Raw genomic sequence first — 106,066 nt, forward strand, 5'->3', positions numbered from 1 at the left:
AATGGCAGTTTAAGAAAAAATAGATGTATATGGAAAGGGGAATGCTATTCCTGTTATATGTAGCTGATACAATGTAAGTTTGTAAAGCCATGAATACTTTTTCAGGAAAAATAGATTCAAAAAATTTTTGTAGTATAATTCCGGGATGATAAAAGTGACTGTGACTTCACATTTCTAGTAAATTAGAGACATTATTTCTATGATTTCAAAGAGTCAATATTTTGAGTATTGATTTTTTTAAACTGATTTTATTTGGTCATTTATATTAAAGTGGAGAAAACCTTAATACACTGTTTGCATGTTTGACAGTACTTCATTAAAATATAATGAGTTATTGTTTTAGTGAGCTAGTTGTAAAGAACCAGAATGATCGCATTTTATAGCAGACTAAGGCATATCTCAAAAGAAAGACACTAACGATCTAAAATCTCTGCATACCCTCAGGCTATATTACAAACGATTCATGTGGATGCAAAAAATATTCCTCTCCTTTGCTTGAATAAATATGATAGGAGTAGAAGGGGATGCCCTTTGAACAGTTACGTATTGAACTTCAACAAACAGCTCCCAGTCGGCACTGACCAAGGATAACTGGTATGACCTTTTCTGTTTTAACATTCTTTATAGACAGGCGTGTGTGTTTGTGTAATGAATGCTGTTGCATTATGACTTATGAGAATAATTTCAAGATGCAATAATTTGGGTGATTAAGGTGCAATTTATTTCAAACAGTTTAAAAAACACCTTTTCAAATTATGATTGTGGCGAAGCTCACGTATGATAAAATTGACCATTTGAAAGTGAAGAGTTCAGGGACATTTGATGCGTTCATAATGAACAACCACCGCCTCTATCCAGGTGTTAAACATTGTCATTGACCCAAGGGGAAAGTCTGGACCCCTGAAGCAGTGACTCCCCTCCCCTCCCTCAACTCTGGCACCTACTGTTCTGTGTCTATCTGTTCTCCATCTTGTGGCTTTAACTAGTCTGGGTGATTAATGAATGGACTCATACAATTATGTGACTTTCTGTGTCTGACTTCTTTCACTAGGCTATTTCGAGGTTCGCCCATGTGGGAGTGATAGCAGTACTTGACTCCTTTTTATAGCTGGTTGTTATTGCATTGTTTGTATATATACAATTTGTTTATCCAATGAATGAACATTTGGTTGCTTCAACTTTTGGCTCCTGTGAATAGTGCTGCAGTGAACAAGCATGCACGTGTATTTGTTTCAGTGCCTGTTTTCATTTCCCTTGTGTATAAACCTAGGAGTAGAACTGTTGGGTTATGTAGTAACTCCTTGTTCGACGTCTGTGGAACCGCTGAAATGTTTTCCACAGCAACAGTTTTACACAACCAACTGCACTGTACAAGGGTTCTACTTTCTCCACAGCCTCACCACACTTGTTATTTTCCTTTTTTATAAAAAGTTATAGCCATTCTAGTGTGTGTGAAGTGATCCATATCTCACTGTGGTTTTACTTTACATTTCCCTAAACACTAAACATTTTGAGCTTAATTTTATGTTATGAAAGAGATGTATATAGTCTTTGGAAAAATGTCTATTCAAGTCCTTTGCCCGTAACTCTACAAGTCATTGCCCTCCATAACTCTACAATTATGTTGTTTATCTCTTGTTGTTGAGTTGTAGAAGTCCTTTAGATATTCTAATACTAGACTCTTGTCAGATATATGATTTGCAAATATTTTCTCCGACTCTGTAAGTTACCTTTTATTTTCTTGATAATGCCCTTTGATGCACAAAATTTTTAATTTTGAGGAAATCCAACCTACCTAATTCTTCTTTTGTTACTCATCCTTTTGGTGGCATATCCAAGAATTCATTCCCAAATCCAAGGTCATGAAGATTTCTCCCTATGTTTTCTTCTAAGAGCTCTTATATTTAGATTGTTGATCCATTTTGAATAGATTTGGTGTATGGTATGAGATAAGTTGACAACTTCTTTCATCTGCATGTGGATTTACAGTTGCCCCAGAACCATTTGTTGAATTCTTTCTCCACCGAATGGGGTTGGTAACTTGTCAAACCTCAGCTGACAGATATGTGGGTTTATTTTTGAATTCTCAGTCCTATTCCGTTAGTCTGTCTGTCTATTTTCATGCCAGTACCACCCTGTTTTGATAACTATAGCTTGTGAAATGTGTGGGTCTTCCAACTCTCTTTGTGTTCAGTACTGTTTTGGCTATTCAAGGTCCTTTGTAATTCCATATGAATTTGAGGATTGTCTTTTCCACTTCTGCAAACAAGGCTGTAGGAATTTGGATAAGGATTGCAATGATCTGTAGATCACTTTGAGTACTATTGGCATCTTAACAATATTAAGTCTTTCAATCCATAAACACAGGGTATCTTTCCATTTTTAGGTCGTCCTTAATTTCTTTCTGCAATGTTGTAGCTTTCAGTGTACAAGTTGTTGACCTCCTTTGTTAAATTTATTCCTAGGTATTTTATTCTTATGCATGCTATTGCAGTTGGAACTTTTTCCTTAATATTATTTTCAGAAAGTACCTCGCTTTCACGTAGAAACACAGATGGTTTTTGAGTATTGATCTTGTACTCTATGACTTTGCCAAATTTGTTTATTAGCTCTGATAGTTATTTTGTGGATTCTTCAGCATTTTCTACATATGGGATCATGCCATCTGTGAAAAAAGGAGTTTTACTTGTTCCTTTCCGATTTGAACGCCTTCTTTTTCTTCCTCTTACCTAAGGGCTCTGCCTAGTACTTCCAGTAAAATGTTGATTAGCAATGGTGAAAGCAAACATCCTTGTTTTGTTCCTGATCTTCAGTCTTCTCTCATTGAATCTGACCTTAGCTGTGAGCTTTTCATAAATGTTCTTTATCATGATGAGAGAGTTCCCTTATATTCTTAGTTTGCTGAGTATTTTTATGAAAGGACTTTTTTTCAAATGCTTATTCTGCACTAACTGAGGTGATCTGGTGGCTTTTTTCTTTTATTCTATTAATGTGGTGTGTTACATTGATTAGTTTTCTCATGTTGAATCATCCATGCATTCCTGGGGTAAATCTCACTGAGTCATAGTGTGTAATCTTTTAAATATACTTTTGGACTCAGTTTGTTGGTACTTTGCTGAGGATTTTTGCATCTATGTTCATAAGAGAAGTTGGTCTTTTCCTGTGATGTCTTAGTCTGGTTTTGGTATTAGGGTAAAATGGGCCTCATAGAATGAGTTAGGAAGCATTCCTTCCTCTTCTGTTTTTTTGCAACAGTTTGAAAAAAATTGGTGTTAATTCTTCTTTAAGTGTTTGGTAGAATTCACTACCAGCTGATCTGGACTTTTGTTAGGAGGGTTTTGATAACTGACTCAGTTTATTTAATTACTATAGGCTTTATTAGATTTTCTATTTTTTTGAATCAGTATTGGTAATATGTATATTTCTAGAAATTCATCCACTTAACGTAGATTATCTAATTTTTTGTTGTAATGTTATTTGTTGATAATAACCTCATATAATCCTTTTTATTTCTGTGGCATCTTTCCCTATGTTTATTTCTGATTTTATTTGCATCTTCTTTCTTCTTTGTCAGTCTAGCTAAAGATTTGGTCAATTTTGTTGATCTTTTCTGAGATCCAACTTTTGTTTCACTGATTCTATTTTTCTATTATTTATTTCATTTTCCACCACACTAATCTTTATTATTTCCTTCCTTCTGCTAGCTTAGGTTTTAGATCACACTTGTTTCTCTAGTTCCTTAAGTGTAAAATTAGGTTGCTGATGTGAGATCTTACATCTTTTTTAATTTGGACATTAACTGGTATAAATTTCCTTCTGAGCAGCTTCATGTATCCCATAAGTTTTGGTATGCTTTGCTTTTGCTGTCATTTGTCTTTGTTTTCTGATTTACCTGTGATTTCTTCTTTGACTCATTGTCTGTGTGCTGTTTAATTTCCATAGAGTTGTCAATTTTCCTGTTTTCCTTCTGTTAATGATTTCTAGCTTCATTCCACTGTGCTGTGAAATGTGTCTGAAAAGACTTTGTGTGACTTCTGTAATTTTAAATGTGTTGAAACTTGTTTTGTAGCCTAACTTATGGTCTCTTCTGGAGAACGTTTGATACGCTTATGAAGGGTGTAATCTTCTGCTGTTGTTGGGTGTGGGCTTTGAAATACGTCTGTTTTTTTTTCCCTGTAATTCATTTCTAATCTCATAGTGCTGTGGTCAAAAAAGATACTTGATATGATTTCAGTTTTCTTAAATTTACTGAGGCTTGATTTGTGACCCAAGATGTGATCTATCCTGGAGAATGTTCCGTGCGCACTTGAAAAGAAAGTGTAATCTGCTGTTTTTGTATGGAACGTCCTATAAATATGAAGTAAATCAATCTGGTCTATTGTGTCATTGAAAGCTTCTGTTTCCTTATTTATTTTCATTTAGGATCATCTGTCCATTGGTGTAAGTGAGGTGTTAAAGTCCCCCACTATTATTGTGTTACTGTCGATTTCCTCTTTTATAGCTGTTAGCAGTTGCCTTATGTATTGCGGTGCTCCTATGTTGGGTGCCTATATATTTATAATTGTTATATCTTCTTCTTGGATTGATCCCTTGATCATTATGTAGTGTCCTTCCTTGTCTCTTGTAACATTCTTTCTTTTAAAGTCTATTTTATCTGTTATGAGTATTGCTACTCCAGCTTTCTTTTGATTTCCATTTGCATGGAATATCTTTTTCCATCCCCTCACTTTCAGTCTGTATGTGTCCCTAGGTCTGAAGTGGGTCTCTTGTAGACAGCATATAGATGGGTCTTGTTTTTGTATCCATTCAGCGAGCCTGTGTCTTTTGATTGGAGCATTTAATCCATTCACGTTTAAGGTAATTATCGATATGTATGTTCCTATGACCATTTTCTTCACTGTTTTAGGTTTCTTTTCGTAGGTCCTTTTCTTCTCTTGTGTTTCCCACTTATTGAAGTTCCTTTAGCATTTGTGGTAGAGCTGATTTGGTGGTGCTGAATTCTCTTAGCTTTTGCTTGTCTGTAAAGCTTTTGATTTCTCCATCGAATCTGAATGAGATCCTTGCCAGGTAGAGTAATCTTGGTTGTAGGTTCTTCCCTTTCATCACTTTAAGTATATCATTCCACTCCCTTCTGGTTTGTAGAGTTTCTGCTGAGAAATCAGCTGTTAACCTTATGGGAGTTCCCTTGTATGTTATTTGTCATTTTTCCCTAGCTGCTTTCAATAATTTTTCTTTGTCTTTAATTTCTGCCAATTTGATTACTGTGTGTCTTGGCATGTTTCTCCTTGGGTTTATCCTGTATGGGACTCACTGCACTTCCTGGACTTGGGTGGCTATTTCCTTTCCCATGTTAGGGAAGTTTTCGACTATAATCTCTTCAAATATTTTCTTGGGTCCTTTCTCTCTCTCTTCTCCTTCTGGGACCCCTATAATGCGAATGTTGTTGCGTTTAATGTTGTCCCAGAGGTCTCTTAGGCTGTCTTCATTTCTTTTCATTCTTTTTTCTGTATTCTGTTCCACAGCAGTGAATTCCACCATCCTGTCTTCCAGGTCACTTATCCGTTCTTCTGCCTCAGTTATTCTGCTATTGATTCCTTCTAGCGTCGTTTTCATGTCAGTTATTGTATTGTTCATCTCTGTTTGTTCTTTAATTCTTCTAGGTCTTTGTTAAACATTTCTTGCATCTTCTCAATCTTTGCCTCCATTCTTTTTCTGAAGTGCTGGATTATCTTCACTATCATTATTCTGAATTCTTTTTCTGGAAGGTTTCCTATCTCCACTTCATTTAGTTGTTTTTCTGTGGTTTTGTCTTGTTCCTTCATTTGGTACATAGCCCTCTGCCTTTTCATCTTGTGTGACTTTCTGTGAATGTGGTTTTCGTTCCACAGGCTGCAGGATTGTAGCTCTTCTTGCTTCTGCTGTCTGCCCTCTGGTGGATGAGGCTATCTAAGAGGCTTGAGCAAGTTTCCTGATATCTTAGATTAATTTTTAAGCATATTTTCTGCCAAACTGTAGATGGCTACTGATGACCCAGTTTCAGTATCGAATAGCTGCCATTTAGACTCTAGTTATTTTTGGAAAATCTCTCTCTTCAGAATGCAGTGATTCAGTGAGCACTGAGTTTTCCATGTGCCAAGCATACCTCCTATATACCAGCCACTCCTCTAAGGACTAGTCTAGAGACACAGAGATGAAAAGAGCCTTTGCTGTCAGGGAGCTGGCGTTCAGTGAGGGAGACAATACATGAGGTGAAATTTTCTCAGACAAGTGAATGATGAGCAGGCATCTTCTATGTGACTGCTGGAGCCACTGGACTTGTCTAGTAGGATTCCCTGCTAGTGTTGGAGGGTCTCCTGCAGAGGCAGGGCGTGGCTGTGGCTCACTGTGGGGACAAGGACAGTGACAGCAGAGGTTCTGGGAAGTACTCCTTGGCGTGAGCCCTCCCAGAGTCCCCTTTAACTACTATTTTAGAGCTGTCACTCTCTCTTAAATTCTGTCGGTGTTTTGCCTCATATATTTGGGGGAATCTGTTATTTGGGGTCTATATGTTTATTGTATCTTCTAGATAAGTGTTATATCTTCTACATGAATCAACCCTTTTATCCACATATAATGTCTTTTTTGTCTCTTGTAGCAGTTTATACTTAAAGTCTATTTTTTTCTGATATTAGTACAGGCACCTCAGCTCTCTTCTATTTACTATTTGCATGGAGTATCTTTCTCTGTTCTTTCACTTTTCAACATCTTTGTATGTTTGTATCCAAAATTAGTCTCTTATAGACAGTAAATTGTTGGATTATGTTTTTTCTTTTGCGGTACGCGGGCCTCTCACTGTTGTGGCCTCTCCCGTTGCGTAGCACAGGCTCCGGACACGCAGGCTCAGCGGCCATGGCTCACGGGCCCAGCCGCTCTGCGTCATGTGGGATCTTCCCAGACCGGGGCACGAACCCGGGTCCCCCACATCGGCAGGTGGACTCTTCAACCACTGTGCCACCAGGGAAGCCCTGATTATGTATTTTTTAATTCATTCTGCCAATCTTTTGATTGGAGAATTTACTCCACTTACATTTAACGTAATTACTGATAAGGAAGGACTTACTTTTGCCATTTTGATTTTTTTTTTTAATAAGTCTTATGCTCTTTTTTGTTTCTCAGGGATAGTTTTTGGCAGTTTTATCTGTCAATGGGTATACTTTCTAGTTTCTCTTTACGCTTCATACATTTTTTTTGAGCACTATACATTTTGAATACAATAATGTGGTAATTCTGGAATTGTCCCCCTTCTCAGGGTTTATGTTTCGAGGGGTCCGCTGTGGCGTTGTTTGGTTTAGTGACTTTTCTAAACTATTTTTATAAAAATCTGTGTGTATTTTTCACCATGTATGGCCTCTGAAGTCCTTGTTTCTTTACTTTTTTAATTAAAAAAATACTTATTTATTTTGGCTGTGCTGGGTCTTAGTTGCGGCATGCAGACTTCTTAGTTGTGGCATGCGGACTTCTTAGTTGTGGCATGCGTGCGGGATCTAGTGCCCCGACCAGGGATCGAACCCTGGCCCCCTTCATTGGGAGCGAGGAGTCTTACCCACTGGACCACCAGGGAAGTCCCTGAAGTCCTTGTTTCCTTAGATTGTATTCAGCTAGTGTTTGGACAGAGATTTCTTTGAACACAAGGGGGAGTGGGAGAGACAGAGAGAGGAAGAAGAGAAAGAAGAAGGAGGAAGAGCAGGAGCAGGAGAAACGGGAAGAAAATGAGAAGAAGTAGAAGGAGAAGGAGAAGAAGGAGAAGGAGAAGGAGAAGAAGAAAAGGAAAGAAAAATCTTCCTTCCGTTCTTTGCAGGTTGGCTCTGTGCTGGGATCTCCTTCAACACTGAAGCCGTTTATGACTCACCCTTCCCCCACGTCCTGCTTGCCCTTATCCTGGAGACCAGCAGTAATGAAGGCTAGGTCTTTTCTAAGCACGTGTCCTGCCCTAGGCTTCTGCATGGCTGTCTGAATTCCCTGACGTATGTGGGTTCGCCTAGATTTTCCTCAGAGGTTTTCGTTACTCAGTTGTTTTGTCTTGTCACCTACAAATTGGCCCTCGCCATCTACCTCTGCAAGGATCAAATTATGTGCTGCTGCGGCTGCTGACCTTCAGCACCCCCTGAAAGGAGTTCAGGATGGAGAGCAGGAATGAGGCAGGCACTCTGGGCTCTGGGGAAAACAGGCAGAACAGGTCTTCAGATAGGTATTTTGAGAAGATTTTATGAGCCCAATTCTTGCATGTCCTCGTATCTAGCAAAGCCCTAAAATCCTTCATGGTGAACTCTGCTCCTCGTGACCAGCAGTAACCTTCGTGAGACTAGCGGAAACCTTCTGCAAAAAATATGTGCTTGACTGCATGTACTCCCCCTTCGCCAAAATCACATCTATACTGACTTCGCCGCCGCCTCTTCAGAGCTGTTTCTCAGAGCTCTCTGAAACGCTGTCTCCCGGGCTCTAGTCCTCATTTTGCCCCAGATAAAACTTAACTCCCAACTCGCACGCTGTGCATTTTTTTCAGTCGACAGTCTCGACTGTCGTCTTTCACCATCAGCAGCTGCCTCGCTATCTCCCTCCCTGACTGAGCTCTGAGCTCGGCCAAACAAAGACAAGCCCCTCACCTCAGTCCTTCCTGCAGCTCCCAGACAGGTTAGAACAGACAGATGAACAAGGCTGGCTCTGTTCCCTGGGGAATCGGGGACTGGGAAACAAGGCTGATGCTAAGCTGGAAGGAGGGTGGGGAAAGGGTGAATAAAAGTGTCTCAGCGCTTTCCTACTTTTCTAACCTGTTCTTGACTCTGAGTTAAACCTTGGCTTATTTTCCACCCTTCTGGCAGCTTTTCCTTGAGTTTTTGATGTTTCTGTGCAGGGATGGGCCCTCCTTCTGCCTACTCTGCCGTCTTTGGTGACATCACTCACATTTGGCACTGTTTTAACATGTAAAATAACAACTTTGGTCATAATAATGGGCTACTGTATAAGAGCACTAAAAGTCATGCTTTTTTAGCCAAACGATTAGCCTCTTTACTAGTTTGGTCACTTTAGGGCTACACGGAACAGAGTAAGGCTCTGGATGCAAAGCCCAGGGGTATGTCCTGAGGTATCTCTACGTCTGGCTTTATTTTGTCTCTGGAAGGGCCAGCAATTCAGTGGTAATTTATCTTTTCCTTGGCGGTAGATTGAGAACCCATCAAAACAAAATGTATTCCTGTAATGTTACTCTCTTTTTTTCTGTAGGTTAAACATGGGCAGTGCGTTTAAGTTAATCACAGGTTTTGTGCCTGTCACTCAGACCATCAGGTAGAGTAAACGCCCCTGCATGTGAAGTTCCTGTAAGCAGCTGAACATCTTTAAGTACGAAAAACCATGATAATAATTGAAACACTTCATCTCGTACAGGATCTCACTAAGTGAATTATGCGATGACAAAGATGACAACGTTGTGTTGGCATTTAAACAACTAAGTGAAGCATCCGACAGAAAACTTGGGGGAAAAGAACGAACCTGACCGTGTCCAATTTTCCTGAGTCCTGTGGGCCTAGGAGACAGAGATTGCCAGAATGCCACCCTTTGTGTTTCAGGACATGGGTCACTGCCCCTTCCTGCATGACTAACAGGAGGCTTGCAAACAACCCCTTGTTCGCTGTGACCATCCTCAACACACCCTCCAAATTCTCATGCTTTGTCTCATAAGGGATTAGCTGAACTGCTTTCTCCTGCTGACCAACTGGACACAATACCTGCTAACTTGACGAAATATTAGTCAGGCTTCTCCCATCTGCCCCACAAGTCCCTGAACTTTAATCCACCCTTAGGCTCCTCCTGAAAGCTGCCCGGAGGGGTCCCCAGATCACCTGTCCCTGCCCCAACCCCAGGTCACTGTAAGGTCAACTGTGCAATCACACCACACACCCCCCCATTCCCCCTCACCTGATCATTTCCAGCCTTGTGTACTAACCCCTATAAATTGAAGATCTTTTTCTGCTGCCCTTTGAGACCCCCGCACACCCCACGGTCAGAGTGTTTTCCCTTTGCAGTAGGCTTTTCCGCTTACTGCAATGGTCTTTTCCAGTAAATCTCTTCTTACCTAAGTCCAGATTTGTTTTTGATTCGATTTTCTCGCTGCGCTGAAGACGTACAAGACATTACTTAACTAAAGTATAGATTTCACAATTTATTGAACGGCGTATGTAAAGATATCTTAGGGTGGAAAGTTTTTCGTTAGATATCTAAGTTCTCACCAGGAATTCTAACATTTTTCTTCTAAGAGTTTTAGCTTGTGTAATAGCTATGCTAAATGTCTCAAGCAATTACTACTTTGGCTTGAAATGCTAATGATTCTTTTTAAAGGCAGAAATAAAACCCACGTTAAAATTATACAACATCATACACTGTAGCAGTGAGCTGAACTCTTGAAAGTCGTTTCAGATGTCTAATTATTACATGTTTCTAAATGTCCTGCGTTCTTCCCCCAGGCAGACCCCAGGTTCTGAGCACATTTTCCATGTCCCTGAGACCAGTGGGGACACATCTACAGAGACTAGGCTGTGAGCCATTGAGAGCTCTCCACGTGGAATAAAGCACATCGGCCAGGGTCACCAGTACGTCTAGATTTATTGCCTGCGTGTCCACATTAGCCTTGCTCGCCTTCCTTAACCACTGCTTTCTGTGACCTCATTTGTGTGTCCCCCCTGCGTATCCTGGGAGCTTATCCCTTGGGCTCACCCATCTCTGTCCCTGCTTTTGCTCTTGGCTAGACTGTGACGTCAAACTGGATTCTCCTCCAAATCTGACTCAGTGAGTACTTTTTTTGCTGCTCCTAATTTAGCACATCTTCAGACACAGAAGGGAACAGCCTTGACTAATGGCACAAATCGTAGAGTTACTTCCCAGGTAGGCTTTGATGCTGATGTTAAGGAGTGAAGACAGACAAGCAGCAAGGACTCTGCTGACGTTGCCTGGGCAAGTGGCTGGCTAGGCACTAACACCAAGAACAGCAATAGCTAGAGGTGTTGCCTTTACCTGAGTGGCTGTCAAATACACAGCACTCACGCACACGCGTGTGCACACACATGCCTATTTTTCCATCTAAGTCTCTTACACAGCTAAGCTTGACAAGTATATATCTGGCGGTATTCTGCTGTTTTTTACCTTTATTTTCATTTAAAGGAGACTGAGATGTTCACTTTGGCTTTACTGCGTTTGTCCAGAGTCTCAGTGGGGAAGGGGATGGCCATGCACCCCGTTTCCCTCATCTCTCACAGCATGCTGGGACAGCTATAAGCAGACCCACTCCTTGCAGGGAATTGACGGCTCACATTAAGTAACATATGTCAATGCAATGATGTCTTTTATTATTCCGTTACACGCAATCTAACGAATTCCTGATTTAGATATGTGCAAATCCAATCTCATACACTTTTGTCAATAGGTTTTTCTTGAATAACTATTGATAATCATTATTCTTGGAATAATTTTAAAGAGAGAAAAGAAAATATGATTCTATAGTTTTGTAATAATGCTACTAACAATGCATATTAATCACAGAATCTGTATTTTGACGTGTCTCTGAAGATGAGTGCATCCTCCAAATCCTTCTTTTTATTTAGTAATCGTCAGCATCACCGGCACAGATGGCAAGCAGAGCCTTCTCGTAATGCCCTGAAGCGAAATGCTGAAAGGAAGAAAATGTAATGTATTTGAAATACAATGTCATAGTATTTCTAAAAAGAAGCATAATTCCTCTGAACTGTAGAATGAAAGACCATGGGCCGTTAGCATCACAAGAATTATTTATTTTTTTCATCTAAGTATTTAATATGCCCTCAGAACTATTCCCTGGAAGTTACTGAAAAATAATACCATGGTTATAGTCAATAGAACGAAGTTTATATAAAGTTGATGGAACCCTAATGTGTTTTTATAAGAAGAATAACTTCCAGTAGAATCAAATCTTCTCCTCAACTTGAAAGAGGTGTCCTCATTTATTGTTGTAAATCAGTGTGGAGTCTGGAGGGCAGATTGGGCAGTATGCCTCAGAGGGCTTAAAAATGTTTATACTCATTAATGCAGAAATTCTACTTCAAGAAATCTGTCCTAAGGAAATAATGATCAATTATTGATGAGCCCAAGATTTATGCTCCAAAATATACACCATAATATTATGTATAATAGTGAAAAAGTAAAAAGCAATAAATAAAAATGTGGGGCAGTTTATGTACTTTAGAACTTTTACAGTGGGATCCATGATTTAATAAAAATATTACTTTAAGTAGTAAAACAGTTTTTAAAAGAAAACATGTACAAGAAATTTTGTTATTGGTTATCTGTGGTGGAGAATTAGGGCCATTTTAATCCTTTTATCATGCTTCCGTAGTTTCTAAGTTTTCAAAAAAAAGATAGTAGTAAATAAAAGGAATTATAAAACTTATCTTTGTTAAAAGTCAACTCTCACATCCATGTTCTCTTACACAAAGTTGTGTAATTATAATTCACTGCCTTAAATGCACATAGTAAAGTTGCATTAATCATATGTGAATATTAGTAGATTTTGAGGTGGCTGTCGTTAATTGCTGTATAGGTATTAGAACTAGTTTATTCATTTAGAAAATGAGTTATGACACGCATTTCTCAATGAGAAATGTTTAGCACCACTAAAAGTTTAAGGTTTTGAAGGTGGCTGTAAGGAGAGTTTTATCAAAGACGAAGGAGGAAGATGTCTCTTAAATGCTCCCTTAACCCTTCCTCTTGGAAACCACTTCAGCTCCCTGAGGGCCTACAAGGTCTTCTGGGTTGTGTGATCTCTTCCTCCTTGGGTTGTGAAGTTTCTTCCGTATCTTTCAATAAACTAAAAAGCTATTTTATGCAATTGAAAATTTCAATGGAAACAACGTGGACACGGTAACAGGACTTAGCTATGTGCAAAATATACATTAAGATACATTCTAGGGCCCTGTGCTTGGGTTAATGCTCTGAGGGTGCCGTCTTGAAGTTCTTTATACTTTTTTGAACGAGGGGTCAAACGTTTTCATTTTCCATAGGGTGCCCCAAGTTACGTAGATGGTTCTACATACTCTGATAATTCTTTGCTAGGTTTGATCAAAATCCAGGCTCAAGCTTAGGTGTATCAGAATGGAGAAACCACCGGCCTGTTGACTTCTGAGTCATTGCTTCTTGGCATGAGCTTCAAGGGCTCATGGGATGGCAGTGTGCAGAATTTTGCACCCGTGTGATGGGATCTGACTGGCTGCCCCCTCCTATGACAACACAGGAGAGCTGATCTCAGAAAGCTCTTCACCATTAATGGGCTCTTCTGGCGAAACGTCTTCTTGCTGGTGCTGATCATGGTTGGCCAGTTAGCTTGTAGAGCCTCATCACGTGATCGTGGGATGAAGAGTTTGCATGACCAACCAATGACTTTTGCTTAAAACACATCAAAGAGGAATAAGTTTTGTCACCGAGGTGAAGGGATTTTTCTCACCTGTTGGTGCACTAAGGCTGCCTAACCTACTCATGTAGATGATCCCGGCCAGAATAGTTAACTTTTTAGATTCCACCGTGAGGTTACTTAAATTACAGCTCTTGTTTCAGTTTCGAAAAGGATCAAATATGGCTGCAAATAAGTCACGAGGAGGAGACTTACTTTGATGTCATGGAAGAGGGACTTCCCGTATCTCTCTTTGTATCGTTTCCTTATGGTCATCAGGTCTATTTCACTTCTGGCAATGAGAATCCTGATCACGGTTTTATTATGGAAACCAAAGTCCTAAAAGACACAGCCAAGGGGAGAAAAACAATAAGGAAACAGCACCTTAAAGTCAGTCTCTCTAAAATCGACTTATCCTCTTTTCTGTGGCCGCAGGCTCCTGGTCCTATATCCCTCAAGCCCTGGCATCCCCACCCACGGGCATCGACTCAGACTCCGCCTCCCCTCTGTGACCCGCCCCCCCCAGCCCCCCCCCCGCACTGTACACACACAGTCAAGTGGTCCATCTACTCTGCTTCTTAAAGGCCCTCTAATCTCTATTTCCAGGGTCACAGCCTTGATACTGGCCCTCATCACTTCACCTGATTCTGCAATAATCCTCCCTTTTATTTAAAAAAACATTTTTTTATTGGAGTGTAGTTGATTTACAATGTTGTGTTAGCTTCTGCTGTACAGCGAAGTGATTCAGTTATACGTGTACATATATATATATATATATATATATATATATCTCCACTCTTTTTTAGATTCTTTTCCCATATAGCCCATTACAGAGCGTTGAGTAGAGTCCCCTGAGCTATATAGTAGGGCCTTATTAGTTATCCATTTTATACATAGTAGTGTGTATATGTCAGTCCCAATCTCCTAATTTATCCCTCTCCCCTTTCCCCCTGGCGACCATAAGTTTGTTTTCTACATCTGAGACTCTATAATTCTCCCTTTTAAACCTGGTCAACCTCCCCTCCGTCGCCTGAACACTGCATCTGAAGATGCAAATCTGATCATGTGCTCCTTCTAGGTAAAAATTCTTCCTGGGTTGGGAGGTGGGTCCCAACTCTGTTAGATGAACGTCAGCGTTTCTAAGACGGCAATTATATTTTTATTTTATCGTCTGCTTATTGTGGAAAACTGTAAAAGTAAGAATTCCAGGTACTCAAAATATTTGCTGATTTAACCTCCAATACTGAACAATACACAGCCATCCCTTTCTGTGTACTAGGTCCGGAACGAATTCCGCTTCACAAAGCAATTTCAACTTGTCTGTTCAAATGGAGTAGTGGTGACATCCAGTGGCCAGGAAGCAGCAGCTAATTTTTGATGTCTGAATGTTTGGGGTATAGACCTACTAACAAACTTTTCCATAATTTGAAGTGATAAAAATGAATGATCCAACCAACTTCCCATATTTAAGTTGTGTATCATTCGCTTAGAATACACAGGGGAAAAACAGAGATTTTCTTTGATGAGAGCTGGTGAAAACAGCTTTTGAACAATACTTGACATTGGCAGATGGCCCTTGTATATGAACACTCTGATTACTGGAATATACACTCCTCTGCTGTACCTGCAAACTGTTCGTGAGTACACATACCTTCCTTTTTGCATTGACACACACAGCAAGGGTAGAGTTTTTATTTATTATTAGGATAATTGGCCCTCACTTTGGGCATAATTGGAATCGGAGTAATGTGATTATTTTCCCAAGGTCATTCACAAGTGAAGCTTTACTCTTTTTGTTGGAGAAGGAAATGGTTGATGTCATCCAACATCCTTGCCCAATACAGTTTTAAATATATAGTTAATCAAATCCACCTTTATTCTTGGAAATAGAATCAAAAAGAAGCAGAGGACTGTGAGCTCTGATCTTGATCCTGTGTTCTGAGGACACATGGGTTCTTGTACCTAATAAAAAATACTTGCACATCAATAAAAATAAATAAAATATTCTTGATGATTCACATATTATCCAAGCTTGCTGGCTACCTCTAAGAAGCTGGTCTATGACAATTACTTTGAGGATAAAATACTCCCGTGAAATTATTGTACCACTGAATTGTTTTTAATGATTTTCTTTGAGTTTTCAGGGCTATGACATGTATAGTGATTTGTATGAGACCTTTTCATTTTCTCAATATTTTCGTGCACATTGTGGATGAGATACGCATTGTCCCATGCACATAAGTGTTTGTTTCTTTGAAAATGAATGCACCAAAGATGTGCAGTTGACTATCACCCGAAACTAAAAAACATTCTCACTTAATTACAAAAATAGCTTTAGAGTTTATTGTTGTCTAGATGTCTCATTTTAAGTGTTTTTTAAAGTAATACTTTATGTTTAAAAATAACCACTCACCTTTTGTGTTTTTAACGCTCAGGAATGCAGCCATGTCTTTCTGAGAGTTTGTAATGCTTTGACATTTTCTGATTGATGCCGTATGTTGTGTAATTGCCTGAGTATGAGGGGGTGGTCTTCATATGCGGTAAAAGTATTTGGACCTACCAGTTTCTCCAGATGCTAAGAAACGCTAAAGCACATCTCCCTGGGGGGAGAGGCCCCAAGGAATACTTCTTGGGTACCTCTGTTTGATACAGAAAGCAGAGCATTCTCTTTATTTGATGGGTCTCATTTTGGTGTATAATATATTTCTTCACTGGAGCATATTTCCTCTGAAATTAATATATTTGCATACAAATTCAGATATGGGAATCAATATTTAAATAATTGAAGTAAAACTAGTCCTTTGAGAAAGTAGACATGATTTCTGGAGAAATTTTAAAAATTCGTGGCTCATACTTACATGGATTGCACTGTATAATCTGTAAGCAAAATAGCCGGGTTTGTCTCGAACACAGAGAACTAGGAAAAATCAGAGAGAAAAGAAGAAAGTTTGGGAGTGACAGTACATGTTTTCTTCACAATTTGGGAAACAATGAGAATGCTTTTTTTTTTTTCCAGTTACAGTCCTGGAAGACTGATACTTTGTGAGTTCTCTGTGGGATCCCTCATTGTACATGGTATTAAAATGTCAACATTCAGAATAGCGGCAAAACCATAACCTTCTTTACAAGGGAAAGGAAGTTAGTATGTGCAAGATGAATTTAAAGGTGTGAGATCCCCATTACCTGAGAATTCAAGGTTTCCTAGTGTGAAAGTTGCCAGCTGTTAGGAAGGGCATGGGTTCATGAAAGTTACTAGCTTGCCAGTTTAGTGCATCGTATCAGTAGCCGATGCATGTTTCCTCTACAGAGCTAACATTCTGTCTAAATAATTAAATCCAGGGGCAAGTGACTCAATCAAGAGCTTGCTCATGCATCTTTAATTCAGTCAGAGCTCATCAGCCCTCATCGTGCCAGACACATTATTACTCACCAATTGCAACTAGCAGCTCTTGAAAGGATCCGTTGTAACATTCATTAATGGCATCTACTATGTCTTGTCCAGAAATAGTTTGGAATTCCTGGAAAACTTCAACAAATCGATATAATTCAAAGGAGATTTTATGAATATTATAAATTTAAAATGCAAACGTGGATTTGATTGCTTACACACAGTGCAGGTAAATAAAGTATGGGGTGGGTGTTGGGTTGCAGTAGGCCATCTTTTAAAATTTTTTAATCGACTTTTGTGTGTTATATATCGTAGAAAAAAACCAAAAATAGTTTTAAAAATAAGGGAGACAGGAAGGTACAGCAGTTTGGGGAAAGTTGAACAAAGTAGGACCAGTAAGGCAGCTTCACATAAATCACGACTTCAGTAATAATGGCCTTGGTTCATTACGGACTGTGTTCACCATATTCTTTTTTTTTTTTTTTGCGGTACGCGGGCCTCTCACTGCTGTGGCCTCTCCCGTTGTGGAGCACAGGCTCTGGACGCGCAGGCTCAGCGGCCATGGCTCACGGGCCCAGCCGCTCCGCGGCATGTGGGATCCTTCCGGACCGGGGCATGAACCCGTGTCCCCAGCATCGGCAGGCGGACTCTCAACCACTGCGCCACCAGGGAAGCCCTCACCATATTCTTTTTAAGACAACATATGATGCACGTAACAGAAGATAGGTAAGTTCTCCATCAGAAATAGAGGTGGTTTTAAAAAGTTTAGTATTGAAAGGTTATGTGATTCAATTATTGGCAAAATAAAATTCTAGGGGAACTTCATCCTTAGCAATGTTATTAGATGAGGCACGTCTGTATAAACAACCCGAAAGAGGTACCTTTGAGATAACTGGCTTTCCTCTCTTCATATGTAACACCCCCCTTTCCCAATTACCTACTTGCTTTTTATTCTCTAATCAGGGGATAGCTGTAAAGAACAGAGGGCAGTTACCCAGCCATAGCTGCTGGTAGCTCTTGTTACACAGGATCATTTGCAAAAGCGTTTTGTGCTCCCCTGTCCTCTTCTGGCAGCTCTCCCACAGCACCTGAAACATCACAGGCCGCCAGGTAGCACCGCGGCCCCAGGCTGGCATGCCCAAGGTCCCGCGGTTGCCCCAGGGCTGGCCCGTTACCATGGCGTCCTGGGCAGCCGTGGCAGGGTCCGTGTACCCTTCTTCCCTGGTTCCCTGTGAAGTAAGCACAGGTTTCCCTCTGTAAGTGCTCTGAATTGACAACTTAGTAGGGTTACCGGGACACAAATCTTTGAGCCACCAAATACACTGGAGACTCCTAAGAAAGTTCTGTCATTAGTCGGAGTTAGTCTACATTTCTTGGGTACTTTATGCAATGCAGGTCTTTTTAAAAATGTGGGCACTTTTCATTTTTTCTTTGTAGCCGAGGTAATCTTTCAAAGGAGTTGACAAGTTTTTCGCTTTTCCAATTCCCTGAGCGGTATCTCTGCCGCCCACCCCTTCAAACAGCACCCACCGCCTGGCCGGCTGGTAGAGACGGGATTTTAACATCGTCAGAAGGAAAAGGCAGAGAGAAAGCGTGAGTTAATGCTCGGTCTCTGACTTGTAACATCTCATATTGGCAACAGTAAAATAACCATGAAATCCAGAATGTGTGCAGTGAGAGTATTTTGTAAATTTGTTTCACTCCAGCCTCTTTATCATATGAAGAAAGAACAGACACGGCCAAGCTGCCCTAAGAGAAGTCCTTTCAACAGGAGGGAAGGAGAGCTCACTAATGCAGGACCCTCTGGTCCCTGAGGGTTATGAGGACCAGAGGGCAGAAAGAGGTAGAGACGTGTGATGAGACAGTTTATTTAACCTTTCCTTTCCTTTGGGTCCAGATCTGGAGGAAATGCTTTTTTTTTCTTTTTTGACTTTGCTGGAAGAACACAGAGGTCACTGTCTTCTGCTCCTGTTGTCTTTTCGGACTCTGGAAATGAACTCGGTGACAGAGCAAGATAGGGCAGCCGAGGCCCTGAGGACACCTTCCTGCATTCGTCTCAGTCCCGGAGCAGCACGAATGGGCCCCAAATCTCTCATCTGCTCCTGATGGAGGAGCTTGGCAGCGGAGCCTGACAGGTGGAGTGGTTTATGGCCGCAGCAGGGCAGACCCTTCCAGCAGGCCAGGGCTGTGAGACAGACCGCGCTGGCTGGAGCCCTGTGGGGAACACACCCGGGCACTAGTGGGAGTCTTAGGCTCCAGAGGGAGCAAGGGTGAGGCCAAACCATCATGAAGGTTACTTGGTTCTGATCAAACTGAGACAGAAAAAGCGATATAAGTTAACCAGCTTAACTGGTCAAGTCTCGTCTTCTCAGTGGGATTTGCCCTGACCAAGCTGTGCAACATCATAACCTACCCGCCATCCCCTCCCCTGCCCTGCCGTATCCTTCATCGCCTAACATGCTGTGAAAGGCACCAATTTATTAGATTTCTCCTTAGCTGTCTGCATCCCCCCTCTAGAATGCAAGCTTCTTAAGACTGGGGTCTTCGTCTCTGGATAATTCCCAATTGTCCTTGGCACGTTGTAGGCTTTTGAGAAATATTCACTGAGTCAATACTAAACGAAGGAAGGGAAGTTAAAGAAATACCTTTTAGATGGCAGAATTTAAACACCAGTTAGTAGAAACGGGAAGATTTTCTGGATCATTGAAGTGTTTTTTGTGATTTCCAATCAAACGATGTAGCTAACTAAACACCTACGCATGCAAAGTTTGTGAGAAATATTTAAGAAATTTCTGCAGTTCTGAAATTTTTGTGAGATCTGATTTTTGGACATTTAACTTGAAATGGTGCCCATCTGTCTACTTCTTTGTGCAGTTAATTGCCAAAAGCACTTTAAGCAGACTGGTAGATTAAAAAAATGTGTATCAGTTTAATGTGTGATTTAGCTTTTCCCAGCAAGTGGATTTTGTCGTATAAAAAGCCTAAGACAGTAGACTGGCAGGTGATGTAATTGCCAGAGAAATGGCATACATGAGAATTGGGGTTAAGGGCAAAATCAAAATGTGAAAGGAAGCAATGAAAGGAATTGAAATCTAGCTGGAAGTATTTGGAGCAAAGTGGCTACAGATGGTCCCCAGAGGCCTCAGGGCATGAGTCTGAGGAAGCATCGCCAGAGACTCCTGGCAGCCAAGATGAGGACAGTTTCCATTCTTTCTGTCTGTGGAAACATTTATCATCTGCAGCGTGATTTGCACATATGGATTAATTGATCTCTAAGTGACTAACTCTTCATTATTTGACAGATAATTAGATCTCCTGTAAATCTGGTTTAATAAAAGCACAGGAAGTGCTGTGAGTCAGTTCAGCGATTGGCATTAGTTTTCAAGAACGTGTTCTGGTTGAGTGGTGTTCTTATTAGAAATAGCCCTGTTGGAAAATTCTTTATAGATTAAAAGCTTTTTTTTTTCCCAGAAAATATGACAGTAATTTAAACACTTCACGTTTCAATTCCCTCAATCTATTAATTCACAAAAAAGAGGTATATCTGAATGTTCATGATGTCAAAAAGATGAAAGCCATGGGCGGTGTTTCCCTTGATTCTGGAAGTGAAGCTGCAGAGGGAGGGAGGAGGAAGTGATTTTAATTGCTGAAGAATTTTAGAATATGGGTACTGGGAGGGAATGGAGCAGAATGGGTTCACTTCCTTTAATTTACAGGGTAAATATCTGGAATCTCAAGAAAGCAAAATGATAAACCCAAGGACACACAGCTGACTTAGAGCCAAGAGCAAAAGATACATAGATATATACCTGGTTGTTTTACACAGAGTATCTATCTATCTGTCTATTATCTTTCCGTCATCGATCTACCTGTCTACCTATCTATATCTCTATCTATCTGTCTATCTATCTATGTATCTATCATCTCTTTATGTGTATATGTATGTATGTATCTATCATCTACCATCTATCAAACATCTATCTAGAGAGAGAGATAGGGGCAGAGAGAATAAGGATCCCAACTAGAGGGTAGAAGGAACTTGGTCATGTGACAGTGCCAGTTATTTGGCTGGAACTCATCACCTCTTTTTGTAAGATGTCTAGACAGAGTCTCTGAAATGGTGTACACCACAGACAGTGGTCAGAAGTGATGGACTTCTTCAGTTCTCTAGTTAACGTTACATCATTTTCACTCTTGGAAGTTTACTGATCCAAAGCCTAAACCAGGAGGTCCAAAATGAAGAGCCATTAATGTAGAAGTCAGAAGTCAGTGGTCAGACTTCAAAATATTTAAACATCTATGAGAAATTATACATTTTACTAAGCATTACATGGGACTCCTGATCTTGAAATATAAGTTTTTTACTTCCATTTTCAATTATGAGTTAATTGAAATATGTATTATCTTATACTCATAAATTGTGTTTTACATTTTAAGGGGAATATACTATGAAACCTTACAAATACATAATATTTAAGTAAACCTCATTAATTCCCCTTGGCTTCTTATAAAATCTAGGTCTTGCTTCACCATCAATTTTTATATTCTATGTTGAAAGGACGATTTTACTGCTCTGAAGAGCTATTTCAAGGTTAAACACACACACACACACACACACACACACACACTTAAGTTCCAACTCTAGAAATTGAACTTAAGAAGTAATACTTTATCCTGTAAAGTCATAATCCAAATTAGGTGAAACCCAGTGATAAAATAAATTGTGTATTATTTAAAAATATGTGTGTCTATACAAATAATATTATATATACAAATACACCTCCTCACATTTATACTCTATCAAAAATAAAGCATTATTGTTTAATTTCAGGAAAAAGGACCTGCAATTGTGCATAAGATAGATAGCTCTATTACATCAAGTGAAAATATCGTTCGCTGATTTTTTTTCCCTTGTGATTTATTTTCTCTCAAGTTTAGTTTTCAGAACTGTGTGTTTTTCCCTGAAATATAAGAGCTTTGCTTTATAAAAACACACTGCGATCCTGATTCTTGGCTGTCAGTTACTTTTAGGGGGTTTGTAGCATAACCTTTGACGAGGTGCAGAGATTCTGAGAGGTTATTTGAATACTTGATCATTGGAATTTTACCAGATGGAAATAGAACTGGAGTACAAATAGATGGGGTTGGAGGTGGGAGCAATCACATTTAACAGTGGAGGTGGAGGTATGGTGTCTTGGGGCTGTTTTCATGTTAGTCTCTCACTCAGCAGACGTGAAACGTCAGGCCAGCCACGGAGCCCACCTGAGTTCCCATGGACGAGGTGCAGCCACTCGGCTCCCCTGGGGAGCTGACTCTGAGATGGAGACCAGCACGTACCTTGTTATATTTTTTTGCCTTTTTAAAAAAACAATTATTGAAGTATAGTTGATTTACAATGTTGGGTTAGTTTCAGGTGTATAGCAAAGTGATTCAGTTATACACATACACATATTGAAAAGATACCTGCACCCCTATGTTCATAGCAGCACTGTTTACAATAGCCAGGACATGGAAGCAACCTAAATGTCCACCAGCAGATGAATGGATAAAGATGTGGTCCATATATACAATGGAATACTCCTCAGCCATAAAAAAGAATGAAATAATGCCATTTGCAGCAACATGGATGGACCTAGAGATGATCCTACTGAGTGAAGGAAGTCAGACAGAGAAAGACAAATACCATATAGCGCTTATATGTAGAATCTAAAACATGATACAAATGATCTTATTTTCAAAACAGATTCTTGTTATTATGGGATGTGCTGGGGATCAACCATGGATGGGAGAGAAAAGAAGCCAAATTTGGAAGGAGAGGCTGGACTGTGATACAGGCCTAGTGGAATGCAACATAGTCCTAATGAAATATGTTTTTTGTCTTCCTAGAAAGCTTATATATTTCTTTAATAAATTGACATAAATTTCTTTTCGGATACTAAGAAAATAAAAACGTGTTTGCTATTAAGATGCAACTCATGGATTTATAATAGGGCTTTTGGTTTTATTAGGGGCAGTACTAATGCCAACACGAATTTCTGACTGGAAACTGTTGTTTTAATTTACATTACGGAGCATCAGTCCTAGAAAACCAAAAGATGAAGACCCTGCTAAATTGAGAGAATGTTTTAATTAATCTTACAACGTTGAAAAGTTAGAAAATATTCAACTGACGTTGCCAAGTGAGATTATTTTTAATATTAATAATGATTATTAAAACCTTTTTTCCTATAATGACTCAACTTCTGTCACAAATTTAAATAAGCTTATTTCTACAACACCTTACACAGAAGTCTCAAGTTGGACGATATCTATTCTCTATTGATGTTCTCATCCCAGAGATTAGAATCTTCAGAATAGGACTTGAGGAATTGATACAGGCAGTTTTATGAACTATGCGGCCATGCCATGCACATGCAAATTAAACCACAGCAAACCAAATTAAACAAGAAAGCAAATTCTTGATTTTGTTTTTACAAATAGAATTTTTACTTTAATTGAAAGGTCAATAGATTTGCTCAGTACTATGCCATTTTTTTCAGTTGAACAATTTTGAAGAAATCCAACCAGCCCTAGTCACCAATCTCTCCTCCGTCTGGGGCAGCTAATACTTGCTTCCTCTGGAATCTTTCCTTTTGGATTTCTTTATTCCTAATTCAGAACTGACAATAACTTGGGCTCAAAAAAAAAGAGACAAAAAAATTTTAAATCCTTGTTGCCTGGCAATGAATGGAATTGTTAGTTTGTGTTCTAATCTGGCTGATATATTTATTCATTCTTAAATTATAGAGACTATTGTGAAGTACAGTATAAAGTTTTTAATCACAATAAACACACATTAAAGAAACCACACCTCCTGTGTTTTATTGGATGTGTTAATCTACCCCGAAGGAGGAAGATAGCAAAATTGCCCAATCAGAAAAGAAGGAAAATGAAGTAGTCACTTAAATTTGCACACTGCCATTGATATTTTAAAGGAAAAAAAATCATTATCAATAGTCATTTTCTCATTTTAACTATTTTCTGTATATAGAGTAGTTCTAGACAGGGTAGAAAGAATTCTTAATTTTTATCTTTCTTGTGTAAAGTAATACAATACCTTAACTTGAGAAATAAAGTTGTTCACTTTTGTAAAAAAAACTTTGTAGAATTAAAAAAAAAGAACTCTCTCTAGGTAAAAGTTGGAACCTGCAATTTCAGAAAGAAAAATTAGCATATGGCTGTGGGTCTGTTTTCTGGAGTGGTTGGGAGATTTTCTGTATTTTTTTCCTGAACTGATGTTCCCTTGTTTTCTTTCATTCTATAAGTTCTATAACCTGCCCTGGAACGTCGAGTTCCATCCACTGCTCTCCCTGCTAGAAGATGGCTAGTCAACAATCTGAGTGATAACACAGAGGAACCGAAATAGCTTTTCTTGCCTAAATCCAAGCCCCTTGTTTCCTGCTGAATCCTCTCCCGTTTCCTGCATCACTTCATCAGGTACTGAGGGTGTGTCTGATTGGTTTGGTCAACACAAGCTGAAGGAGAAGATGGAATTACAGAAATAAAGAGATGGTAAGAAGGGAAAACTAGTTTTTATTTTCAGTAATCCAGATTCTCCTCATTTAAAGTCATGCGTGAGGCTCCTGGATCCCTATGTGTATTGTACTCTCATCTGGTGATTCTAACTATTCCCCTATTGGTGCGGTCCTGGGTCCCTGGGGCCTTAGGTGATGTTCTCATTCAACTAATTGTAACCGTAGTATTTTAAATCTGTTAACACCCTTGTAATATATAATTATTTATGCATTTATTGATAATTATAATCATTTTACTTATAGCAGATTGTTTTGAGAACAGAGATGGTGTCTTATTCATATTTGTTTGTTTCTATATCCAACCCAAGTTTCTATCATAGTGCCTTGAATTTAGCTGGCATTCAGTAGTTGTTATTGTACAGAATTCACTGTTAAACTGGGGTAAACTGGAGTTTTCTGTCCGATTTTTTGAAAACGAAACATACCTATTTTTTTAAATAGTGCAAAATAGTGTGAATTTTGGAGTTTCATACCTGGACCAAGTTCACCAGCGTATCTCTGAAGTGTCCCGAGGTCTCTGAGTAAATGTCCTCCTGCAGGTCGCGGCTGTATTCTGGGTACGAGAACGCCCATGTTGGAGGGTTGGTTTATGATAGAACCACGTATCGCTGTGCTTGCCTAGGTCAGCGCTACTTCCCCCGTATGAGTGGAAAGTGAGGAGACATCTAATGTGCTGACATTTCTTTGTCTTTTACCACATTCTACTCACATGAAGCCAATAAACAGTCCACCCAAGTAATTTGACAGCAATGGTAACATAGGCCCAGGTCGGTTTTCTTGAAAAAACAAAAAAGTACTATGTCTATTCCAAAACTGAAAAACAACATTGAGAATCATTTCGCATTCTGCAATCTTTTTTTTTTTTTTTTTTTGCGGTACGCGGGCCTCTCATTGCGTGGGCCCCTCCCGTTGCGGAGCACAGGCTCCGGATGCGCAGGCTCAGTGGCCATGGCTCACGGGCCCAGCCGCTCCGCGGCATGTGGGATCTTCCCGGACCGGGGCACGAACCCGTGTCCCCTGCGTCGGCAGGCAGACTCTCAACCACTGAGCCACCAGGGAAGCCCGCATTCTGCAATCTTTAAAATTCAGAATTCTGCCTTCTCTTTCCTTAGCGCACTGCCCAGCCCAGCTCTCCCCAAGTCTTTGTCCTGTCTTAATATTTTCAGGGAGGGGTCTTACTTCACTCCCCTTGGGAAAGTCTTGTTTTTGTTTGAATGCGATAGAGCTGATTGTAACATTTTCTTGACAGTTCAATGTCACATAATACACGATGCAATGGAACTTAAGGCATTAAGCCTTTTTAAAAATGAAAAGAGTTAACCTTTCCACTTTTAACATGCGTAAAAACCTGATTCTGAGGTGGATCGCAGTGATTATGAGGTTTATGTAAATTGAAGTAGTTGCCCATATTTGTAGAATTTGCTGAGCGATCATCGCGCTTTGCTTTGTTCTGTCTTTATACCTGGTCCCTCCTAGGTAAGGGATACGATGCTCCCTGAGCCACTGTGCCAAGTACTTGCTGTCCTAATGTAAACACCCACCTCATAGAAACTAGTAATTATTTTCCTGGAAAGTCCGCTTAACTTGATTGTCTAGGGAATTGTTTCATTTTTAGTACCCTAATCATCGATTCTACCTAATGAATTAATGAGTCTTGAATGAGTGGTATTTCACACATGAGTGTCTTAGAAAATTCTTTAAAATACATAAACTGGAATATTTTACATGTTATTTGAAAAATATAAAGTTTATATGAGTGTAAAACATATGTACAAATGTGTATTTCCTTACGCAAATAGTAGGCTTCTCGCATCTGGAAAATTTCTCCGTTTGTTCTTGAAGCTAATATATCAATGAGGCAATTCTCATCAGTGCCTGCTCCCTAGAAGGACAGAGTGAGAGAAATATAAAGGCATCTGTGCTGGAAATAACAGTGCACTCTGTGCAGTAAAGGGATACAGCCTCCCTGGTGTTCTGAGAGGTGGCAGAGGGCAAGGAAATATGTTTGGGTTAAAGACAGGCCCAGTTCAGTCTGCCTCTGCTACTTACTAGCTCTTTGGTCCCAAGAAGATAATATTATCTGAAACTCTGTTCCTTCATAGAGTAAAACAGCATGGGCATTTCTAAATAATGTGGGAAAAGATGTTTAAACAATGCTCATGACACTGATTTTTTTCCTTCTAGAATATCAATTCTTGGGCAAGCTCGAATTTGATCCTGGGTCTCTAATTTTGCACAGATGTTTTAGAGACGTCTCCCTGCCTCTCCCAGGATGTGGACTTCTGCACCGTTTGCCTAAACATTTGGACTGGCTACTTTCTGTAGTCTCTTTCAGCCATAGGCATAAACTCTTCTCTGATGGTGATTTTAAAGACAACACATCTTTTTCAGAAAGCTTCAGAAATCCTTTCCATCCTATGAGACATCGATACAATGTAACAGTGTCATCTAAACAGTAACATAGGACTTACTTCACATCATTTTGCAAGAGGTAGGGATTGACATTATGCAACACTCAATACTCTGTAATAGGCTATATGGGAAACGAATCTAAAAAAACAAATAAAAGTGGAGTGGATGTATGCACACGTATAACTGAGTCACTTTGCTGTACACCTGAAACTAACACAACAGTTTAAATCAACTATACTCCAATAAAATTTTTTTTAAATAGTAAAAACAAAAATCAATACTTTTGAGATTCATATCTACTCACTGAATTTTAATTGAGTAAATTCCACATATGGAATTGTAAAAAAGAATTAGTTGAAATTCATATTTTACATAAGGCTTATTCTGATCTACAAATATGATGGCCAAGATCCAGATTCCTTAATATTTTTTCCGTTTCCCTTTTCCAGTCACACATTGTTCCCAGACCAGGGTAATCAGGTCATTGGCAGGCATTGTATTGGAATGATTGCAGCAGCTCTGCAGGTGTTTCATATCAGCATTTGGAAAGATGTGAAAAGCCTTTTGGCCTCCATCCCTAGCCAACAACCCTCTAACAAATCTGTAGTTAATTTCTTTCCTGTAAGAAAGAATTGCTCTAATCCTTCAGAAGTAACATTTTGCTACATTTGAGCAATAGTGTTTGTAAAGGATTATTTTAGGGTCACAAAAATAAAGATGTCATCTCTAGTTTGTCTCTGACTCAGCATTACTGCTGACTCATTACTTTATGAGCCCAATTTATACCACAGTGTAAAGAGATTCACATGAATTATCATATTTCCTCTTAATGTATGAAGATAACTTGGGAGAGACAAATCCAAACAGCCCCGGAAGCTTTCCTTTTGGCAGATTGCACAGAGCGGGGTTGGTGGGTCTGAGTTTGCACAACAGGAGAATCGACTGATCCCGCCGCTGGGCTCTGGAGGTCCCCCCTTTCCTGACCCCCCCCCCCCCCCAGCATTTCTTTTGTTTCTTCTTTGTGCAGAAGTTCCCTCCCCTCCCTGATCACACATAGCAGCATCATAGGGCAGGGCCCGCACTATGGAAATATTTTCTCATCCGACCTCTACCTTCATGGCGTGCCAGAGCTCGTGGGCATCGTAGGAGGGCGGTGGGTACATGAGGCCCACCATGACTTCCTTGAAGTGATTGGAAAGCTTCTCCTTCAGGTCACTAACCAGGTCCTGTGGAGGGAAAAACAAATACCTTCATTATATCGCTTACCAATTTTATGAGAGAAATGGGATAATTGCAGAAAGTCTTCTAGCACGATTTCCTTTTCCACGTCACTTCACATAATAACTAGTCTGGTTTTAGTTCACACGTGTGTACGTGGATTACACGAGATCGTGGACTTGAGGGTTTGAAAATGACTGATGTGATGGCATCTCTGCATGAAACATCATCTGTATGGATATTCTAGTCACGTAAACACAGCGGGATACTCCTTCCCTAATCCCAACCCGACCCCTCTTCTCATCTCATTATGAAAATAAATAAAATTTGAAACCTGAAAGCATGTTACTTGGGAGTGCTTAGTTTTCTTGTGTGGAATTAACGAAAGAAAGTCCTTAAAGAATATATGCATTTTATTTTATCATTATAGCAATGTCTTTTAGCAAAGAGTCTCTGGTTATACTATTGCCAAAAAGCTTGTATAAATGAATTAAGTAGTCTTAGAACTTTCTTCAAATAGTCACATGAATATACTTACTGAAAATATTGAAAATTAAATGCTTAAAAGGAAAAATAAGTGTGCTGGATTTTTGGCCTTGAAATACAGGTACAAGAGCATGAAATTGATCGTTTTAATGTGACTTTCCTTTTACTCATGTAGAACGGATTGTTTAAAAACATATGTTCAATTTATTTTTTGTAGGGTTACAAAGATATCTGAAAAATACTTAAAATTTACCATTTCTTGCTAAAATGTATAGTGTATATTCAGTTTTATGTTGAAATACACAATATTTTAGTTCTGACTTGGTTCAATAATATAATTCAATAAGGCATAATAAATAAGCTTTGTTACAATAAAAACGAAATAGTCATAATTTTCATTTTATTTAGTATAATCTGGAAGCACGTTTCCTATACTGTGGGTTTTCTTTTTTAACAAATAAAAGCATCATCCACAAGGTGGTAATTGGTAACAGAGAGAATCTATTGAATTTGCGCCCAGGTCAGTGCAATTTGTTTAATGAGCAGTTAATAGGTGTCTGGAGTTGTGGCAGGTGCTTGGAGTAGATAGATACAAGACTTATAAGATCGCTTCCTCATGGAGCGGGTAGTCTAGTTAATTCCCTCGTTCACCATCGACTGTTTCTAATCCCTTTCCCAAATAGTCCTGACGGTGCTATTAGGAGACAGGTGATAGCAATGGATAAAGCTGACGTGAACATCTGAGCTCGTGAAGGCTTTGTTCTCATGCTTCCATGAGCTCAATACATCTTTTTTGAAGGAAAGATGGCAGTGTATTCAATGAGTGTTTATTTCTACTCTTTCCCAGACATGGTGGTAGGAGCTGGAGAAAAATAAGACAGGGTCTCTGTTTTCAAGAGGACCAACATCCCATAAACCCAGACGTAGCGTAAGTAAAAATGTGAGCTAATGCTTTTGAAGACTCTATCTTCATTTTTCACTTTATAAGATCCTAAAGCAGTAGTTCAAGAGAGTTCTAAGAATTCAGATAAGATATCAGAATGGCCTTACAGGATCAGAGGACACAAGACACAGTTACACAAGGAAGGACAAGTGGCATGGAGACAGGAGTTCAGGTGCCATTTGTGATGGTTGATTTTATGTCAGCTTGGATGGGCCATGGCACCCGGATATTTGGTCAAACGTTCTTCTAGATGTTTCTGTGAAGGTATTTAAAAAAAATTTTTTTTTTAATTGAAGTATAGCTGATTTACAATGTTGTGTTTGTTACTGCGGTACAGCAAAGTGACTCAGTTATACATGTATATGCATTCTTTTTTCCTATTTTTTTCCATTATGGTTTATCCCAGGATATTGAATATAGTTCCCTGTGCTCTGCAGTAGGACCTTGTTTATCCATCATATATATAATAGTTTGCATCTGCTAAACCCAAACTGCCAGCCCATGCCTCCCCCACCCCCCTCCCACTTGGCAACCACAAGTCTGTTCTCTATGTCTGTGAGTCTGTTTCTGTTTAACAGATAATGTCATTTGTGTTGTATTTTAGATTCCACATATAAATGATATCATATGGTGTTTGTCTTTCTCTTTCTGACTTACTTCACTTAGTATGACAATCTCTATCATATCACGCTGCTGCAAATGGCATGATTTCATTCTTTTTTTATGGCTGAGCAGTATTCCATTGTATATATGGACCACATCCTGTGAAGGTATTTTTTTAGATGATTAACATTTACATCAGTGGACTTTGAGTAAAGCAGATTACTCTCCACCATGTGGGTGGGTCTCATTCAGTCAGTTGAAGACTTTATAAGAAAAGATTGATTTTCCTTCAAGAATTCTACCAGCAGACGGCCTTTGGAACTGAGCGGCTACCCTCTCTGAGGCTCTAGCCTACCATAGTCTCTGCTGGCCTGCTGTGTGTATTGGGGCTTGCAGGCCTGTGTAATCACGTGAGCTAATTCCTCAAAATCTCTCTCTCTCTACACATCTGTTGGCATCGTTCCCAACAGTGAGGCCCTTGCATAGTTGGAACAGCATGTGGTTGAGATGTTTCCTTCAATATGGCTCATAATGTGCCTCTCACAGGTGTTTATTCTCCCACTACAACAAAATTAACTTCAAACTAACAATAAAAATATAGCTGGAGAATCCCAAATGTTTGGAAATTTTAAAATGCACTTTTGTATGATCCAAATCTCAAAGAATATATCACAAGGGAGTTAGAAAATACTTTTAATTTAATGAAGGTGAAAATGCAACATGTCAAAATTTGTGAGATGTGGTGAAGATAGTAATTGAAGATACACTTTTAGCTTTAAATATTTATGTTAGAAGAGAAACATACAGTCAGTGACCTAATCTTCCACCTCAAAAAATCTAGAAAAAGGAAGAGTAAATTAAGTCCAGGATAAGAAGGAAGGAAATAAGAATAAGATCAGAAATCAATGAAACTGAAAATTAATAAATACTAGAAACTGAATGAAATCAAAATGTAATTTTCTGAAAAGGTGAGTAATGTTAATAAAATTCGAATTAGACTGACAAGAAAAAAAATACAAAAATATTGGCAAAGTAAGAGTGACATATACAAATACTACAGACATTAAAGGAAAAAAGAATATTATGAACATATTTATAACACTATATATGTAAGAGAAATATAGCTGATTTACAATGTTGTGTTAGTTTCAAGTGTAGAGCAAAGTGATTCAGTTATACATATGTATATATTTTAATTTTTTCCAAATTCTTTTCCCTTATAGGTTATTATAAAATATTGAGTAGCGTTCCCTCTGCTATACAGTAGGTCCTTGTTGTTTATCTATTCTATATATAGTAGTGTGTGTCTGTTAATCCCATACTACTAATTTATCCCTCCCTCTCCAACCTTGGCAATCACAAGTCTATTCTCTGTGCTGTCAGTCTGTTTTGTAAATATGTTCATTTGTGTCATATTTTAGATTCCACATATAAGTGATATCATATGATATTTGTCTTTCTGTTTTACTTCACTTAGTGTAATTATTTCTAGGTCCATCCATGTCGCTGCAAATGGCATTATTTCATTCGTTTTCATGGCTGAGTAATATTCCATTGTATATATGTACCACATGTTCTTTATCCATTCATCTGTCGATGGACATTTAGGTTACTTCCATGTTTTGGCTATTGTTAATAGTGCTGCAGTGAACATTGGGGTGCATGTATCCTTTTGAATTATGCCATCATCAAAAAGTCTACAAATAATAACTGCTGGAGAGGCTGCTCACCACCTATAGGTTATGTTTATTGCCTTGCTGGTGCATCCCTAGAAGCTGCCTGTGGCTGCATCACAGAAACAGCCAAGCAGAAGCTAAGGCTTGACTTGCTGGAGAGGGTGTGGAGAAAAGGGAACCCTCCTGCACTGTCGGTGGGAATGTAAACTGGTGCAGCCACTATGGAGAACAGTATGGAGGTTCCTTAAAAAACAAAAATAGAGTTACCGTATGACCCAGCAAACCAATTCCTCAGCATAGATCTGCAGAAATCCATAATTCAAAGATACACCACTGTATTTTAAAATTTAGTTGAAATGGTTCGATTCCTTGACAGACACAAATTACCAGAATAAACTCAAGGAGAGTTTGAAACTCAGTCGAAATTTCCTTATATTTATTTTGAAAAACTGGATTCACAATTAACCCACACTCTTAATCTCTAGACCCAGGCGAAATCACTTGATACAATCTATGAAACATTTAAGGTGGAAGTAAAATCCACTCTACACAAAATCTTGTAGAAAGCAGCAGATGAAAGAATACTTCTCAATTTATTTTATGTGACTAGTGCTGTCCTAATACCAAAAAAAAAAAACCCCAAAACCAACAAAAAAAACAAACAAAAAATTAAATCCAGCGCAGTGCCTTAAAGGTTTAAATGCAAACAGACCAATGGAATAGACTTTTATGTAGAGAGTAAAGGGTCCTGGCAGCTGATGGAAAGATAGAAATGTTAGAATTATCATCACTTTTGCGAGACTTCCTCTGACCCTCGGGGAAGCTGATTATTTCTTTGCCACCGCTGCTGCACCCTCGCACTTATTACAGTAGATTTAATGACCATATTATATGCATTTATGTCCCCCCAACGTCTATCAGACACGGACTTTCTCACAAATGTCCCCAAATCCATCATCTCGCTCTGGCACAGTGCTGAGTACTCAAATGTGCAGAGTACGTGGTATATAATGTATAAATGAACATGTGAACAAGTGCGAGAATAAAGGAATAAATGTGGGAGGAGAAAGCCCTGAATTTACTGATTAAATGTAAAAGATAAAGGCAATGGCCTGGGCACTGCAAAATCTTCCATTTGATCTTCAGTCACTTTTTGGGTCCGTATCCCTCCCAAACATTCATAACAGCATCTTCCCTTACTTCACCTGTGATCGCCTTGGGCGCTGACCCTGAACACCTGTGCGGTTTCCACTGCTGCTAGGGATCAGCGCGGCCGCTAGATGGCGCGGGGGAGCTTTGCTTTGGAGCGCAGGCGTGCGTGCGTCTGTGCGTGCGCGTATGCGTGTGCGTGCGTGCGTGTGTACATGGCTCTAGCAAACTGATTTCATAAGGTAGCTCGAGGAAGTCAGAGAATTTGGGTGGAACAGGCAGTGCCAGGCGTCTTCCCAACCCGTCGCGCCCAGGCCTGGGGGTGGCGTGTGGTTCCGGTCCTGGCCGAACATCAGCTGTGAGGTGACAGGTAGGTGCCCTTACTTCTGTGTCTGCTTCCCGTATGTACAGTGAGAATTCTAACAGCACCCACCTCATAGCATTGGCCTTAACAGAATATATTTAACTCAGGTGGAATTCTTAAAGTATTTTCTGGGAGGTATGAGGCACTCAAAATATCTTCCCCCCGCCAAATATTAGGTAATTTGCTGCAGATTAAAAATGGCTGATACTAGCTGTTTCCTCTCTCCCCTCTTTCTGTCTCTCTGCACCCCAGAAGTTTGCGTGTTACACTGCATTTCTCACATGTTACCAATATCCATTGTCAGTAAATTCTATGGTCTCTAACTTACATCCAGAAACTGACGATTTTGTCCCACTTTTACCGCCATGACCCTGGCTTCGGCACCGTCGTGGCTCCTTACGACAATGCAGCAGCCTCCGAGTGAGTCCCCTTCTGCCCTTACACCTGTCCTCCCCACACACACCTGACAGGTGCTCCTGGAAAAATGCCGATCAGTTAGTCACTCCTCTGCAGAAACACCCTTTGCCACTCCCAACTCCAGGATGAGTTACAGCTACTTTTGTGCAGCTGAGCTCGGGATAAACAAACATGCAGGTGTTTTATGCGATGGTCACCAAGGCGCACGATGTCCCCTTGGCCAATCTGTGCCCTCACCTCCTGCCCCTCCTCTCCCTGCTCCCGACCCCCCTCCACCCCCTGGGCTTCCGGTGGCTCCGGGCACAGCAGACCTGCCCCCTCAGGGCCATTGCTTTCTCCTCCCTGTAGCTTGAATGTTCCTTCTCTAGCCCAGCACGTGGCTCGCCCCTTGGACTTCTTCACAGAGCCTGCCATCGTCAGGCTATTTACAATTACAGTAGGTCCTCTACATACAAACGTTCACGGTGTGAACTTTTAGAGATGTGAATGTGCCCAGAGAAAGGACAAAGAGAGAGAAGAAGAAGTAACTGAAGAACCGAAGAGGTTCACGACGCAGGAAACGGCAAGGGGATTTTCTCTATCTGAGGAGGCACTGTTAGTTTCTGAGGCACAGGACCTGAACATAGAATGGTACACGAAGGTTGCAGCAGCCGTCCAGAATGCAGACCAGTGCTACCGTGTCATCTATGACGAGAAAAAAAGAGCTACTGCCCAGACATCACTGGATCGTTCTTTCAAGAGAGTAGATAGAAGTGAATCCAGCAAGGACCCCAGAACCTGTGCCATCAGCGTCAGGCGTGAGTGAAATTGCAGCTTGCCCTCCATCCCCAATTGCTGACGATCCTTCAGCTCTGCCATCGCCCACCGCCTCTCCCTCCTCCAGTCAGTAACTCTTCTTGCCTGTTCCCTCAATACCAGCCCCTGGATGCCAGCTGTTGTACTGGACTACTGTACTTTACAAGGGACTGTACTGTAAGATTAAAAAGCTTTTCTCTATTTTTTGTGTTTCTTTGTTTTTTATGTATTCTTTGTGTGAAGAGTATTATAAACCTATGACAGTACATACTATACAGCCGACTGTGTCAGTGGGGTTCCTAGGCTAACTTTGCTGGACTTAACGAACAAATCGGACTTGCAAACGCACTCTGGGAACGGAACTCGTTCGCACGTGGGGGACTTACTGGCCACTTGGTCCGCCAGCACTCCCTGTCCTTCTCACCAGGCTTCAACTTTTCTCCAGAGCACTAGTCCCTTCTAACAGGACACGTTTCACTAATTTTTCTCTGTCTCACCAGGTAAAGACCCTGGCAGGGCTTTTGGTCTGTTTTATTCATGGCAGTTTCTCCAGCCATAGCACGGTGCCAGCTACACAGCATTGGTATAAAATAATGAACGAATGGGTCCACGCGTATTTCCTCAGTTGTTTGTTTGGAGGCATTGGCTGCTCAAGGAAAAACAAGCAACGTTCCCCATCTGCACGCACTTTGATTTCATGGAGGGGCTGGAACTCAGGAATTACAGTGCCCTTGCACTGCACATGGGCAAAGAGTGCTACAGTGGTTTTTCAGGACATCACAAGAACATATCACTTTCATTTGCGAAGATACATATTGAATAATATGTTTAAGTAGCTAAACTTTGCAAGTTCAAAGAGGAGCCTTCAAACACATTCTCTAGTTAGAGTCTTAAATTCTCTCTGGGAGGGCTAGAAATAGCTTTGCCAATGCAACCTTTGGAGTGTGCCTTTCCCCAGGCCGACTGCCTCTGCTTTCTTGTTTGCCCTACAGGGACGCTATGGACCTCACAGCTTGGACCTGCATTAGGCTAATGAGTACATGCTGTTCAAGCTGGGCTGCTCTGAGCTCCTGGGGGCTGCAGGTGGGCCACCCACAGCAATTCCGACAGCTCCATTTAAACAAAGTAACATGGCGGTTCCTTTTCCTTTCTTCTTTTTACCTTTATCTAATTGTGTGCACTCAGGGGCAAGACATAGAAGGATGACTAGCACTCTGTCTGAATATGCTCAGGGGAATAGTTTTATATGCTTTTAACTTGTATGCCTTTTCTGTTATCATAAAAAAAATACTTGCTGTTGAAACACTCTGTGATGTAGGCCTGTACAAAGTGTAACTTAGAAGTTGTCTTCATTCTACCCCCACTGGTATTCATTGTGTAAATACTTGGGCAATTTTATATTATAAAAACACTTGTGCAAGCTGCTTTGTCACTGTGCAGTGATAAGTAAATTTTTAAAAAATGTATTTATTTATATTGAAGTAAGTTGACTTATTATATTGTGTTAGTTTCAAGTATACAGCAAAGTGATTCAGTTATAGGTTACTACAGGATGTTGAATATAGTTCCCTGTGCTATACAGTAAACCCTTGTTGTTTATTTTATATATTCAGTGTGTATCTGTTAATCCCAAACTCCTAATTTATCCCTTTCCCCCACTCCCTTTCCCCTTTGGTAACCATAAGTTTGTTTTCTATTCTGTGAGTCTTTCTGTTTTTTATATAGATTCATTTGTACTATTTTTTAGATTCCACATGTAAGTGATATCATATGACATTTGTCTTTCTCTGTCTGACTTAACTTCACTTAGTATGGTCACCTCTAGGTCCATCCATGTTGCTGCAAATGACATTATTTCATTCTTTTTTATGGCTGAGTAATATTCCATTGTATATATGTACCACATCTTCTTTATCCATTCCCCGGTTATTGGAAATTTAAGTTATTTCCATGTCCTGGCTATTGTAAACAGTGCTGCAGTGAACATTGGGGTGCATGTATCTTTTCAAATTAAAGTTTTCATGTTTTCCAGATATATGCCCAGGAATGGGATTGCAGGATTATATGGTAACTCTATTTTTAGTTTTTTGAGGAACCTCCATACTGTTTTCCATAGTGGCTGCAACAATTTACATTCCCTTTTCTCCACACTCTCTCCAGCATTTGTTATTTGTAAATTTTTATTGATGGCTATTCTGACTGGTGTGTGGTGATACCTCATTGTGGTTTTTATTTGCATTTCTCTAATAATTAGTGATGTTGAACATCTTTTCATATACATATCGGCCATTTGTATGTCTTCTTTTGAGAAATGTTTATTTAGGTATTCTGCCTATTTTTTGATTGGGTTGGTTTTTTTTTTGTTTTGTTTTGATATTGAGCTCTATGAGCCGTTTGTATATTTTGGAAATTAAACCCTTGTCTGTTGCATCCTTTGCAAATATTTTCTCCCAGTCCATAGGTTGTCTTTTTGTTTTGTTTGTGATTTCCTTTGCTGCACAAAAGCTTTTAAGGTTGATTAGGTCCCATTTGTTTATTTTTGCTTTTATTTCTTTGCCTTGGGAGATTGATCTAAGAAAATATTGCTAGGATTTATGTCAGAGAATATTTTGCCTATGTTCTCTTCTAGGAGTGTTATGGTACCATGTCTTATATATAAGCTTTACGCCATTTGGAGTTTATTTTTATGTATGGTGTGAGGGAGTGTTCTAACTTCATTGATTTACATGTGGCTGTCCAGCTTTCCCAACACTACTTGTTAAAGAGACTGTCTTTTCTCCACTGTGTATTCTTGCCTCCTTTGTTGAAGATTAATTGACTGTATGTGTGTGGATTTATTTTGGGGCTCTCTCTTCTGTTCCATTGATTCATATATCTGTTTATGTGCCAGTATCACACTGTCTTGATTACTGTAGCTTTGTAGTATTGTCCAAAGTCTGGGAGGCTTATGCCTCCAGTTTTTTTCTTTTTTCTCAGGATTGCTTTGGCAATTCTGGGTCTTCCGTGGTTCCATATAAATTTTAAGATTATTTGTTCTAATTCTGTGAAAAATGTCATGGGTAATTTGATAGGGATCACATTAAATGATAGGGGAGTATGGCCATTTTTTTTTTTTTTTGCGGTAGTCGGGGCTCTCACTGCTGCAGCCTCTCCCGTTGCGGAGCACAGGCTCCGGACGTGCAGGCTCAGCGGCCATGGCTCACAGGCCCAGCTGCTCCGCGGCATGTGGGATCCTCCCAGACCGGGGCACGAACCCGCGTCCCCTGCATTGGCAGGCAGACCCCCAACCACTGCGCCACCAGGGAAGCCCAAGTATGGCCATTTTAACAATATAAATTCTTCCAAGAGCATGGGTTATCTTTCCATTTCTTTGAATCATCTTCAGTTTTCTTTATCAACATTTTATAGTTCTCAACATATAGGTCTTTCACCTCCTTGGTTAGGTTTATGCCTAGGTATCTTCTTTATTTTGAAGCAATTTTAAATGGGATTGATTTTTTAATTTTCTCTTTCTGATATTTCATTGTTAGTGTAAAGAAATGCAGCAGATTTCTGTACATTAATTTTGTATCCTGCTACTTTGCTCAATAGTTTTTGTGCAGGGTCTTTACAGTTTTCTATATATAGTATCATGTCATGTGCATATAATGACAGTTTTACCTCTTCCCTTTGAATTTGGATACTTTTTATTTCTTTTTCTTGTCTGATTGCTGTGGCTAGGACTTCCAATATTATGTTGAATAGAAGTGGTGAGAGTGGGCATCTTTGTCTTGCTTCAGAATTTAGTGGGAAGGTTTTCAGCTTTTCACCACTGATTATTATGTTGGTTGTGGGTTTGTCATAAATGGCTTTTATCATCTTGAGACATGTTCCCTCTATACCCATTTTGGTGAGAGTTTTTAATCACAAATGGATGTTTAATTTTATCAAATGCTTTTTTCTGTGTCTATTGAGACTTTGTCCTTTCTTTTCTTAATGTAGTGCATCACATTGATAGATTTGTATGTGTTGAACCATTGTTGTGACCTTGGAATAAGTCCTACTTGTAATATGCTGTTGGATCCAGTTTGCTAATATTTTTGAGGAATTTTTCATCTATATTCATCAAAGATATTGGCCTGTAATTCTATTTTTTTGTAGTGACTTTGTCTGGTTTTGGTATCAGGGTGATGGTGGCTTCATAGAATGACTTTGGGAGTGTTCCCTCCTCTTCAGTCTTTTGGAAGAGTTTGAGAAGGATAGGTATAAGTTCTTTGTATGTTTGGTAGAATTCCCCAGAGGAGCCATCCAGTCCTGGACTTTTGTTTGCAGGGAGTTTTGTTTTTGTTTTGTTTTTTTTAATTGCAGATTCTATTTCACTTCTAGTATCAGTCTGTTCAAATTATCTGTTTTTTATTGGCTCAATTTTGGCAGGTTATATGTTTTTAGAAACTTGCCTATTTCTTCTAGATTGTCCAATGTGCTGGTATATAACTGTTCAAAGTATTTTCTTACAATTTTTTTTGGTATTTCTGTGGTATCAGTTGATATTTTTCCTCTTTCATTTCTTTCTTTTTTTTTTTTTTTTTTGCGTTACGCGGGCCTCTCACTGCTGTGGCCTCTCCCGTTGCGGAGCACAGGCTTCGGACGCACAGGCTCGGTGACCATGGCTCATGGGCCTAGCCGCTCCGCGGCATGTGGGATCTTCCCAGACCAGGGCACGAACCCATGTCCCCTGCGTCGGCAGGCGGACTCTCAACCACTGTGCCACCAGGGAAGCCCTCTCCTCTTTCATTTCTTATTTTGTTTATTTGGGTTCTCTCTCTTTTCTTCTTGGTGGGCCTGACTAGAGGTTTGTTGATTTTTTCTTTATCCTTTCAAAAAACCAGTTCTTGGTTTTACTGATTTTTTTCTATTGATTATCTCTATTTATTTCCTCTCTGATCTTTAATATTTCATTCCTTTTGCTAACTTTGGGTTTTGTTTTTTCTTCTTTTTCTAGTTCTTTTAGGTGGTAGGTTAAGTTGTTAATTTAAGATTTTTCTTGTTTCTTGAGGAAGGCCTGTATCACTGTGAACTTCTCTCTTATAACTGCCTTTGCTGCATCCCATAGGTTTTGTAAGGCTGTGTTTTCATTGCCATTTGTCTCGAGGTATTTTCTGATTTCCTCTTTGATTTCATCATTGACCCATTTGTTTTTCAGTAGCGTGTTGTTTAGTCTCCATGTGATAATTTCCCCATTCTTTCTGTGGTTGATTTCTAGTTTTATGCCGTTGTGGTCAGAAAAGAGGCTTGAAATAATTTCTCTCCTCTTAAATTTCTTGAGGCTTGTTTTGTTCCTAGTATGTGATGTATACTAGAGAATGTGTATTCTGGCATTTTTTTGGATGTAGTGTCCTGTAGGTGTCAATTAAGTTAAACTGTTCCATTGTGTCATTTAGGGTCTCTGTTGCTTTACTGATTTTCTGTCTGGAAGATCTGTCCATTGATGTCGGTGGGGTGTTAAAGTCTCCTACTATATTGTATTTTTGTCAGTTTCTCCCTTCATATCTGTTAGCATTTGTTTTATGTATTTAGGTGCTCCTATATTGGGTGCATATATGTTAATGAGTGGAATATCCTTTTGTATTGATCCTCTTATCGTTATATAGTGTCCTTCATTGTCTTTCTTTATGGCCTTTGTTTTAAAGTGTATTTTGTCAGACATGAGTATAGCTACCGCTGCTTTCTTGTCATTTCCATTTGCATGAAATATCTTTTCCGACCCCTCACTTGTAATCTGTGTGACTTGTGCCCTAAAGTGAGTCCTTGTAGGCAGCATATTGTAGGTTCTTGTTTTTATCCAATCTGCTACTCTGTGTCTTTTTAACAGAGTGTTTGGCCTATAGACATTTAAAGTAATTTTTGATAAGTATGTATTTATTGCCATTTCAAACCTTGTTTTCCCGTTGATTTTGTGTTTCTCTTTTGTTCCTTTCTTCTTTTTGTTTTTTCTTTTGCGATTTGATGATTTTCTTTTGTATTATGCTTGAGCTCCTTTCTTTTTGGTTTTTGTGAATCTCTTGTATGTGTTTTATTTGTAATTACCCTGATTTTCAAGTATGTTAACCCTTAACCATATCTAATTGCTTTAGACCGATAGTCATATAAGCTCAAACACATTCTAAAAGGTCTACATTTTCTTACTCGCCTTCCCACATTTTGTAATTTTGACATCCTATTTTTATCTTCATGTTTATTCTTTTGCTGTTAATGGTAGTTACAATCACTTTTACAAAAATTTTTGATTGTTTTTAATCTATGTATTGGCCAATTTAAGTGATTTTCAGTCCTTTTATATATTTGCCTTTCCTGTTACGTTTTTCCTTTTCTTATAGATTGTTTCTTTTCTCTTTTGAGAAAACCTTGCAATATTTCTTTTAGGATAGATTTAACATTGCTATATTCTTTTAGCTTTTTCTTGTCTGAGAAATTCTTTTTCTTTCTGTTCTAAATGATAATCATGCTGGCTAGAGTATCCAAGTTTGCAGATTTTTGCCTTTCAGGACTTTGAATATATATTGCCACTCCCTCTGGCCTGCAAAGTTTCTGCAGAGAAATCAGCTGATAGCCTATGGGGGTTCCCTTTGTGTTTCTTTTGCTGCCTTTAGAATCCTCTCTTTGTCTTTCACTTTTGCCATTTCAATTATGATATTCCTTGGTGTGAGTCTTTTTGCATTCATCTTGTTTGGGACCCTCTGTGCTTCATGTTCCTGGATAGCTGTTTCCTTCTTTAGGTTTGGGAAGTTTTTAGCCATAATTTCTTCAAATACATTTTCAATCCCCTTTCTTCTTTTTTCTCCTTCTGGGATCCCTATTTAGCATAGGTTGGTACACTTTATATTATCCCATAGGTCTCGTATGTTGCTTTTTTTATTTGTCTTTTTGTCTGCTGTTCTGATTGGGTGATTTCCATTATTCTGTCTTCCAGATCACTTATTTGTTCTTCTGCATTATTTAGTCCGCTATTCATTGCTTTTAGCTCAGTTTTTGTCTCAGCAATTGAGCTGTCTAATTTTGACTGGCTCCTTTGTATAGTTTCTAGTTGCTTGTTACAGTGATCTGCGTTTCTATCGAAATTTTTCTTAATTCCTTTAGCATTTGTATTACCTCCTTTTTGAACTTGGGAGCTGTTAGACAGGAGTCAAATATATAATAATACGTATTTATGGAACATGCCTAGAATTGTACCTTACTCAGTAGCTAAGAAAATAATTCCCTCTAATCTTGATTATTCACATTAATAAAAATATAGGAATATCAATGATTAACATACAAGAAATCTATAAACTCTCCCGCAGAAAGGGAAAGCCAGCAGAAGACACACCTTGTCCAGGTGGAAGAAATCATTCTGAACGTGAGCACTGGGGGAGGTCAAGGGGCCCTCACCAAGGTCAGGCAGGGTGACCCGGGGCAGCCAGAGCAGGGAATGAGGGAGAAGGGAAATGTAGGCAGTTTGTGAATGTTCTTTTTAACTATTGGATTCTAAAGTGATGTTTTTCTTTTTCTCCTTTGTTTTTAGAGGCAGAGTGGAATTCTATAAATGCAGTGCCTGTTCTGTGTCAGACCCAGGCAGGACTCTGGTGGGAAGGATGGCGGCCAGTAACCCGGTCCCTGATTTCCAGGAGGTGATGGTCGAGGGGTCAGGAGGTAAGTAAACCTGAACCCCTGGCGGGGAGGAGGACAGCATGACCCCCTGACCTGGGCGCCTGCAGGAGAGGATGGGGCAGCAGCTGGAGAGGATGTGGGGCAACGGTGTCAGGTGTCAGGGATGCGTGTCTAGGGTGGCCTGGCTGTGCAGGTCTGGGCCCTGGAATACACGGAGGACCAGGCGGGCCAGGCAGCCTGCTGTCAGTTTGCAGACCGCAGGGCCTGCCTTTGATGTGGTGGATGAAGCAGGAGGTGGTGAGCCGGCTTGAGGTGCGGAGCAGAGAGGGGCTGGGGGACTCGGTGAGCCTGTGGGCAGGTGGGTTGAATTCGGTGCCCAGATGGGTATTTGTGAGGGGAATTGAGATTAATGCTCAGGGATTAAAGCAAGAAAGTGGAGTTTTAGATTTGGACTCTTTCTGACTTCAATTTGGGGGGTACGCAGGGGAAGGGCTGGGGGGCAGCAGCTCTGGGGGCGAGGGGCATTTCCACATCCATCTGGGTAACACATGGTGAGGGCCCAAATCAGGACAGTGTGAGCCAGGGACACGGGACAGGAAAAGTGACTCTGAGACCCGGTAACTGATGTCTGACGGGGCATTTCAGAGCAGAGAGGCCCCTATCAGCTCGCCTAAGGGTTCCTAAGTTCCCCGGTGCCCAGGGACCTCAGCACAGGGGATCTGACCACTCTGAGACCTTGGCGTGTGGTAAGTGCTCTACCCTGGAGGATCCGTGGTTCGATGAGTTGTAAGCACCTCATTTCTGAATTATTTGAATCTGTTTTAGGGTAATTTTGTAGAGAGTGATAAAGTAATGCTGTTACCGAAGTTAACCTGATCTATGAAAAGCACAGATGTATGCAAAGTTTTGGGTTAAAAATTTACTGCAAAATGACCTCTCTTATGGCAGTATGCATATCAAAACAATATTGGATTACTAATGCCGCAACTTGTATAGCTTTTACATGCTCTTTCAAAAGAGAACTAGCACTGGTGTCATTGGAACATAAGAAAAGTAAGTTTTACCTGGAGAAAAAGCAAAACTGGTTTCCAGCTACGGCTTAATTCAGCCACTTTCATGAGCAGTGAGGGCTTTTTGGACTCGTCATTCATTCTAAAGCAGAGGTATACCTTTGTTTTGCGTACTGTAGGTGTTGAGACTGAGGTTTGGAGATGGAGTACGTTTTTAAGGACTAACGTTACAGAGAAAGATTTATGATGGCGTTTCATGGATAAGGCTCAGTTGACAAAGAAATTGCTGTTGCAGGTCCTTTTGGCCTGAAGAGTTTCTGTTCTGAATCTGTGGTTTAAATGCATAACAAAAGAAAGCTTTAATGCCGCTTGCTTTGAAATTGGGGGCGGTGACTTTAAAGCCCTGTGGGTAGTTTGATTGCCCGAAATTATTTTTAAGCGCAAGGGCAGCTGTGGGAAGGAAAGCTAGTGGGGAATTTGCTTGGGTTGAGAGGTGGGTGAGGACCTCTGGAGAAATGCAGGAAAAGATCTTATTTGGGGGCCTTGGATTATCAGCCCCTTGTGCACCTTCCCTAGAGCTTGACGCAGGGGTGTTTTCAGCCTAACTGGACCAAGTGGTGGTGTCGGGCTACCAGAACTTTTACTTCATGAAGCTGAACAATTTCTGAGAAAGGGCTGGTGGGATCACAGGCACATTTGATGTGTCTCTTTCCGACATCCTGTGCAACACATTTGGGGCAGAAGAACTGTTTCTGATGTTTGGTGAAGTCGGGAGCCTTTGTAATCAGAGGCTGAAAAGGCTAACGGTACCAGTTCTGAGGCTTCTCAGGAATTTCCTTGGAAAGGGGTGGGGAGGGAGTGACTCACCCGGCCGAAGGTGCTCAGGTAGGCCTCCACGATCACCAGCCTCTGCGCGTTGCAGCGCTGGGTCAGGATGTCGATCAGCAGGTCCTTGTCGCAGCCTGGAAAAGGGGCGTATTTGGAGAGTCGTGAGACTGCTACCCTGCAGGTAGGAAGAACTCAGTGTCCAGGGATCAAAGGCAGCATGCAAGCTTGTCCCCGTGTTGCTTCCAGCAGGCAGGGAACGATTCCAACTCAGATGGAAGTCACAGGGCAGCCCCTGACATGGCGAGGGACCTCCTGTCTCTCCTCTTGATGCTACAACTACAGATTTTCCTTCAAAAGGATTCAATAAAAATACAGAGGAGTGAAGAATGTGGTCTTTCTTCTACCACCCTCCTACCCCACCAACAAAAGGCTTTCCTGGACGCCAAGCTGATTCCTGTTTGAATTGGCCATGTGTCTTTCTTACTGTACGGTTTGATATGACTTACAACAAATGTACATTAAGACAAAAGTAACTGCTGTGGTGCTGATGTCAGCAGGTGAGAGGATCCCGGTCATTGTCTCCTTTGGAGAAAGAATCCCACAAAGAGACATTGTAAAGCAGGCACAGAGTTCATTGGAAGCACAGTATGAGAAAAAAGAAGCGATTTATTTAGAGCAGAAGCAAAGCACAGATACACACCCAGAGAAGAGTGCAGGAGTCCTGAATGAGGAGAGTGGATTTAAATCACTTATTCGGGACAGTTCTTCCAGGTCTCTGTTCTCCTCTGGCCAATTATCTCCCTTCTTCTCCCACATCTGACCTGTCTCAGGGCCCTCCTGGTATGTGTGCACATCTTTTTGCCAAGATGGATTCCAGCGCTGAGGCTGACGGGAGGTCTGACAACACATATTATGGGGTAGTGCCCCCTCCCTTTTTGACCCCCTGAGGAGCCTCTCTGTGCATGTGCGCTTGGAGAGGTTTCCCTGACCTCAGGAGATGTGATAGTCATGGTCATCTCACCTCTTCAGCAGAGCTCAGCTCCTGCCATTAACTTTGTCCTTGGAGTGTCAGGGGAAAACAGAGCTCCAGTTGAGTCCACTTGACAAACCCCAGCTGCTCAGCCCAGGGAAGCATCTGCCTCATACCTCAGTCCAGACCCCAACAGAAGGAAGAGTCCTGGGGAAGGGGCTGTGAGGGGGGGACCATGCCCCTGCCCAGGGGTGGGCGGCCCCTCCCCATAACAGAGGCTCTGCTCCTGGGCTCTGAGGCCCCGCTTCCTCCTGCACCAACCCATGAACCTGAAAAAACGCCTGAATGCACAGCTGCTTCAGGGAAATTTAGCTGCAATGTTAGTGGTGGTAGAGTAACCAAGAAGGTGTTAGCATCCCCTCAGCTTGACCAAAATCCAGACAAACTTCTCCTGATTAGAAGCCTTTGACCTCTTTCCTTCCTCCTTTCTTTCTTTCTCTTCCTTCCTTCCTTCCTTCCTTCCTTCCTTCCTTCCTTCCTTCCTTCCTTTCTTTCCTTCCTTCCTTCCTTTCTTTTCTTTCTTTCTTCTTTCCTTCCTTCCTTCCTTTTTTCTGAGAGCATTTACTTCAGAAAACTTGCAGTTGTAAATTCTTTCTTTTCCCCCAAGACATAAATCTTGTCCCAACCACCTGCCAGTTTTAATGCCCAGAAATGCCTTTCTCAAGGACTTGGGATGCATCCCTTTGAAATACAATCGCCAGGAAAGATAGAGCCACTGTCTCCCAACCTCTGTGGCAGGCAGGACCCTGAGTACCAATGAGCAGCCTCAGAAGTCCTCACTGTGTTGACCAAGGCCCCCGCCCCTGTGACCTCTAGAACATCCCGGGGCTCAGACCTTGCCTGCCTTTTATTTCAGAGGAGCTGAGTTCAGTCTCTCTCCTCTTTCATAAAGGCTTCCCTGCCTGTTGAATTCTGTGTGGTATACTTTCCCTTTGACAAATGATGGAGATGAGGAGAAGAATGAGTTGAAGTGCTAGGATGTTAAGCAGATCATCTTTTTGGAAGTTAAAGCCATCCTGGATATGTTCGGATCATGGGAGAGTGATGAGCTGCACGTGAAAACGTCCAGTGAATGAGGGCACAGGACTGGATATACACGGATGACCGTGCCTGGAAGAACCCAAAGGGGGAGCGAGGTATTTATGCAGGGGAGAGAAATGGTCCGGCAGCTGCAGAATGGAGGGAGGGAGGCAGAGGATCAGCTCCAGAGCCTGGGATTTCGGGTTTGGGAGCAAAGGCAGCCTGTAGAGAAAGGCACAGAGCATCAGGTGCACGGGGCCCCAGGTTCAGCGCTGGAGCCAAGGGACATTAGGTGGTTCTGAAGGGATCTGCTGACTGCGTGATGGGCGGTCCAGAGGAACGTACTTTTAATAATAAATAGAAGGTTTTTCAATTGGATTCAATGTTGATTTTGCCATCGTCAAATTTTTGTAGCCTTCTGGTTTTCGTTGTTCTGTTGGGATTATCCACAACCTACCTCTCTGAATTACTCTCCATTTTTCAAAGTTCATAGCAACTCTGGCTCATTTATCCTTCTAGAGATATTTCAGAGTAATATCATATGGATCTCAAAAATATTATTAAAATTTCAATTAAAATAACTGTAAACTTAGGAATCAATTTAGAGAAATTATATTTCTGTCACTAACACGATGAATCTGTTGAATTAGTTACGTGTTTTTCTTTTCTAAAAGACTTAGTAAAGATTTGTAGAGTTTTTACAAATAACAAGAAACTTGATTTCGTTGAAATTATTCATATTTGCATTTCTATTGATACTTCAAGCTATATTATTTTTGCTTTGTTTCTGAACACATAATTGCTCAATGAAGTAAATGATGTCAAATTTTATGTTGACTTTGTATCCAGAAAAATTATTGAACTCTCACAGTTTTTAATAATGCTTTTGCTTGATTACCTTGGATTTTGAGATATATTAGTAATATCCTGTGCAATTTCAGAGAATTTTGATTTGTTTTTTAGAATCCTCGTATCTATTTCTCTTTCTTGTCCTATTATATTAGGGGCAGGAATTTCTAGATAATTCCTATCCGACGGTTTAACAGAAAAATCTGACATGATGAACCGTAGCAGTCTTATAGGTTTTTATGATGTACAGTTGATTCTTGTTATTAGTGAAAGCTTTCTACAAAGTCACCGTGAGCATGAATTAGTAAATGCTGAACGACTGCTTCTAGGGGAAATGTAGGAAAACTCAGCCGCTAGGAATAGAGGGAAACTCCCTCCACTTCTGTAAAGAAGGTCTACACACACCCTACAGCTCACATCATATTGGTGGTCAGTGAGGGCTGGGGCAGGTGAGGACGCCTAGTCTAAGTAGCACCCAGTGTTTCACAAAGATTCATTTTGTCCTGTATGCAGCTTTACCATGAGTTAGGCATATAGGTTAAAAATAGTGCCCCTCGCCCAGGATCTCATAGGCATGATCTGGAAATTATATATGTTAACTGAGACAAAAGAAACACAGTTGTTGTAAGAGTGCGTGGGTAGGGAAGTAGCTTGTCGCAGTTAGGACTTGGCAAGTGGACTGCACTGTTAGACATTGTTACCTGAGAGGTACTGCTTTTCCTTGGTGAATTGTTATACAACTTAAGACAATTTTTGTTAAAACTACTCATTTCCATTTGCGTCAGAGAATATTTTTGCTTTCTGATTTTTCTATGTAAGACACAGTCAAAAACCAACAAGTGAGACTACATTAAACTCAAAAGCTTCTGCAGAGCAAGAGAAACAATCAACAAAGTGAAAAGGCAACCTATAGAATGGGAGAAAATATTTGCAAATCATATACCTGATAAGGAGTTGATAGCTGCAATGTATCAGGAGCGCATACAACTCAATAGTAAAAAAAATAATAATAATAATCTGATTGAAAAACATGGGCAAAGGACCTGAATAGACATTTTTCCCAAGAAGGTGTACAGATGGCCAAGAAGTACACAAAAAGCTGCTCAACATCACTAATCATCAGGGAAATGCAAATCAAAACCACAGTGAGATATCACCTCTCACCTGTCAGAACGGCCATCATCTGAAAGACAAGAGATAAAAAGTGTTGGCAAGGATGTGGAGAAAGGGGAACCCTCCTGCACTGTTGGTGGGCATGTAAATTGGTGCAACCACTATGGAAAACGTTAGGGAGGTTCCTCAAAAAATTAAAAATAGAGCTACCATGTGATCCAGTAGTTCCACTCCTGGGTATTTATCCACAGGAAATGAAATTGCTATCTTGCAGAGTCATCTCCACCCCCATGCTCATTACAGCATTATTCACAATCGCTGAGACATGGAAACCACTTAGGTGTCCCATCGACAAAGGCATGAACAAAGAAAATATGATACACACAATGGAATACTACTCAGCCACAGAAAGAAGGAAATCCTGCCATTTGTGACAACATGGATGAATCTTGAAGGCGTTACGCGAAGTGAAATAAGACAGAGAAATGCAGATACTGTATGATCTCACATACATGGAATCCACAATAGCTGACTTCATAGAAACAACCAGGGGCTGGGGGATGGAGGAAAGGGGGAGGTGACAGTCAAAGTGTACAGACTTCCAGTTATAAGAGGAGTAAGTTCTGGGGATCTAACATCCGTCATGGTGACTGCAGTTAACAATACTGTATTGCATACTTGAAAGTGGCTAAGAGAGTAGAGGGTAAATGTTCTCACCATAACAATAATGACAAAAATGGTAATTCTGTGAGAACAAGGATGTGTAAACTAACCTTACTGTGTTGACCATTTAGCAAAATATACGTCTTTGAAATCATCACATGGTACACTTTAAACTTACACAATGTTATAGGTCATTTGTGTCTCAGCAAAGCTGGAAAAACCCCACAGTAGCCAAGGAAAACATTTGCAATTGTCGTTTTCGATTGCCCTTTGCCAGGGGCATCAGGATGGATAGACTTTCACAGCATCTTGAGCTGTGTTCTTGCTTTGTCATACTAGAGCAGAGGTGTGCCGTCAAACCCCAAACCTCCTGAAATTCTTCGGCTAAAACACTGACGAGCAAAAACCTACCTACAAGGGTCAAAATGAATCCAAATTCTGACCCTAAAATTGCGATGACAGGAAAATTGAAACTGGCACAAAGAAGAATTTTCAGTGAATAGATGGCTCTGATTTATAGTTTTAAAGCAAAATTATTCTCCTGAAGAAAAAGTTAATCCATAACTGTTCGTTGCCCTGTCTCCAGATTTTTCTAGCGATGATTAATATTCTTAAAGGCATAAGCATTGCGGACTCTTAATGTTGACTTTAGAGCACATTCGAAGTCCTTTATTGTTTTCCTCCAGGGTCCTGCTAGTGCACACACACACACACACACACACACACACACACACACAGTATAGCTTGTGTAAAGATGACCTTGTCTTCAAAGCTGAGAGCTTGCTTTCTCACGAAAGGCTTTTTATGTTTCATGCAAACGTTTCCTTTCTGTTGTCAGTGTTCGTCTTCGTGCTCACCAGAAGTCTCCTTAGGACAGGTTGGATGTTTAACAGCTCCATGTCATATCTTAAAGATTAAATCTTTTTTAAAAGAACTCAACAATTTCCCACTTCTCTCTACATTTCTTTCCTAAACTCTAGTTCATTCACTGGACATGCACTTACAAGCACCTGACCCAGCCTCCCGCCCTGGGAGCTCAGAGGCCAGTCAGCAGGTGATGGGGGTGGGGGGAGGGGACAGGCCTGGTGGAGGTGGGGTCAGAGGCAGGACCTTGCAGAAGCAGGTGCTGGGCTTGGGACGACTGATGAGTTTGGAGGGCAAAGAAGGGTTCAAAGAGGAAGGCTCAATTGAAGGGGTTCCTGAAGGAAGAGAATTTGAATTCCAAGTAGATGGGAGAAGAATATAGCCTTCCAGGCAGGGGGATTACTGGGCCAATTTGCAGGGATGTGGAAAAGCAGATCCCCCGGGGGAACAGCAGGAAGTCTGACTTGGCTGGATGTGGGAGTCTCAAAGGAAACAGGCTAGAAAACAAACAAGGGCGAAAAAAGGATGTTTATCCCAGATTAAGTTTTTTGGTTTGGAATTTCATTTAGTTGTTAGGCATTTAAGCATCTAAGGCAAAAACATGTCAAGGTCAGATCTGCAATTGCGAGAGGCAATTCTCTTGATCTTTTCTATTATTTTCTTGTTCTACTTTTTTGCCCAGCTTTTTGTTTGAATCAGTGTTTGCTTTCTGTTAGACATCAGCTGTGTACACCCATATTACAGTCTTAAGGTAAAGCACAGGAAAAAAATGATCAAGAAAGGTGCTAGAAATCACCAGGCTTACCAAATCCCTGGAGTGCTTCCCCCAGCATTTGGGCGTCCATCATGGGGTTGAAATTGGGAGCTGGGAAGATGGTTCCCTGCACCTGGTGGGGAGAGTCAGAGAGAAAGGGATTGCAGTAATGCACATGTTTCAACATTTTTTTAGATAAATAAAAACAAAAGTACATTCTGTATGTTTGAATTACTCTAAGACATACACACCTGTCTATTAAACAAATGTGTTAATTATATGTCAATTGCAGAGACTTAATTGTGTTCTTTCTAGTCTATTGGCTTCTCCTGCACTGGCATCTATTGTTCATCTAGGAAACGGAGAAACTAGAACTAATAGTAGAAGAGTGTAAGAATCAAATAAATACATGTCTTCTTAGTAAACAGTAAGCATTTTCTTAGGAATTGGAGACTATTTTATAGAAACTGAAAAGAGATGAATTGTGGGGATTCATCCCATTTAAATGAGTTATAAGTGGCAGTTAACCACCACACCACAGCTTTTTTTTTTTTTTTTTTTTTTTTAACAATTCAGGGGCCCTGAAATCATATTAGAGGAAATTGAAACATTTGAATTTGGATTAGGGATTCATGATGAAGACCGGGCAGAGATTTTTGGCAAAGCCTCTGCAGCTACAGAGGAAGACGTGAACTCCTGATAATTCTCTGTTTCAGTTCTCCCTCGTGCTAATAATAAAATGGCAGAAGACATAGGTGAGGCTTTGAGTCGCTTATTTGAGACAGAGCCAGCAGGACTGGGCTCTGTAGGATGACACTCAGACCACCAAAGTGTATTAAGAAGGGGAGCTCTCCCCTGTTTGTCGTGAGTTTGCCCAGAAACATTGGGAAAAATGTCTTCCTATAGAAAACAGGTCTCCAGGCCTTCAGCGGGCAGGTTCACCGAGCTCTTTTGCAGAAGGTGAAGTTTTCCAGGCCCCATCATCTAACAGCAGAAAATTAATTAATTGATGAGCAAAAGACTGGACCGAACTTCTAGTCCAAGAAATATGCATATACCGATGCCAAAATATTTATGAAAAGATTTTTGGGGGATTAAGAAAACTGTTCACTTGAGTTAAAACTAAGAATTCAATTCCATTTGTGTTCCGCTTGACTGATGTTAATAAACAGGAAGCTGCCTGTTTGAAGTAGACTGGAAAGCATAGAGTAGTTGTAATATGGACATATTTTCGTACGTAGAAGTACAACCAAGTTAGTGAGACATTCTTCTTAAATCCTAGACGGACAGACATATGTAATTAAAATATGAACACAGTTTGCATCTTATGATGCCCGTGCCTGAGTTTACAAACCAATGTCCAATTTGCTTCTAATAGTTCAAGCTTCTTGGCAATGATCCAGAAACTAAGTTCTCTTGAGTCAACCCGTGATTCTAGAAGCTATTTATTAGGAGATATCATGAATTTTATCTCTCTTATTCACTAGCCAGTCCCACTGGCTGAGATTCTATTAGGAAAACAGACTATGATTCTTCTTATATTTTCTAAATTAAGTTCAGAGATCAGATTCTAAAATAAATTTCCTGATTGAGTTCTCCTCACCTCAGTCATTTTGTTTTGAATCTTATAACCCTAGAGAAATTTAAGATTTAAACTTTTGAAAGAAGAGCCATGCCTTTAAATGTAAAATTTCTTTTCTGCTATTTGTCACTGCCTTTTACTAAATCCTTTTTGTCTGTGTAGCTTTTTCTGTTTTTTTTTTTTTCATGGGAAATATTAAAGGTTTTCTGAGGCATGGGAAAGAGGTAACTTTAGTTCCCTGTTTCAGGAGTTAGAAGGCTTGTTTGGACAAGTCTGGAGGGGCAGTACTATTCAATGCCTGGTGACCTTAGTCTTGCTGTGTGCTCTCAACCAAAGGACTGTTGTAAAGTATAAAAGAGAAAATGTATTTGAAAACAATGGGACATATTGTTAAATAAGTGTAAGTTACCTAGGCAATTTCAGCACTGAGTGTGGAAATGTCCATCACAAAACAGAACATTTCATTCCTGGCTGGGCTAGGATCCCCCAGTTTTCTACTGGAGTATGTGCTACAAAATGAAACTGTTTATCTTTTGCACAAAATAAACAAATGAAAGAAAAAAGAAAAAAAAAAGCTCTGAAAGTTATACATAAAGTTAGAACTGTCTATAGTGATTTATCAGACAATTTGTATGTGAAATAAGAGTCCACAGTTTTTTTCTTCACAGTTTTTTTAATCCTTATATAGACTACTAGTACAATGTATTTTTACAGTGTAGTGCAAAAATTATTATTCATTTATTTATTTATTTATTACAGTTCCAATATCCTTTGTCACTTAAAATTATCTCCTTATCAATTGGCCTTAAACGAATACACTAAAAATGTTTTTTTTAAGAAAACATTGTAGATTTTTAGTAATTCAGGAAATAGTTTTATAGTACTTGTCATTCATGCCCATTTATATAGCGTATTAAATCATTGTATTCATTCTATGTCAATTATACTTCAGTTAAGCTCAAGTGAGCAGCACTATTCCATGTAAGACACGTACTTAGTGTTCCTTTTACTTATTTTCTCATTGGGATGCTGACTTTGTCTTTTAATGGTCATCTTTTTCCGGTTTCATTGGGGTATAATTGACATGGAACATTGTGCAAGTTTAAGGTGCACAATGTGACCTGATCCACGTGTACACTGTGAAGTGATCCCCACGGTAAGGTGGGTTAACACACCCCTCACCTTGCACGTCCCTTTTTTCTGATGAGGACATTTGAGACCTACGCTCCTAGCAGCTTTCCTGTATACAAGACAGTGTTGAAAACTGGATGTGATGAATTGGGAAATTGGGATTGACATATATACACTAATACATATAAAATGGATACCTAATAAGAACGTGCTATATCAAAACATAAATAAAATTAAATTAAAAAAAAAAAAGAAAGAAAACTGGAGTCACCGTGCTGTACATGACATCCCAGGACTTGTTCACCTCAAAACCGGGAGTTTGTACCTCTGACCAACATCGTCCCTGACAATCACCATCCGTCGGGGACCATTTTGACTGAACTGACCAGTTAAGCTATGGAAACAGTTCAGTTACCAGTTTTAACTTTGTCCCCTGAATTAAACAAGTATTTGAAAAAATTAATTGATTGATTAATTGCTTTGGGCCTTAAAACTTTTTTCAAGTGATTACAGTATACCTGTAGGTATGTGTTCCTCTATTTTCTTTGGACTGTTTTCCAATATTTGTGCTCGGCCGCATTCTGTGCATCCTCACACCCAACACCAGGCTCCCTGATGACGTCAGTCTACACTGAGAGCTTCTTAAACTTCCCTACCACTCACTGACCTTTTATTTTTCATTAGTGTCTTGCATTTTTCTATTTGATACAGTTCTTTTTTTTCGCAGTACGCGGGCCTCTCACTATTGTGGACTCTCCCGCGGTGGAGCGCTGGTTCCAGACGCGCAGGCCCAGCGGCCATGGCTCACGGGCCCAGCCGCTCCGCGGCATGTGGGATCCTCCCAGACCGGGACACGAACCCGTGTCCCCCGCATCGGCAGGCGGACCCCCAACCACTGTGCCACCGGGGAAGCCCCTCTTTTTTTTTTTTAATTATTGAAGTACCATTGATTTACAATGTTTTGTTGATTTCTGCTGTACAGCAGTGACTCAGTTATACATATATATACATTCTTTTTTATATTCTTTTCCATTATGGTTCATCTCAGGATATTGAATAGAGTTCCCTGTGCTCTACAGTAGGACCTTGTTGTTTATCCATCCTGTATGTACTAGTTTGCGTCTGCTAATCCCAAACCCCGAGTCCATCCCTCCCCCACCTCGCCTCCCCCTTGGCAACCACAAGTCTGTTCTCTGTGTCTGTGAGTCGGGTTTTATTTCGTAGATAAGTTCATTTGTTGATACAGTTCTTAAAGTTGGGGCTTTGCCTATGTCAAGTACAGTATTGTTTTATAATTTGCTGCCGTACAAGTAGTTGTTCTGTGGCTTCATTCCTTATCCTTCTAGTTATATTTTATGTCCCTTGTCTGCAGAGGGTACCTCAAGACTATGCGTGATTTTCTATGCAGTGAGACATCTTTTTAAAATGTTCTCATTCACTGGTGATGTCACTTAAGTTAAATGATTGCTTTAAAAAAATTCATTAATGAGATTTTTGGCCAAATGACCTGGCTTTATATATAATTAATATGATAAACTTTCTTTTTGTTTGTTTTTTTTACAAATACAGAATGTACATGAATTAATCAGATTCTTGAAGTCATTATCCTGATCATATTTATTGTTTGTATCAGGAAAACTGAAGAGAGACAAACAGATCAGACAAATGAGAATTGTCCTGGAGAAGAGGGTGTGGGGTGGGAGACGGGCCTAGTTAATGGGGCACGTCTGGCTTGACAGTGACTCGGGCGGGAAGCAAAGATAGAGGTGAGCTGTCACGTGATTACCAAGGGACATCGAGTGTTTTTTTAAGCAAGAGAGTGAAATAATCTGATTGGAGTTCCACTCTACAGCCACTTAAAGAAAGAAACCAAAAGAAGTGATAGAGGTTGTAGGCATGGCTAATTCAGAACCTCTAGCAGGTATAATGCACAGCTGAACTGAAGCAGACTGTGTGTTCTTGATGAGTGCAGTTTTGCTTGTTGACCGAGAGTAACTTAACTTACTAATTTTTGAGGTGTATTTTAAGTTAACCCAGTCACGTTAGTTTAACCTTCTGAAAGAGTAAGAGACTGTCGTGTCAGGTGTTTCTCAGCGTGTATACCTTTTAAAGCAAAGTCCTTTTTAATGTACGTGCTCCTAATTTGTTCACATCTTAGAGCAGAATGGAAATTTTGAAAAAGTGGACACTTTCCAATGTGACATGAAAATAATGTATATATGGTAAAAATTTTTTTTTTACCTTGAAAATGGTCAGATTTAGAAATAGTATCACTTGTCGCAGGCAAAGTAAGTCCCAGTGTCTGTCATTTCCATTTGAACTCTCACCACAAGGTGATCAAAATATAATCTTTGCTTCTAGTCATTTGCGAATTTAGGTTTTGACAGAGGAATAAAAAACACTCCCTTTTTACATGACAGAATAAACTGTGTCATGAACTCACTGTGCAGGAGATCATGAGTGATTTGAGGATTTAAAATTCGTTCCAGAATCTACCCCCTGAGCAAATAATGAACGGAGTTCTTTAACTGACAGAAGAATTTCACAATTATTGTCTGGAACTGAATACAGACTGGAAAAGTCACATATAGACGGCTCATGAAGTTGATAAACACATGTTCATCATCTCATATCAATAAGTGCATGGATAATGCGTATTTCACTCATTCATAGTGACCCAGGGGCCTGGGGTCCATAAACCCATGTTGCTTCTTATTCAACACCCGCATTGTAGTCCTTTCTCTCATCTGGCTTTTAAGTCACCCTCATCCCGACCACCTGAGAACCTAAAGAGTTTGGACTTTGAAATATCAGCTGGACTGACTGGGCACCTGCCAGCATGTGGGTTTCAGCGAATAATTCAGCTTTGTTTCGGTGTAACGGAGATTCTTAGATTTCTAGTGAACTGAGGGTTTTTGGAGCCCTCTGAGGAAATCCTACAGAAGTCCTGGGCCTCTGTTACCATAGGGCACATACTCACCTTTGGGGCACTGGCCCCTGGATCTCCAAACGCCCTGAACCCCACTCTCCTTTGACTTCTGTCTGACAAGAGCTTCCTGAACGGTTTCAGTGGCTTCAGCATGACCAGCCCTAGGGGTTGAGTAACCAGTGTGTTAACCCACCCTCTCTCATCTTCCACGAGTGTGTCCTTCAGTCCAGTCCCGTCCGTCCTCTCCCCACAATACCTTCCACGGGGCTCCCTTGTCTTAACCTCTGCTACTGCCCCCTTTACCCCCTCCCCCGGGTCGCACCCAACGAGCTGTTCCCTCAGCCAGAATGGTCCTTCCCAAGATCAGACACGTCCTGTGTCCTTCTCTGCCGAAGTCCTTCCTGCCCGGAGCAGTGCTTCTCTGTCTTCTGCTCTGGCCCACGGGGTGGTTGATTTTCACATGAAAGAAACATCCCCGGGAGCACCTAGGTTTACAACACATCCCAGTGCGCTAGCCTTGAGGACACTGCAGTGTCGTCCACTCAACAGAGTATATAGTCATAGGTCGGGGTGAGAATATCATATATTGGGCAAAACGTGAGTGTATAGAATAGAAAAAGACGTTCGAGCTTTGGCTCGTTGGTCTTGATGGGAGTATTTTCAGTGTTTGCGGCAACTCGTTCCCATGACTGAGAACAGATGACTGTGGGACTCAATCGGATGTTTTAACAGTGTGAACAGTGCTCCTCAGGACTGGTCCCTGACCGTCTGCATGGGTTCGTGTCTTACTTTCTCGCCCTGAACCTCTTGGCTCCTATACACGACACACAACCCACACCCCAGCCCTGAGTGACTCTGGTCTTGTCCCTTCTGTTTGGATTCTTCTCCACCCGTGCCCATCTCCACATACACTCACATCCTCTGACTCCACCGTGAACATCTGTTCAGGATTTAACTGATGGCTCCAGGGCCCTCTGTGCAGGGAGTCCTTCCTGACCCCCCCCCCCCCCCGGCCACCTGCCGCCCCAGGAATTGTCTCCCCTCTTCCTGGTGCCAGAGCTTCAGGGCATCCTGCTCAAGTGCCAGGAGCACAGCAGAAAATATCCATTCCTAGCTCTACCAGGTTTCCAAGAGTAGTAAGTCTCATTAACTGGGCGTCCTTTGTTTTGTGGAAAACGGGCCTGAATGTGAGTGGTTGTGCAAATTGAGAGACTGGACTGTTCTCGTGAATAAAGGAAGACTATTTGGATTTCCAGGAAACAGTGTGGGAAGAGGTATGGTATGACAAGTGACACGAATGGATAGTGGTGCAGAATTACTCTCATTCCAGCCGAACTCTGGACTCAACTCAAATTCCACCTGTTATGTGGGGTCTTTCCAGGTTTCATCGAGTATTACCTATGGTTTACTTTGCACCTCTGTTGACCACAGCCTTGCATTTTTTGCATTTGCCTTTTCCTCTACATTTTGAATTTCTGAAGGGCAGGGACACTTTTTCTCTTGCTTTCCAAAGCATTTAGGGCAGCACCTTAGGTAGAAAGTGGGCTCTAAGAATGTTTATAAAATACTAAATAGAAAAATACACAGACTCAGAGACATCTGCTTTCATCCAGCAGCTTAAAAATTCATTATTCATACATGCAGGCTGTACTCTGGGCATTTCCTGGGTAATCACCTCAGCGGTCTTGTGAAGCTGGTGATACTAAGCTTATTTCACAGATGAGGAGATTCTGAGGCTAAGTTGTCTGAGCCATGCGGGTCGTGTGTCGTGAAGCTGACACTCAAATCCAGATCTAACTCCCTGGCTGGAGCCTTTTCCCTGAGAGCTGAAACTGATGTAAAATAACATGTACGATTGAGGCCCTTTATTCATCTTTGCAACTGAAAAATACCTCTATTTGCAAAGGATCTTGTGGGTAAAACCAAAACTCTAAAAGCATAAGTTCTTCTTCTTATACCAATTCTAAGAGAAAAAGAAAGGGGCGTGTGTGTGTGTGTGTGTGTGTGTGTGTGTGTGTGTGTGTGTGTGTGTGAAGGAGGGATTGAGGAAATTAGAGAGAGAGAGCCAAAAATAGATTCCCATTAGCTGGGTCACCAAAGTGCATTTAAGAACAGAATGTCTAATATTTAACTTCAGTAGAACCCCAGTATAGATCCCCCTGTTATCATGAACCCCCGTTGTTTTCTGTCTCTTTTGGTGACCGCTATGGACAAGAACGGCGCCAGGCAGAGTAGACACCCTGGCCCGGCACCTGGCAGGGCAGTTGGCACGTCCAGCTCCAGCCCCAGATCCAGGACACCCAGACCATGTCCTCGAGCGGGCAGGAGGCCGGTTGTCCAGCTCGTATGTCCCTGGCCAGTCCCTCTGAGTGTCTGAGCTGCTGCCTGCACGTCCCCACCCCTCCCTCGTGGTGGGGCTTTTGGGCACACAGAGCGGCGGCCCCCGGGGTTCTGCCAGCCTGCTGCCGGCCACGGGGAGTGGGGCTGGCATGGGACGTGGCAGGGGGCCAGGCACAGTGTTGGTGGGGATGGCTTTCTCTTGATGGTATTTTGCGGGAGGGAAGGAATTAGGGTTGTCCCATGATGGGTCACCAGCCACTGAGAAGGGACAGCATACATGAACAAAAAGAAATGGAAACATCGTTTACAGTGAGTGAGAGAACGATTGATCTTTATTCCCTGTGTTCCCCTGGCCTCAGATAAGAATCTTTAGGGAGGAAGAGTAACCGGGAGAAGAATTTTTGTGAACTTAATTTGAGTTGTAAAGGACAGGATGACTGCAGCTTACATCTGGGTTACACTTGCAAAGGAAATATGTATCTATCATGTAATCAAAATAAAGCTTAATGATCTGATGTCTGCCACAGCTACTGATATTAAGATAGGCTGGGTTGGGCTTCCCTGATGGCGCAGTGGTTGAGTCTGCCTGCCAATGCAGGGGACACGGGTTCGAGCCCTGGTCTGGGAAGATCCCACATGCTGTGGAGCAGCTAGGCCTGTGAGCCACAACTACTGAGCCTGTGTGTCTGGAGCTTGTGCTCCACAACAAGAGAGGCCGCGATAGTGAGGGGCCCGCGCACGGCGATGAAGAGTGGCCCCGGCTCGCCACAACTGGAGAAAGCCCACGCACAGAAACGAAGACCCAACACAGCCATAAATAAATAAATGAATAAATAAATTAATTAATTTTTAAAAAAAAGATAGGCTGGGTTATATTTTCAGATTGATGCAGAAGTGTTTATGACTACGAACCAATTACTAAATTAGTTGCTGTAAAATCTTTACAGCTTAGTAGATGGATGTCAAGGCGTTTAAGAAAAGCATGGAGGAACCTGGATTCACCCACACAGCCTCTTATGATTACCATCCAAGAGCGTCTTCACTCATGTGACTGTATGTTTTGAGGAAACAGTTGTGTAGGAAGGTACTGTAAACTTTATCTTAGTAATATGTAGTAGAAGACTACAAAACTTAACCTCATTAGAGTAAAATCGATGGCATCAAATGACTGCTTACTCTTGAAGGCTCAAGATATTCGATTCCTAAACCCTGGAATCTGCGAATGTTACCTCACCTGCCAAAGGGGACTTTGCAGGTGTGATTAAGTGAAGGATTTTGAGAGGGAGAGATTATCCTGGATTAACCTGGGAGGCTGTAAATATAATCCCACCTGCCCTTATGAGAGGCGGGCAGAGGAAGATTTGACTACAGGACAAGAAGGTGACAGGAAGCCGAAAGCAAGATGCCACAGTACTGGCTGTGAAGATGAAGGAAGGACACATGGTCCAGGGACGTGGGCGACTGCTGGCAGCTCGAAAAGCTGAAGAGGCCATCCTTCCCAGAGCCTCCAGGGGGAGCCAGCCCTGCTGACAGCCCCACTTTTGCCTGGTGATTCCTGACCTCCAGAACTGTAAGAGAGTACATTTGTTTTAAGCCACTACCTTGTGGTAATTTGTTATAGCAGCAACAGAAAATTAACAGTCACCGTGGAATCCTTGTTTCCACGTGTCCTCCCATCCTAAACGCTTACATCACAAACTTGGTCATTCCCAGTCAGGCCCACACCCCCTCATCAAAGGATACACTTAAACCAAACCCCCCAATTCTCATAAATATCCTGCTGTTCCCCCTCCACTCTGAGATGCTATTAAGATCATCAAGGTGGACCTTCCCCTTAGATGTGCTTCACCCTCGGAGGGTTTTTGGTGCTGTTTTGGGCAAGTTAGCATTTGATAAGATATAATGAGGAAATTTGAAGTAACATTCTGTCTGGATAAATAAAAGGCAATGGGTTATTACTGTTCTATAAGTAAATCAAGAAAGTCACTGAAGTTACCAGAAAGAATATGTTTCATAGTGTAAAAGATCATAGAAGAGTTTCATGTGACTGATGCCACCTAAGGAGGATTGTAAGGAGATTATTGCTACTTGATAATTGTGTCCGGGGTCTTTCAGAATAAACGGGAAAAAGACTTGGCGATGAGATTATAAATTATGGAAGAAACAATAAAATATGGAGACATAATTTAGGACATACTTAATGTGTATACAGCTGGGAGAGAGCAGAACAATGGAAGAAAAACAATAACAAAAGAAAAAGTAGAAAAACTTCAGGCAGTGAAAGAATCACATGCTTGTGATGTGATGAAAAGGGACCATCCGTATTGGGGAATATTAATGAAAAAATCAACACTTAAGAGACAACGTATTCAAGTTTGCTTACAAGGGAAATAATCAAACTGGGATCCGAATCCTCTTCCACAAAATTCAATGTTAGAAGGCATTTGATCAGTCTTTCCAGAATTCAGAGGAAACAATTTAGGATTCAGAAGTTTTAAACCCAGCAAACTGTAATTTAAAAGAAAGGGCAAAAGCAAAAGATACCACCTAGATACCCTTTTCAGATCATGGTAAGAATGATTCAGCCCAGTGAAGCTGAATCAGCGCAAGGAAGTCAAGTAAAGAACAGAAGTAGTTCAATACTATTAGTACCTCAATCCACTAGTCAGCACCCACTGAGTTTCCAGTATGTCCCCCAAATCGTGTTAATTTACACTACTGGACTCCAAGGAATTGAACAATCAAAAATACACACAAGCCAGGTTGGTACTATTGCTGCGAGGTTTAGAGAGGTCAATTTCTGTTCGTAGATCACAGACTTAGTGAGCGATGGTGCCCAGATTCAGACCCAGCCTGGTCTGATTCCAGTCCCCGTGTTCTTTTTTTTAATTTAATTTTTTAGTTTATATTGGAGTATAGTTGATATACAATGTTGTGTTACTTTCAGGTGTACAGCAAAGTGATTCAGTTATACATATACATGTATCCATTCTTTTTTAGATTCTTTCCCCATATAGATTATTACAGAATATTGAGTATAGTTCCCTGTGCTATACAGTACATGCTTGTTGATTATCTTTTTTTTTTTGCGGTATGCAGGCCTCTCACTGTTGTGGCCTCTCCCGTTGCGGAGCACAGGCTCTGGACGCGCAGGCTCAGTGGCCGTGGCTCACGGACCCAGCCGCTCCGCGGCATGTGGGATCTTCCTGGACCGGGGCACAAACCCATGTCCCCTGCATCGGCAGGCGGACCCTCAACCACTGCGCCACCAGGGAAGCCCTGATTATTTATTTTATATATAGTAGTGTGTATCTGTTAATCCCAAACTCCTAATTTATCCCTCCCCCCAATGTTTCCCTTTTGGTAGCCATAAGTTTGTTTTTGAAGATGTGGTACATATATACAGTGGAATATTACTCAGCCCAAAAAAGAATGAAATAATGCCATTTGCAGCAACATGGACAGTCCTAGAGATTATCATACGAAGTGAAGTAAGCCAGAGAGAGAGACAAATATCACATGACATCACTTACATGCTGAATCTAAAAAAAAAAAAAAGTTACAAATGAACTTATTTATAAAACAGAAACAGACTCACAGGCTTCAAAAACCACCCCCTGTGTTCCTAACTGCTAGACTCCCTTCTTGAACATTGAAGGAATTCAAGTGGGAATTTTTTATCATTAAATAATAAACCTACACTCAATATAATCGAGTTAGCCAATAAGAACATCTCTGACAAAAAGTTAAAACATCATTTATGATCTCATTGTCAACAAATTATTGTTAAATATTTAATGTCTATAACAAAAGGAAATATCTCCCACATCCTCTTCTTGTGCTTTTCCTATCTTTACATATAACTGTATTTTTCCAAATGGAATCATGTGTTACATATTTGGTAGTCTGTCTTTTCCCGGTGTACCACTCTATAGGAGATATCTTAAAGTCTCTTCTGCTCTTTTCTTATCTTTGAAGATAAAAGATCGTGCAGCAGATCTAAAAATACTGCTCAACCTTACGTATGAATAGTCTAATTAATACTGTGTCCTAACACTCTGTTCATTTTCATCCATAATATATTATTTATAGAGACCTGAAATCACATTTGAATCTAGTAAACATATCCACATGCCCAATAAGACAATGTGTAAGGGTGTTTTGCAAACCTGGTTTTCTGAGGGGAGGGAGGCTCAATACTTCTTGCTTGCCGTATAGCTACTTTGCAGTTTAAACAGCGCCTTTGCGTTCTTTGTTTAATTTGAAGTTATCAACAAGGCTGTATCAGGCAAGGCAAGTGTTCTTATTTCTACATTACATATAAAAACTGATGACTCAGTATTTATATAACACCATTGGCTTAATGATTGGCAGACCAGAATAATAGTGTTCTGACTTTAGACCCAGTGCTTTCCCTGTATATCCTACCTCTCATTCTTCTTCTTTTTTACTCTGTTGATGATTATTCTTATATTTCAAAAATCTAATGCTACTTTCATATTTGTTTATGTCCCTTATAAAAAGATTAAAATATCTTAATGCCCATAACATAGTCTAGAGGAATAGAGCATATCGTAACTTGAACTTTTTAAAGGTTAACTAGGAAGCACATTCAATATAGGATCTATAGCTCAAACTCAAGGAACACATGTAGTCCTGAATTTCACTTTTAAGATAGAGATTATGTTGACATTTAATGTGTGAAGAATTGCATCTCATGGGTTTATTAGAACAATTTCTACAAAATGAGGTTGCAGCTCTTAGATGAATGGTGATTTCAGCCACTCTCCTCTAATTTGAAATTTTTAGAGGTTAGTAACCAGCACTCTCAAAGCCCAATAATCTGTTTCACAGATAGAAACAGCCTCCTGGTGATAAGAATTCTTTAGCTTTCCTTAACAGAAATCAGTGATAATGTTATCTAGTGAACTGCATGTTCTTGAGATGTTAATGAGAAAAAGAATGGCTTCTTTGGCCTACCATTTACTTCCTTTTAAAACGCTGAAAGGCTACTGTGAAAAAAATCATGATGTTCTTTTCCCAACAGATTTTACCTTTATAATAATGCTTGGTTCTAGCTGGTATGACATTTTTTCTTTTCTCTGAGTTAATATAAACTAAAGGAAGAGAATATGTTTTTCTTTTTTTTAATCTCCAAACAAGCTTTATTTACATTTACTTTTAATAAGAGCTATAAAACAAGTATCAACAAGCAGAAATTTAACTACATCCATGCATTTGATCTGATGAACATACTGTTCACAGTAAAGCTTTACCTGTAAATATATGTTGAAAATACAAATTAAGCATCCGTGTTAAGCAGTGTGGCCTGTTTCCTAGATATCGTAAATTTTGTTCTGGAATTATCTGTATAGTCTCAGGAAGGGCCTATGTTTTTATTTTTATTTTTTTTAAACATCTTTATTGGAGTATAATTGCTTTACAATGGTGTGTTAGTTTCTGCCTTATAACCAAGTGAATCAGCTATACATATACATATATCCCCATATCTCTTCCCTCCTGCATCTCCCTCTCACCCTCCCTATCCCACACCTCTTGGTGGTCACAAGGCACCGAGCTGATCTCACTGTGCTAGGCATGGCCTTATAAATACTACCAAATGTAAAATAGCTAGCTAGTGGGAAGCAGCCGCATAGCACAGAGAATATGTTTTTTAAAAAAAAACAACTCTCAGCTAAATAAAATTTTGGCTGGATAATCCGTAAATTAAGTTGTTTAGCTATAAAATGAAGACATTTTATATTTCTCTATTGAGGGAAATTTAACCCAAACAAAAGTTTTAGAATTTTGCAATTAATTTTGATAGATATATGACTAATATATTTTACAGAGTTAGACTAATGGCCAGTTTGTTTAGGGCAATTTTTGCTTTGAACTGTTTTAAATAAGTATCCTGCAAAGCATTTCTATTTCATTCAGTGAGTGAAGATGTATAAATCTAAAACTAAGCAGAACCAAACACCCAAACCCAAAAACACACACAAAAAACAAAAACAAAGAATTATACTGAAGAAAAAATATGGCATCACAATAAACATGGACAAGATATAGAATCATAATAAAGGTGGAAATATGGAATCACATTTGTTACTAGAAGATTTCTTTATAGACATTAGTTGTGCCTCAGGCCATCATTTGCTCTGGGGATGAAGGAGGCAGAGGACCACCTTGTACCTTGACTGGTTTTACATCAGTTGGTTCACAGCTTTCTACTTCCTTAATGAAATACATTGATGGCGTCATAGTAAGGAATCCAAGATCAGGGAGACATTAATTAACTTTACTAATAGATAAAACGCTTTTAAACTGTTTAAAGTATTTAAAGGTAGTTTTTAATTTCTCAAGAGTACCTGGGTTCTTGGATTTACATTTTGTTACGCTTTTACTTGTAAAAGTTGGTGAAGGTTATGATAAATAGCAATTAAGAAGTGACCTCATTGTGAAGACTAGATCTCAGAAGTCATCTAATGTTTAGGAAGGGAAAAATTCAGAAAATATTGATGGCCATCTGATTATATGGTAAAGGTGTCCCCCTTTTTTTAATCTTCAAAGTAATCTGTCAGCTATTTGTCAAACCCCACAATGATACCAGGATACATTCAGGAAATGATCATCACCTGCTCAAGGGGGGAATCCAGTCCTTTTATTTTTTAAAGTAATACTCAATTGGTTACTTTTACACTTTGAAGCATTGGTAATGCACCTGTAATTTTCCTAGTATGCACTTAAGTACAGTGCCATAGTCTGCTCTACATTGCATTTGACATGCTTTTATGTTACTTTTCTTCAGTTAAGAAATGTAATAGCTACAGAAATGTAAGCGTAAGAGGTAAAGCAGTACTAGTATTCAGAGACTTTACAAAACCTGAGAACACGTGCTGAGGAGACCAAAATCCGTCAACATTCATATGGTGCCTTATATTAAAGGGAAAATTTCTACCAAATAAAATATGGGTGTGTTAGATGCGAATCAGTTATGGGTTGCACCACGTGAGACATATATTAATCTTCTTTCCGGAAAGTGAAGATTGGTAGAGAGATTCATTTGATAGACAAACAACAGGGAAAACGTGGCAAACAGTCAAGCTGTGTATGTAACACTGTAGTAGGATTTTAACTTTGGTCCCTTCATAGTTCCATTTCCCTGAGGCTCTCATTTTCTGGCAAAACCGTGGCTGCCAACGGCATCCACATTCCAAAGTGAAGGGTGGACCACCTGGGCGGAGGTTGCAAAGAAGGTTCTAGAAACCAGTTTTGTAAATCTTAGCCACTCAGCAACCTGGAGGAGGTGAAGTGGCTCTGAAATTATAGGTGGGGGTATTGGGGTCGAGGTGATGGTGTTCTGAGACCTTCCTGTGCTGCCATGGGAACCGGGGTGAAGGGTACAGGGCGGGGGTGTCTTCAACAAGGGGCTGCCTGGAGAACTTGAATATGTCCACAGAGTTCTGGGGACCCAGTGACACACACTGCAAATGAGGCTAAAGCCGAGACTCTGGCTAAGCAGTTGCCCAGTGTGAGGAAGGCGGCTTTACTGGGGATGCCTCAACCCCAAGTGTTTGTTACATCCCAGAGCTAGTGGGGATGTAGGGCGTGTGCGTGTTTACTGGGGACCCAGTGAGAGCCCCAGAGTAGGACACGTTCGTCACAAGTCATTTTGAAGGGATCTGGCTCCAGATCTTTCTTCAGGGGGACTAATAGGAACTCTGAGAACAGACGGATAAATAAACTTCAGGAGAAGATTCCTGCCAGTGAGAGGTGTCCTGTAAACCCACAGTGGTCCCAAAGAGACATCTTCTACGGCCACAGAGCATCAGTGACTAAAATACCTGTTAAGTAAGACCCAAGACGGTCCTGAACTTTTCCCCCACGTACACACTCTTCCCCAGTCCTGGGGGTGTTGGGTGCCTCAGTCAGGGGACTCACAGGTGGAGGGGGCCACCCACGGAAGGATAAAAAACTCAGTCTCACCCTCTTTACTAATGCAGGGTTTTGACCTGAAGCTGGCAGGAGTAGGTGAGGGAGAGATGCTTTAATTAAGAAGAAATGTTGCTTTTATATATAGAATGGATAAACAAGGTCCTACTGTGGAGCACAGGGAACTATATTCAATACCCTATGATAAACCATAATGGAAAAGAATATAAAACAAAGAATTTGTATATATATGTATAACTGAATCACTTTGCTGTACAGCAGTAATTAACACAACATTGTAAATCAACTATACTTCAATAAAAAAGTAAATAAATTTAAAAAAGAAATGTTCAAAATTTTCACCTTGCACAGATCTAGATATTTTTAATTTCTATACATTAAATATATAGTGAAAGTGATTTATGAATATTTAAGTACCAAAGAGCAAAAGCCAAGTCATGAGATCTCTTATGTGCAGAATGTTTGTGTCCCCCAAACTCATACGATGAAGCCCTAGTCCCCAGTGTGAAGGTGCTTGAAGGAGCCTTTGGGAGGCTGGATGAGGTCATGAGGGTAGGGGGCCCCATGATGGGATTCATATCCTGATAAGAAGAGGAGGCCAGAGCTGAGTGTCTCTGTCGCCTGAGGACACAGTGGGAAAGAGGCCTGTGAGCTGGGAAGATGGTCCTCAGCAGACCCAGAGTCTGCTGGCACCTTGATCTTGGAACTGTAGGCCTTCGAACTCTGAGAAACAAATGTTGGTTTAGCTACCCCAGCCTATGAAATTTTCTTACAGCAGCCGGAGCTGACTAAGACAGGACCCAGGGGAAACTAGCCCTGTAGAGTTTAAACGGACAAAGTAGGAATCAAGTAAAGGTATATATTGTTTTCTCTCTGATAAGTAGTCCAAGTTTAATGTAACTACCTGAAAAAAATTGTGTTTTTTTCCCAAAGTACCTGTTAAATAAAGTATAAATAATAGTGCATTCATTTATCTAATCAGATAAGTTAAATTAACAATGTGTCAGAGATTCACTTAAAATACCTCTTAGGACTTGCTCCCCACCTTTCACTGAAAGTCTTCATTCTGCTTTGCTCTGTTACCCGCTCTGTCGATTTTCTCAATCCGTACTTATTTCATTCCCAAAGAACTATCTAACCATGGAAACTGCAATGAACTATGAGCCATTTTGACTACAAATTATAAGGGTTTGTCTTTATAATTTTTTTATTAAAAAAAAAGCCCAATCTAATATAAGAAATTCCAATGCAGCAACATATAAAAAGAATAAGTAGCATGACCAAGTGAGGTTTATTCCAAGAATGCAAGGCTGATTTGACATTCAAAAATCAATCAATTTATTTCATCATACTGAAAGTCAAAGGAATTAGAACAGCTGAAACAGATTTGAAAAAGAAAAACAAAATTAAAGGAATAATGCTAATTGATTTTAAGAATTATTATGAAGTCACAGTAATAATGAGATTGTGGTATTGGCTAATGTTATAGAAAATAAGATCAGTGGAACAGAATAGAGAATCTAGCAATAGATCCATATAAATACATAATTTTTTTTTTTTTTTTTTTTTTTTTTGCGGTACGCGGGCCTCTCACTGTTGTGGCCTCTCCCGTTGCGGAGCACAGGCTCCGGATGCACAGGCTCAGAGGCCATGGCTCACGGGCCCAGCCGCTCCGCGGCATGTGGGATCTTCCCGGACTGGGGCACGAACCCGTGTCCTCTGCATCGGCAGGCGGACTCTCAACCACTGTGCCACCAGGGAAGCCCAATACATAATTTTTGACAAAGTTGTAAAAGCAATTCAATGGAGAAAGAAAGTTTTTCCAAGAAATGGTGCTATAAAAACTGAACATCCATATGAAAAAAACAATTAAGCTTGACCTATGCCTCACACCTTATACAAAAATTAACCCCAAATTGATCATAGACCTAAATAGAAATGTTAACTGTGTGAAATATCTGGAAGAAAATATAGCAGAAAATCTGCATGACTTTGGGTTAGTCAAAAATTTTTAGACATGACGACAAAAATACAATCTATAAAGAAAAAAAGATAAATTGAACTTCACCACAATTGAAAACTTTGTCTCTATGAAATATGTTGTTAAAAAATGAAAAGACAAGTCACAGAATGGGAGAAAATATTTGTAAATTGCATTTTTTATGAAGCCCTTTTATCTAAAATATATAAAGGCCAATAAAAAATAAACAAACAAAAAACCAACTTAGAAAATAAGTAAGCATTATAAACAGACACATTTCCAATGAAGGTATAATAAATAAGCATATGAAAAACTACGGATATCATTTACATTAAAAAATGCAAAGTAAGACTACAGTGAGATACTGCTACATACACTGCTGGTCGGAATGCAAAATTGTGGGTCACTTTGGAATAACAATTGGACAATTTCTTATAAAGTTTAAACACAGTCTTAGCATATAACCTGGCAATCCGACCCCTAGATATTTATCTAAAGCAATGGGAACTTTACTCAAAAACCTTAACTTGAGTGTTCTTAGAAGATTTGCTTGTAATTATCAAAAGTTGGAAACAAGCCATTTGTCCTTCAAGCTGAATGGATAAACAGACGGCGGTATACTCATTCAAGATTGCTTTTCAGCCATAAAAGACAGCTAGTGATTCATGCAGCAACTTGGATAACTGTTAAATGCACCCCACCAATCGAAAGAAGCCATTTCCAGATGGGTTTTTAGTCTGTGATTCCATTTATATGGCAATCTGGAAAAGGTAGAACTAGAGAAAAGGTAAACGGGTCAGTGTTTGCCAGGTTTGAGGGCTGGGGTGTTGGTTGACTACAAACCGGGAGTGTGGAGGATGTTTGGGGTGATGGAAGCCTCTGTAAGGAAATGGATCGGATACATGACTCAGAACTCTTACGAGTGTCTATACCACAAAGAACACATTTTACCACACATAAATTTAAATGTAACAAAATCAGCTATGAAGTAAGGGAACCCGACAGGGAATGCAGATGGTAGCAAACAAATCTGTCTAAATTACACACGAACCTTGTAGCCACAGTGAAGTGGGCTGGGAGAAGGGACGTGCCCTGAGTAACTTCACAAAATAGTGTTTGTCGGGAGCCTGTAAAGCTAAGGATGGAAAGAACCCAAACAACGTCCTCTCCTTTCTGACAGGGCTGTGGCTTAGCACACTCTAAACTACATGTACATGGATGATGGAGTTAAACAAATGAGCACATGTATTTTAGACATTGATAGTTACCGTTTTTATTGTGTGAGAAAGAATTTGTAACTAATGGTGACGGTTAAAATGTGGGGCTGAATTAGATTGGATGTATCACTATGAAGGTAGATGACAGGTAGCTAGAGAGAGAGGGAGAGACAGAGAACCAACACTGTAGGTAACTTTAATATGAACCAGGTGTGTCGACAGGGAGGGACCTGCAAAGTCTGTTAAGATCCCTTCTGTGCCCCTCGTCTCTGCTGGCCCAGCAGACGCGTGTTTATCAAACATGTGCTTTTCCGTCTCCATGTGAATTGCCTTCCTCCCCTTTGAGGTCCCAACCCCTACCCCCCAACATTCTCCTTTATCTTTGAAGATGTTGTATAAGCTGAGGGTTTCAGCCATTTTGACAAGTGACTCAGTTTTCCTCGGTCTCTCCCATGTATACATGCTTTTCAACTTTTGTGTGATTTTCTCCTGTTCATCTGTCTCATGTCCGTTTAATTCTTAGACCAGCCAGAAGAACCTAGATGGATAGAGGAAAATTTCTTCCTCCCTGACAGGCTTACTATTTGTACTTATTTCCCTCTGCTAAATAACTAAAGTAACATTTTCCAAAACCATTTCCATCTTTGAAGCATTCAAATTACTCCAAATCAGTATTATTATACAGAAGAAAAAGACCGGGCTTCCCTGGTGGCGCAGTGGTTGAGAGTCCGCCTGCCGATGCAGGGGACACGGGTTCGTGCTCCGGTCCGGGAAGATCCCACGTGCCGCGGAGCGGCTGGGCCTGTGAGCCATGGCTGCTGAGCCTGCGCGTCCGGAGCCTGTGCTCCGCAAGGGGAGAGGCCACAACAGTGAGACGCCTGCGTACCGCAAAAAAAAAAAAAAGACCAAGTCCACTAAATCAAGAAATCAGCTCCTTGAAGGAAGACTTGGCACATCTGTACATGGTCACCCTATCAGGCAGTGTCTGGAATAACACAGAATAAGGGCTGCAGGGGCCTGAGATCTCCAGGAGCTTCTACGGGCAATTAAGTTGCTGTATGTTCAGTTGTGACCACGGGTGCACCAAAAATTCCCATTTCAAAACCAGTAACTGACATGTCATTGAGAGTTCACCAATCTGACCCTTGTTTGCTTTGAAAGGACTACTGTGCTCACTATGAATATTTGCTTTTTTTTACGAGTTACGTGCTTGATTAAACACACAGTAGTCGGTAAACAGGTGATGAAAGGTACACAGAAGGTGTGTGGCCCCAGGTACCAGTGTCTCTATCAGCACACCTGTCTTTTTTTAAATTTACCCTTTAAAACAGCATTTTGAGACTGGCAACTAAATGAAAACTTAGCAGAATGGGTACATATATTCAGTATCTCTGAAGAACTGAACAGTAATTCAAGCAGATTAATATTGTAGTGATGACAAGAACACAAGAGTCATCCACCTATAAAATACAGTAGGATTCATATATTTTTTAAACCATCACTAATACATATTTCTAAGAACAATGTGTCTGCTGGGGTTAAAGTGCTTTTTGTTAGTAACTTGAAAAAATATTTCTGCCCTGGTATCAATTCTCACTCATTTAAAAATAAAATAGCACAAACATTGCAGTGGAGAGACAGGATGATAAAATACATTGATATTCAGTTGCTTTATTACAGACTGCCACAAAATAAAGATGAAAAGACAGTCCAAAGTAGCCTGTGAGTGAAATTGATTCCCACTTTCTCCATAACAGGACAATGTAAAACACGGTATCTTGTGCACAGATAGCCTAGACTTACATTTGTGTTTCGTACATGATACATGTCACGGTCTGTTAACATTTTATTTTCCTGGTTCCTTTGAGCATAATTACCAGAATGTCTGAAGGATATACATCAAAGTATAATTGAGAAGGAATATAGTCACAACTACGTGTTGTGATAAGATGGGATGCTGGAGAAGAAGATGGGTCTTAAGAAGCAGTCTTTTCTACTCCCTGGATGAGAAAGGCATGTCCGCAAACTGTAAGCAGAGTTTTAGGAATTCCTGGAGGCAATTCGAAAGAGGCTGAGGCAGGGAGATTGACAGCGTGAACTCTGAAAGACTTAAAAATATTCCCATAATCCTTTCTCTTTTGGTGAATGATTACAAGGAATTTGTGCTGATAGCAGAAATCTGTGGTAGATAGAGGGCTGGGTGTTGGTCTAGAGGTGGTGCTCCAGCAATGAAAAATCAGCAAGTAACGCCCTCTAAATGGTGTCTCTCTATCTGCTTTCCCCAGTTCCCTTCGTCCCAGGAGGACGTGACTCATTAAAATCACTCTGAGCCTCATTGCTCCAACATCATTTCTTCAGTCTTTAACCTCGTGACTTAACAAAAGAAGTACAGTTTTTGAAAGTGATTTGTGATACTGCAATGACATTCTTCCTGTACTGTTGAAGTGGGTTGATTAATTCGAAAAAGTTAAAATATCATCAACCATATTTTTCCTGTTCCTTGGGTTTTACAGCCCCCAGTGCTGTTGACATTTGCAGCGGGTTCTGGCTTTGCCATAATGCTTATTGAAATGAGCACAATGTATTAATGGGACGTTAATACATTGTATAACGTCAAAATCTGGAAGCCTCTAGCATTTAAAAGAAGTCAGCATATCCAGAGAGGTATGTTAGAAAGGTGTCTTATCTTCCATAGACCCTGTGGTCCGTATACTGTAAGCACTTTGGAAAATGGAAATGACCCTACACATTGAAGCCTCATTCTTCTTCTTCCTATCATGGTAAATACTCTAAGAACGGGTAAACCAGGACCAAAAGCTTGTTCACAAGCTCCTCTTTAATGTTTTCACCTCCTACTCTGTAACTCACTCCAGGATGATGATGGCTCCTACACCATCATCAATGTGTCAATAGAATGCATGTTTTTGACAGTCATTCTCACTGTTGTGTCCCCAAGACATAGAAGCTAGAGCAAAGATAGAAGCAGGGGACCAGGTAGGAGGCTACTGCATGAAGTCGGCAAATGATGATGTTGCTGGCGTGGACCAGGGCAGTTGGAGAGGGAGTGATGAGAGGTGGTCATATCATGAATACTGTGAATGTGCAGAGCCAAAAGGTTTTGCTGATGGATTATTTGTAAGGTATGAGAGAGACAGAGGAATCAGGGATAACTCCGATTTTTAAGTTTTTACTTTTTTTTTCCCCCTTTGACCTAAAAGGAGGATAGAGTTTTCGCTTCCTGTGTAGACACCTGGTTTTACGAATCTGGGGTTTGGGCATAGATGCTGGGTTGAGGTACATATTCAAAGAAGACTCTGTGTGTACGTTGTAATTAAAACCGTCAGATTGGGCACAATGACCAAAAGAGTGGCTATAAGTTGGAAAGAGAAAAGTTTCCAGAATTTAGCCCCGGGGCTTTGCTGGCAAAAGGAGACTGTGTCAGACCACACTCATATCTAGCAAGAAAAGGCATGAGAGTCGGGTATGGGGTCAGGAACGTGGAGGTCGCTGCTTACCTCTGTCGGACCCTTCAGGCGGAGGGGCTTTGGGTGAAAGCCCAGTTAGGATGGAGTCAGAGATTTGGAGGAAAGGAATTGGATACAAAGGAATTGGATACAATTCCTACAAGGAGGCCTTTTGCCATAAAAAATAGAATTTGGCAATAACTGATGCGGGAAGTAGGATTGTGAAATTTTTTAGCATGGTAGAAACTATTTAGAAGTTTAAGAGAATATATTTCCACCCATGAAACTTTTGATGTTATTAAAATTTATGCATAAATGTTATGAATAATCACACACATATATGAATATACATATATATATGTCCCTATGACTATGTGTAGGAACAATCACACACACATACATGAATATACATATATATGTATCTATGAATATGTGTAATGGGTGCAAACTCAACCTCCCTTCCAGAAGCAGTGTACCGGGCTGTTGAAAGCCAGGGCTTTTGCATTAGTTGGGTTCAGGCTTTGGCACAACTACTTAATTAAAGCTGTTAATAAAGTTCACCTTTCCAGGTGCTATTTATGCTCCTGGTCTTCTTGGTGTTTTACCTGCCACTTAATTCTCAAGAGACTCTTCTAATACAGGTGCTATGATAACACCCCTTTTACAGGTAGGAAAGTTGAGATGCAGAAAGATTAAGTACATTGTCCTCAGTCTTGGATCCTCAGGGTAAAGCTGACCTGAGTGCTTGTTCAATTATTATTCTACAGTCATGTTTGCCCAGCCCTTCCCACAAAAGCAATCTATAGCTGTTAAAAGGAAGTTTTAAAATTTTAACCGACATGCGTACATATCACAACTAGGAAAAAGTGACTGCATTTAATTTTCCAATCTAATACGTATTAGTTCAACAGAAGCTTCAGTTAAAGTGGAGGCCCTAACCAGTATGATTCATAACTTTTGTTGAATCCTAGTGTGTAAAGTTCAGACAGTGCAGTCTTGTGATAGTAAAAAGCAATCTACAGTATGAATAACCTTTTATTAATATTTGTTCAGTGAGTCGTATTGCAGATAAGCCATCAAAATCAGATTTCTTGGTTGGAATGTTTCTCCCAGGAATCCCTTTCTATAGGAGAAACCTGCTTTAACAATGATCTTGCTTTTAAATCAGCTACACTCCCATAAAAATTAAAAAAGTAAAGACCTTGCCCCTCAGCAGCTTCTGCCCCCACGGGAGGCCTGCTCGGCCTGCGGCCCCTCCTGGACTGAAAGCCCGGAATTTGCTTCTGATTTACTGAGTGTCTGCCTTCACCACCTGCCATTCACACCTGAGCCGCAGCGCAGTTACTTCATGTTAGTTGGGCTAACATGCAGGATGTCTCGTTGCCCATGCTAGACGTTGCCTCAGTTGCTGATGTTCGACTGTTGTTGAGTCATTCTGCGAGCACATTTATGAGTAAGAGCAACTTTGTGAAGATACCGGTGTTCATTTTCTCACTTAATTGGGCTCACAAAGGATCTGCTCTTTCCTTCATAGCGTAAAGTCTATATTATGTAGGATAATCACGCTTAGGCGTGTTTGACCTCCTTCTGCTGGGAAAATTATCTAACTTCTCTAAGCCTCAGTATATTCATATGGAAAATGGGGATGATAATACTTTCCTTGAAGATCGTGAAGCCTAAAAATAATACACGTAAAACCACTGAGCAGAGTATCTGGAGCCTCCAAGAAGAATGGCAAAACCCTTGCATGTTCAATGGTATTTTTGTAAAAAGTTTTTCTGTGACTATTAAATTAGACAAGGAACGCAAAGCTCCTGAAGTTTAGTAGAGACTCAGGAAATTTTAATAGTTTCTCTCTACGTAACAGAGAATGTTAATTCACGTTCTGAATATGCATTCCATATGTTATATTGCTTGTGATACGCCTCTGCGTAACTTGTTTCTGTTAGTCAATAAATACGGTAGAAATAGGAAAGCTGTCGAAAGGAAAAGGAATAGGACTAAAGTCTCCTTAGAGGCAAAAAGGAAGGGTGTAACCCAATAAAGAAATCTATAGTAAATATAATGCTTCTGTACAAAAAAGGGGGGGATCAATTGATGACAAAACAGGACAACGGCAGCCAGCAATTTCACTAGAAGAATCAGGGCAATATATTTGGAAGAGGCAGTATATTTTAGTGGACAAGAAGAGCTTGAGTTACAATGACAGAGAGATACCTGGTTTAGATCCTGGCTTGGGCAAGTTTTTTTTAACACTGCAGTGAAATTTCCTCCACTCCAAGAAGTAAATTATAATAACATCTTCCTGAAGGGGGATTTATATCTGGCTAATAAATAAATCAAAACAATTACAGGGCTTCCCTGGTGGCGCAGTGGTTGAGAATCTGCCTGCTAATAGAGGGGACACGGGTTCCAGCCCTGGTCTGGGAGGATCCCACATGCCGCGGAGCAACTAGGCCCGTGAGCCACAACTACTGAGCCTGCGCGTCTGGAGCCTGTGCTCCTCAACAAGAGAGGCCGCGATAGTGAGAGGCCCGCGCACCGCGATGAAGAGTGGCCCCCGCTTGCCACAACTAGAGAAAGCCCTCGCACGGAAACGAAGACCCAAACACAGCAAAAATAAATGAATTAATTAATAAACTCCTACCCCCAACATCTTCTTAAAAAAAAAAACACAAATAAAACAATTCCAGGCTTGCCAAAATCCTTTAATTAAGCCTTGCTTTCAATAGACAGTTTTACAGCTAAGCACATAGTAAAATACTTGCGTGCGTCAAGGGTAAATTTACCATCCCAGTGTAACTAACTCACTTAAATTACCTTAATCATCGAGGATCATCTGACTCCATAATTCTAGAAAGTAATTTTAAAGGAGTGCATATGCTTATTTCTTATAGAAATATAACTACCTTTCTATAATTCTTGCCTCTTGCTTGATTTATATTTAAATTTTCTATATTTTGTAACTGACATAACACATTACTTTGGTGTTCTCAAAAATAGTCATGCATTTATCCGAAGGGGGTAAATTCAGACGTCATGTATATTGAATTAGAACTGCTGAGCAGAGGGGCTGGGAGTCTGTTTTTAAGAAGCCACCCAGTCAATAATTATCTGCACTGTGATATGAGGACTTCTGCTTTCCTGCCCATGGCAGAGCTTATCTTTTGCTTAAGGATGCCAAACCCAGAATGGAGATTAAACAGACGAACTTAACCTCAAATATTGGTCTCTTTAATACCAAATTTTTACAAATTGGACCATATATCTTAAGAATATAAATGATTGCTCTAAAATATAATAATAATGATGATGTAAAACCATTTTATCATCAAAACTTGCTGAGATAATACATAAAACCTAACATCTGGCCCTGAAATAGCTGATCAAAATACTTAAGGTGAGGGCTTCCCTGGTGGCGCAGTGGTTGAAAGTCTGCCTGCCGATGCAGGGGACACAGGTTCGTGCCCCGGTCCCGGAGGATCCCACATGCGTGGAGTGGCTAGGCCCGTGAGCCATGGCCACTGAGCCTGCACGTCCGGAGCCTGTGCTCCGCAAGGGGAGAGGCCATAACTGCGAGAGGCCCACGTATCGCAAAAAAAAAAAAACCCAAAAACTTAAAGTGAATTTTCAGGTTTGCTCCAATCCAGCTTTTTAATCTCTGATTTTTTTTCTTTTTTAATCTCCGGTAGTCTTTATCTGTTCCAGAAGCATGACAAATTATTGCATTTCTTTGTTTTTTTGTTTTGTTTTGTTTTGCGTTATGCGGGCCTCTCACTGTTGTGGCCTCTCCCATTCCGGACCACAGGCTCCGGACGCGCAGGCTCAGCGGCCATGGCTCACGGGCCCAGCCGCTCCGCGGCATGTGGGATCTTCCTGGACCGGGGCACAAACCCGTGTTCCCTGCATCGGCAGGTGGACTGTCAAACACTGCGCCACCAGGGAAGCCCCAAATTATTGCATTTCTTTAAAAGCTTGTTATCATTGGTAACTTTTAATAATCCCTGAAATATAATTTAAATATTCTATAAATGTTTATTTTGATACATTGGCATATAAATGTTAATATAAAAACCATACATGGCACACAGAATATAGTATTAATTACTTCCAAATAATTGTACTAGAATGAATAGAAAGGGAGAAAATTTCTATTCATTCAAGTACAATTATTTGGAAGTAATCATTGGGAGAAAGCAACCTGATTTTTACAAACTAAATCATTTACTGTACTGGCCTAAATTACCTAACGACTTTTATTTCTGTGGTGAAATGTAACTGCCTCACAATTAATAAGACAAAAAAGTAAGTTTCAACTGCAAATGAGATCCTGAAATCTCAAGATAAAATTAAGATTCTTGAGCCAACAGTGATGGAAAGTGGCCACATTTTAGGTCCTCCTTCAATATTTGAAAAACAATATAAGTAAATAAAATTTTCTAGGAATTAATACTTCGTAAATGAGTAAATAACATTATTTTTGTGCCAAAGTTTAACCAAAGAGTTATGCTGTATTTTTTGCATAAAATTTTTGCATTAAAAATGAAAGGCTTCCTGAAAGCATATTTCATAATACAGATTTCTAAAACATCATCATCAACACACAACACACTTATGTGTAATTTCCAAGAGCACATGAAACGGATATCTTTTCAAACCGTGTATATTTAGATGACTCAGTGTCTATGTTGGCTCTTCCACAGTTCGTGGACCATTAGAGCAATTGGGTCAAAATGAATCGGACAAGGAAGAAAAATAAAATGACTAAACTGAGTTTTGCATTTGCTTAAATTCAGCAGATAATTAGTCAAAAATGAACTGTACTTTCTGAAGATATCATGGATTTAAAATAAAAATTAACAATCAAGTTTATTTTTAGTTCCTTATAGAAAATAAATATGGAGACAAAAACATCTTGTTATAACTTCAGTTAGAATTCTGAGTCAGGTTACTTAAGAAAGTAGGCGTCACTAAATTGCCTCTAGAGAACAATACCTTACTTCAAAATTAGCACGAATTTGACATTTAATAGTATTAACTTTGTTTAATGGTTACACTGAGCATCTACTAATTAAAACTTGAATGAAGATAAATTAGAACACCAATATTTCCTGTTGAAAATGTCAAGTCCTGCAAATGAAATTTTACAGACAAGGTTCAAATCTCAAAGGACTGGAAGGTTTTACAGAAATAGCCATTATACTTACATAGTCTCCACAGAACATTTTGCTGTTAGTGGTTAAGTTCAGAGCAGTTCAGAAGGTCTTTGGTGTGTGGTCAGATGAATAGACTTGTTTCACTGTGTCGCTAGAACAAAGTGAAGTTCACTGTTCAATCCAATTTAAATATGTCCACCGTCCACCTCAGTTTCTCAGGCAGGAAAGTGAAGGGTCAGTTCTGGACACAGCAGGTCTCAAGACACAGCATTTATACTTAGCTACCAGTCACAGGTGAGTAGGCAGAATTTGTGTACAAAACAAATAGAACCAGTAGCCTAGCCCCTGGCCCCATGTTGATATAAGAAACATAAATTAGCGAACCAATGAAAGAAGTGTAATCTTTTGAGAAGGCTGGTGACTTATGGAAAGTAGGTTGATTAACCACGAAGTTAATGATTTATTTTCTGCTTTGTCGTTTTTTAACACCCAGACTCTTTGAGGTACTCAAGCCCCTAGCTTCATGCTTGAAGTTGGGAGATTTTATGTGCATTTATACCATTCTCTAAATGTTTTGAACTATTATGTATCCCGTCATATGTTAAAAAATAATTGATTTAGGACAGAATTGATTACCCTGCAGGAAAAGTCTTTGGAGAAGTCATATATGCACCATGATTTTCACACTTTCATATATATATTATTTTAATATTTAACTTTATTACTTTTTTTTTTTTTTTTTTGCTGTATGCGGGCCTCTCACTGTTGTGGCCCCTCCCGTTGCGGAGCACAGGCTCCGGACGCGCAGGCCCAGTGGCCATGGCTTACAGGCCCAGCCGCTCCGCGGCATGTGGGATCTTCCCGGACCGGGGCACGAACCCATGTCGCCTGCATCGGCAGGCGGACTCTCAACCACTGTGCCACCAGGGAAGCCCTAACTTTATTACTTTTTAAGGAAACAAAATTTAAAAATACCTTCAACACCCAATATATTGTTAGGAAATATCTATAATCATAAGTTTCATACATTATTCCAAAAATCACACAATAAATGTGTATTATATCATTTTACTGCTACTTGCCATTTAGGGAACAATACAGTGTTCATTTAGTCTATAAAATTTTTAAAAGATTTTGAAGACAAATTAGGGATAAATAATTCTTGGTTGAAAGAACAGAGAATTTTAAGTATTAACTGATCATGCATTACTCTAGGACCACTTTCCCCCAAATAAATCTGATGTTAAAATATGAAAAAATCATCAAGTAGGATGTTTTAATTTAATATATATATTATGAACAGAAAAATCTCTGATTTCTGCAGAGTTCAATTTATAATAGAATGTGATTAACTTAATAATATCCTTAGTACTATGAAAGATGTAAAGAAACATGCCTGCTTTCAAGGAAGTTACAATCTAGTAAGTCATACTACGTACATGTATGTGTGTGTATGCACATCTGTATTTGTGTCTGGATTTGGTTCTTGTGTTTTTTCTGTGTAGATTTAGAGAGCATATGGTAATTACTAAATAATAGTTATATGTATAGGATTCAGAATTTTAAAACAAATTTACGATTATTTTCTTTTTATGATTATTTTCAAAGGTTGTGTGATTTATGGCTTTAATTATATAGACTCAGTGTGACAATGTGAAATAAAAATTGTCAAAAAATTTGAAGCAAACATATGTTCTTCAAATATCAGATAATTGAGAGAAACGAGATTTGATAATATTCCCTAATTTCCTGCCAAACAATTATTACTTACTGTTTATTTTTATTCATCCTTATTTTATGATTTAGCTTTTTTTTAAAAAAAAACATATATGCAGTTTATAATGTCTGGGATTTGTTTTATAATAGTTCCTGCAAATAAAGGTTTGGGAGATATTAATCCAGTATGGAAAAAATCTTGAAAACTGTTCAGAAGATAGAAGTCCATTAGATAATTATATTTTTTATGCATTTGAACATTTTCATAGTAAAATTTTAAGCATTTTGCATTTAACTTATTTACTCATATTTAACTATGCTTTGAGTATCTGCTGTATGAAAAGTAATAAATGCTAACAATATTTGAGCTTTCATTCTCTATGAGACACTGTTTCACTTGAATTTACCTGTATAAATAAATTTAATTCTCACAACAACTCTACGGGCTAGGTACTATTATCACCCATATTTTAGTGGGGAGAACACTGAGGTCCTGTGTAGTCAGAAAATGTGCCGAAGATCACACTCTAAAAAAAGAGTAGAAATTTCAGCCTTGACAGTCCAGTGTCAGGACTTATAACCTCAGCCTCTATGCTGTTCGGGTACTCTGTGAACCTCAGTCTCTGTGCTGTGTAGGTACTCTATGAATAAAGCAAGACAACGGTTAAAAAGAAAAAAATTTAAAAAGCACATTTCTTGATTCAAAGGATTTATATTTTGATGGGTGGATAAAATTAATAGAATACAAGATGAGAAGCAGCAGGTGCCGTGAGCAAGTTACAGAAAACGTTATGGACAATTCCATGACAGGCAAGTTCTTTTAGGCTGCAGGTAAATCCAGAAGCCTTCCCAGATGAAGTAGCATTTGAAATGTAGCTTAGAGATGGAAGAAGAGCCTTCCAGGTAGGGAAACCCAGAAACTAGCGCTCACACGGATAGGGTAGGGAGGTGGAGGTCATGAAATGTGTACTGTAATTGTATCAGTTCTAAATCTTACCCTGAATAGTTAGTTATATATGGCCAACAATAAAATGCATTTTTTTCTGCTTCATTTTTTGGAGTTAAAATTCAATGTGATAGACTCAAAGGAGAAGTATTAGCAGCATCCAGTATCTTCGAGTGAATATGTCCCCTGGTCGTAAATCAATACATCCTGGATCAGAGAGGATCACATGTTCTTAGCCAAATCAGTCTAAAAATACAAAATGACTTGTAGGCCAAGAAGACATGATCCTAACCTATCAAAGTTAATAATTTCTTTAAAAAAATAATGTGGATGGGGCTTCCCTGTTGGTGCAGTGGTTGAGAGTCCGCCTGCCGATGCAGGGGACACGGGTTCGTGCCGCGGTCCGGGAGGATCCCACGTGCCGCGGAGCGTCTGGGCCCGTGAGCCATGGCCGCTGGGCCTGCGCGTCCGGAGCCTGTGCTCCGCAACGGGAGAGGCCACAGCGGTGAGAGGCCCGCATACCGAAAAAAAAAAAATAATAATGTGGATGAATTCAAAGGCAGGTGGGTCAGTTAGTAAAGCATGGACAAGTGGGGCAAGGATTGGTAGCACCCACGTAAGAATTACATACTTAGATGGCACATCGGCCCAAGTACCAGGCATGTGGGGTCTTTTGCTAAGTGCAAATGCACTTATGCTTGTGGTAGATTGTATTATTGTTCACAACGATTCACTCTCTTCACTTCTGTTATACGGTGTGTATTACTTTTACACCCCTTCGATTTGGGGTTTGGTCATGTGCCCTGCTTCAGCCAGTGGAATATGAGTGGGCAATTTTATAGACATCTGAGCACAAACTTTTAGACACATTGTAACTTTCTGTCCCTCTTTGCAAAAACAGTGTGCGCCAGAATAGAAGAAGCTTAAATGAGAGACCAGGGGAGCAGCCTCTTAGGTCTGCCTTAGCTAACTAACGCAGTCTCAGTTTGGGCGATAGTCGTCCTAGTCTCAACATTAACTTTACGATTTTTATCTTCTGATAACTATTCAGCAACGATCTTCTAGCTAAAATGTGAATGCCTGTGTAGTGCGCCATACCCAACAAGCATTGCATCCTCCTGAGTGTGTAATTTCATATTATTCATTCAGTTTATTAGCACATGTTCATTAGGCAGCTAACATGTGCCTGGAGATGCACTGCGTGCTTGGGGTACTTCATTGAACAAGACAAAGATCCCTGCCTTGTGGTGCTTTTATTTATTAATGAATAATTTGGAATTTTTATTTTATATGTGATTCAAAAAAGTGTAATTAATGTATGTTGTTCGGTGCAGGCTTATGCATACTCATGTGTAATGAGACTCCCCCTCGAGCAGTCCTCACTGCCTGCAACATCATAAGAAGGCAGCTCTGAATAGCACAGATTTCCTTCCCGTTAGGCAGTGGTCTTCAAACCATTTGGCGTCGGTGAATTTGGAAAAACGACGTACCTCTTTATCCTTTTAAAAATGTGGCATATAAACACTTTAATTCAAGATGAGAGAGTTGCAGTTTGGTTTTTAGTCTTCCAGAAGCATTCAGTGAGATCCAAAACCCAGAGCAACTCAACGCCCACAATCATTCACACGAAAATGTGCGACAAGGCCGTGTTTAACAGTTGAATATTTAGCCTCTCCCCTCTCTCTCTCTGAACCCCTATTTCCATTTTGTTTCCCTTATGTTTATCTTGAGGTGATTTATGTTTGAATATCTTTGAGGTCACCTTATCATTTATTTACAAATAATGTATACACATTTTTTTCTCTGCTCTTGCCTGTAATGACTTCTATTTTTATTTACATCTGGAAGCCATTGGCTCTTTTCCACGAATCTTTGCTAATTTTCATAAGTAACTTTAATATAAGTTATCTGCAAGTAACTGTATCCGTTTAAAGTGTATAATTTGGTGGGTGTTCAAGGTGTACGCATCTGTGAAGCTAGATCCACAGTCAAGGTTCAGGTCATTTCCACCAGCCATGATGTTTTCCCACCTCCCTCCTGTAGTTTCTCCCCCCATCCAGGAAACCTCTTGCCCCAGGAAACCCCTGGTCTGTCTTCTGCCGCTACAGATCAGTTTGCTTTACCTAGAATTTCATATAAATAGAATCATATGATGTGTACTCATTTTTCCAGCATAATGTTTTTGAGATTCATTTATACTGTGTATATATCAAGAGCTCCTTTCTATTTATTTATTGCTGAGTAATATTCCATTGTATGGATACACTACATATTATCTACCCACTTACCTGACAATTATCTGCTGCTATAAAGAAAAATGCCTTCATGCCAACAGTTGACATTATCATCTTTTGAAATTTTAGTCATCTAATTGTGTAGTCATATCACGTTGTGATTCTAATGTGCAAATTCTTTTTGACTAAGAATATCTTTTCATATGCTAAATGGCCATTTTTACATCTTCTTATATAAATTGCTCAGATCTTGTATCCATTTTCCAACTGAGTTGATGGTTTTAGTGTTGAGTTTCAAGAGATCTTTGTACATTCTAAATACACGTTCCTTATCAGCTGTGATTTACACATTCTTGCTCTCAGTGTATGCCTTGTCTTTTCATTTGTGAAATGGTGTCTTAGGATAGGAAAGACTTCTTTGTTTATTTTTAATAATTGTAAAAAGTCCAATTAATAATTTTTAACTCATATTTCTTTTACTCTAAAAGATTTTTGCCTACTCCAATGTCACAATGTTTCTTTTAGAAATTTATAGTTATATCTCGTACGATATACATGATCAGTACTCAAATTTGTATGGTATAAAGTAGAAGTCATGTCTCATCTTTCTCCCCATAGGGAAACTCAGTTGTCACAGCACCATTTGTTTAAAAGATTTTCTTTTCTCCTTTGATTTATCCTGGCACTTTGGTCAAACATTATTTTACCACATATGTGTGGGTCTAGTACGGACTCTATATTATGCTCCATTGCTCTGAATCAGTGATCTTTCACCAGTACCACACGGTCTTAATGAATAACTGTACTCTATAATAAGTGTGGAAGTCAAGCAATGCGAGTTCTCCAACTTTACTGGTGTCCCCCTCCGCCACCCCTTCCTCGTCCTCTTCGTCCTCCTTTAATTGCTTTGGCTTCTGTAAGTTATTTCCATTGTTTTATGAGTTCTAAAACAGCTTGTCAGTGTCTTCAAAAAAGCCTGCTGGAAGCTTGATTGAGATTTCATTGAACTTATATTGGGTGGGCCAAAAGGTTTTTTCCAGTAGAATGGCTCTAGTAGCAGTTAGTTGTCTTTAACTTCATTTGAAACAATTTCATTAGATTGTATGTGACAGCTGTCACATCAGCGTACATTTAAAAAAAAAGACTTATCAAAATTGGTGAATTTTTGTGTAGCCATTTTAATATTGAAGATGGAAGAAAAGTAACATTTTCGGCATATTGTGCTTGATTATTTCAAGAAAGGTGAAAACGCAACTGAAACACACACACAAAAGGTTTATGCAGTGTATGGAGAAGGTGCTGTGACGGATCGAACATGTCAGAAGTGGTTTGTGAATTTTCGTGCTGGAGATTTCTCTCTGGACAATGCTCCATGGTTGGGTAGACCAGCTGAAGTTGATAGAGATCAAATCAAGACATTAACTGAGAACAGTCAATGTTATACCATGAGGGAGAGAGCCGACATACTCAAAATATCCAAATCAACCGTTGAAAATCATGTGCACCAGCTTGGTTATGTGAATCGCTTTGATGTCTGGGTTCCGCATAAGTTCAGTGAAAAAAATCTTGACAGTATTTCCGCATGATATTCTCTACTTAAATGTAATGAAAACATTCTGATGTAAAAAAAAAAATTGTAACGGGCAATGAAAAGTGGATACTGTACAGCGATGTGGAATGGAAAAGATCATGGGGCAAGCGAAATGAATCACCACCAACCACACCAAAGGCTGGTCTTCATCCAAAGAAGGTGATGTTGTGTATATGGTGGGATTGGAAGGGTGTAGGGCGCGGTCAGCTAACTGCCACGCAGCAGGAAGCTGAAGTAAGCTGAGTCATCCTTCCTGTGGCCACTGCGCTTGCGCTAAGTATACTAATGAGGTTTTAAAGTAGCGACCTATCCGATGCTGGCTCACAAATCGCACCATCGGCGAAAGCCAATCACAGAGCGACACATGTTCTTAATCCCTATATAAGCAGACTGCTATAGGATTGCGGTGTCTTCCTTCCATCTTTTCTTTAACCAAGCTGTGCTCCAATAAAGTGTGATACGAGAAGAATCTTGCGTGTGGCGACTCGTCATTCTGCTGGTCGGAGGCGGCTCGCCGCAGAAGGGAGTCATCTATTATGAGCTCCTTCTGGAAAACCAAACGATTAATTCCAAAAAGTACTGCTCCCAGTTAGACCAACTGAAAGCAGCACTAGATGAAAAGCGTCCAGAATTAGTCAAGAGAAAATGCATAATCTTCCATCAGGTTAACGCAAGACCCCATGGTTCTTTGATGACCAGGCAAAAGCTGTTACAGCTTGGCTGAGAAGTTCTGATTCATCTGCAGTATTCACCAGACATTGCACCTTCAGATTTTCATTTATTTTGGTCTTTACAAAATTCTCTTTTTGTTTTTAGTTTATTTTTATTTATTTATTTAATTTTTGAATTTTATTTTATTTACTTTTTTATACAGCAGGTTCTTATTAGTCATCAGTTTTATACACATCAGTATATACATGTCAATCCCAATCGCCCAGTTCAACACACCACTATCCCCACCCCCTGCGGCTTTCCCCCTTGGTGTCCATACGTTTGTTCTCTACATCTGTGTATCAACTTCTGCCCTGCAAACCGGTTTATCTGTACCATTTTTGTAGGTTTCACATACATGCGTTAATATACAACATTTGTTTTTCGCTTTCTGACTTTCTTCACTCTGTATGACAGTCTCTAGATCCATCCACATCTCAAAAAATGACTCAATTTCATTCCTTTTCATGGCTGAGTAATATTGCATTGTATATATGTACCACAACTTCTTTATCCATTTGTATGTCAATGGGCATTTAGGTTGCTTCCATGACCTGGCTATTGTAAATAGTGCTGCAATGAACATTGGGGTGCATGTGTCTTTTTGAATTACGGTTTTCTCTGGGTATATGCCCAGTAGTGGGATTGCTGGGTCATATGGTAATTCTACTTTTAGTTTTTTAAGGAACCTCCATACTGTTCTCCATAGTGGCTGTATCAATTTACATTCCCACCAACAGCGCAAGAGGGTTCCCTTTTCTCCACACCCTCTCCAGCATTTGTTGTTTGTAGATTTTCTGATGATGCCCATTCTAACTGGTGTGAGGTGATACCTCATTGTAGCTTTGATTTGTATTTCTCTAATAATTAGTGATGTTGAGCAGCTTTTCATGTGCTTCTTGGCCATCTGTATGTCTTCTTTGGAGAAATGTCTATTTAGGTCTTCTGCCCAGTTTTGGATTGCGTTGTTTGTTTCTTTAATATTGAGCTGCATGAGCTGTTTATATATTTTGGAGATGAATCCTTTGTCCGCTGATTCGTTTGCAAATATTTTCTCCCATTCTGAGGGTTGTCTTTTTGTCTTGTTTATGGTTTCCGTTGCTGTGCAAAAGCTTTGAAGTTTCATTAGGTCCCATTTGTTTATTTTTATTTCCATTACTCTAGGAGGTGGATCAAAAAAGATCTTGCTGTGATTTATGTCAAAGAGTGTTCTTCCTATGTTTTCCTCTAAGAGTTTTATAGTGTCCGGGCTTACATTTAGGTCTTTAATCCATTTTCAGTTTATTTTTGTGTATGGTGTTAGGGAGTGTTCTAATTTCAGTCTTTTTCAGTCTTTTAGCTGTCCAGTTTTCCCAGCACCACTTATCGAAGAGGCTGTCTTTTCTCCATTGTATATCCTTGCCTCATTTGTCATAGATTAGGTGACCATAGGTGCATGGGTTTATCTCCGGGCTTTCTATCTCATTCCATTGATCTATGCGTCTGTTTTTGTGCCAGTACCATATTGTCTTGATCACTGTAGCTTTGTAGTATAGTCTGAAGTCTGGGGGTCTGATTCCTCCAGCTCCATTTTTTTCCCTCAAGACTGCTTTGGCTATTCAGGGTCTTTTGTGTCTCCATAGAAATTTTAAGATTTTTTGTTCTAGTTCTGTAAAATACCATTGGTAATTTGATAGGAATTGCTTTGAATCTGTAGAATGCTTTGGGTAGTATAGTCATTTTCACAATATAGATTCTTCTAATCCAAGAACATGGTATATCTCTCCATCTGTTGGTATCTTCTTTAATTTCTTTCATCAGTGTCTTATATTTTTCTGCATACAGCTCTTTTGTCTCCCTAGGTAGGTTTACTCCTAGGTATTTTATTCTTTTTGTTGCAATGGTAAATGGGAGTGTTTCCTTAATTTCTCTTTCAGAATTTTCATCATTAGTGTATAGGAATGCAAGAGATTTCTGTGCATTAATTTTGTATCCTGCAACTTTACCAAATTCATTGATTAGCTCTAGTAGTTTTCTGGTGGCATGTTTAGGATTCTCTGTGTATGGTATCATGTCATCTGCAAACAGTGACAGTTTTATTTCTTCTTTCCCAATTTGTATTCCTTTTATTTCTTTTTCTTCTCTGATTGTTGTGGCTAGGACTTCCAAAACTATGTTGAATAATAGTGGTGAGAGTGGACATCCTTGTGTTGTTCCTGATCGTAGAGGAAATGCTTTCAGTTTTTCACCATTGAGAATGATGTTTGCTGTGGGTTTGTCATATATGGCCTTTATTATGTTGAGGCAGGTTCCCTCAGTGCCCACTTTCTGGAGAGTTTTTATCATAAATGGGTGTTGAATTTTGTCAAAAGCTTTTTCTGCATCTATTGAGATGATTGTATGGTTTTTATTCTTCAATTTGTTAATATAGTGTATCACATTGATTGATTTGCATATGTTGATGAATCCTTGCATCCCTGGGATAAATCCCACTTGATCATGGTGTATGATACTTTTAATGTATTGTTGGATTCTGTTTGCTAGTATTTTGTTGAGGATTTTTGCATCTATATTCGTCAGTGATACTGGTCTGTAGTTTTCTTATTTTGTAGTATCTTTGTCTGGTTTTGGTATCAGGGTGATGGTAGCCTCGTAGAATGAGTTTGGGAGTGTTCCTTCCTCTGCAATATTTTGTAATAGTTTGAGCAGGTTGGGTGTTAGCTCTTCTCTAAATGTTTGATAGAATTCACCTGTGAAGCCATCTGGTCCTGGACTTTTGTTTGTTGGAAGATTTTTAATCAATTTCATTACTTGTGATTGGTCTGTTCATATTTTCTATTTCTTCCTGGTTCAGACTTGGAAGTTTATACCTTTCTAAGCATTTGTCCATTTCTTCCCGGTTATCCATTTTATTGGCATAGAGTTGCTTGTAGTAGTCTCTTAGGATGCTTTGTATTTCTGCTGTGTCTATTTTATCTGACGTGAGTATTGCTACTCCAGCTTTCTTTTGATTTCTATTTGCATGGAATATCTTTTTCCATCCCCTCACTTTCAGTCTGTATGTGTCCCTAGGTCTGAAGTTGGTCTCTTGTAGACGGCATATAGATGGGTCTTGTTTTTGTATTCATTCAGCAAGTCTGTGTCTTTTGGTTGGAGCACTTAATCCATTCATGTTTAAGGTAATTATCAATATGTATGTTCCTATGACCATTTTCTAATTGTTTTGGGTTTGTTTTTGTAGGTCCTTTTCTTCTCTTGTGTTTCCCACTTAGAGAAGTTCCTTTAGCGTTTGTTGTAGAGCTGCTTTGGTGGTGCTGAATTCTCTTAGCTTTTGCTCGTCTGTAAAGCTTTTGATTTCTCCGTCGAATCTGAATGAGATCCTTGCCAGGTAGAGTAATCTTGGTTGTAGGTTCTTCCTTTTCATCACTTTAAGTATATCATGCCACTCCCTTCTGGCTTGTAGAGTTTCTGCTGAGAAATCAGCTGTTAACCTTATGGGAGTTCCCTTGTATGTTATTTGTCGCTTTTCCCTTGCTGCTTTCAATAATTTTTCTTTGTCTTTATTTTTTGCCAGTTTGATTACTGTGTGTCTCAGCATGTTTCTCCTTGGGTTTATCCTGTATGGCACTTGCTGTGCTTCCTGGACTTGGGTGGCTATTTCCTTTCCCATGTTAAGGAAGTTTTCAACTATAATCTCTTCAAATATTTTCTTGGGTCCTTTTTCTCTCTCTTCTCCTTCTGGGACCCCTATGATGCGAATGTTGTTGCGTTTAATGTTGTCCCAGAGGTCTCTTAGGCTGCCTTCATTTCTTTTCATTCCTTTTTCTTTCTTCTGTTCTGCAGCAGTGAATTCCACCATCCTGTCTTCCAGGTCACTTATCCGTTCTTCTGCCTCAGTTATTCTGCTGTTGGTTCCTTCTAGTGTAGTTTTCATTTCAGTTATTGTATTGTTCATCTCTATTTGTTTGTTCTTTATTTCTTCTAGGTCTTTGCTAAATATTTCTTGCATCTTCTCGATCTTTGCTTCCATTCTTTTTCCGAGGTCCTGGATCATCTTCACTATCATTATGCTGAATTCTTTTTCTGGAAAGTTGCCTATCTCCACTTCATTTAGTTGTTTTTCTGGGGTTTTATCTTGTTCCTTCATCTGGTACATAGCCCTTTGCCTTTTCATCTTGTCTCTCTTTCTGTGAATGGTTTTTGTTCCACAGGCTGCAGAATTGTAGCTCTTCTTGCTTCTGCTGTCTGCCCTCTGTACAAAATTTTCTTAATGGAAAAAATTTCAATTCCCTGGAAGACTGTAAAAGGCATCTGGAACAGTTCTTTGGTCAAAAGAATAAAACGTTTGGGGAATATGGAATTATGAAGTTTCCTGAAAAATGGCAGAAAGTAGTGGAACAGAAGGGTGAATATGATGTTCAGTAAAGTTCTTGGTGAAAATGAAAAATGTGTCTTTTATTTTTACTTAAAAACTGAAGGCACTTTTTGGCCAACACAGTAGATTCATTTGGAGGAAAAATAATTTCTCTAAAAATATGTAATCTTCTGATTCATGAATGTAGTGTATTTCTCAATTTATTAAACTCTACTTTCTTTCATGAATGTTTATTTTTTTCTGTGCATTTATTTTAAATTTATCTGAAATAACACATTTTCTAATTCCATGAAAATCATATTGTATTTATTTAAATTTACAGTTATTTAGTAATAATAATTGGGTATACTACTTATTTGTGATATTTACGTTTAACTCTGTGACTTTGCTAAGCTGACTTGTTAGTTTTTGCAGCTCTTTTGTACATTTTTTATGGTATTCTACAAATACAATCAGGCCAATTTGAAAGAAAAAATAGTTTCACCCCTTCGTCTCCAATCTGTGTGTGTCTTTTTAAAAATTTGTTTTTGTTATTTTATTGGCTAGGAATTTAGTATAATGTGGAATAAATGAGAGAGCTGACATCCTAACTGTTCATGAATCTTAGAGGGAAGCACTCCGTTTCTCTTCATTAAATACATTATTAGCTTATTTGTCTTCAATAGATTTCTTTTTAATTTGAGGAAGTCTCTTTCTAGTCATAGTTTAGTAGCAGATTCTTTTTTTCAGCATGAATGATTAGTGGATTTTTAAAATTTCTTTTTCTGAAACTATTAAGATAATGAAATGGATTGTTTCTTTTGTTTTAAATTGCAGTATAGTTGATTTACAATGTTGTGCCTATCTGCTGTACAAGTGACTAAGTTATACACATATATACATTCTTTTTAAAGTATTCTTTTCCATTATGGTTTATCGCAGGAGATTGGGTACAGTTCCCTGTGCTGTACAATAGGACTTTGTTGTTTATCCATTCTGTATGTAATAGTTTGCATCTGCTAATCCCAAACTCCCAGTCCATTTCTCCCCTCCCCCTTGGCAACCACAAGTCTGATCTCTATGTCTGTGAGTCTCTGTTTCTGTTTCGTAGATAGGTTCATTTTTGTCGTATTTTAGATTCCACATATAAGTGATATCATACGGTATTTGTCTTTCTCTGTCTGACCTACTTCACTTAGCATGATAATCTCTAGTTGCACTCATGTTGCTGAAAATGGCATTATTTCATTCTTTTATTTACGGTTGAGTAGTATTCCATTGTATATACGTACCACATCTTCGTTACCCACTCATCTGTTGATGGACATATATGTTGTTTCCATGTTTTGGCTATTGTGAATAGTGCTGCTATGAACATTGGGGTGCATGTATATTTTTGAATTACAGTTTTGTCCAGATATATGCCCAGGAGTGGGATAGCTGGACCATATGGTAGCTCTATTTTTAGTTTTCTGAGGAGCCTCCATACTATTCTCCATAGTGACTGCACCAACTTACATACCCACCAACAGTGTAGGCAGGTTCCCTTTCTTTTTTTTTTTAACATCTTTATCGGAGTATAATTGCTTTACAATGGTGTGTTAGTTTCTGCTTTATAACAAAGTGAATCAGCTATACATATACATATATCCCCATATCTCCTCCCTCTTGCATCTCCCTGCCACGCTCCCTATACCACCCCTCTAGGTGATCACAAAGCACCAAGCTGACCTCCCTGTGCTATGCGGCTGCTTCCCAGTAGCTATCTATTTTACATTTGGTAGTATGTATAAGTCCGTGCCACTCTCTCACTTCATCCCAGCTTACCCTTCCCTCTCCCCGTGTCCTCAAGTCCATTCTCTACATCTGTGTCTTTATTCCTGTCCTGCCCTTATGTTCTTCAGAACCTATTTTTTTAGATTCCATATATATGTGTTAACATATGGTATTTGTTTTTCTCTGACTTACTTCACTCTGTATGACAGACACTAGGTCCATCCACCTCACTACAAGTAACTCAATTTCGTTTCTTTTTATGGCTAATATTCCATTGTATATATGTGCCACATCTTCTTTATCCTTTCATCTGTTGATGGACACGTAGGTTGCTTCCATGTCCTGGCTATTGTAAATAGTGCTGCAGTGAACACTGTGGTACATGACTCTTTTTGAATTATGGTTTTCTCAGGGTATATGCCCAGTAGTGGGATTGCTGGGTCGTATGGTAGTTCTATTTTTAGTTTTTTAAGGAACCTCCATACTGTTCTCCATAGTGGCTGTATCAATTTACATTCCCACCAACAGTGCAAGAGTGTTCCCTTTTCTCCACACCCTTTCCAGCATTTATTGTTTGTAGATGTTTTGATGATGGCCATTCTGACTGGTGTGAGGTGATACCTCATTGTAGTTTTGATTTGCATTTCTCTAATGATGAGTGATGTTGAGCATCCTTTCATGTGTTTATTGGCAATCTGTATATCTTCTTTGGAGAAATGTCTATTTAGGTTTTCTGCCCATTTTTGGATTGGGTTGTTTGTTTTTTTGATATTGAGCTGCAGGAGCTGCTTGTAAATTTTGAAGATTAGTCCTTTGTCCGTTGCTTCATTTGCAAATATTTTTTCCCATTCTGAGGGTTGTCTTTTCATCTTCTTTATGTTTTCCTTTGTGGTGCAAAAGATTTTAAGTTTCATTAGGTCCCATTTGTTTATTTTTGTTTTATTTCCATTTCTCTAGGAGGTGGGTCAGAAAGGATCTTGCTGTGACTTTTGTCATAGAGTTTTCTGCCTATGTTTTCCTCTAAGAGTTTGATAGTGTCCGGGCTTACATTTAGGTCTTGAATCCATTTTGAGTTTATTTTTGTGTATGGTGTTAAGGGGTGTTCTAATTTCATTCTTTTCCATGTAACTGTCCAGTTTTCCCAGCACCACTTATTGAAGAGGCTGTCTTTTCTCCATTGTATATTCTTTCCTCCTTTATCAAAAATAAGGTGACCATATGTGCATTGGTTTGTCTCTGGGCTTTCTATCCTGTTCCATTGATCTATATTTCTGTTTTTGTGCCAGTACCATACTGTCTTGATTACTGTAGCTTTGTAATAGAGTCTGAAGTCAGGGAGCCTGATTCCTCCAGCTCCATTTTTCTTTCTCAAGATTGCTTTGGGTGTTCAGGGTCTTTTGTGTTTCCATACAAATTGTGAAATTTTTTGTTCAAGTTCTGTGTAAACTTCCTTTGGTAGTTTGATAGGGATTGCATTGAATCTGTAGATTGCTTTGGGTAGCAGAGTCATTTTCACAATGTTGATTCTTCCAATCCAAGAACATGGTATATCTCTCCATCTGTTAGTATCATCTTTAATTTCTTTCCTCAGTGTCTTATAGTTTTCTGCATACAGGTCTTTTGTCTCCTTAGGTAGGTTTATTCCTAGATATTTTAAATGGGAGTGTTTCCTTAATTTCTCTTTCAGATTTTTCATCATTAGTGTATAGGAATGCCAGAGATTTCTGTGCATTAATTTTGTATCCTGCTACTTTACCAGATTCATTGATTAGCTCTAGTAGTTTTCTGGTAACGTCTTTAGGATTCTCTATGTATAGTATGATGTCATCTGCAAACAGTGACAGCTTTACTTCTTCTTTTCCGATTTGGATTCCTTTTATTTCTTTTTCTTCTCTGATTGCTATGGCTAAAACTTCCAATACTATGTTGAATAATAGCGATGAGAGTGGACAACCTTGTCTTTTTCCCAATCTTAGAAGAAATGGTTTCAGTTTTTCACCATTGAGAACATAACATTTGTTATTTGTAGACTTTTTAATGATGCCCATTCTGACTGGTGGGTGGTACCTTATTGTAGTTTTGATTTGCATTTCTCTAATAGTTAGTGATGTTGAGCATCTTTTCATGTGCCTACTGGCCACGTGTATGTCTTCTTAGGAGAAATGTCTATTTAGGTCTTCTGCCCAGTTTTCAATTGGGTTGTTTGTTTTTTTGTTGTTGAGTTATATGAGCTGTTTGTATATTTTGGACATAAGCCCTTTTCGGTCACATCATTTCCAAGTGCTTTCTCCCATTCCGTAGGTTGTCTTTTAGGTTTTCTGTTTATTTGTTTGTTTTATGGTTTTCTTTGCTGTACAAAAGCTTGTAAGTTTGATTAGGTCCCATTTGTTTATTTTTATTTCTGTTGCCTCGGCAGACTGACCTAAGAAAACATTGGTACGATTTATGTCAGAGAATGTGTTGCCTACCCTCTCTTTTAGGAGTTTTATGGATTGTTTCTTTTATCTTATTAGTTTGGTGAGTTATATTAATTTATTTTGAATGTTAAGTTAACATGTATTCCTGGAAAAACCTCCGTTTGGCCATTATACATTATATTTTTAATATACTGTTGAATTTAATTTGCTAATCTTTTCTTTAAAAAATTACATCTAATATTCATAAAGGGTATGATATTTGTATCTTTTTTTTATAATGCTTTGTCCAGCTTTGTTATCAGGGTAATAGTGGCCTCATAAAATTTGATGGGAAGGATTTCTTGTTCATCTGTTTTCAACAGAATTTTAATACCGTTTGTGTAATATTAACAATATTTCTTTAATATTTGATTGATTTCATCTGTGAAGCCCAACTTATCTGGAATTCTTGGTAAAGTTTATATTTTTATAGATATAATGTTAATAGCTATTCAAATTTCTATTTCTTCTTATGTTCAAATATTTATAATAGGGGATTTAGAGTCTTTTTCCCTAAATTCATGTGTGGGCCCACTTAGAATCAGTTTCTATTGACTCTCTTCCTGGATTTGTGTCATACTTTGCTGTTTCTTGGAATGGCTAAAAATTTTTTTTAAATTTCCAGCTGCTATTACAATCCTAAACTCTCATTTCTGGTACTTTGCCCATGTAAAACTATATTTTGTTTGTTTGTTTTTGTTTTTTTTGAGCTATAGTTGACTTACAATGTTGTGTTAGTTTCACATATGCAGTACAGTGATTCGGTTGTGTGTGTGTGTGTATTCTTTTTCATATTCTTTTCCATTATGGTTTATTACAGGATACTGAAATAGTTCCCTGTGCTATACAGTAGGTCCTTGTTGTTAATCTATTTTATATGTAGTTGGGTGTATCCGTTAATCTCAAACTCTTAATTTACCCCTTTCCCACCCCCTTTCCCCTTTGGTAACCATAAATTTGTTTTCTATGTCTGTGAGTCTGTTTCTAGTTTGTAAATAAGTTCATTTGTATCATATTTTAGATTCTACATACAAGTGATATCATAATTTTCTTCTGCTGATTTGCATCATTGAAGGGGCTTTGAGAAGATCTGTAATCCAAAAGCCACAAATTCAGGACTGAAAGCATCAAACTCACACATTTCTTACTATTTGAAGAGCTGTTTTTTCAGAGTAAAATTTCCTGCATCCTCTGTCTGATTTTGGATAATTTCTACTGCCTTTACATAGTTGAATTTTTATTTCATCTGGTTCTATAATTGTTATCTATTATAATTTTTATCTAACGTGCTTGAGTTTATACAGCCTTTTACTGGGCCACCATTCCTGGAAGTTCTCTCTTTATGCATTGAAATTTAATTATTAAAAATCCTATGACTATAATCCTCTAAGTATTAAAATTGTTTCTTCTTTAAGGAGATTTCCTTAGAGTAATAGTGCACAATTTGTCAAAAACATAAATATTTTCAGGTACATTGTAATGTACTGAGATGAATTATCTTCTCAAGTCCCCATAGGTGAATGTTACTGGTGGCTGGAATGAGAGAGTAATAGCATACATTCTGTTTTTTAAAAAATAGGTGTAAGCTTTGCAAAGCATATTCAGATAAGTATTTTGGTAGGAATGGGAGAAGATTTTTTTTACAAGAATATAATTCAATTCTGTGAAGCTCTGATTAATATGAACATTGTGATATATCACCAAAATATTTATCAGTTTATTAGTTGACAAATTTGGTTCAGAAGGATTTGCTCTTCAATCATTATAATCATTCATCTCAATTTCTAGTAAATACACCAAAAAGCAAGACCTCTCTAATGACTATTAATTTTGCTGTTAGTACTTTCTTAGATATATCTTGTTGTCAGAGTTAAAATTAAACATAACTGGGGAAAGGCAACTTTATATATAAACAGGAAAATTTTTAGTCAAATTGTTTCTGTCACCTGGTATCAAAGACCTATATTTTTATACCAATGTTGAATTTTCTTGGTTATCTTTAAGTCCCTTGAAAAGACTGGACAAATCGACAGAAGTCAGACACTGTAGAAGTAGTAGATGTATTAGTCGCTAAATATCATGTTTGAAAATAATTAAGTTTATAGTTTAGACTTTCACAGAATTAGAACAGCAGTGAACATCTGCAAGAAAGTAATTAATCTTAATCTGATGAAGCTGGTTTTCCAAATTCCTAGGCCTTAGTCCCAGGCTGCAGTGAGGAATATTTTGCCCTATATCTGTACATAAGTTGATATTCTTAAAATGAAGGTCTCTGTACTTTGCAGACATTGATAATAAGGATGTGAGTAACTATTGGGTCATTAAAAGGCTCAGGGCTTACAAGTCATGGTAATAATTATTGCTAAGTGAATTTGTTTCCTATAAAATTCACATGTTTCTGTTATGTTGATCTAAACCTAATAAGTATGTGGTTGAAACTTGTATGTGAGGAGTCACAATGAATAAGGAGACATACACAGAATAGAAGCACTGTACTGATGGGGTACATCACAAACATGTGACAGGGAACCTCAGGAGTGTGGGGACCAGCTCTGAAAAGCCACTCTTTTTAAGGCCTGTTTCATATCTTCATTCCATCCAGCCCCTGCCCTACACTCTCCACCCTTCTTCCAGTTTTAGCTGAAACTGCTCTTGTTGTTTCATTGAGGAAACACCCATTAATGCAAATAGATAAGGACTTTTTCACCCATTCGCCATGTGCTACCCTGCCCTGTGTCTTCCTCATCCCCTTAGCGATGCTCACCGCTCCTAACCTAGGACCTTTCCACATCTGTATCCAAGCACTGGACTTGTACCTTCTTTCTCACTTACACGAGGTCTTTCATCTGGAAATTATCCCGTTTCTGCTCATCATCATCATTTTATTCTCTTAATATTTCCATCAACTCCAAAACATGTGATAGCAACTCTCATTTTAGAAAGCAAGCGACCAACCAAATAGAAAACGGCTTCCCTTGACTCCCCGTTCCCCTCCAGCCACATCTCCGTTTTCCTTCCCCCAGAGTTGGGAAGCTCCTTCACAGGGTCCTCCATCCCCCTCTTTCCTCTTGCCTCTCATTTCAGTCAGCCCCTCCCCTCAACACTGAAGCTGCTCTTGTCGTGAACAGTGGTCCTCTTTGCAAACCTAGTGGCCTGGTCTCTGTTCTCATCTACTGGGAATGGTTGCCTTACCCCCTTTTGGATGCCTGTTCTTCTCTTGCACTTGGAGGGCCACCGTCTCCTGGTTTTACTCTGACTCTGCACTGGTTGCACTTTCTCAGTCTCCTGTTCTGGAAATTCCTCCTCTTCCCAACTTCTGTATTTAGAAATGTCCCCAGGATTAGTCTTTGTTCCTTTTCTGTTTCTATGTAAACACTTGTTCTAAATGATCACATTTAATCCCTGAGCTTGAAAGCCATCCCTCCACTTAGGAATCCCAATTTTACATCTTGTCCCTGAGCTCCAAAATGTTTATTCAGCACCCTCATTTGACCGTCTAAAATGTACCAGATAGGACCGCACCTTTTCTTCACATCACTGCAGACCCGCCCTTCCACGGGAGTCAGGGCCACCACGATCCACCCACAACCCACAGAGCTGCTCAAGCCGAGAATCTCCGTCTCACCCTTCAAAGCCTTTGTCTACCTCGAGTCACCCGCAGGTCCTGGTGGCTCTGCCTTTACGATGCATCCTGAATAGGGTCACTGTATCCTCATCCACCATGGCCACCTAATCCCAGCTAGACTTCTGCACACACCGCCTCCCAGAGCTGCTTTGGTGATGTGCTTTACTGTACAGGGTCCATTCTCCACACAGGACCCAGAGTGAGTCAGATCCATCACTCATCCCTTCCAAATCCTTCACTGAATTCTGACATTTCAGATAAAACCCGGACTTCTTCCCCAGTCGTGCAAGGCTGTACGTGGCCTGGCCCTGACTGCCTGTCTGCCCTTTTGTCCACCTCTTCTCCCACAGTTCATTCTTCCTAGACTAAAGGCCATCTCCCTGAGGTCTTGCAGACACCAAGCTCACCACTTACTCAAAACCTTCACACAGGACATTTAAACTTCCTCTTCATTTATGTAGACCCTTCCCTGTCTGCATGTTTTGACCAGGGTGGCTCTTTCTTCTTATCTAGAACTCTGCTTAAATATTGCTTCCTTAGAAATATCTTACCTGGCCAACCTGTGTTTTAAAAAAAAATTTTTTTTATTGAAGTATAGTTGATTTACAGTGTTGTGTTAAATACTGCTGTACAGCAAAGTTATTCAGGTGTACATATATATATATATATATATATATACACACACACATTCTTTTTAAAAATATTCTTTTCCATTATGGTTTATCACAGGATGTTGGATATAGTTCCCTGTGCTCTACAGTAGGACCTTCTTGTTTATGCATTCTATATATAATAGTTTGCATCTGCTAACCCCAAACTCCCACTCCATCCCTCCCCCACCCTCTCCCCTTTAGGCCAACCTGTTCTTAATAGACCCTTCCTCTTGCTTCACTATGTCTACCTTTATTCTGTTTTCTTCTTCACATCCTCTGTAGCGGGAATGATAGTTTTTCCTTTATTTTTTAAAATGTGTCTCTACCACTAAAATAAGCTCTGTGAGACTAGAACATTTCTTGGTCTTGTTCACACCATACTCACAGAACGTAACATAGTGTATAAAATATATACAGCATCCAAAATCATTTTTGAATGAATGCATTTGCTTTTCTAAGAATTTGGAGCTGAGAGCAAGGCTGTCAGTCACATTGGTGGGGCCGTGGCAGTGCTCTCACTCTGAAACATACATACAGATTATCTGCTAATTTAAAGACCAAAGTTATACGTCATCCGAATTCATCTACTTTCACAAATACTCTTTTCCACGACCTGAGAAATGTTATTATTGGTCATCCTAGCTAGCAATCTCCGTAACCTCTCTCTCTGTAAATCTCAAGATTCTTTCCAAAGCTAAATAGGAAAGGTAACCTTTCCTGAATTGTGTGGCTTATCAATTACAACGATACATTTTTATTGCATATACCACACTCATCCTGCTCAAAATGCCATTGTCAATTTCATACATTGACGAAGAGAATTGCTGTTGAAATCTAAAGCAATTTTCCCTGTAAATTCACATAGAATACGCAATAGGTATCCATGTCATGTATAAATGAACAAAAACGTGATTGTAAAAATTCTCTTTATCTCTGCACTTTGGACATGGGCTGATATTTGAAAGCCCATTTAAGGCTCACTCTAATTGGAAATTTGCACTGACCCTTTCCATTTCATAGCAATAGAATTCACGAATAACAATAACCCATTTTATTTTTCAAATCAGATCTTCAAATCCTTATAGGAAGAAATTTAATTAAAAGTCAAAGAAAAAAGTAACATACTATAAAATTATTTTCATCACTTTGAAAATTAGTTTCTAGCACATTAGTTGTGTATATTAATTGGAAGCAAAGTTCACATTTCTGGTATAATAATTCTCATATATTTCACAGAGCTTAGGAGTCAGAGAATCATTATCATTAAAGAAGAAGAAATATTTATGATGCTAAATTGGCCTCGTCTGAAATTAATACTGAAAGCAAGGCATATTAAAAGGTGGTATCACATGTTTCTGGATCATATTTACCGTTTAGTTTGTCAGTACCTCTTCTTTTGTTTTGAAATGAAAACACATGATGCTCCTTATTCCTGTATGACATGTGTAACCTGGTCCTACGGAGGAGCGTGAGCTCTCGTAGAGCAAATGTGGCCGAAGGAGAGCCATAAACTTGATGTAACTTTGCTTGAAATCAGCAAATAAAGCTCATACCGTCGGATGAAGATACTCTGTTTTTAACATACATATGCTAATCTTATCCACTGAAGTAAGAAATATATTTCTGGTAAAATAAGAGATTTCATTTTGATGTGTGACTATGAAGTATTTAAAAAATAGACATGCTAGAATGTATATATCCAAGTGTGTATGGTCCTTGACCTTGGGAGTTTTTTTTTTTTTTTTAGATGGTAGGTTTATTTTTTAATTTTTATTTTTTTATTTTTTATAATTGCTTTGCAGTGGCGTGTTAGTTTCTGCTTTATAACAAAGTGAATCAGTTATACATATACATATGTTCCCATATCTCTTCCCTCTTACGTCTCCTTCCCTCCCACCCTCCCTATCCCACCCCTCCAGGTGGTCACAAAGCACCGAGCTGATCTCCCTGTGCTATGCGGCTGCTTCCCACTAGCTATCTATCTTACGTTTGGTAGTGTATATATGTCCATGCCTCTCTCTCACTTTGTCACGGCTTACCCTTCCCCCTCCCCATATCCTCAAGTCCGTTCTCTAGTAGGTCTGTGTCTTTATTCCTGTCTTACCGCTAGGTTCTTCATGACGTTTTTTTTTCTTAAACTCCATATATGTGTTAGCATACAGTATTTGTCTTTCTCTTTCTGACTTACTTCACTCTGTATGACACACTCTAGGTCTATCCACCTCATTACAAATAGCTCAATTTCGTTTCTTTTTATGGCTGAGTAATATTCCATTGTATATATCTGCCACATCTTCTTTATCCGTTCATCCAATGATGGACACTTAGGTTGTTTCCATCTCCGGGCTATTGTAAATAGAGCTGCAATGAACATTTTGGTACATGACTCTTTGAATTATGGTTTTCTCAGGGTATATGCCCAGTAGTGGGATTGCTGGGTCATATGCTAGTTCTTTCTATTTGTAGTTTTTTGAGGAACCTCCATACTGTTCTCCATAGTGGCTGTACCAGTTCACATTCCCACCAGCAGTACAAGAGTGTTCCCTTTTCTCCACACCCTCTCCAGCATTCATTGTTTGTAGACTTTTTGATGATGGCCATTCTGACTGGTGTGAGGTGATACCTCATTGTAGTTTTGATTTGCATTTCTCTAATAATGAGTGATGTTGAGCATTCCTTCATATGTTTGTTCTCAATCTGTATGTCTTCTTTGGAGAAATGTCTATTTAGGTCTTCTGCCCATTTTTGGATTGGGTTGTTTGTTTATTTGTTATTGAGCTGCTTGTAAATTTTAGAAATTAATCCTTTGTCAGTTGCTTCATTTGCAAATATTTTCTCCCATTCTGAGGGTTGTCTTTTGGTCTTGTTTATGGTTTCCTTTGCTGTGCAAAAGCTTTGAAGTTTCATTAGGTCCCATTTGTTTATTTTTATTTTTATTTCCATTTGTCTAGGAGGTGGGTAAAAAGGATCTTGCTGTGATTGATGTCATACAGTGTTCTGCCTCTGTTTTCCTCTAAGGGTTTGATAGTGTCTGGCCTTACATTTAGGTCTTTAATCCATTTTGAGCTTATTTTTTGGGAGTTTATATGTATACGATGGCAGTGATGCCATTGTTTCAGTGATAAAAGAATACTTCTGAGCACCTGATGTGCCAGCTCTCTTCTAAACTCTTCAGATAGTTTAATTTACTCCTAAAAACAATGCTATGAAGTAGGCATTATTATTAGTCCATAATATAGTTGGGGTTGAATAGACTGAAAACTAGATTCAGATAATCGACTCACAGGAGTGCAGAGAGCATCCTCGTGTAAGGCTTTTAGTGAAGAGAAGGGCCTAGAGTGGCAGGGGAGAGGGTTCAGGGAAGCAACAGGCCTGCTCATCAAGGGCCTCCTCCTTTGCGAGGATGTGGCATCTCCGGGTGGAACCATCGTTCGTGCAATGTATCTTGCTTTGGGAGATTTTGCTAAACATTCCTGGTGAGATCTGTATGTCTCTCCGGTTATGTAGCCAAGCCAGGCTGACTAACCAGTACCAGCAGTTCTGGGGTTACTGTGGGAGTTATTTGAGGGTTATTTTGGACATGCTGCATTTTGATACCCACCCACGATTCTGAAAGGAATTTCATAATACAGCGCTTTGCATTGGGGTTCTTTGCCTTCCAGGCACGTCAAGCCTGTTTTCTGGACTGTATGGCAACCTCGTTGGCTAGTACCCAAGAACCGGCAAAAGTCACTTTTGCTGTTGTCTGTGTCCCCTGATGTTGTGAGGAACACCACTTAATTCTGCCCACTGGGAAGGTTTTTCTTTTACCTCTTGAGTTAATGTAACATCATCAGTGCGCCAACAGAGCCCCTGTTCTCTAGATGGAATGTAGGTTGGTCATCTAGATCGTTGATGAGCATCTACAATCCATGCTGCTTGGACCCTTTGATAATGTGTTACGGGAGGGGATCACTCTGTCACATCCTTCCATAAGTCCACAGGGAGATGTAGGACCCAAAAGGATGCCAGCCTCCTGTTCATACACGTGCTGAGGACCCCCGTGGTCCCCCCCATTGGATGTTCTTGAATGCACTATTTCTTTTAAAGATAACGAATTTCATTAAATTCTTCCCTTCATTTCCCTCCGTGTAGTTTGATGATATGACATAACCCACAATGATAGGTATCTCAAGTCTCAAATTTATGTCCTTTATAATGGGAACAGTTTCAATTAAGTCCCCAGTAACAGTAACAAGCCCAGTCGTTTTCACATGGTGTCCGGGAACTTGCATCAGGTTACCTTCCAGTCTGAATACCAGCGGGTGCCACTGGGTGGCAGCAACAGGCTTTTGCCAAATGCTGCAGCCAGCTTCTAAGGGACAGTGGGAGAGGGGGGTACAAAGGCTTGATCGTGCTATGGTTCTTTCTTATTTATTTATTTATTTTTGGCTGCGTTGGGTCTTCGTCGCTGTGCTCGGGCTTTTTCTAGTTGCGGCAACCGGGGGCTACTCTTTGTTGCGGTGCGTGGGCTTCTCATTGCGGTGGCTTCTCTTATTGTGGAGCATGGGCTCTAGGTGCCCGGGCTTCAGTAGTTGTGGCTCTCAGGCTTTAGAGCGCAGGTTCAGTAGTTGTGGCTCACGGGCTTAGCTGCTCTGCGGCATGTAGGATCTTCCCGGACCAGGACTCGAACCCTTGTCCCCTGCATTGACAGGCAGATTATCAACCACTGCGCCACCAGGGAAGTCCCTGTGCTATGGTTCTTTGAGGGCCTGAAAAAGGACAAAACTGCTGTTTCTCAAAGCTCTACTCAAATTTAGAATTTTTTTTCTTGGTAATTTTATGAATAGGGGCTAATAAATTTCTCAGATGTTACATGTGGTTTCTCTACAAACCAACCAACCTACCTAATCAATTTTAGTTCTCCTTGCTTTGATTTTGGAAATGGCAGGACCAATAACTCAGTTTTGGTTGTCTGAGGGATGCCCTAGTCACCCCTGTCCAAGAGATGTCAGGGCATTTCACGGTTTTTGCTGAACCCTGAAATTTAGTTGCTTTAAAAAGTGTCTTCTGGTGTCATATGGCTAACAGGTATATCAATCCTTCTAATTCAGTTTTAGCTTAGGGACCAGACTGAGAAATACACTTATCAATAATGTAATAAATAACTGTGCTTTCCAACTGAATCTTTATCTCTAATGGCAAAAATATGTAAAGAACTCATACAACTCAGTAGAATAAAAAAGCAAAGAAGATGATTAAACAATGGAAAGAGGAACTGAATAGACATTTCACCAAAGACTTAATCATACAGATGGCCAAGAGGTACATGAAAAAGTGTTCAGCGTCACTAATCATCAGGGAAATGCACATCAAAATCACAGTGAGATATCACCTCACACTTGTCAGAATGGCCATCATCAAAAAGTCTATAAACAATAAATGCTGCAGAGGGTGTGGAGAAAAGGGAGCCCTCCTACACTGTTGGTGGGAATGTAAATTGGTGCAGCCACTATGGAGAACAGTATGGAGGTTCCTTAAAAAACTAAAAATAGAACTACCATATGACCCAGCAATTCCCCTCCTGGGTGTACATAGAAAGGAAATAAAAATGGGATATTGAAGAGGTATCTTCTCCCCCATGTTCACTGCAGCATTATTCACAATAGTCAGAGTGTGGAAACAACCTGAGTGTCTGTCAGTGGATGAATGGCTAGAGAAGATGTGATACGGAATATTATTATTCAGCCACAAGAAAGAAGGAAACCCTGTCATTTTTGGCAACGTGGATGGACCTTGAGGGCATTATGCTAAGTGAAGTATGACAGAGAAAGTCAAATGCTGCATGATCTCATGTGTGGAATCTAAAAAAGCTGAGCTTATTGAAACAAGAGAGTAGGATGGGGATTACCAGGGCTGCGGGTGGGGAGATGGGGAGATGTTGGTCAAAGATACAGACTTCAGACTTCCAGCTGTAAGGTGAATAATTTCTGGCAAGAGCAGGAAAATTTAAATATCTTCATGAAAACACAGTAAAAGTGTATTTTTCCATCCATCTCACATGAATGCAAATTGGCTTTGAATTTCTTCTTAAGTAGAAATGGAGGGGAAGCATTAGACACATTGATCCCAGACCTGCGGTCTCCCTTAGCTTGTCCCCCGTTTGAATATTTAATGTCACACCATGCACTGCTTGTGGCCTGGAGGCCCTTGTTTTTTAAGATTTTCCTCATCTCCAGCGAGTCTCCAGGATTCTTCACCTTTTCTCACAGACCATTAAACAGGAATTTGTGGGTATTGATGCACTGCTTGTGGCCTGGGGGCCATTGTTTTTTAAGATTTTTATCATCTACAGCGAGTCTCCAGGACCCTTCAGCTTTTCTCACAGGCCATTAAACAAGGAATTTGTGGGTATTGATGTCCCTGCCTCTAAAAGAACTTTAATCAAAATTTCTTTTTGCACCTCAGGTGTCCGACCCTGGTCTCTCCTAATTGTTTTAAATTAGCCACTTGAGTGGGCTTAGATAATTGTCAAAGTTCTCATTACCATGCTCCATTAAAAGAGAACAAAGAACAGATTTGCAGGACAGCCTCTTCCCCAATGTTTGGGGTGAGATAAGACCTTCCATTCCAACATCAAGTCCATCCCAATAATACAGTCTGGTGGGGTGAGACAGCACACAGACACACACACACCTTTTGTTCATAAATCCCTATATTTTAAGCCACACTTTTACCTGTATCTGAAACCAAGCAGGACCCTGTGGGGCTCCTGTGCATGGAAGCCTCTCTGTCCCCTGTTTCTTGTTTGTAGGGAACAGACCCCAGCTTCCATGACCTTCCCCGAGTTCCAAAGGGCAGGTTCAAACAGTTGCTGATCAGGGAAGGGAGGGGATGCAGAGACAAGGGAGAAGCAGTCAAGAAGCAATAGTGCAGCCTTGGGGCAGGTCCTGGTTCCCCCTCCAGGGATACACAGAACCATATCTTTGGGCTCTTCTGCAGAACTAAAGCCCCCATCAAATGGAAGATGCTAGAATTCTTCATTCCAGAGAGGGTCACAGTTTGATAACCTTGAGAAGCTCATCAGGAGACCACCTGAGGCCAGATTACAAGAACGCAGGCCCTGCCCACACCCTGATCCTTTACTGGGAACCCTGCCCTTGACATGGCTAGAAAACTCCTCCTCAAATCCCCCCAGATTGGGGCACACAGTGTTTCAGGGCAGGAGACCGCTGTGGCCCCCTTTGCCTCGCAAAGCAAGAAAGCTCTTCTTTTCTACTTCACCCAGAACTCTGTCTCTGAGATTTGATTTGGCACTGGTGCACAGAGGCCGAGTTTTCAGCATCAAATTCTTTGCACTGGCTCACCATCTTTCCTGATGTAATTATAGTGCCTGCGAACTTTTCATCAGTTTCCAGTGTGGCATCGTGTCAGGCACCCGTGTCTGGCCGTCTAACCAAAGCCTCTTTGTGTCCTCAGGCTGCTCTACCCACATCACTGTCCACAGCCTCGGGCCCCTCACTGGTGGCTGAGCATAGCGACCTTGGCCCTTCTGTCATTCAGATTCTTTCTTTACCTTTTTTCCACACAATTGTAATTGGCCTTTACTCCAGGAATTATAAATTCCTTTTTGTATTATAATCAGATTTTAGAAAATTCATTAAGGCTACGGTAATGTGAGCAAATCTGTCCCAGTTTTCTCAGAGCTTGAAGAGTTGGTGATGCAATAAGATCATCTCATCATTAAAATGAGATGTATAGTGACTCATTAAAAATTTAGTACTTACACCATGTATTGTGTCCTTTTAATGCTATTTTAAAATTTTGAAATTAATTAAAATTAGTTTTTAATTAAAATATAGTTGGGGCTTCCCTGGTGGCGCAGTGGTTGAGAGTCCGCCTGCTGATGCAGGGGCCGCGGGTTCGTGCCCCGGTCCGGGAAGATCCCACATGCCGCGGAGCGGCTGGGCCCGTGAGCCATGGCTGCTGAGCCTGCGCGTCCGGAGCCTGTGCTCCGCAATAGGAGAGGCCACAGCAGTGAGAGGCCCGTGTACCGCAAAA

The 106,066-nt window shown here is 39.8% G+C and overlaps 1 protein-coding gene across 1 annotated transcript; it reads right to left on the reverse strand.

The window, feature by feature from the left end:
- Positions 1 to 11,355: 11,355 nt before the first annotated feature.
- ANXA10 (annexin A10) lies at positions 11,356 to 78,212 on the reverse strand. Its single transcript, XM_027096515.1, has 12 exons — positions 78,037 to 78,212; positions 50,281 to 50,362; positions 43,976 to 44,070; positions 27,934 to 28,047; positions 26,201 to 26,291; positions 24,883 to 24,962; positions 18,011 to 18,064; positions 17,830 to 17,923; positions 16,878 to 16,973; positions 16,306 to 16,364; positions 13,664 to 13,786; positions 11,356 to 11,695 (listed from the first exon to the last, which is right to left on the reverse strand). The coding sequence occupies exons 1-12, from the start codon at positions 78,052 to 78,054 to the stop codon at positions 11,627 to 11,629; spliced, it is 975 nt and encodes a 324-aa protein (XP_026952316.1). The 5' UTR covers positions 78,055 to 78,212; the 3' UTR covers positions 11,356 to 11,626.
- Positions 78,213 to 106,066: the final 27,854 nt, after the last annotated feature.

This window comes from Aethalodelphis obliquidens, unplaced genomic scaffold (assembly GCF_003676395.1).
Source record: "Aethalodelphis obliquidens isolate GAN/ISIS:26980383/991018 unplaced genomic scaffold, ASM367639v1 scaffold103, whole genome shotgun sequence".
NCBI lineage: Eukaryota > Metazoa > Chordata > Mammalia > Artiodactyla > Delphinidae > Aethalodelphis > Aethalodelphis obliquidens.

Coding starts and splice junctions, on each gene's coding strand:
- ANXA10 (XM_027096515.1), bottom strand. Junction 18,065..24,882: donor CGCTGGTGAACTTGGTCCAG/GTATGAAACTCC, acceptor CTTACTTCACAG/GGAACCAGGGAAGAAGGGTA. Junction 16,365..16,877: donor AGAGCTGCTAGTTGCAATTG/GTGAGTAATAAT, acceptor GATTTTTCCTAG/TTCTCTGTGTTCGAGACAAA.